General features: G+C 40.3%; 1 protein-coding gene across 1 annotated transcript; it reads right to left on the bottom strand.

Moving 5' to 3' along the window:
- Nucleotides 1-30261: 30261 nt before the first annotated feature.
- SDHAF3 (succinate dehydrogenase complex assembly factor 3) lies at nt 30262-112436 on the bottom strand. Its single transcript, XM_068973451.1, has 2 exons — nt 112255-112436; nt 30262-30465 (listed from the first exon to the last, which is right to left on the bottom strand). The coding sequence occupies exons 1-2, from the start codon at nt 112426-112428 to the stop codon at nt 30262-30264; spliced, it is 378 nt and encodes a 125-aa protein (XP_068829552.1). The 5' UTR covers nt 112429-112436.
- Nucleotides 112437-144179: the final 31743 nt, after the last annotated feature.

The following is a 144179-nucleotide window of genomic DNA, read 5'->3' as shown; positions in this document are numbered from 1 at the left end:
GCAGTCCTTCAGGTGTGTTGGCATACATTGTTGCCAGGAATGTTAACTATTCAAGACTCCACAAGAGGGCAGTAGGAAGCTCCATGCATCTTTCTTTGGCTGATTTTAATCTGTATCATTGTCATGTAACAAACTGTAGCTGAGAGTCATTTCAGTGAGTTCTATGCCTCTTTCTAGTGAATATAAAAACTGAGGATAGTCTTGGGGAGCTCTGAGCTTGCAAATGGTATAAGAAGAGAATGATTTTGTGGAATGTTCCCTAACCTTGCAAATTGCTTTGTAGTTTCTCCATATGTCTGAAGTAATTTCAAATAAAAATTTTCACTTGAAAACAAAACAAATAACCCAGAATATACCAGAATCTTCTCTGGAATATAAAGCAGATGTAGGATACTAAGTGGAGGAGTCTTAAGGTTAAAGAACAAAGCCTCAGATCACACCATTAAATGCTATTAACACCAGGAACTTGACTTTGCTGCAACCACTGTAGCTCTTTCACTAGGGCTGTTTCTGCCTTAGAAACTCAACCTTGCACACTAGAAAAGCACCACTACTACTGTTCCTGTGACCTGTACCAGCAAAAAGTGGAAGCCCCCTTGACAGTATTCTGTCACATAGCTTAACTGCAAAGGAAGCTTGCAACTCGAATTCTGACATCTCCCTTTGGGGAGGGATGGCTTATTTGTGGAAAAAAAATTTAAAAAGAATAACTAAATGAATGCTGGAATAAATACACAAAAGAGAACAAAGAAATTGTAGCTCTAACTAATTCACTCATGATTAGAAAGATTATTAACTCCATACATTACCATGCGACATCACTTCAGTCATGTCTGACTCTTTGCAATCCCATGGACCATAGCCCGCCAGGCTCCTCTGTCCATGGGATTCTCCAGGCAAGAATACTGGAGTGGGCTGCCATTTCCTCCTCCAGGGGATCTTCCTGACCCAGGGACTGAGCCCGTGTCTCTTATGTCTCCTGCATTGGCAGGCAGGTTCCTTACGAATAGTGCGACCAGAGGCAGAAGTGGCAAATAAAAAGCAATAAAAGGTATCATTAGTTTACCATGGGCTTCCCTGGTGGCTCAGCTGGTAAAGAATCTGCCTGCAATGTGGGAGACCTGGGTTCGATCCCTGGGTTGGGAAGATCCCCTGGAGAAAGGAAAAGCTATCCACTCCAGTATTCTGGCCTGGAGAATTCCATGGACTGTATAGGCCACGGGGTCCCAAAGAGTCAGACACGACTGAGCAACTTTCACTTTTAGTTTAGCATCTGTTACGTGCCAAGCACTACATATACCCCATCTCTAAAGTCTTTAAAAACCCCGTATGGCAGGTATCACTATCCTCACATTATAAACATTAGTAACAAAACTGGAGTCAGAGAAGTGAGCATGCCAGGGTCACACAGCAGCGGATCTGACTCCTGTCCCTCTCCTTGTTGCTGCTTTAGAAAGTCCCCAAACAGGGCCCCTGAAATTAGGTTCACATTGCTACATGAGCAGTTGGTAAATATATTAAAAGTCTGTTAACGTACGTTTTCTTGAAAGAGTGGTTTTCGTTCTGAAATCCCAGTCAGTGTCACGTGGTCCAGGCGTTGTGGTAGTAACAACGTCTCAGCCCAGGTAAATGCTAGCAGACAAGAGCTCAAGAAAGCTGTCCACGCAGAGGTGGTCCTGGAGTGGGCACTGCTCGACAGGTGGTGGTAGACACAGAGGATCAAGAGGCACCATCTGGCCTCAGGATCACTGTGGAGGGAGGTTCGCCTTCCTGGGGCTGGGAGGATTGGATCAAGCCATCGCCCCACTGTTCAGCTCCCCAGCTGGTGCAGCCTCCCAGAGGCCCCGATGATGACACATAGGAAAAAGAACGCTGACCTTTTTTAACTTCCAGAAAGTGCATCATTAGGACATTGTATACCTTTTACCTTGTGAACTTCCATTAGGTTTTCTGACAAAGACTTAAAAGACATACTTCTTTGTTTTAGCTGAAATGTTACTTTGGGAAGGTTATGATTTCCCAATAGAAAATTCACACATGGGAGAATATGAACGTGACAGGCTAAACCCTTTGTCTGACTTAAATTTAAATTTCCTTCCAGTCATCCTCGGAGATTTTAATGATGTGGACTCGTTCTTGCATAATGCGTATGGTATAAATGGCTCAGTACCCATGAACAATGCTCTCTTTAGTATCAAAATAGAAGCATAGCAGAGTGATATATTTAACATGCGAACTGAATCACGGGCCTCCTCTCCTTCAGTGGCATTCCTTTGCTTTTAGAATAAAATCCAAACTCTTCAACAGAGAAGGAAAAAAAATAAAGATTTGCTTGCCTACGTTATTTCCTTTGCCCTTGACTTTATAAGCAGCAGTGCAACATGCTACAAAGATGCACAAATTATAGTTCAACTTGGTTACATAATATTAAGTACCTATCATATGTCAAGTTCATCGTAGGTGATGGGGGTATATATATGTTCATAATATATGGACAATGGTGTAGTCTGTTGGAGGAGACATATATACATCAGTAGCTACAGAAAAACGAGATACGCGCCAAAATAGGGCATTCAGGATGGGGCTGTGGGCGAGGCAGGGAGTGACTGTTGGGAGGCAGACAGCCAGACAAGACTGCACAAAAGATAAGATGACTAAATAGGGGACTGGAAGGTGGAGTCAACAAAGCAGAGAGAACCAGTCCCGGGAGAGGGGCCAGCATGTTAAAAGGCCCAGGAGCGTTAAACAGCACCACACGGGTTTCGCTATGTTGGGCCATAAAGCACAGGAGGACAGGCCATAGAGGAGGATGACCAGGCTGGGGCTGGACACGAGGGACCTGAATGGCATGCTAGTGGGTTGATTGCCAGTCTTCAAGCCAACGCTTTTCAACACTCCATGAGTCTATGGTAGCGACCTGAATGGAAAACGACATGGTGACATCATGTTTAAAAACTACGTGAAGACATACAGCAGTGTGTGTGCGAATATACGAAGAAAACAGTATTTATAGTCTGTGGTGCGTTGCTAAGTCGGTTCAATCGTGCCCGACTCTTTGTGACCCTATCTGTGGCCTGGAGCCCGCCAAGCTCCTCTGTCCATGGGATTCTCCAGGCAAGAATCCTGGAGTGGGTTGCCACTTCCTCCTTCAGGGGATCTTCCCAATCCAGGGATTGAACTCACGTCTCTTACGTTTCCTGCTTTGCCAGGTGGGTTCTTTGCCACTAACGCCACCTGGGAGGCCCATATTCTAAGGAAATAAGTGCCATAATTATTCAAAATCGTAATCGTAAATTAGTTCACATTTTAAAGTGAGTTTTGTCTAACCGAGGGCTTTTGCTGGTGGTGAAAACATCTTCTGCCTGCCAAAGGGACCATAAGCACCAGCTCAGAAGTGCCCAGGAGTGCCCCAAGGCACCTCTGCAACAGTGAAGGAATGGTGTTGTTGAGAAAATACTCCTGCTTCCGCAGACCCTCAGAGAGATGGTTCTCAGGTTTGCTTCTGTTCCCCCCTAAGAGGCCCCAGCAGTCAGTCCAGGCGCCCACAGCAGTTACCCCCTCACTAATGTACTGAGTGGTCCTTTCTTTCCCTGCCTCACTTCTGCTCCCCAGTCATGCTTTAAATTCTTGTCTTGGGGGTCTAAGAAATTCACGTATTTTGTGTATTTTAGAAATATTAGGAGGAAAAAAAACTGTAAGCCTTGCTTCAAGAGAACTCAAGTATTTCCTTGTTCTCATCTATTACAAGAGTACAGAAGATTATAAGAATGAACAATCCCAATGTGCAGAGATTTGGACAGAAAACCATTTTAGAGTTTGTTGTTGTTCAGTTATAAGTCGTGTCCAGACTCTTTGTGACCCCATGGACTGCAGTATGCCAGGCTTCCCTGTCCTTCACTATCTACTGGAGTCCGCTCAAACTCATGTCCATTGAATTGGTGATGCCATCCAGCCATCTCATCCTCTGTCGTCCCCTTCTCCTCCTGCCCTCAATCTTTCCCAGCATCAGGGTCTTCCCCAATGAGTCAGCTCTTTGCATCAGGTGGTCAAAGTATCGCAGCTTCAGCATGAGTCCTTCCGGCGAATACTGAGGGTTGATTTCCTCTGTGTGTGTGTGTGTGTTAGTCGCTCAGTCGTGCCCGACTCTTTGTGACCCCATGGACTGCAGTCCACCAGGCTCCTCTGTCCATGAGATTTTCCAGGCAAGGATACTGGAGTGGGTTGCCATTTCTTTCTCCAGGGGATCTTCCCAACCCAGGGATCGAACCCGGGTCTCCTGCACTGCAGGCAGATTCTTTACCGACTGAGCTACAAGGGAAGCCCAGATTTCCTTTACCAGAGCCTAACTCTGATCATCCATCAGCACCGTGTGGCCCATTACGGTAGAATGTCTCCTACTCACTCAGAGGAACTGCAGTTTCAGGAAACACATGGCCTTTCATGTATCCTGGCTTGATGTTAGGGTCACAGCAAGGTCTCCGCCAGCTCCACTGAATCACACGATGCTCTCAGCTCCATGATCTGACTGCCCCACCATGTGCTCTCAGTTGGAGCACAAACAGATTTTACACATTGATCAAATCTCTACACTTTGATCTATGAAGGACTGATGGTCACACGTGCACAATACATCCTTGAATGGTTTATTAACGTTTATTTATCTGGCTGCACCGGCTTAGTTATGGCATGCAGGCTCTGTGGCTGTGACATGTGAACTCTTAGTTGTGGCATATTAAGATCTGGTTCCCTGATGAGGAATCAAACCTGGGCCCCCTGCATTGGGAGGTCGGAAGTCTAAGCCACTGCACCACCAGGGATGGTCCCTTGAATGGTTTTAATCAAGGGAATGACGTCTGAATTTTATTTTACAAGGCGCACTCTAGAAGCCAAAATGGAACATGGAATGAGGAAGGGTAAGAACCAAGATAAGTGAGGAGGACATACATAATAAACCAGGTGAGAAATTATGAAGGCCTAAACGCAGGGAATGAAGTTGGAGACCAGCCAGTGGACCTAAGCAAAATCATAGCAGTGTAGGCGTCCCGGAGCAGTGGCAGTGAAAGCACACATAGACATGTGGCTGCATCAGGATTTTGTTTCGCATTTGAGATTGAGTTCTACCAAAAAAATAATAATAATAAAAAAGTAAAATACGGCATACAGGAGTCAACAATTCCCTGAAATGGTTTCTGGAGCTAGGACTTATATTCTCAATGAGAGCTGTGAATAAATTTTACAGAATCCAGAAGCTACTGAAAGTGTTAGTGATAGTTGCTCAGTCGTGTATCTGCTCTTTGGGACCCCATGGACTGTGGCCCACCAGGCTCCTCTGTCCATGGGATTCTCCAGGCCAGAATACTGGAGTGGGCAGCCATTTCCTTCTCCAGGGGATCTTCCCAATGCAGGGCCTGAACCTACGTCTCCTACACTGCATGCAGATTCTTTACCATCTGATATGTAATTGTGTGTTCTTTTGTGGAGAGAGAATTCACAGCTTTATAAATATTCAAATAGGTACAAGACCCAAAAGAGAAAGCTTTAGCCTAAGGAAGGCAAAGAGAAATGCCATCCCCTCTCAGGGAGGCACGTAGGTCGGCCCTGAGTGAATGGTAGGAAGAGCTTCTTGAGGCTGAAGAATGTCTGAACCCTGAGCATGCAAGTTTCCATGAAGATTCTTCCCGACGGAGACAAGGAGACGGACATATTGAGGCAGCAAGGTTTTCAGGAGCAACTGATGAGAGAGCTTGAGATGGCACTGAGGCATAAAACTTTCTCAAGTTTGCATCAGGACTTTCATCAGAGCCAACTGAGAAAATGAGCACCGGCCCAAAGGTTTACAGAATGGAATGGGGGGGAGGTAAAGGGGCAGGCATGGACGCATGCTGAGTTACTTCAGTCATGTCGTGGGGTCTGTGCGACCCCATCAACTGCAGCCCACCAAGCTCCTCTGTCCATGGGATTGTCCAGGCAAGAATAATGGAGTGGGCTGCCATTCCCTCCCCCAGGGGATCTTCTCGACCCAGGAATCAAGCCCAACTCTCTTATGTCTGCTTCATCAGCAGGTGGGTTCTTTAGCACGAGGTGTTTCCAGATAGGGGAAATGATGAAGGAAGCAGCTCCTGTGTTCCGGTGTCAAAAACGACCAGAGTCAGTGCTAGCGGCCAAGGCAGTGCTGGTCCACACAGGGCTTGTTGAGTCTTTAAAACTGTGCCCCCTTCTCCTAAGGGGTGCCATCCTGTAAACCCCACTCGGCCCCACAGCCATCTGCCGTGCACACAGCCCCACCTGCCGTGCACACAGCCCCACCTGCACAGCAGTGCGTAACAGCCCTGCCCCGGTGTATGCAGACAATAGCCCTTCCGTGGGTCCTTTCAACCTGCTTTTGTCGCTCCCTTCTCCGCACACCAGTTGCCCCAGGTCCTCAGTTACTCTCCCACCATTGCACCCTAAAGAGTCACGCTAGATACTCTCCGTGCCCTTGCCATCTTGTGCATGAAAAGCTTCCTCACCCATCATTCTCCTGCCTCTAACATGCCTCTTAGGTAGAAAGCCTGGAGACACCTTTCCAGCCTCAAGCCCTGCCACGCGTGTGCTCTGCGTTCAGAGCATGCCTGGTGGTCATCAGGCCTTGCTGCTCTCCCTCTTCTCATTCTATCCTCTTCCCTTCATGCCAACCCTCTCTCTTGCCCTCTGCTTTTTTTTTGCCCCCCTCAGGCTCTCTGATCTTTGTTACTTGCTTTCTTTGTAGAATCAGGAGCTTAAAGCCAGACAAGTCTGGAAGTAAAACGACGTCACTGTGACTGTCAGCACTCCAGAGCTGTTTGCCTCGGTGTTCTGCCGGAACCTGAGAGCTCAGTGCTTCATCTAATTCGTCTCCAGTGGTTCTTGGACCTGAAGAGGGCACCTGATGTGTATTATGTCAAGGCCTCTTTGCTGCCTGTTGGCACCTGCCATTCACTTTCTCGGTGGTCCCAACTCAGCACGGTGGGGTTTCTGCCCCTGCTGGGACCTGTGGCAGGGGGTGCAAGTCGTCCCCACCATCGCTTCTCCTCAGGGCAAGGCTGCCAGTGACTGAAGGTTAAAGGTGCTGACATCTGCCCAGGGTGCCACCTGCCATTGGTGCCAACACCCATGCTGCTAGCATCTTAGGCGTTTAATATCACAACGTCCTTTTCAGTTTTCCTGATGCCGTCCTCAAGAAGTAATTCACCTGCTTTCCTCTTGTCATTGTCTAAAGTTATTCAAATTGAGCTGCCAATACTTTGATAAATTGTCAAATGTATTTTGGTTAGCATAAAATAACAGACAATATTTAGGATTCTAATACCTGGATCAGGCGTGTGACCATTATAAATTAATTTTCATTCATTTAACAGATTTTCTCTAACATTCAATTTCCACAATGCTATTTATTAAAGCTGCCTGTGATCTTAATTCTGCATCAGAATTCACCTGTGAAAGACGGTGAGGAAGACATAGACCATGCCTTCCAAGGAGTTTCCCATAAGATCCTTACTATCTGTTACGGCTTGAATTGCATCCCCACAAAAGATACATAGCCCCCGCATACTTCACAACGTGGCTTTATTTGGGAATGGGGTTGTTGCAGAAGTCAGTAGTTAAGATGAGGTCATGCTAGAGTGGCGTGGGCTTTTAATCCAATATGACTGGTGTCTGCATAAGGAGAGATTTGGACAAAGACACAAAGGGGAGAGGGCCATGTGAAGGCTGAGGCAAACTGGAGTTGCACTGTCCCAGCCAAGGAACATCTGGGGCTACCAGAAGCTGGCAGAGGCAAGAACAGAGTCTCTCCTGGACGTTTGGTAGCAGGTATGGCTCAATGACACATTCACTCCAGACATGCAGCCTTCAGAACTGAGAATAGATTTCTCCTGTTTGAAGCCACTCAGCTTGTGTCACTTCATTACAGCAGCCCTAGGAAACTAACACACCATCCAAGAAACAGCCCTGCTACTACTTCACTTAGTGAGTATTTAGTGTCCACTGCTGTCTCTCTACACCACGTGCTAGGAATTCAGAGATTAACGGCATGAGCCCCGTTTCCAGGGGAGCAGGGCTGGGGGAGGCCGACACACCAAAGGCCAACACTGAGCAGAGGGTTGCCCAGAATGAGACGGAAATGAACACCAAAGACAGTGAGTGCCAACACGTGAGCTGTGCCCAAGGGAGCTGAGGAGGGCTTCACAGAGGAGGTGCTTTTAGGCCAGATGGAAGGAACACACAGGAATTCTAAGGAAATGGAAGGAACAAGGACTGTTGAAAATGGAATAGTATTAGGAAAGGACCCCACAGTAATATTTTACTGTGGGATTTCCCTGGTGGCTCAGACAGTAAAGAAACTGCCTGCAATGCAGGAGACCCAGGTTCAATCCCTGGGTTGGGAAGATCCCTTGGAGAAGTGCATGGCACCCCACTCCGGTAGTCTTGCCTGGAGAATCCCATGGACAGAGGACCCTGGCGGGCTACAGTCCATGGGGTCGCAAAGAGTCAGACACAACCAAGCGACTAACACTTCACTTCATGGCTGAATCACTGTCCATGTTCAAACACAGCGATGACGTCCTATTCATTCAAACAAACTGTATACCTTCTGTCACTGCGAGGAGTTACCCTAAGGCACCCCTTTGTTTGGTGCACAAAGTCTGCTTCATTTCCCAAGAGGAGGGCACAGCACACCGTGGATGCCACGGGGGGAGCAGCGGCGTTAGTCAGGAGGCAGAGGCCGCTGGAGGAGAACATGACACTTATGACCTTTGCTGAGGTTTCTGTGGGGAGGAACAGGAGGAGCCAGGTAAGCAGGCTCAGGCCGGCTGGTTTGGATCATTTCAGAGGGCTCTGGGGGGTGAGGGCCGTCTCTGGTTGTCTGGTGCCAGGGTGAGCAGGGTGGGTGAAGAGTAGTCCAGAGTGTGAGAGCCAGACAGAGGATACGTGGTGTCCCTGTCTGGGCTGGTTAGTTTGTGTATGAAGGTCACACTCCGGGCTTTCCTGAGTTTACTGCCTCCAGGACTTGGCAGCCCTGGGGAGGGACAGACTCTCTAGGGTCAGCAAGGCACCCAGAATCAAAGCATCCGAAATGCAGAAGATAAAAAGGCGTGATGAAGACGAACACCTTTCATACCACTGAGTCCAGTGTAGACCAAATGCAATTCTACTCCCTAAGTTGCCCACCGTAAAGAAATTATTTTAGCATTAAACACCTTTTTTGGAATGGTAGGATCCAAAACAAATACCAGTGGCAGGTTCCAGGTTCCAGGGCTGTCCCAGCATGGCATCTCCTGGGACTATGTCTCCTAGATGAGACGTATTAGGACTTTTGCTAGGACGTGTGTGTGTTAGTAGCTCAGTCATGTCTGACTCTTTGTGACCTCAACGTCTGTAGCTTGCCAGGCTCCTCTGTCCATGGATTTCCCAGTCAAGAATACTGGAGTGGGTTGCCATTACCTTCTCCAGGGGATCGTACCACCCAGGGATTGAAGCCAGGTCTCCTGCATTGCAGGCAGATTCTTTGCCGTCTAAGCCATCAGGGAAGCCCAGGACTAGGAGGGGACCCTTGTATTTCTTTCTGTGTGAAAGAAAGTCAGATGAATAGCTAGCAAGGAGTCATTTGGACTAAGTGATTCATTAGTTTTTTATGCAGAATACCAAGAGAACCAGACCCATCATGTCCACAGACAAACAATTATCTGAGGAGTAACTTTAACATGATGATTCCTTTAAAAAATAACTTTTCTTCCTTTTTTCCTTTAGTCACCCTCTTTCTTCCTTCTTTCCTTGGTGGTGGTGGGGAACTATATTGGAAGTTAAAAAGGCAAAACTCTAACATAAGAAATTCAAATGCTTCCTCGACATTTGCTATCATTGACATTATTAGCAATATCAATCCTTAACCTTCACTGACTATGTTCATTTGTACTGTTTGAGGGGGTTGCTAAGCACCATGCTAAGCGCTTTATAAGCATGACCTCATTTTATCCTCATAATAACCCATTGACATAGGTACTCTCACTCCCCTTGTATTGGAAATTTAAAGACTGAGGCTTAAAGACATTCAGGTAACCACAGGGGCCCTCTTAGAAGAAAGCATGTGATAAATCGAACTCAGAACCAAGGCCACCTGATACCATACCCCCTGTTTCTGACCTCTCTGCTAGGGCTTCTTATCCTGCCTGGAAACCTCTCCAGGATCTTGTTAAAATGCAGATTCTGACTCCTCCCCCTTCAGCAGGGGCCTGGGAGGTCTCAATTCTAAGGAGCTCCGGGTGTTGCTGGTCAGTGCCCACCGCCCCCTCGGCCCCCCCCCCCCCGCCCCCCAGCAAGTTGAGGCTGTTTGCTGGCATTGGGATCTATTCCTTCAGCAAAGCGAGAATCCCATTTTTCCAAAGGCCACAATGACTGGTGAAATTACTTGTTACATTTTAAATCTTCAGATTGTTTCTAATTGCACCTAAAGTTAATTTCTTTTTAATTCAGTGAATTTCAAAGTTTTTGTAGCTTTTAAAATTCTTTTTAAAATTATTACTTTATGTTTTAGAACAGTTTGTCTACAGAAGTTTACATAGTAGAGTCCCATATACACCCTCTCCTGTCTCCACACACTTGTGTGTTAATTGCTCAATCATATCCAACTTTTGATGACCCCATGGACTGTAGCCCACCAGGCTCCTCTGTCCATGGGATTCTCCAGGCAAGAATACTGGAGTGGGTTGCCATTTCCTTCTCCAGGGGATCTTCCCGTTCCAGGGATTGAACCTGGGCCTCCTGCATTGCGGGCAGATTCTTTACCAAGTGAGCCACCAGGGAAGACCCACACGCACCCTTAGTATTCCCTTTTATTAACATCTTGCATCAACGTGGGTCACTGTACAGCGGAGTCAGTATTGATGCACTACTATTAACTGAAGTCACAGTTCACCTTAGGGTTCAGTCTTTGGGTTGTACTTTCCCTGGGTTTGGATTCTGCCCCCTCAGGACCCAGACGTTGGCGATCCTGTGGATGTGATCCTCACCATACCCTCTGCCTCCCCAACATCTACCACTGATCATGTGTGTGTGCTACGTCATTTTTCTTATGAAAGAAAAACCCTTTCGGTACTCATGTCTAGACCAAACATAAGAAAATGAAAGACAGGAAAAAGCCTCATGCTTCCAGAAAGCAGATGAGAGGGGTGTCACGTAGCTTCCTGTGCCTCTGCCACCTGTACAGTCCAGCGAGTCTGAGGTGCTCAGTAGAGAACTCTGTCCCGCGGCTTTGTCCTTTATGCCTCCAGCCAGGTGGGACAGCCGCGGTAGAGGAGGAGGGGACACTTCCGGAAACCCAGCACGCTCCCAAGGCCCCCGGTTCCGGCCCCTCCTGCAGCCCTCCCGCAGCAACTGCTTCCTTCCCGTCCCTGCCAAAAACAGCACCAGCGTCAGGCCCCGTCTCTGGTGCAGCCCTGCGGCCCTGCTCTCCTCTAGCAGGCCGTCTCAGGTTCCTCTGAAAGGAAAGAAATGCCCAGCTAAACTTGAGTTGAGTACATTCATTGGATTAATCATCTAGTGTGTCCACTGGGACTGACAAAAACGACGACACACGCTTTCTTCTTTGCATTCAAATGTGACTGAGTGTCCGGGTTGCTTTTGTCCTGCGCTGCATGTTTTGTTTCATTTTGTTATCGAGTCTGTCAGCGCTGCCTCCAAGATTCCTTCCTGCCTGCTCACGTCTCCTCCCGGAGACCATGATTCATCTTTTGCTAGGACCTGCCTGCTCGGCGTTCCCTCCCAAGTGAACCCACTATCCAGTCAGTGCCCCTGTTTCCACTCTAACGTCTTAGTTGAAAACCGAAGTGTCCTGTCACACTTTTCTGACGTAACAGTAGTAGTCGGCCTCTACGAACTTCCACTCCTTTCTGTCTTTTCCTTGTCACCAAGGCAGACATTAGGACAATCCTGAAACAGAAATAAACCGCTAATGTTCTTCCTATGAATCCTTCCTTGGCACCGCCATCTTCCCAGGAACAACCTCGTATTTTTGGGCTGCACTTTAAAGCCTTTTTTCCCAACTTTATTTGGCACCTTTATGTGTTGCTACTCACTCCACTCTTTTTATCTGATCCAATTTTGAAGTGTCCCCTTTCAGTTCTTTATTAGGGACAGGATAGTATGTCCTTGCTTGCTCTTTTATATATTAGGATTATTTTTGTGATGAAAACATTTCTAAAGACAGAGATATAAAATATAAAATAGCTCCCCAACTCTAAACTTAATAAAGCCATGGCAAGTGGATCTCTGAGCACTTTGAATGTAAAAGGGATAGACACGTAGACCTCACAAAGTCCTGGAGATTTGTTTTTATGTCACAGAGGTGGACAAGTGAAGGGACTCATTTTATATTTATTTCCCTCAGAGGTTGCTAAGCTTTCCAGCGGCTCTTCTGGCCTCCCCACTCTCTAAACTCCCCAGTCAATAAAGGATTTCAGACCTTTTCAGGTAAAAGTACATTCTGGTCTCTTCCATTATAGACTTGCTCTAAAACCAGGAAGAAAAAGCCGAGAGAGTTGAAGGTCATTTTGAGAAGTAATTTAAGACCTATAACCTAGCCTCCGAGTTTAAAAACTGAGAGGGCTGGGAATTAGGGTGGACCATGAAGAACTGTGCAAGTGAATATCAGAACACGAAATCCTCCATGTAGGAGCCTAATCAACCATATGTCCAATTCCTCAACAGAACTGGTTCTCATCTGCCCAGGAAATCAACCTGTTTATCATGAACTTTTTGAATCATACGCCAGGTGTAGTGTCAGATAACTCATCCACTGTATTTACTACACTTGACTATTTTCCAAAATCAATCACACCCTCAAAGGCAAAAGATAATGCCCCTGAGAAGTACTCAAAGCATTTGCCAAAATATGTTAATGTTTCTCCTGTCTTCTTAGTTATCCCCACTATCTGCACTAAGTGACTGGACACATAGTCACATTAGGTTTCAGTGCATTAGACTTGTAAAAATAACCAACTTGGGGAGAGAGAGGTGGTTTGGTGACCAGTGCAGTGAGGTGCATTATCACTTGTGGTGAGAGGATTTTTCATTTCTAAGTTAATTTATTATAGCATATCTCTCAGTTCTGCTTCTATAATCATTATGCCCTTTCAATAAGAAGTTTTATCATTCTAAAAAGATAATGGATAGACCTCTACCATTCCTGTGGCAAAAGCACTTAGGCAGATTTGTGATGAAAGCTAAGTCAGATGGAAAGATCCCAAGGCAGTAAATAAACGGCCACATATAGACATCATGGACACACAATCATTGACTCAAATGTGGTTTTGTGTGTGTGTTCCCTGATAGCTCAGTTGGTAAAGAATCTGCCTGCAATGCAGGAGACCCCGGTTTGATTCCTGGGTTGGGACGATCCCACTCCAGTATTCTTGGGCTTCCCTTGTGGCTCAGCTGGCAAAGAATCCACTTGCAATGCAGGAGACATGGGTTCAATCCTGGGTTGGGAAGATCCCCTGGAGAAGGGAAAGGCTACCCACTCCAGTATTCTGGCCTGGAGAATTCCATGGAGAGGACAGTCCATGGGGTAGCAAAGAGTCGGACACAACTGAGTGACTTTCATGTCACTTCACTTTGTGTGTGTGTGCGTGTGTACGTAAGTGCCTTTTGAGATTTTAACCTATGATCTGACATTTCTCTCTACTATGGATTCAGGTTCAGTTGAGGTACTTTTGCTTCTGCCTCTCCAGCTGATGCCAGCTAACTGTTTATGTAGTGCTATTTTCTTCATAAAAATGTTTCCATACATGTCCAGAGTAATTTAAAAATAGAAATTTCAAATTTGTAAAGCTGAGGATTATGAATGTGAATGAAAGTCTCTCTCCTGGGTCCTTTCTTAAAGCTAAGTAACCATTGTGCTGTGCTGGGTGCTAAAGCACTTCAATCACATCCGACTCTTTGTGGCCCGATCCTATGGGCCACAGCCCGCCAGGCTCCTCTGTTCATGGGATTCTCCATGAGGGAATACTGGAGTGGGTTGCTGTTTCCTCCCCCAGGGGATCTTCCTGACCCAGGGATCGAGCCCGAGTCCCTTACATCTCCTGTATTGGCCGGCTGCTTCTTTACCACTAGCACCACCTGGGAAGCCCAATCATTGTGCTGGGTAAGCCTACTGTGCCTCGACAGTCTGGGTAACAATCCAAACGGGAAACTCACTCTGGTGACCAGGCATTAAGGTTCTGGCTGCGTGTGACTTGGAGGCAGAAGGCTTCATGCTCCTCCTGCTCCTCCAGGTAAAGGTGGGCTGAGTCCACTGCTGAGGTGACTGACCCTGATTGCTGAAAGGAAACTGGGTTGCTGCTCTACATGGAACAGAGAGGACTATTTGGATTCCAGGAATTCCTCTACCCCTCTCCAAAGCAAGTCCCCTGAAGATTCTGACCCTTCAGGAATGAAGCTTTAGAACATCCCACCAGGCATGAAACCATGACCTTCTGAAGTTATGGCTGAGACCAGGAAACATGAGACGGGAGTGGAAGAAGGGAGTTACAGCCTGTGACCAGCTGCAGAAACAGTGGCTAAAATCGCTCTAAGTTATTTCCTCTTTGCTTGTTGTATGAGTGGGTGTATGTCTGTGTATTTGTAAATACAAATTTATTTTTCTTTCATGTCCTTCCACTTATTATTTTATACAAGTTTACGATATAGGTGACCAAATATTCAGACAGAACTGGGACTGAGGTTCTGGAACAATTAAAACAGCCCAGAGATAAATAGTGTGACTAACAATGAAGGTAAATTCATTTATTTTCAGAAAAGGGTGAGAATATATTTGAACAAAGCATAGTTGCATTTCTGGGTGAAAACGTATGAGTTGTTGTTGTCATTGTTAGAAGAAAGACAGGCATAGAAAGGATATGGATGTGTGCTGAGTAGTCGAAGGAATGGAGTTTGTCAGTTATTAGGTAATTAACTGTCCCTTCGCTTTAAACCCACCCTGTTTTGTGATGTTGGGTTTGGAACTCTGCAGACCCTTGCTTTGCCAGAAGGCTTTGTTAGTCTCTGCCACTAGGGGGCGCCAGAGGAAAAACTACTAGACAGGTGGGGAAGAGGCCTACTCTCTCACCTCTCACTGCTTGCCTATCAATGTCGCCTCATTCACTTAAAAGCGGCAACTCCTTCTCTGACATTTGCAAACTAGCCTCATCAGCCCATCTGAGAGACACAAACACCAGCTGTCCACTGCCCTCTCCTCAAAGGTCTGGGTTTCAGCTGCTCAGATCACTATCTCTAAGCTTCAAAAGCTTAATCATTTCAACCTCTCCATTTTTACTCCCAGCCCTAGAACTGAGAGCTGCTTTCTGGAATCTCTCTGATATTTTGGTGTTCTCTTTTTGCTTTCTCAGCTCTTCAGTAACTACTTAACAAGTCTTTATATTAAATTAGCCCAGTAAAAGTGCCTGGTATGGTTTCTATCTCCTGCATGGCCCCTGATTCAAAAGACACAGACTGGATCATAAAGAATCCTATAAAACCTGGTAAGAAGTTTGGACTTCTCCCCAATAAAATGGTTTAAGAGTTTTTAAAGCAGGAAAGTGACATAATCAGATTTAAATTTGAGAAAAACTGTCCTGGCCGCGCTCAGAAGAGGTTGGAGGGGTCAAGACAGTTAAGCAGGTAGGGCAGAAATACAGATGAGACACTGGCTTGAGTGAAGTGAAAGTGTTGACAGAAAAAAAAAATGAATGAATGTAAGTGCTGTTAGAATCAATAGGAATTGGTGATGAATGGCACCAAAGTGGGAAGGAGGAAAAGGAATTTATTTCACTTGGAGGTGAGAAAGGGCACCATCGAGGATGATGTGCAGACTCTGGTGATAACAGCTGGTGAGTCAATTCAGAAAAAGAAGCCCCAACCCTGAAGGGTAATCAGGTTCGGGGCAGTTGCATCAATTCAGTTTTGAACTATGGTCTTTAGGTCTTAGGACATTGGGGGGTGGTTGGATTCAGAGATATAGTGCTCAAGAAAAATAGATTTGACCTGGAGGCTCATCTCCTCCAAATACTTTAGAAAAGTTGGTTTAAAATACTGACAAATTCAAATCCAGTTCATTCAACTGTTTTTACCATAATCTTTTTGTTTAATCATATTTAAAAATCAAAATGCTTTTGAGTGAGCTTGTATTATAAGTTCATTAACAATATATTTTTAAGTTTAAAATTTTACTATTCTTTACTATCCTGGTGGTTGGTTCCCCTTTCAGTCATCTAGGGTGAGTGGCAGTATCATTAGATATACCACTCATATGCAGATAATCATTTCAAAGTTGCTTAGCAACAATTATTCAACTTTTATCAGCTTTTGCCCTAAGATGTTTTAAACCCTGAAGAGAGTGTACTATTTCAGGTATATAGCACTGAATTCTATTATTTCTTTGCTAAAATAGCACGAGTTAATCTTAAAATTTGTACAGAAATGAAATATCTGTTAAAGCTCATGATAATTGCCAACTGAACCCAGCATTTCTGTGTTTCTGTCAGAAATCCAGAATACAAAATTAATTTGAACAAGTGAATTTCTCTTTCAAATTCACTAATCTTGAGAGTCAAAATGCATTTCTCAATCAATCATTTCTGAGAATGAAAGGGTGAAAAATGACATTAGGCTATATAAACTTACCATCTTCAAAGTCAATAATTTTGTATGAATCTAACTGACATTACAAAGATCGTCTAGTCTTTTTTCTACCAGGTCTCTCAATGAAAGAACAAAATTACAAACCAAGGAGAAAATGCAAACAATGCCGTGTTCACTGCAAAGCCAAGTTTATTTGAAACATATCAATATAAAATGGTGCAAGGGCTAGAAAGCAAAGACCTTTATAACAGATGAGTTAAAGTAACAAGTGCAGACACAGAACTAACACTTTTATTTCTCTCACAAATGGGTAAGTTCTTACATCACCATTTTGACCAACTTCATGAAATGTTATGAATACATCAAAATTGTGGAGAGTTGATTTATGCTAAAAGGAAGAGGGGAGCTAACCAAGCTGACAGAAAGAAAACTTGTGGTTGCTCCTTAATTGAAATAAAATATTTCCCTGCTTTATTCGTTTAATGATGGACTCTTGTTTTTGTAAAGCAGTAAAACTCAATCTCAGAAATTCGTCAAAATTTCCTAGAGAGCTTTTAAAAACTCTAACCCTCTAAACTGGTAATCTATCCCATACCAATAAAGAAGGAAAATAATTACCCAGTAATTTGTGGTTTTAAAAATCCAACACCATAGTCAACGGTGAAATGCTCTTTAAACAAGGCCCACTACGCTGGGTATTGGACAGGGCAGGAGGTTATTGGTATCTTCTTCAACGATCTTACCTTTTTTCTATGACCTTAAGCAAATGTCTCCAAAAGTCTTCTAGTATACTTAGAGATTTTCATTATTTCTCAGTTTCCTTTGCTGTTATTTTGAACAATAGCTATCTTTCCCACTTCCAAAGTTTTTACTAGTTTAAAAAATGAAACAGTGAGGTATACCACATATACAGGAAAATGTATAAAACATAATTAAAGAATAATGATAAATATTCACACAAACATCTCACAGTCAAAATATAAAACACTGCCTCCCAGACCACAGAAGACCCCATGTGTCCATTCCCAGTCACACGACCTTGTTCCCATGCAAATACCACCCTCCCAGTGTTTATGACTGTTATTTACTTGCTTTTCTTGACAAGTTTACCATTAATACCTGCATCTCTTACAACTTTGTTTCATTTGGCCTGTGTTTGAACTTGTACAAATGAATTCATGCTACATGTGTTTGACTTCTTTCAATTAGTATTATGAGAAGGGATACAGTTCAGTTTCATTTCTACATGACTATACCATAACTTCTTATCCATTCTACTGATGAAGACATTAGGACTATTTCCAACTTGTAGCTGCTAAAATAATTCTCACTTCACATGAACATTCTTATATAGCATCCTAATCTTCCACAAGTATATGCAGGAGTGGTTTTGTTGGTGGTAAAGTAATATTAATAACAATAGGATTAGCAAGTAAAAATGGTAGCAAATACTTTACAGTGTTTATTATTTTCCAGGTACTGTTCTGAGTAGTTCACATAGATTAACCCACTTAACCCTCACAAAAATCTTCAGAGGGCAAAAACTGATTCTTGCAGGAAGGGGCTAGGGAAGGAGAGACAAAGTCTTACTCTTTTATGTATAAAGTCATATACTCAAGGTCACACAGCTAGAAAGATGGGAATCAAGTCCATATAGTGGGCAGCAAAGTCTGTACTCAACTGCCACATCATAATGCAACAGTAAGTAAAGGAAAGGAAAGGAAAGTCGCTCAGTTGTGTCCGACTTTGCCACTCCATGGGCTGTAGCCTACCAGGCTTCTCCATCCATGGAATTTTCCAGGCCAGAGTGCTTGAGTGGGTTTACTATAAACACCTTCAAATTTGTCAGAGAATGTCAAAATGTTTTCCAAAGAGAGTTTTAGTAGAATTAGAGAGTTAGAATAGAATAAGTAGTAGAATAAGTAGAGTTTTAGTACTTATTAGTAGAATAAGAGAGTTTCCATTACTTCCTATCTTTGACAGCATTTGTTATTTGTCAGCGTCCTCATTTTAATCTGGAAGTTGTGTGATGCAGTACCGCTGATTTATACTTTCATTTCTCCATTACAAATGAGGCAAAGGATATCTTTTATGTTTACTGATCATGTGGGTTTCCCATTTGTGAATTTCTGGTTCAAGTTTTTTTGCCTATTTTCTATTTGATTTTACATCTTTCTCACAATATGTAGGAATTTAGATGTTCTGAATATTATTTCTTTGGCCATTATCTGAGGTGCAACCATTTCTTCATACTCTGAGGCTTGCATTTGCACTCTGTACTCCTTTTAACGAAAAAAAGTAACATGGATTTTGTTCCAATCGCTATTCTACCAACTTATATATTATTCTTGGGTATTTAAATCCCTCACTTCTTAACCTCAAGAAACATCATTACGGTTCCACATGGTAAATGTTCCTTTAGATCAATCTATGTAACAATCTTGGTCCTTTATTCCTTCTTTCATTATTTTTCTACATACTATATAAAGCATTTCCTTGAATAAGGACGAACCTGCAGGGGGCAACCATGCTCACACTTTGCCATCTCAAACTGTATTCAACCATCATTCTTGAGATAAATTTGCTGAGTGTAGAATTTTAAGTTGAAAATTATTTTTCTCTCATACATTGCAGACAGTTATCCAACTGGTTTCTGGCTTCCACTGCTGCTGTTGAGAAGTCAGCTAAAGAAAAGTCAAGCTGACGCTGCTCTGAAGGTTATCACACCACTTCTGTTAGCTGCTTTCACGTTTTGTCTTTAGCATCCTACTGTTTCACTATTGTTTACCCAGCTGAGCATTTCATCTTTATCCTACTTGGGATAAATCTGTGGACTGGTATTTTTCATTGATTTAAAAATCCTCACCAGTTATTTCTTCAAATATTGCTTCTGCCCCATTTATCTATTTGAGACTATTACCAGCTAGACCTTAGACCCTTTAGTTTTATTCTCCATGCCCATTTTCAAGTTTCTCTTCAGTGTTACATCCTGTTCTATTCTGTACCCGCTGGGTCTCTTTTCGGGCCCACCTAATCCTGAGTTAAACCTCCTCATTGGCTTATTTTTAATTTTAATTCTTCTGTTTTCCACTTCTAGAATTTCTACTTGGTTCTTTTTCACACATGCTAAGTCAGTTTTTATAATGCCTTGTTCCCTGTAGATATTTTACAACTTGATTTTTATTTTTTAAACATATAAACACAGACGTTTTGTATTATACGTGTGCTAATTTCAAAGTTGTTCTCTTGTGGTCTTTGTTGCCTTTCATTTATGATGCTAGTCTCTTCCTTATGGACTTTGTTAATTTAAACTTAAAAGGCATTCATTTCCTAGGAAAACTGTTTGTGAACCTAGTATCTTCCAAAGATTTGATTACATCTGCCAGGTATTCATTCTGGGGCCACTAAATTCACAGCTTAAGTTGTTTTAGCACCCAATTTGAATTTGGGGTGACCAATTCTGCAGCAACAGTGGAGCTGGTTCACTTCTGACTCACTCTTACCTTGAGGGTGTAGTCCTTAGGGGCTGGCTTTCCCCACCTCTGGTGGGCTGTACATTTTGTCTTCTGCTTACTGGGTTCAAAAGGACCATCAAAACCAAAGCTGAAATTCACCCTTCAGGCAAAAGAGGCTTCAGCAGTTTCACTGAGATGTTGGCCTTATAATTACATAATCTCTTAGGATATTACCAACTCTAAATGCTTCTCAAAAATGCTTTTATATTCTGCCTAAAAGGAGGGATTGGGGGCAGGAGGAGAAGGGGATGACAGAGGATGAGATGGCTGGATGGCATCACTGACTCGATGGACGCGAGTCTGAGTGAACTCCGGGAGTTGGTGATGGACAGGGAGGCCTGGCGTGCTGCGATTCAGGGGGTCGCAAAGAGTCAAACACGACTGAGTGACTGAACTGAACTGAAAAGTTCATTTTCATGAGAACTGTTAACAAAGTCTGCCACAGTACTGAAAAGGAAATCTAACATCTTTGTTGAAAATGTTGTCTATTTCATAGCATCCTTTCCATGCTTATTAATGTCAAGAAATTGCCCATGTCCTTAAAAACCCTTTGTAAACCTAAATTTAAATTTTTCGATTATCAAGTAATTACAACTCAATCTTTCTGACATGTGGGAAATTTTTGTTCTCAAATTTTGACTCTTTTAAACACCAATTCTAGTAACATGTTTATATCAAAAGCTTTGTCCACACTTCTCATTATTTTTCCTTAGGACAGGATTCTAGAAAGAGTTACTAGGTCCAAAAAGGTATGATAATTTTTAAAGTTATCAACACACATTGCCAACTGATTTCCATGGTGGAAAGGAACTACCCCACGTCCAAGGTAAGGAGTGGCGGCTGTGCTTTGCAGGAGCAGCTGTGAAGAGATACCCCATATCTAAGGTAAGAGAAACCCAAGGAAGATGGTAGGTGTTCTGAGAGAGCATCAGAGGGCAGACACAGTGAAACCACAATCACAGATAACTAGCCAGTCTGATCACATGGACCACAGCCTTGTCTAACTCAACAAAACTAAGCCATGCCGCGTGGGGCCACCCAACATAGACAGGTCATGGTGGAGAGGTCTGACAGAATGTGGTCCACTGGAGATGGGAATGGCAAACCACTTCAGTATGCTTGCCTTGAGAACACCATGAACAGCATGAAAAGGCAAAATGATAGGATACTGAAAGAGGAACTCCCCAGGTCGGTAGGTGCCCAATATGCTACTGGAGATCAGTGGAGAAATAACTCCAGAAAGAATGAAGGGATGGAGCCAAAGCAAAAACAATACGCAGCTGTGGATAGAATGGTGATAGAAGCATGGTCCGATGCTGTAAAGAGCAATATTGCATAGGAACCTGGAATGTCAGGTTCATGAATCAAGGCAAATTGGAAGTGGTCAAACAGGAGATGGTAAGAGTGAACGTCGACATTCTAGGAATCAGCGAACTAAAATGGACTGGAACGGGTGAATTTAACTCAGTTCAGTTCAGTCACTCAGTCATGTCTGACTCTTTGCGACACCATGAATCGCAGCATGCCAGGCCTCCCTGTCCATCACCATCTCCCAGAGTTCACTCAGACTCAACGTCCATCGAGTCTTTGATGCCATCCAGCCATCTCATCCTCAGTCGTCCCCTTCTCCTCCTGCTCCCAATCTCTCCCAGCATCAGAGTCTTTTCCAATGAGTCAACTCTTCGCATGAGGTGTCCAAAGTACTGGAGCTTCAGCTTTAGCATCATTCCTTCCAAAGAAATCCCAGGGCTGATCTCCTTCAGAATGGACTGGTTGGATCTCCTTGCAGTCCAAGGGACTCTCAAGAGTCTTCTCCAACACCACAGTTCAAAAGCATCAATTCTTCGACGCTCAGCCTTCTTCACAGTCCAACTCTCATATTCATACATGACCACTGGAAAAACCATAGCATTAACTAGGCGGACCTTAGTCGGCAAAGTAACGTCTCTGCTCTTGAATATACTATCGAGGTTGGTCATAACTTTTCTTCCAAGGAGTAAGCGTCTTTTAATTTCATGGCTGCAGTCACCATCTGCAGTGATTTTGGAGCCCCCAAAAATAAAGTCTGACACTATTTCTACTGTTTCCCCATCTATTTCCCATGAAGTGATGGGACCAGATGCCATGATCTTCGTTTTCTGAATGTTGAGCTTTAAGCCAACCAGTCTGTTGTTCCATGTCTAGTTCTAACTGTTGCCTACTGACCTGCATACAGATTTCTCAAGAGGCAGAAATTAACTCAGATGACCATTATATCTACTACTGTGGGCAGGAATCTCTTAAAGAAATGGAGTAGTCGTCATGGTCAACAAAAGAGTCTGAAATGCAGTACTTGGATGCAATCTCAAAAATGACAAGACGATCTCTGTTCGTTTCCAAGGCAAACCATTCAATATCACAGTAATCCAGGTCTATGCCCCGAACAGTAATGCTGAAGAAGCTGAACAGATCTATGTAGACCTACAAGACCTTCTAGAACTAACACCCTAAAAAGATGTTCTTTTTATTACAGGGGACTGGAATGCAAAAATAGGAAGTCAAGAAACACCTGGAGTAACAGGTAAATTTGGCCTTGGGGAACAGAATGAAGCAGGGTAAAGGCTAATAGAGTTCTGCCAAAAGAATGCACTGGTCATAGCAAACATCCTCTTCCAACAACATAAGACAAGGCTCTACACATGGACATCACCAGATGGTCAACACTGAAGTCAGATTGATTATATTCTTTGCAGCCAAAGATGGAGAAGCTATACAGTCAGCAAAAACAAGATCGGGAGCTGACTGTGGCTCAGATCATGGATTCCTTATTGCCAAATTGAGACTGATTGGAGAAAACCACTAAACCATTCAGGTATGACCTAAATCAAATCCCTTATGACTATACAGTGGAAGTGAGAAATAGATTTAAGGGACTTGATCTGATAGACAGAGTGCCTGATGAACTATGGATGGAGGCTTGTGACACTGTAGAAGAGACAGGGATCAAGATCATTCCCAAGAAAAAGAAATGCAAAAAAGCAAAATGGCTGTATGAGGAGGCCTTATAAATAGCTGTGAAAAGAAGGGAAGTGAAAGCAAAGGAGAAAAGGAAAGATATACCCATATGAATGCAGAGTTCCAAAGAATAACAAGGAGAGATAAGAAAGCCTTCCTCAGTGATCAATGCAAAGAAATAGAGGAAAACAAAAGAATGGGAAAGACTACAGATCTCTTCAAGATAATTAGAGACACCAAGGGAACATTTCATGCAAAGATGGACTCGATAAAGGACAGAAATGGTATGGACCTAACAGAAGCTATTAAGAAGAGGTGGCAAGAACACACAGAAGAACTGTACAAAAAAAAGATGTTCACGACCCAGATAATCATGATGGTGTGATCACTCACCTAGAGCCAGACATCCTGGAATGTGAAGTCAAGTGGGCCTTAGAAAGCATCACTGTGAACAAAGCTAGTGGAGGTGAGGGAATTCTAGTTGAGCTATTTCAAATCCTGAAAGATGATGCTGTGAAAGTGCTGCACTCAATATGCCAGCAAATTTGGAAAACTCAGCAGTGGCCACAGGACTGGAAAAGGTCAGTTTTCATTCCAATCACAAAGAAAGGCAATGCTAAAGAATGCTCAAACTATCACACAATGGCACTCATCTCACGTGCTAGTAAAGTAATGCTCAAAATTCTCCAAGCCAGACTTCAGCAGTAGGTGAACCTTGAACTCTAGACGTTCAAGCTGGTTTTAGAAAAGGCAGAGGAACTAGAGACCAAATTGCCAACATCCACTGAATCACTGAAGCAAGAGATTTCCAGGAAAACATCTATTTCTGCTTTGTTGACTATGCCAAAACCTTTGACTGTGTGGATCACAATAAACTGTGGAAAATTCTGAAAGAGATGGGCATACCAGACCACCTGACCTGCCTCTTGAGAAACCTGTATGCAGGTCAGGAAGCAACAGTTAGAACTGGACATGGAATAACAGATTGGTTCCAAATAGGAAAAGGAGTGCGTCAAGGCTGTATATTGTCACCCTGTTTATTTAACTTATATGCAGAGTACATCATGAGAAACGCTGGACTGGAAGAAGCACAAGCTGTAATCAAGATTGCCGGGAGAAGTATCAATAACCTCAGATATGCAGATGACACCTCCCTTATGGCAGAAAGTGAAGAGGAACTAAAGAGCCTCTTGATGAAAGTGAAAGAGGAGAGTGAAAAAGTTGGCTTAAAGCTCAACATTCAGAAAACTAAGATCATGGCATCCGGTCCCATAACTTCATGGCAAACAGATGGGCAAACAGTGGAAACAGTGTCAGATTTTATTTTTCTGGGCTCCAAGATCACTGCAGTTGGTGATTGAAGCCACGAAATTACAAGATGCTTACTCTTTGGAAGGAAAGTTATGACCAACCTAGACAGCATATTCAAAAGCAGAGACATTAACTTTGCCAACAAAGGTCTGTCTAGTCAAGACTATGGTTTTTCCAGTGGTCATGTATGGATGTGAGAGTTGGACTGTGAAGAAAGCTGAGCACCGAAGAATTGATGCTTTTGAACTGTGGTGTTGGAGAAGACTCTTGAGAGTCCCTTGGACTGCAAGGAGATCCAACCAGTCCATCCTAAAGGAGATCAGTCCTGGGTGTTCATTGGAAGGACTGATGTTGAAGCTGAAACTACAATACTTGGGCCATCTGATGCGAAGAGCTGACTCATTTGAAAAGACCCTGATGCTGGGAAAGATTGAAGGCAGGAGGAGAAGGGTGCGACAGAGGATGAGATGGCTGGTGGCATCACCGACTCAATGGACACGTTTGGGTGGACTCCGGGAGTTGGTGATGGACAGGGAGGCCTGGCGTGCTGTGGTTCATGGGGTCGCAAAGAGTCGGACACGACAGCGACTGAGCTGAACTGTTCAGCTTCCCCTAAGCTATCACCACCATGGTAGGATGCTAACTGTACCATTTCCAGATCAGACTTGCATGTCGATAAGGCAACATTTACAGCCACACAGAGAATATATTAAGAAGTATGCCAAAGATAAGGAAACTACATGTAAGTTACTATAGGGGAAAAAAAATTCTAAGTCTAAAATTTCAGGTAAAGAAAAAGTAATGATTTTAAAATCAGTTATTTTTTCTACATCACAAAGCACAGGGATTTAAAAGAACTCTCCTTTACTTAACTTACACTTGGCAGTCTGGGCTGGTGGGATCAGCCAGGCGGTCCTTCAGAGCTCGGCTGGGGTGCTTGGTGTGTCTGCCCTTGGCTGTGAGCTGGCTGGTGCAGGATGGCTTTGCCTCTGCTCCACATTCTCCACAAGGGTGGGTTTGTTCACATGGCAGCTGGGCAGGTTTGCAGCAGCACAGGTGGAAAAGGACACAGCTCCACAGCCTGGAGCCTAAGCTTCCCTCATGTCACACTGCCCACATTCTTTCTAGCAAATCAAGAAACAAGACCAGTCGAGGTTTAGGGAACTGTAAAACGAATGGTATTGCCAATGGGAGGAGCTGCAAAGTCATAGAGCAAAGGCCATGGGTACCAGGAACGACAGAGAACACGGTTAGTTTGCAATTCATCACCTGGAGTTGTTAGACCTGAATAATGAGGAGGAGGCCTCCAGGCAAATCGTGAAGATCTAGGCTAAGTTACAGAATTCTGGACTGAGTACATGTTAATATCATTCATTCCCTGAGGAGGGAAGAAAAATAAGTTTCATTTTAAATATGAGTTGGAAATGCCAAACACAGATCTGGAGCTCAGAAATGAGGTTGAGGTTGGTGTTACAGATCTGAGTATAGCTAATATCTGAAGTAATGGATGTATACAGTGGAAGTCCTAAACATGAAATCCCAGAGAATACCACTATTTTAAAAAAGAGAAAAACTATAACCTAGAGGAGAGTTAGGCAGTATACAAACCAGGCAGCAGTGACTTAAAAGCAGGAGACAGTATGTCACATTCTCCAGTCTCACAGGGTAACATATCGACCTTATACTGAGGAATACACCATTCATTTTGCCAAGTGAGCAGTTACCTTGGTGGAGCAGATGAGGGAAGAGCAGACAGTGGCATCAAGGGTATTGCTACATGGCCGAAGTGAAAGATCACAGAAATCAGGGCTGGGATGGAAAGGAAGGTAATGAGTTCAGCTACACACCATTCTCTAACACTGCTGATTTCATCTGTTTGCACGGTACACCTATGTGAAACAGAATTCCACAACAGTTTCAGAACACAGTTCAAACAACTCAGTAGGTATTAAGGGCCTAACAATTTAGCACCTGTTGGACACCACAGCTTCTCAAATATTGTAATCATACCCAACATTTTCTGTCACTAATTTTTGTGTGCTATTTGCTTTTCTCACATCAATTGCTGAAGCCCAGGTTTACATAAGATATGTCATCCAAAAGAACATTGCAATAGAACACTAAAACTGTGAACTACCTCAAGCAAGTAACTGTGTGATATGCAATAAACAGAGCTGCGATATCCTGGAAAATCTGACATACCCAGTAACACACTGCAGGTTCTCTGTGGTGCCCTGGGGGATCAGAGGGCATAATGTGGGAACCACAGCTCTGCCCCCCACCCCTGCTTTATTTTTCTTCATTATTCTTACCACCTACCTATTTTGAGCATTTTGTTCCTCTCCTTTAGGATGTAAATTCCGTAGGGACAGACATTTTGTTTTTGACAAGTGTTGTATTCATCTCTAAAATGATGCCTGGCGTATGAAGGTTCTCAATAGGTATTTTATTTATTTGTTCATTTTTAATTGAAGGATCATTGCTTTTCAGTATTGTGTTGGTTTCTACCAAACATCAACATGAATCAGTCATAGGTCTACCCGTGTCCCCTCCCACCTGAACATCCCTCGCCATCCCACCCCTCTTTGTTACCGAGCCCCAGTTGAGTTCCCTGAGTCACACCGCAAGTTCCCATTGGCTGTCTATTTTACATGTGGTAATGTATGCTTCCTGGTTCCTCTCTCCGAGCCTCTCACCCTCTCCCTCCTCCCTGCCAACCACGTCCAGAAGTCTGTTCTCAATGTCTTATCTCCATCGCTGCTCTGCAGACAGGTTCATCAAGACAACACGGATTTGTTGAAGGAAAGACCAGGCACACTAGGAGTGAAAATCTGATCACATTAAAAAAGCAATGACAAAAGCATGGAATGCTACAATTAGTAATTTCAAAACTGAAGCCTTATTCAGTTTTGAATAAAGCAGTTTTAAGTGTAGCCAAGAAAATGGGTGGCTGCATTAGTGAAACCAAGAGAGAATCATCTGATTACTAGGTTAAGTCAGCCACATGGATTAATACTAAGGTCACCAAAACGATGGCAAGACATGAGATGAAGAGGTATGAGTCAGGAACCAAAGAACAAGAAAAACAAAGTATAACCAAATTGAAAGTAGTACTATAAAGTTCTGAGGAAGTAGTGTATCTGTTTATGATGAAACAGCATTCCTGAATGTAGTTAAGATTTTAAACTTCAGGGTAACAGTCTTATCTTGTTCACTGTTTATTCCTAGAGCCTGTTATAATGTAAAGAGTAATTACTGACCGCTTAGCTTATGAGGAAAGCCTCACCCATCCATCTACAGACTGACTCCAAGAGAGATGGAAGAAAGGACTGAGGGACCTGGTGGCCATAAATGTGCATTTTAAAAATATTACTCTGATATTTGTATATGAGATAGATTGTAGGTGGTCACAGAGGATACAGAGAAAATGATTAGCAGTAAGTTCTTAATAGTCTAAGTAAGAGAGATGAGAGTTTGGACTAAAGAAGACAAGACAGCAAAACAGAGCAAATATGAATTAATTTTTTAAAAAGCTGATATAAACAACTGCATCTGAAAATGATCAATCTCAGAGTAAACATACATAATTAAATATCCAAGTCATTTTAGTGTGTAATATTTTTTAAAATTCATAAGCATTTTAGAATATGAATGGGATTTTCATTTGATTTTTTTCAGTTTATAAATCAACTTAAAGTGTAAGAAAAAAAATAACGAAAGTGTTTTTATCTCTCCATGAGCTAGCCCATGCGATTCTCCAGGTAACTACAAATTATTTAAGGGGTCATCTGTTACTAACAAACACCACAGAAATGTATTATACATTGTATAATCTATTAGACAAACGATAATATGTATAATAGTGAATTCTAAAGCTACTTTTTAACCTTTCATTGTAAATAAAAAATGACTCAGGAAGAAGGAACACTTAAAAGAGTAATCTTATGTATTATTAAAAGCAGAAATGATGAAGTTTTCAGGGTAACAATGTATTTAAATAATAACCTTGCAGGACTTCAGGTCACCACCTGTCATGAAAACACCAAAATCACAACTGACTGCTGAACAACCATTGACAAATTAGACTTGAATCTACCTGCAAAGACTTTCTATACCCACAGACGAAAAAAGAAGTCACAGTGAGACGAGGAGGGGCACTTTCACAACATAATCAAATCCCAGACCTGCTGGTGGGCAACCCGTATCTGGAAAACAATTACATCACAGATGTTCTCCCACAGGAGTGAGGGTTCTGAGCCCACGGCAGGCTCCTCGGCCTTCGGGGTCTGTCATTGGGGGGAGGAGCCCCTGGAGTTCTGAAGGCCAGCAGGGCTTGAGTGCAGCAGTGCCACAGGACTGCACGGAACAGAGACTCCCCTCTGGAAGCACGCACAAGGTTTCACAGGCACTGGGACCCAGGGGACCCAGGACAAAGCAGTGACTGCACAGGAGCCTGGGCCAGACCCACCTGCAGCTCCTGGAGGGTCTCTTGTGGCTCAGGTGGGGGGTCCCAGGAAATACCTGTTGGTATGCGCTCTCCTGGAGGCCGTCATTTTGACACTGAGACCTGGCCCCACCCAAGAGGATAAACACAGGAGGAACACACCAAGACACATATTAATATCTGATTAAAAGTTAAAGACAAAGTGAGAACATTAAAAGCAACAAGGGGAAAGCAACAGTTAACACATAAGGGAATCCCCATAAAGTTATCAGTCGATTTTTCAGGAGAAACTCTGCAGGCCAGAAGGGAGTGGCATGATATATTTATCTAAAGTAATGAAAGGGAAAAACCTACAACTAATAATATTCTACCCAGCAAAGCTCTCATTCAGACTTGACAGAGAAATCAGAAGTTTCATAGACAAGCAAGACCTAAGAGAATTCAGCACCACTAAACCAGTTTTACAACAAATACTAAAGAACTCTATAGACAGAAAAGAAAAAGGATACAACTAGAAATAAGAAAATTACAAATGGGAAAGCTCACCCATAAAGGCAAACATACAGTAAAAGTAGGCAATCATCCACACACAAATATATCAAAACCAGTGACTGTGAGAAGAGCAGAGAGTACAAACGCAGGACACTGGAAACGCATTTGAGACCAGCAACTTAAAATATAGACTGCTATATTAAAACTTCATGGCAACCATAAACAAACAAAAAGACCTACAAAAACAAATTCAAAATAATTACCAAAATGGCAGTAAGAACATACATACTGATAATTACCTTAAATCTTAATGGATTAAATGCTCCAACCAAAAAACAGACTGGCTGAATGGACACAAAAACAAGATCCCTATAAATGCTGTTTACAAGAGACCCACTTCAGATCTAGGGATACTGAACGAAAGTGAGAGGACAGAAAAAGGTATTCCATGCAAAGAGGAATTAAAGAATGACCTTGGAATTCTGGATCTATCATGATCATGATATACTAATCTGATACAGCTAGAGCCACAAGATTAATGCTTGAACATGAATAGCACTAAAACAAATTTACATATAAAATTTTGGGGAAAATTTCACAAGCTTGTCCAGTTTAGACAAGCTTTAGACAAGCTTTCTTATGTAGTCCAAAACACAAATCCTATCCAGCAACTGCTACTACTTCAAAAAATGTAGTTTCATCCACTCATGATCCTGATCTACATATTACAACATTCAAAATATCCCCAAATAAAAGAACAGTTCATTAACACCAGGCATTCTCAAAACCTAAAAGCTTAAGAAACAAATTTTAAAACCCAATTAGTTAAAAGGCTCTGAACTTGAAATGCTTTTTTAAACTTTATTATATAGACTAAAACTTTGGTTTCCTAGACTCAGTAATATTAAATTGCCTGTTGGGTTTCGTGGCTTCTTGCATCAGTTCCTGCAATTGTCCGATCTGTTCATCACGAAAGTCATTAAGTTTTTCTTCTGGTAGGGAGATTCCAAAACATGCTTTTTCAGTTGAATTTTGTTTGCTTTCATTAGCCTGTTGCCACAGCACTGCTGCATATGCCTAGTAAAAAGAACAACAACAACAAAAAATGAAGGTTATAGATATTAAAATAAGATCTGTATTCATTCATTTAACATTGAAGGACTTAATTCTATCACCGAGTCTTATGCATTTGGCAAATCAGACTTGAACTGTGTCTTCACTACTCAGTGATCATTTCAAATACCCTGTATCTTATTATTAGCATTTTAAGAATTTCACCAAAGTCCTGAATCTGAAAAATCTAGAAGGCTCAAATGGAGCAGGAGTGGTCCACGAACAGGCTTCAGGAACACGCATAAACTACCCCAAATCATATGCAAAATGGCACGTACACAAAAACACACAGTTCCCAGGCATAAATTTCATCACATTTTCAGATGGAGAACTATGGGTCTTATAGGCTTAAAAGTGAGTCTTGAAATTCTTAAAAGGTTTATTCGTCTGTCTTCAATTTAAAAACCAATTTAAATCACAGAGAGAAACTTTTCAAACTTTAAGCTTTCAATATTTAACAAACATCTTTGTCAGAAAAAAAATTCTACATTTTTCACACTGTAATTTTTCTCTCATTTAGTCAACCTGATATTACAACTACCATTGATCAGCGCAGATTAATTAGCAGCAGATTCTCACTCTAAAATCAATATTGTAATCAGGCAGGAAGTACAGTTCACAAAGTTAAAAACTGATGTGCCCCCTCTGGGCAAGTAAACAAATTAGTGAACTCTGGATAATGCTGCTATTTTATCTGGTTTAAGACAATTAAATTGCTTATAACTGCTGGATTACCAGCATCACCAAAGAAACCTTCATTTTAATTCCAGGTATTCCAAATAAAACCTTTGCTTGAATCAGAAATAATATCTTTATGTTTTATAGAAATCCATTAATATAATAACAAAAAAACTGTACACATCCTGAAAGTCAAAGTGTTAGTCATTCAGTTGTGTCCGACTCTTTGTGACCCCACGGACCACAGCCCACCAGGCTCCCCTGTCCATGGGATTCTCCAGGCAAGAACACTGGAGTGGGTTGCCATTTCCTTCTCCAGAGGATCTTCCCAACCCAGGGATCAAACCTGGCTCTCAAACTTTGCAGGCAGCTTCTTACCACCTGAGCCACCAGGGAAGCATTCTAGGGCTTTATAAACCCCACTTCTGAGTATATGCCCCAGAGCAGCGTTTCTCAACCTCAGCTCTATTTACAAGTTGTATAATTTGGGTCATGCTTTGTAGTTGGGTGGGTCGGAATCTGCTCCACCACAGTGGCATGTTGAGCAGCACCTCTGGTCTCTCCCTAGTGGCTCAGACGGTAAACACATCTGCCTACAATGCGGGAGACCTGGGTTCAATCCCTGGGTCGGGAAGATCCCCTGGAGAAGGAAATGGCAACCCACTCCAGTATTCTTGCCTGCAAAATCCCATGGACAGAGGCACCTGGCAGGCTGCAGGCCACGGGGTCGCAAAGAGTCGGATATGACTGAGTGACTTCACTTTCTGGTCTCGCCACCTGCTCCGTGCCTGTAGCACTCCTCCTCAGTCTTGACAGTCAAAACCATCTCCAAACACTGCCAAATGTTCTCCTGCAGACAAAACTGCCCAGGTTGAGAACTACTGTCCGAACGAAACTTTCCAACACGTGGACAAGTATCAAGCAGAGCATGTTCATTATGGCGTTGTTTATAAAAGCAAAACACTGAAAAGAATTCAATTGTACTTCAACAGAAGAAAGGACAAGTGTTTAGACACTTCTTTATAATCCACTATGTGAATTAAATGTCTGTATTGACCTGATTAAATCTCTAAAGTAATCAGAATCCAATGAGCAAGTTTTTTAAGAAGTTATTCATTTGTAAAAATGGAAAAACCAAAACTCAAATTCATATGAAAATGTGAAGCCTTGAATAGCCAAGACAATCTGTTGGAGTATTCAGTTCTCAATTTTAAAACTTACTACAAAGTTACACTAAATAATCAAAATAGCGTGATACTGGCTTTTAGGGTAGATATATACACCAAGGGAATAGAACTGAGAGTTCAGAAATAAACCTATATACACACGGCAAACTGACTTTTGACAAAGCATCGAGTCCATCAATGGGGGAAAGAATATCTCCTCAACAGATACTGCTGCGAAAACTGGATTTCCACATGCAAAGGAGAAAAGCTGCATCCCTACCTCCCACAATATACAGAAATCAATGCTGTAAGATGGATGAAAGACACAAACAAATGAGCTAAAACCATAAGACTCCTAGAAAAATATGGGTAAATTCTCATGACTTGGATTTGGCAGTGGAGTCTAAAATATACCAAAAGTATAAATGAAAAAAGAAAAACTAGATAAATTGGATTCATCAAAATTAAAAACTTTTGTGCATGAGAAGACACTCAAAGTGGAAAAACTACAGAACGGGAAAAAATATTTGCAAACCATGTCTGATACGCATTTAATAACCAGAATATATAAAGAATTCCAACAAGTTAACAATAAAAAAAGACCACTCAAAAAATGGGCAGAAAACTTGAATACACATTTCTCCAAACATATATAAACCATCAACAAGAATGTGAAAAGACACTCAACATAGTCATTAGAGACACAAAAATCAAAATCACAATGAGACACCGCTTCATACCCACTAGGATGACTATAATAATAAATAAATAAATAAGGAAAATACATGTGGGCGAGAATCTGAAGAAACTGCAAACTTGCAATTACTAGTAGGAATATAAAAGAGTATAGCCACTGTGGAAAACAGTTTGGCAGTTCCTCAAGAAGTTAAAGAATTACCATATAATCCAGCGCTACTTACAGGTGAAAGTGAAAGTGAAGTCGCTCAGTCATGTCCGACTGTTTGCAACCCTGTGGACTATAGCCCAACAGGCTCTCAGTCCATGGGATTCTCCAGGCAAGAATACTGGAGTGGGTTGCCATTTCCTTCTCCAGGGGATCTTCCTGACCCAGGGATTACTTATAGGTATATATCCTAAATAAATGAAAGCAAGAACTCAGACAGACACTTTTACATCCATATTCATTACAGCATCCATTACTTACAACAGCAAGTATGTGGCAACAACCCAAGTGGATATCAACAGACAAATGGATACATAAAACGTATCTGTACGATGGAACAGTGTTCAAGCTTAAAAAGAGTTCTGATACATTCTACAACATGGATGAAACTTGAAAACACCATGCTAAAACTGAAATAAGCCAGACACAAAAGAACAAATACTGTAGGATTCCGCTCATGGGAAATATGTAAAATAGGCAATTTTACTGAGGCAGAAAGTACATTAGAGGTTACCAGAGGGTGGGGGAGAGGGGGTGGGGATTCACTGCTTCTGGGACACAGAGTCTCTATTTGGAGAAAACATTTGGGGTAAAGACAGTGGGAACTGATGAACAAGACTGTAAATGCAATTAATGCCCCTGAATGTACCCTTAAAAGGCAAACTTTAAATATATTTTTACCACACTAAAAAGAAAAGTTATGTGAGGGGTGCCTTCTATCAGACTCTTCTACAGGTACCATGAAGTCCAGACGAAACATAATCCAAAACATAATCCAAACAGCAATCCAAAGACGCTGGAGAGCAACCAGTCAGAAAGCAGAAAGGATTTGATGGAATGGAGAATGGCAGAGAACACTGGGTCAGATTGCCATTTTTATGACTGTTTTACAGAGGGAAGATACCAGTTGCTACTGCAAGGTGACTGAGGACTCACAGCAGTGTGGGAGAACAGGAGGAATTGAAACATAAGAAAGGGAAATCTCAGAAAAGGAACTGCAGAAGAGGATCCCCAAATTCTGTAAATAAACTGCCAAAATCTCTAGTTAACCCCTTAACTACGTATGCTCAGGACAAAGCTCAGCTGAGACAGAACGAACAAATAGGTTAATTCTTCTGCTGGTTCTTGTCAAGGTGAACACAGAATTTAGAGATTAAGTATACCAAGTTCACTGCTTGATGGAACAAAATTCAATACACTTTGAAAGAATACAGTGGAAGAACGTCTCGACAATGTATTTATGATCGACAGTGTCCAGAAAAAAAAACAAAATCACAAGATACATGAAGAAACAGACAATGTGACCGATAAATCAAGAGAAAAGACAATGCCTGAAATGATTCAGACATTAAAATTAGCAGCAAAGGATTCTAAAGTAGCCATTATGAATATGTTTAGATACATAAAAGAAAATATGGTCAAAACAAATGCACAGATGAGAAGTCTCAGCACAAAGTAAAAAACTATAAGAACCAAGTGAAAACTCTAGAACTCTTAAATGTACTGTCTGAAATTTAAAAATCTTTACTGACTGTTCAGTTCAGTCGCTCAGTCATGTCCGAATCTTTGTGATCCCATGGACTGCAGCACGTCAGGCCTCCCTGTCCATCACCAACTCCTGGAGATTACTTAAACTCATGTCCATTGAGTAGTGATGCCATCCAACCATCTCATCCTCTGTTGTTCCAGCTACCTGGTCGCAGCAGCTGCACCCACAGCCCTAAGGAAGCCAGTAGCAGCAGAGGAGGAAGCGCATGTGACCCCAGCCTCCTGGCCACAGTGGCTCTCGTGGTCACAGATAACCGGACAGCAGTGGCAGAGGCGCCTATGACGCCATTCCTTCAGGTACGGAGGCACCCACAACTCTGACCCCTTGCCCAGAGCTGTGCTGCCTGCAAAGACAACAATCCCAGACACAGCAAGGGCAACCCTGCTCCAGCTCCTCCCCACCTGCAGCAGGGCCTGTGGCTTCAGAGATCCTGGACACAGCAGAAGCAGTCACCAGCCCAGCATCCCAGGTGGCAATGCCAGCAATCCCACAGCAGCAACACACCAACAATGTCAATGGGCAACACCTATGACTGAAGTACAAAGTGCCAAGGCTCAAACATAACCAGAGGCGGCTAAGGTTAAGGAAAACAAAAAGTTTGTGTTATAGTACCACCCACTGGCAAACAAAAGAAAGGACTCTAATTTCTAAACTGTTGAATCCTTAGAATCAAATTAAAAACAACAACAACAAAAACCCAAATCAAAAACTACCTGAAGAAGACAGACGTCTGCTACTTCAAATGGACCAGCAGAGGAACAGGCCATCAAAAAAAGAAAAGAGAAAAAAAGAAATAATGCCCTTTGCAGCAACATAGATGGACCTAGAGACTGTCATACTGAGTGAGGTCAGAGAAAGACAAATACCATGATATTGCTTATACGTGGAATCTAAAAAAAAGTATAAATGAACTTATTCACAAAACAGAAAGAGAGTCACAGATGTAAAAAACAAACTTATGACTTGCCAAGAGAGAAAGTGGGAGGGCAGGGATAAATGGGAGATTGGGACTGACATCTATACACCACTACATATAAAGCAGATCACTAATAAGGACCCGACTGCAATACAGAGCACAGGGAAGTGTACTTGATACTCTGCAATGACCTAATAAGAGGCAATAATCTGAAAAAGTGTGGACATATGTATAGCTGATTCACAATGCTGTGCAGCAGAAACTATCACTACAAATCAAATACACTTAAGCAATAAATAAGTAAAATATTTTTTAAAAAGAAGAAATTCTGTAAGAACTATCTGACTCTTTTAGGAAAGGCAACATTAGGATAGCAAGCATCTGAGAAGGAAGCATAGTTTGTCTAAAGAAATAATAGCTGAGAACTTCCCAATCCCCAAAAGGAATGGGATATACAAGTCCATAACCTACAAGAACACAAAATCACCTCTGTGCAAAAATACTTCTCCAAAACACACTATATTAAAACTCTCAAAAGTCAATGATGAAATTTAGAGGCAGCCAGGAAAAAAACATATGGTAACCGACAAAGGCACCACCACTAGGAAATGAGCAGATGCTACCGCCCAGGCAACAGTGAAATGAAAAGCTCAAAATTCTCAAAGATAAGCACTGTCAGCCAAAGACCCTCTAGCCAGCAAAGTTATGCAGGTATGAAGGACAAATGCTTTCCCATCCAACAAAAGCTGAGGGAGTTCAACATCAGACCTGCCTTACAAGAAATGTAGAAGGAGCTCTTCTGCAAGAAGCAAAAGACAAGAGTACAGAAGACTCTGAACAAAGTGATGAGTAGGCAGAAATCAAAAACTTCAACTCTCTATCAGGTGTTTTTTACTTTTTTCTCTTTTAAATTGTGAAAGTATGAGAACACACTTATAGGGGACTTGGAAAATATAGAACAAAGTTACATATAGTTCTACAATATAATTATTTTTAAGTAGAAAATTAAGATTTTTAGTTGGAGTTTCAGTATCAAACTTTCAAAAACTAACAGAACGAACCTACAGAGGAGGAGAAGGATATAAACCTGAAAAGCACTATGAACTAATTCGACACAATTGAGATTTCTACAATTTTCACACAACAGCATGATATAAATTCTATTCAAGAGACTATAAATCAGGAGACACTGAAACATATCCAGGGACATAACACAAGGTGCAAAAATTTCATGGTCTAGAGGTATTTAAATCATTTGTAGTCTGTTGTCTTATCACTGAATTATGTTAGAAATCAATATCAAAAGATACTCAAAAGTAACTTACATATTTTCAAGTGCAATGTGACACTTACCAAGAGAGATCTTTGACTTAGCGACTGGAAGCCTCCATCAAGTTAAAAGACTGAAAAAACACAGCAGGTGATTGCCAAGAAGAATGTATTTAAATGAAAAATTAACAAAGATACTTTAAAAACCCCATGTATTTGGAAATTAAATGTCCATTTTTTAATGATGGGTATCTCTAAGAAGCCATAACAAATAAAATTAGAAAATATCTGTAACAGAATGAAAGTGAAAAGAGAATTCATCAGAACTTGTTTCATACAACTGAGTTGCTCAATGCAACTTACTATAGTGCAGAATTTTGAATAAGGTATGAAAAATAATAATGGACACAATGCATAAAATTTTGTGAAATCTGAACAAAATCTATACTTTAGTTAATAATACTGTATTACATATTACACTCCTGTTTGCTTTTTTAAAAAACAATATAATATTTCTTTATATTCTCAGAATTGGATTAGAAGTTTCAAGCCTCAAAATAGGTTTTTTCCACAAAATAAAAAACACTAAAGCATAAATGTTAAAGAGGGGGAAAAAAAAAAAAAGCAGTAACAGTAACTATAGCTACTTCAATTTGGTAATAAACTCACAACATAAAAAAGGATAATTTGACACAACAAAATTAAGGGTGGCAGAGGAGAGGAAAAGGACAGAACCCATACAGGCAGATGAAGACAAGAAGCTATCACCTGAGAAAGGACTATTTTAACCCATGAGACATTCTATACAAACCGCATCGTAACTATAAAACACAAATCCAGAGCAGAGGCAAAAACTACAGGGGAATTAAAAAAAAAAAAAAGGAAACTGAGAAAAAAAAACCCCACAGGTACACAGATCAATGGAACAGAAATGAGAGCCCAGAGCTAAACACACTTATTTGTGCTCAACTCATTTATGACAAAGGAGTCAAAACTATACAACAGAAACAGGACGGTCTCTTCAACAGATGGTGCTGGCAAAACTGGACAGTCACACGCCAAAGAATGAAACTAGACCCTCATCTTATACCATACACAAAATTAACTCAAAATGGATTAAGGACTTGAATGTAAGGCCTGAAACCATAAAACTCCTAAACAAAAACTATAGGTAGTACACTCTGACATGAGTGTTAGTAACATATTTCTGGATATGTCTCCTCAAGCAAGAAGAAACAAAAGTAAGAATGACAGAATGGGACATCAAACTAAAAAGTTTCAGCACAGCAAAGAAAACCACCAGCAAAATAAAACACAATCTATCAAATGGAAGAAGATATTTGCAAATCATATATTTGATAAGGGATCAATATTCAAAATACATAAAGAATGCATACAACTCAAACAACCTGATTAAATAATAGGCACAGGAACTGAATAGACATTTTTCCAAAGAAGACATACAGATGGTCAACAGACATATGAAAAGATGTTCAACATCACTAACTATTAGGGATAGGCAAATCAAACCCACAGTGAGACATTACCTTTTACACATCAGAACGGCTATTGTCAAAACCAAACGTGGGCAAGGATCTGGAGAAAACACTACACTACTGGCAGTATGCAGGTTGGTACAGGCACTTTGGCAAACAGTATGGAGACTCCTCAACAACAACAAAAAAACAGAACTACAATATAATCCAGCTGAAGAGGAGAGTGAAAATGCTGGCTTAAAACTCAGTATTCAAAAAAACTAAGATCATGGCATCTGGTGCCATCACTTCATGGCAAATAGAAGGGGGAAAAGTGGAAGCAATGGCAGATTTTATTTTCTGGGGTTCCAAAATCACTGTAGATAGTGACTGCAGCCATGAAATTAAAAGAGGCTTGCTCTTTGGAAGAAAAGTTATGACAAATCTAGACACCATATTAAAAAGCAGAGACATCACTTTGCTGACAAAGGTGCATAAAGCTGTGGTTTTTCCAGCAGTCATGTATGGATGTGAGAGTTGGACCATAAAGAAGGCTGAAAGCGAAAGAATTGATGCTTTTGAACTGTGGTGTTGGGGAAGACTCCTGAGAGTCCCTTGGACTGCAAGGAGATCCAACCAGTCAATCCTTAAGGAAATCAACCCTGAATATTCACTGGAAGGACTGCTGCTGAAACTGAAGCTCCAATACTCTGGCCACTGATGTGAAGAGTTCAGTCGTTGGAAAAGACCCTGATGCTGGGAATGACTGAAGGCAACAGGAGAAGGGAGCGGCATAAGATGCAATGGTTAGATAGCATCACTGACTCAATGGACGTGACTTTGAACAAACTCTGGACGACAGTGGAGGACAGGAAAGCCTGGCACGCTGCAGTCCGTGGGGTCGCAAAGAGTCAGGCAGGACTCAGTAACTGAATAGTGACAAATGATCCAGCTATTCCTCTTCTGGGAATTTACCCGAAGAATACGAAAACACTAATTCAAAAAGATAGGTGCTTCCCTATATTAATGGCAGCATATTATACAACAGCCAGAAGATGGGGGGAAAAAAATGCCCATTACCAGATGAATAGCTAAAGAAGAATTGGGGGGTGGTGTGGGGTGTGTGTGTGTGTGTCGTGTGTGTCTATAACCACTCAGTCACTAAAGAGATGAAATCTTGCCTTGTGACATAAGAGATAGACCTTGAGGGTATTATTCTAAGTGAAATAAGTCAGAGAAAGATGAACACCACAGGATTCACTCATGTGGAATATAAAAAACAAAATAAGTGAACAAGACAAACCAAACAAAAACACAGAAATAAACACATAGGCACAGAGAACAGAGTAATAGTTGCCAGAGGGGGAAGGGCGGGCAGGGCAGAGTGAAATGGGCAAAGAGGATGGACTGTATGGAGACAGCGGACATTAAATTTCCGGTGGTGAGCACGCTGCACTGTACACAGAGGTAAAATTATAAGGTATATGTAAAACAAAGTTATAAACCAATGCGACCTCAATAAAGAAAAATAAAAACAGCAGGTGATACTAATATGTGCCCTCAGATTGGTACACACTGAGACAGGATTATTGGCTCTGTAATATTCCTCACAATAATGTACAACCTCAATCTAATCAAAATAGACACTCTACAAAATAACAGGCCAGAAGCCTTCAAAAGTTTTAATGTCCCAAAAGATAAGCAAGAACTACAGAACTATCAGATTAGAAGAAACTAAGGCAGCATGACAACCAAATGCAATGTGGAACACTAGATTAGGTCCTGGAACAGAAAAGCAGTTATCAGGGTAAAAACTGGGGAAATAAAATACACTTAGTAACTAATATTGCATCAATGTTAAATTTCTTAGTTCTGATAACTGTACTATAACTATGTAACATGTTAACAGGTAGGGAAGCTGTACTGTTTTTGCAACCCTTCTGTAAAATTAACTCAAGGGAATTCCCTGATGGTCCAGCGATTGGGACTCCATGCTTCTACTGCAAGGCGCACAGGTTCAATCTCTGCTTGGGAAACTAAGACCCCTCATGCCAAGCAACAGGGCCAAAATTTTAAAAAAAAAAAAACCCACAAAACATTAACTGAAAATACAAAGCTAAAAAAACAATTTTTTTTTTCAAAAAGAGATTTAATGGATATATCAACAAATTATAAAGCATCAGTTTATCTGGATTCTTATTGAAACAAGGATTCCCAGGTGATGCAGTGGTAAAGAATCTGCCTGCCAATGCAGGGGGCGCAGGTTCAATCCCTGGGTTGGGAAGATCCCCTGGAGAAGGAAATGGCACCCCACTCCAGTACTCTTGTCTGGGAAATCCCATAGACAGAGGAGCCTGGCAGCCTACAGTCCATGGGGTTGCAGAGTCAAACATGACAAAAAGACAACCAGGAAATTAAAAAATCTGAATAGATGTTTGATGATGCATATTATTAGCAATTATTTCTAGTTTTGGAGGGATTATGGTCATTATTATTAATGAGGGCATCAGAAGGCAGACACACTGAAACCATATCACAGAAAACTAGTCAACCTAATCACACAGACCACAGTCTTGTCTAACTCAATGAAACTAAGCCATGCCGTGTTGGGCCACCCAAGATGGACGGGTCACGGTGGAGAGGTCTGACAGAATGTGGTCCACTGGAGAAGGGAATGGCAAACCACTTCAATATTCTTGCCTTGAACACCCCATGAACAGCATGAAAAGGCAAAATGATAGGATACTGAAAGGGGAACTCTCCAGGTCAGTAGGTACCCAATATGCTACTGGAGACCAGTGGAGATATAACTCCAAAAAGAATGAAGGGATGGAGCCAAAGCAAAAACAATACCCAGTTGTGGATGTGACTGGTGATAGAAGCAAGGTCCAATGCTATAAACAGCAATATTGCATAGGAACCTGGAATGTTAGGTCCATGAATCAAGGCAAATTGGAAGCGGTCAAACAAGAGATGGCAAGAGTGAATTGAATGTTCACATTCTAGGAATCAGCGAACTAAAATGGACTAGAATGGGTGAATTTAACTCAGATGACCATTATATCTACTACTGCGGGCAGGAATCCCTTAGAAGAAATGGAGCAGCCATCATGGTCAACAAAGGAGTCTGAAATGCAGTATTTGGATGCAGTCTCAAAAATGACAGAATGATCTCTGTTCATTTCCAAGGCAAACCATTCAATATCACAGAAATCCAAGTCTATGCCCCAACCAGTAACGCTAAAGAAGCTGAAGTTGAACAGTTCTATGACGACCTACAAGACCTTTTAGAACACATAAAAGATGTCCCTCCTTGTACATTACTGCATATATGTGGAATCTAGAAAAATGTTCAGAGACGGCAATGGCACCCCACTCCAGGACTCTTGCCTGGAAAATCCCATGGATGGATGAGCCTGGTAGGCTGCAGTCCATGGGGTCGCTAAGAGTCGGACACGACTGAGCGACTTCCCTTTCACTTTTCACTTTCATGCATTAGAGAAGGAAATGGCAACCCATTCCAGTGTTCTTGTCTGGAGAATCCCGGGGATGGGGGAGCCTGGTGGGCTGCCGTCTATGGGGTCGCACAGAGTCAGACATCACTGAAGCGACTTAGAAGTAGCAGCAGCATGCCCCAACCAGTAATGCTGAAGAAGCTGAAGATGAATGGTTCTATGAAGACCTACAAGACCTTTTAGAACTAACACCCAAAAAAGATGTCCTTTTCATTATACGGGACTGGAATGCAAAAGTAGGAAGTCAAGAAACACCTGGAGTAACAGGCAAATTTGGCCTTGGAATACGAAATGAAGCAGGGCAAAGGCTAAGAGAGTTTTGCCAAGAAAACGCACTGGTCATAGCAAACACCCTCTTCCAACAACACAAGAGAAGACTCTACACATGGACATCACCAGATGGTCAACACCGAAATCAGACTGATTATATTCTTTGCAGCCAAAGATGGAGAAGCTCTATACAGTCAGCAAAAACAAGATCGGGAGCTAACTGTGGCTCAGATCATGAACTCCTTATTGCTAAATTCAGAATTAAATCGAAAAAAGAAGGGAAAACCACTAGTCCATTCAGGTATGACCTAAATCAAATCCCTTATGATTATACAGTGGAAGTGAGAAATAGATTTAAGGGACTTGATCTGATAGATACAGCGCCTGATGAACTATGGACAGAGGTGCGTGACATTGTACAGGAGACAGGGATCAAGACCATCCCCATGGAAAAGAAATGCAAAAAAGCAAAATGGCTGCCTGGGGAGGCCTTACAAATAGCTGTGACAAAAAAGGGGAGCAAAAAGCAAAGGAGAAAAGGAAAGATATTCCCATTTGAATGCAGAGTTCCAAAGAACAGCAAGGAGAGATAAGAAAGCCTTCTTCAGTGATCAATGCAAAGAAACAGAGGAAAACAACAGAATGGGAAAGACTAGAGATCTCTTCAAGAAAATCAGAGATCCCAAGGGAACATTTCATGCAAAGATGGGCTCGATAAAGGACAGAAGTGGTATGGACCTAACAGAAACAGAAGATATTAAGAAGAGGTGGCAAGAATGCACAGAAGAACGGTACAAAAAAGATCTTCACGACCCAGATAATCACGATGGTGTGATCACTCAACTAGTGCCAGACATCCTGGAATGTCAAGTCAAGTGGGCCTTAGAAAGCATCACTACGAACAAAGCTAGTGGAGGTGATGGAATTCCAGTTGAGCTGTTTCAAATCCTGAAAGATGATGCTGTGAAAGTGCTGCACTCAATATGCCAGCAGATTGGAAAACTCAGCAGTGGCCACAGGACTGGAAAAGGTCAGTTTTCATTCCAATCCCAGAGAAAGGCAAAGCCAAAGGATGCTCAAACTACCGCACAATGGCACTCATCTCACACGCTAGTAAAGTAATGCTCAAAATTCTCCAAGCCAGGCTTCAGCAATACATGAACCATGAACTTCCTGATGTTCAAGCTGGTTTTCGAAAAGGCAGAGGAACCAGAGATCAAATTGCCAACACCTGCTGGATCACTGAAAAAGCAAGTGTTCCAGAAAAACATCTATTTCTGCTTTATTGACTATGTCAAAGCCTTTGACTGTGCGGATCACAATAAACTGTGGAAAATCCTGAAAGAGATGGGAATACCAGACCACCTGACCTGCCTCTTGAGAAACCTGTATACACGTCAGGAAGCAACAGTTAGAACTGGACATAGAACAACAGACTGGTTCCAAATAGGAAAAGGAGTATGTCAAGGCTGTATATTGTCACCCTGCTTATTTGACTTATGTACAGAGTACATCATGAGAAACGCTGGACTGGAAGAAACGCAAGCTGGAATCAAGGTTGCCAGGGGAAATATCAATAACCTCAGATATGCAGATGACACCACCCTTATGGCAGAAAGTGAAGAGGAACTAAAAAGCCTCTTGATGAAAGTGAAAGAGGAGAGTGAAAAAGTTGGCTTAAAGCTCAACATTCAGAAAACGAAGATCATGGCATCCGGTCCCATCACTTCATGGGACACAGATGGGGAAACAGCATCAGACTTCATTTTGGGGGGCTCCAAAATCACTGCAGATGGTGACTGCAGCTAAGAAATTAAAAGACGCATACTCCTTGGAAGGAAAGTTATGACCAACCTAGATAGTAGATTCAAAAGCAGAAACATTACTTTGCCAACAAAGGTCTGTCTAGTCAAGGCTATATTTTTTCCAGTGGTCATGTATGGATGTGAGAATTGGACTGTGAAGAAAGCTGAGTGCCAAAGAATTGATGCTTTTGAACTGTGGTGTTGGAGAAGACTCTTGAGAGTCCCTCGGACTACAAGGAGATCCAACCAGTCCATTCTTAAGGAGATTAGTCCTGCATATTCTTTGGAAGGAATGATGCTAAAGCTGAAACTCCAGTACTTTGGCCACCTCATGCAAAGAGTTGGCTCATTGGAAAAGACTCTGATGCTGGGAGGGATTGGGGGCAGGAGGAGAAGGGGACGACCGAGGATGAGATGGCTGGATGGCATCACTGACTTGATGGACGTGAGTGTGAGTGAACTCCGGGAGTTGGTGATGGACAGGGAGGCCTGGCGTGCTGCGGTTCATGGGGTCGCAAAGAGTCGGACACGACTGAGCGACTGAACTGAACTGATTAGTAATGAACATGGTATTATGGCCATTATTTTAAAGTCTCCTAGAGAAATACTGAAATATTTGTGATTAAAACTATATGCTTGTGATTTATTTTAAAATAACCTAGGGTTGAGAGTAAAAGTAGGTGGGAGTACAGAGGAGACAAGATTGGCCTTAAATTGATAAATGTTGGAAACCAAGTGATAGGTACATGGTGGTTCATGATATTCTCTTTACACTTGTCCATGTCTGAAAATTTTTCCATTAACTAAAAACATGTGTGCATATGTATACACACACACACACAACACATACCTTAAATACAATTAATTATGTGTGTGTATAGACACACACAACACATAAATAGAATTAACTATGTATAAATAGCATTCAACTGAAACTATTTCAATCACTTGTAAATTTAAACTATGAGTTTGAAATTTAACTTGCCTAACAAAGCTTCCCAAAAACTGAAATGCTACCTTTGGCCTAACCTAACCCCAGGACTCTAGAGAGTTCTCTCATACTGCTTTAACTTCTCAAACCAAAAATCATAGCCCTCAATTCTTCTCATTTCAATGAGTGAGAGAGATTAAGTGTTTTCAATACTAAATTTAATTTTTATGAATCAGCATAGAAAAAAAGCAAACTTTTATTCAGATTCAAATATTATTTATTCTCTGCTATCTCAACTTCTAAAACTCTTCAGGGTTTTTTGGTTTGTTTGTGAATTCGTCAGGGTTCAAATAAGAAAACTAGTTAGCTTTGAGGGTATCTTTTCTCAATCTTGAGAACTCTGTTTCCAATGAGGCCATAGTGATTACCTGGGTAACAAAGTTTAGTCCCTTTCAGTTCTTGCTGTTACTCTTACTTGAGCCTCATTCTCTCCTGCTGCCAATTTACCATTTCTTTAGGCTTGTCCTTCTTCTCTATTAAGTGTTCATTAGAGAGCACAATAAGGTTCTTTAGTTTAAAAAAATCCTACACTTACCATCAGTTTTTCTATTTCTTGTTTCTGGAAATATTCTTAAATAGCTTAGAAATAGTATTTTTTAAGACAGACTTTTTAAATCTCAGTAAAACATATCAAAATCATTTAAAAATAGATTTCACAATTTCCTCACCCAAATAACAGAATTTTTAATAGTTACTTTAACACACAATTTTGACTGCTGAATAAATTCACTGTGTGCACCATTTAATTACCATCTGTATTTATAATTAATGTGAATCACTGGATTTGTGCTACCTGATCCCACAGGCTAGCATCCAAGTGTAATAAAATTCTTTATACACCTGATATATAAAACTTGAGACTGATTGGTTCTTACAAACATATCTGGGCCATGACTTTTTAAGACGCCAATAAGAAACACCACTGGCAAGAAGAGAAGAGAATGAAATTGAATATAAGATGGTGACGGAGTCTCAGAACGCCAATAATCTACAGATTTAAGAGAACAGAGATTTTAAGTGCAAGCAATAGGAAGACTGGCTTCCCTGGTGGCTGAGTAGTAAGAAACCTCCTGCAATGCAGGAGACCCAGAAGATCCTCTGGAGAAGAAAACGGCAACTCACTCTAGTATTCTTGCCTGCGAAACCCCACGGACAGAGGAGCCTGGTGGGCTATAGTCTTTGGGGTTGCAAAAGAGTCAAATAAGACTTAGCAACTAAACCACAACAACAACAGGAACATTAGGGCAGAAAAGCTACGGATATATTTGTATCTTGAAGAAATATATGTATATAGAAAAAGATACAAGGGTTGGACGAATTAACTCTGGTACATCTATACTATAGACGAGTACGCAACAGTTAAGAAGAATAAAGTAAAAAAAATGTACCGACAGAGTTTCCCAAGACAAGTGAAAAAGGCAACTTGCAGAATACTATATAAATGTGATGCCATTTCTATGTTTATTTTTAAATATGTACAAATTTAAGTGTTAGATGTTTATATATTTATTTATGTAAATAGAGAAGCTGACAGAATGCCCACAAAAGTTTGGGGTGTGGTCTTTCACATTTTTTCTGAACATTTCATCTCTGTATCATTTTGATCTTTTACAAATGAACACTATTTCAATAGTTAACATTATTTAAGTAGTTAAATGGGAAGGAAAGAAAGCAAAGAGGAGAGAAGCTTATAGGAGAAATTTTAGAATGGAGGAAGTTTATAACTGCTTTTTCATCACTTGTACAAGTTGCCTATTGTACTTAATTAACTCGGCAATAAAGATTAACGAAAGGAAATTCAAATTCCATTATTGTCTTTAATCACATTTGTCCTTCTTTTTCCTTAGAGAAAATTACAACTAACTATCCCAAAAGTACAGTCAGAAACACTTTGGAACCTGTAAGAAACTTTGACACATGAAAATTGAAACTGTCAAACTCTGTAAATAAAAGGACAATTGTATCCCCCCAAAATATTCATACTTAGAAATGCATTTATCATAGACCCCTTTAATGAAACCAAATGGTTTAAGATGCCTATCTTGCTTTTGAACTACATACATTGTTATTATTAGTTCCACTATAAGACATATATAGTGCTGCCATACTCACAATTTCCTGAAAGGCTAAAATGACAGTAATTTTTCAGTCTTGGAGACCTAAATTACTTATATTCCTTAATGTAAACTCACAAACTGGATGACAACTATTAGATCTAAAAGGACAAAGTTCTTTCTGCCCAAGTTATTCAATTATTTTAAAATTTTATTTAGCAACACTGAATCAACAAACTTAAGTTTGGAGCATGTAGTCAAGCTTTCCCCCAGAGAGCTGATTAAAAATGCCATGCTTCGTCCTCACGGAACAAAACAACAAAAACACCCACCCTGTAAGAAACCTTTAAGTTACCTGAATTACAATGACTAAATTCAAAGGCACCTTGGGGATCTGAGGCACAGCTGCCCAAGTCATTAATACAGAATATTTTACATTACAGGAAAAGGGAATCTATGTTGACAATGATAATAAATTTGATTTCTTGGCTCTCTCTATTTAGGTTTTATGATTTTCAAGTCAAAGATGACAGATTATCCATTTTTACACCACACACACACACACACACACACACACACACACACACACACACACACAAATCAAATAGCCAACGATGCAATCTCTTAGGCCCCAAACACTCGTAACACGTCACACTGACTCACAGAACACAAACAAGAATAGAAAGTAGCATTGTGTCGCCAGTGTATTTCTCAGGTGGCCATGAAGCTGGGCCCCTCTGGAATCGAGTTCCCCAGGTTCGCCTGCCCAGCGCAGTAAACCAGACTGAGGACTCACCTTGTGACTCCAGAGAGGAACAAAAAAGGGTATTAGTTGCAACTGTACTTAAAGCAGGAAAAAAGACTAAAAACGAGAGCAGTCAGAGTTCTCGGTTAGGGAAACAGTAAGGAAATGTAGACCATCTAGTTCACAAATGCTCTGTACACTTGTTTACTATGAATTCTATAGACATAGACAAATCAAACATGTCATGATGGCAGAAATGGGCAGTCAGAACAAATAAGCACATTCCTGTTTATGAAATTCATCTAAAGTTCCTAGAAGCCTATTAACAACAGACTGTACTTAAGGTGAACATTACTATGTAGCATTTTACTTAAAGCCAACTCTTCACCACCTAAAAATATATTCATAAAAGTACTTTGATGATGATCAAACCTAGGTCTCCTGCATTGCAGGCAGATTCTTTACTGTCTGAGACACTAGGGAAGCCCCCCACCACCGAAAAATACATTCATAAAAGTAATTTGATGATCGTTTTACTGATCATTTAGAGAACTATGAAATTAAATGGATTATATGTACATTTTATGCTTTATATAGTAACTTTATTCTTTTTGTAACTTTATATAATTTGCCTAAGTTTTACAATAGGGGCTTCCCTGGTAGTTCAGCACTAAAGAATCCTCCTGTTAACGCAGGAGATGTGGTTCTGTCCCTGGGTCAGGAAGATCCCCTGGAGAAGGAAATGGCAACCCACTCCAGTGTTCTTGCCTGGAGAATCCCAAGGACAGAGAAGCCTGGCAGGATATAGTCCATAGGGTAAAAGAATTGGACACAACTTAGCAACTAAACAACAACAACAAAGTTTTACAATATTCAATTATGTTATAGATAATAAAATCAACCAATAATACTGTGACCCATTAACACAGGATATAGAAGAATGATTTTAAAATGTTACCAAGCAGTCAAATTAACTGGACATTCTTATTAGACCCACCAAATGTGTACTGTACAATACCACTGTGAGAATTAAATGACAAACTATTTTTTTAAAGGTGTTTGCATCCAGGCTGCAAAATACTATAGGATCCTCTTGGTGGTTATGCGTCTTTGGGAGTACTCTTGCTTGAAATGCTCTTCTTGTAGCTGGCTGCTGCCTCTCCCTCAGGTCACAGCTTAAATGTCACTTCCTCAGAAAGGGCTTCCTTATTCACCTTATGGAACCATTACGCTCTTTCTCAGTACACTAAATTTCCTGCTTGGCACTAACCCTAATATATTATTTTACTTCCCCCACTGAAATGAAAAAATCCACAAAAAATAGGAACACATCTGTCTTTCTCACTACTGAATTTCCTTGATCTTACATGGTGCCTGGATTAAAAAAAAAAAAAAAACTGTTCAGTAATTATCATCTTAAAGATGAATAAATGACTGCTGTCCAAACATCTACTAGAAACTACTCTTCCAGGTACAATGTCAAATGTCAAATCTTCAAATACACTCTAGTTTTTTTAAAGAATTCATAATATAAGATTTTGATATTTTCCCTTTATGGAAACAGTGATACCACCCTTAAATATCCTATTTCTTACTGATGACATTTTCAAAGGTTGCCTTCTCCGCTCAGTCGTTCTCAAATGTTTTGGTCTCAGAATTCCTTTGTACTCTCCTAAAAAAGCGAAGAGTTTTTGTTATGTGGATTTTACCTATTTTATTTAAACATTTATCAATATTTATCGTATTAGAAATTAAAACAGATTTTAAATTAATTCATTAAAAATAATATAGGTATTATCCATGACTTCATAAGCTTGACAAATATACTCCCAAAGTAACATCATATTTTTATTTTTAAAAATTTTCAAAAAGAAAAAACTTCTTAGAAGAATGGCACTGTTTTCTAGTTCTGCAAATATAATGTCTGGCTTATTAAAAGACAGCTGGATTCGCTTATCTGTTGGGATATACATAATTTTGGTTGAAGTATATATAAAGAGCACCTCACACTGACATAAGGGTTGGAAAAGGGAGTATTTTAATACTTTTTTCTGATAACTGTAGATAGAATTTCTTGACACTACAGCAAAACTGGACAATGCCAGTTTCTGAAATGTTAGTTGCAATATATCACATCAATGAACATTTTTTACTCTATTGCATAAAAACTCATTGCTGCATTTCACCTTCTGAATAACTCTTTTAATCCATACATAATTCTCTAATATCATGCATTGGTCATTTGAAAACCATTGGCTCACTAGGTTATGCTGATCTCTCAAATCCTGACATTATACAATATAATATATACTTGTTAATATCACCACTGATAAAAATGAGAGAAATCTTTAAGTGTGGGAACTGTCAAGCTTACAGTGGTAAATATAAGCTAAAAAAAAAATCCTGATTTTTTTCCTTGAAAGCTCAAATTTTATCTTTGGCAGTAAATGTCAGTTATTTTCCATGAAGTGACAAGCTCATTCCACTAGTTTTTGAGAAAATGCAAATACCTAAGTTTGAATAATGATTATTTGCCAGTTGTATTTTTTAGATAAAAATGTTGCACAAGTTAAAAAGTGACTGACATACAACTCAAATATATGCACAAATGCTTTTACTCATGACAATCATGATACTTTGGTATGAAACTGTCAGGCGAGTGTAATCTTCTCGGTTCTGTTTCGTCTCAACAAAAATTTAAAGTGACGGACGTTAAAGCCCTCAGTGTGTCACAGTTCTCAGACAGACCGTGTTATAGCTCTGGGGTCTTGAATAGACCGTGTTATAGCTCGTAGACAGATCAGTGTTAAACTCTGTATTACAGCTCAGTTTTATTTAGAAAATAGCAGGGAAATACATCCTTGAGGCACAAGGGCATGCCAACCCAACGAGAAGAGAGAGCGCGCCCCACCCCTTGGGCCCCTCTCTTATGTGGCTCTCCTCCCCCTGGGCCCGCCCTGTGTAAGTTGGGCCAGCCAGGAGTGCTGTCGGTTCTGCCTGAGGTCCTCACTCCGGGCCTCGGACCTTCCTTTGTTCCATTTTCGCGGGCTTTTCCCTTCCTTGTCTTTTAGCCACCACCATTCTGGACTCCTTTTTCCTATTCTAACCACCTAACAAAACCAAACTGCTCCATGAGTGCTTCCCATTTCTTTACAGAGAAAATTAAAAAGACATGTACTCAAAGGTCAGGGTTTAATAAAATTGTTAATGTTTACTGTTTTGTTAACGCAAGTATTAAACAAAACTGGCTTTTAAAAAGTGCAAGTGCAAGGCAGAGATGAACAGAATACTGCCTGTGCCATGCCTCAGTTCTGCTCAGGTGCCAGTAGTTCCACCTAACACTGGTTTTGCACCATCAATTACACTCTTTCCCAAAGTGTCTTCCATGGATCTCTAATACCACTCTTCCTTAGAAAACAGAATTCTCTGTTTAGGTGTATCTGGAAAATGCTGCACATTACATGCCATTATTAAGGGTTTGAAAAGTACCAAAGTAAAAAAATAATAGTAATACAAATTGATTAATACAATGTTCCAAAAACATGTCTACAGAACTTCTTTAATGAAGAGATTAAAAAGATCTCAAAGAACACACCTGCAAACACATCACTATGATTAGAAACTCTGAAATGAAGATTCCACCTTGCCTCAGAGAAGAGCCACTATTCTTTCCTGATTCTGCATTTTTCGTTCATTAAATGCTTACTTCAGTTGTCAATTATCTATCTGATGAAAGGATTTAACAAAAACACAATCTATTAAAAAACACAAATCTTTTTGACTTCTATTTAGGAGAAAACACAAGTCAAAATGAGATGTATGGGCAACTCAGTAAGATATAAAATAAGTGGGATAAAACTCCTGGGAAAGAGGAAAATTTGCATATAACAGTTATTAACAAAACTTTTAAAAATTGACTAAAACTATTAGGATAAATATAGGCACTCAGGAAAAAGGAGTCAGTATCAAAATGCACAGCAAAATTAAAATAAACCTATGTCAATTCTGCCCAAACTGATTGACAGATTCAGTGTAGTCACAATCAGAACAGCAGCAGGATGTTTATACAGGAACTGACGTGTTGATTCTAAAACATCTATGTAAAGCCAAAGGAACTAGAAGAGTACAGTTTTGGAAAACAATAACAAAGCTGAAAGATTTGCTTACTTGATTTAAAGATTTTACTGTAAAACTACAATAATCCAGATAGTGTGGTACTGGCAAAACAAGGCAGACACAAAGAACAAAATGTACCAGAGAACCCAGGTCTAGCCCCCACAGCCAAATGGCTTTTTATAAGGTACAAAAACAACTCAGTGGAAAAAGGATCATCTTTCCAATAAAATGTACTAGGACAACTGGAGAGTCATATGCAAAAAATTGAAACTCAATCCGTACAGTACACAATTAACAAAAATTAACTCAAAATTGATCACATATCCAAAAGTTAAAACCTCTAGGGAAAAAAAAAAATCAAGGCAAGATTTTTGTGACCTTCAGGTATACAAAACTTTCTTAAACATGACACTAGAAAATCCATATAGAAAAAAATTGGTAGACTGGATTTAGTAAACATTTTAAGCATTTGCTTTTCTAAAGACACTGTTAGAAAAATGAAAAGGCAAGGCATAGGTTGGATGAATATATTTATCAAAGCATATCTGACAAAGGACTTATACTAATAACTCAATAAAGAGACAACCAATTCAACAAAGAGACAAGCAATTCAAAGAAACCCTTGAGACTGACAAGGGTTAATTGACAAATAGCTCATACAACTCAGTACCAAAAAAACAAAGCACCCAATCAAAAAACGGACAAAAGACCTAAACAGACATTTCGCCAAAGAAGCTGGCCAACAGGCACATGAAAAGATGCTCAACATCGACAATTATTAGAGAAATGAAAATCAAAACCACAATGAGGTATCACTTCACACAGATCAGAATGGTCATCATCAAAGACTCTACCAACAATAAATGCTGGAGAGGATGTGCTGGAAAGCAACTCTCTGCGACAGCTGGTGGGAATGTAAATTGGTACAGTCCCTCCCTATGGAAAACAGTATGGAGGTTCCTTAAAAAACTAAAAATCAAGCTACCATATGATCTAGTAATTCCACCCCTAGGCATATATCCTGAAAGGACAGAAACTCTAACTTGAAAGGATACATACACTCCAATGTTCACAGCAGCACTGTTTACAACAGCCAAGACATGGAAGCAACCAAAGTGTCCATCAATAGATGAATGAATAAAGATGACGTGGTACATATCTACAATAGAATATTAGCCACAAAAAAGAAGAACGCCATTTTCAGCAACATGGATAAACCTAGTGTATATCCTGAGTGAAGTTAGACAAAGACAAGCATTGTTATGATTATCACTTACATGTGAAATCTAAAAAAATTAATACAAATTAGTCTATTTACAAAACACAAATAGACTCACAGACATAGAAAACAAATGTATGGTTACCAAAGCAGATGGTGGGCAGGGACAAATAGCACTATGGGATTAATAGATATACAGTATTCTATACAAAACAGATAAGCAGCAAGGATTCATTATGTAACACAGGCAATGATATTCAAGATGTTGTAATAACCTACAAGGGAAAATAATCTAAAAAAGAATATATATAACTAGAATCACTGTGCTATATACCTGAACTAACACAATACTGTAAGTTAACTATACTTCAATTTTAAAAGGAGTGAAAGAAGGCAAAAAATTTGAACAGATACTTCACCAAAAATATAGGGATCACAATAAACACATGAAAAGATGCTCAAAATCATTCAGTTTAGTTCAGTCACTCAATTGTGTCCGACTCTTTGTGATCCCATGAATCGCAGCACGCCAGGCCTCCCTGTCCATCACCAACTCCCGGAGTTCACTCAGACTCGCGTCCATCGAGTCAGTGACGCCACCCAGCCATCTCATCCTCTGTCGTTCCCTTCTCCTCCTGCCCCCAATCCCTCCCAGCATCAGAGTCTTTTCCAATGAGTCAACTCTTCCCATGAGGTGGCCAAAGTACTAGAGTTTCAGCTTTAGTAGTTATCAAGAAAATGCAGAACTTCCTTGGTGGTCAGAGCAACTTCCAGTGGTCAGAGCAACTAAGCCTATGCGCCACAATTACTGAAGACCACGAGCTCTGGAGCCTGTGCTCTGCAGCAAAAGAAACCACTGCAATGAGAAGCCCACACGCATCACAGCAAGCCGCAGCTGCACCACCACTGGAGAAAGCCTGGGTGCAGTGCCAAAGACCAGTGCAGCCACAAATTCCTTTAAAAAAAATTAAAAGAAATGCAAATTAAAACCACAGGGAGCCGTATTAACACACCTATAGAATGGCTAAAATTAAAAGGACTTACCATATGAAGTGTTCCTAAGGATGCAGAGAAACTAAAACTCTCAAAAACAGCTGGTGACAACGTAAAATGGTACAGCCAATTTGGAAAACAGTAGGGCAGTTTCTTAAAATGTGAAAGAAAAAAATGACCCAGCTATTTCAGTCTTAGATATTTACTCAAGAGAAATAAAAGCATCAGTTCAGTTCAGTTCCGACTCTTTGTGACCCCATGAATCGCAGCACACCAGGCCTCTCTGTCCATCACCAACTCTCAGAGTTCTCTGAGACTCACGTCCATCGAGTCAGTGATGCCATCCAGCCATCTCATCCTCTGTCGTCCCCTTCTCCTCCTGCCCCCAATCCCTCCCAGCATCAGCATCTTTTCCAATGAGTCAACTCTTTGCATGAGGTGGCCAAAGTACTGGAGTTTCAGCTTTAGCATCATTCCTTCCAAAGAAATCCCAGGGCTGATCTCCTTCAGAATGGACTGGTTGGATCTCCTTGCAGTCCAAGGGACTCTCAAGACTCTTCTCCAACACCACAGTTCAAAAGTATCAATTCTTCAGCGCTCAGCTTTCTTCACAGTCCAACTCTCACATCCATACATGACCACAAGAAAAATCATCGCCTTCACTAGACGGACCTTAGTCGGCAAAGTAATGTCTCTGCTTTGAATATGCTGTCTAGGTGGGTCATAACTTTCCTTCCAAGGAGTAAGCGTCTTTTAATTTCATGGCTGCAATCACCATCTGCAGTGATTTTGGAGCCCCTTAAAATAAAGTCTGACACTGTTTCCACTGTTTCTCCATCTATTTCCCATGAAGTGATGGGACCGGATGCCATGATCTTCGTTTTCTAAATGTTGAGCTTTAAGCCAAATTTTTCCACTCTCCTCTTTCACTTTCATCAACAGGCTCTTTAGTTCCTCTTCACTTTCTGCCATAAGGGTGGTGCCATCTGCATATCTGAGGTTATTGATATTTCTCCTGGCAATCTTGATCCTGCTTGTGCTTCTTCCAGTCCAGCGTTTATCATGATGTACTCTGCATATAAATTAAATAAGCAGGGTGACAATATACAGCCTTGACATACTCCTTTTCCTATTTGGAACCAGTCTGTTGTTCTATGTCCAGTTCTAACTGTTGCTTCCTGACCTGCATACAGGTTTCTCAACAGGCAGGTCAGGTCCTCTGGTATTCCCATCTCTTTCAGAATTTCTCACAGCTGATTGTGATCCACACAGTCAAAGGCTTTAGCATAGTCAATAAAGCAGAAATAGATGTTTTTCTGGAACTCTCTTGCTTTTTCCATGATCCAGCAGATGTTGGCAATTTGATCTCTGCTTCCTCTGCCTTTTCTAAAACCAGCTTGAACATCTAGAAGTTCACGGTTCACGTACTGCTGAAGCCTGGCTTGGAGAATCTTGAGCATTATTTCACTAGCGTGTGAGATGAGTGCAATTGTGTGGTAGTTTGACCATTCTTTGGCATTGTCTTTCTTTGGGATTGGAATGAAAACTGACTTTTACCAGTCCTTAGAATCCCTTAGAAGAAATGGAGTGGCCATCATGGTCAACAAAAGAATCTGAAATGCAGTACTTGGATGCAATCTCAAAAACGACAGAATGGTCTCTCTTCGTTTCCAAGGCAAACCATTCAATATCACAGTAATCCAAGCGTATGCCCCAACCAGTAATGCTGAAGAAGCTGAAGTTGAACAGTTCTATGAAGACCTACAAGACCTTTTAGAACTAACACCCAAAAAAGATGTCCTTTTCATTATAGGGGACTGGAATGCAAAAGTAGGAAGTCAAGAAACACCTGGAGTAACAGGCAAATTTGGCCTTGGAATGCGGAATGAAGCAGGGCAAAGGCTAATAGAGTTTTGCCAAAAAAATGCACTGGTCATAAACACCCTCTTTCAACAACACAAGAGAAGACTCTACACATGTACATTACCAGATGGTCAACACCAAAATTAGACTGATTATATTCTTTGCAGCCAAAGATAGAGAAGCTCTATACAGTCAGCAAAAGCAAGACCAGCAGCTGACTGTGGCTCAGATCATGAACTCCTTATTGCCAAATTCAGACTTAAATTGAAGAAAGTAGGGGAAACCACTAGACCATTCAGGTATGACCTAAATCAAATCCCTTATGATTACACAGTGGAAGTGAGAAATAGATTAAGGGACTAGATCTGATAGATACAGCGCCTGATGAACTACGGACGGAGGTTCGTGACATTGTACAGGAGACAGGGATCAAGACCATCCCCATGGAAAAGAAATGCAAAAAAGCAAAATGGCTGTCTGAGGAGGCCTTACAAATAGCTGTGAAAAGAAGAGAAGCAAAAAGCCAAGGAGAAAAGGAAAGATAGAAGCATCTGAATGCAGAGTTCCAAAGAATAGCAAGAAGAGATAAGAAAGTCTTCCTCAGCGATCAATGCAAAGAAATAGAGGAAAACAACAGATTGGGAAAGACTAGAGATCTCTTCAAGAAAATTAGAGATACCAAAGGAACATTTCATGCAAAGATGGCCTCGATAAAGGACAGAAATGGTAGGGACCGAACAGAAGCATAAGATATTAAGAAGAGGTGACAAGAATACACAGAAGAACTGTACAAAAAGATCTTCATGACCAAGATAATCACGATAGTGTGATCACTCACCTACAGCCAGACATCCTGGCATGTGAAGTCAAGTGGGCCTTAGAAAGCATCACTACGAACAAAGCTAGTGGAGGTGATGGAATTCCAGTTAAGCTATTTCAAATCCTGAAAGATGATGCTGTGAAAGTGATGCACTCAATATGCCAGAAAATTTGTAAAACTCAGCAGTGGCCACAGGACTGGAAAAATAAAAGCATATGCCCATACAAAGACCTGAGAGCATATGCTCATAGCAGATTTCTTTATAATAACCCAAATTACAAACAACCCAAATTGTTCAACAAGGGATAAATGAATAAAGAAATCCTATTAGGGCCACACAGTGCATTATTACTCAGCTAGGGGTTCAATCCCTAGGTCAGGAAGATCCCTTAGAGTAAGAAATGTCACTCTGCCCCAGTATTCTTGCCTGGAAAATTTCATGGACAGAGGAGCCTGGCAAGCTATAGTCCATGGGGTTTCAGAGAGTCAGACATGACTGAGCACACACAGCACATTAGTCAGCTTCAATACTGCTGCTGCTGCTAAATCTCTTCAGTTGTGTCCAAGTCTGTGTAACCCCACAGACGGCAGCCCACCAGGCTTCCCCGTCCCTGGACTCTCCAGGCAAGAACACTGGAGTGGGTTGCCATTTCCTTCTCCAATGCATGAAAGGGAAAAGTGAAAGTGAAGTCGCTCAGTCATGTCTGACTCCTAGCAACCCCATAGACTGCAGCCCACCAGGCTCCTCTGACCATGGGATTTTCCAGGCAAGAGTACTGGAGAGGGTTGCCATTGCCTTCTCTGGCAACACTGACAAATCCCCCAAATAAGTATAGTGAATGAGAGTCAGACAAAAACAAGTACTTCCTGAATAGTACTAGTTATATAAAAAAAAGAGAGAGAGAAACAAATAGTGCTGTCTTGGGCCCATGAGTAAGGGAAGGGGTGCAATAGAGAACAGAATAAAGTAAGGCTCGTGGAATCTTTTTGGAGTGATGGTACTTTGTTACTGTGGTAGTGGTGATAGTATCATGGGCGTCTACACAGGCCAAAATTCACTCCATTTTAAACTTTTAGTATGTGCAACTCACCATACATCAATGGTACCACAATAAAGCTTTTAAGAAAAAGGAACTAGCCAACTCCCTCCTTACCTACTCCCTGTTCACAACTTGATGCCACTGAAGGGGAGGTGAGACCAGCAAATTAGCTAGGAAATGAAATCAGCTATAATAGCTAAAGATGGCAAGAATACAGTGAAACAAAAATGCATATATGTAATTGATATAATAAATTAGCTTTCATTTCTGATACACTGATCAAAGACAAAATTCACAAGGCATTAAAAAAAATCCTCTTTCCTTATCAAATACATATTAACCATCAGAATTTTTAAGCATCAAAAACAACTAGTTTAATAATAAACAAGAAAATAGGGAGGAAAAAGGGAAGATAATACTACACAGAATTCAACATTATACTTTCATTTTTCTTTTCAAATTGATATAACCACCACACACCACCCCACCCCCCCTTTATTTCATTTACACAAGGGGGGAAAAAAAATCACAAAAACATACTAGAAATAAAACGGTAAAATTTTTATAATTCACTTTTTCTTTTTCACTCTACAGCCACATATTTTGTAGATGAAAAGCTTATAAATTCTACATGTTTTCCTAAACTCAATTTATTTCATTTACCAATAGAGAATTTTTTTTTTTACTGTTACCTGTTTATCTACAACACAGGATAATTCTGTATTTTAAAAAAGAAAGAATAAATAAAACTATTACATAAACTAAGAAAAATGATGCATTCAAATCATACTTTCATGTAATCTTTTTCAGAAAATCTTTGAGATTTTATCAAGAAAATAAAATGAGCAGTATGTTTTCTAACTAATTACTGTTTAATATTCTGAGGTGCATGAAAAAAACCCATATTAACCCACAAAATTCTCAGACACTCTCCAAAGATATCTATTAAAAGATCAAGTGAGTAACTTTATCAAGTTAAAAATGTATTTTAAAGATCACATATGAAATTGGCAGTAATTTCACACTTCAATGTTGGGTTGTATGCCACGATCCAAAACAGACTATTATTACATTAAATACTACTTTGTTTCTGAAAGACAAATTTTAACAGAAAATTAAAATATACTATGTCTTAAGTTATTTTTCTACACTTAAATATTATTTGAACGAACCAGATGAGGGAATGTAGCATTATCATCATGACAATTATGTTACACAAGCTACTCAGAAAACACATATCTGTAACTAAAACAGAAACAAGCAAACAAAAAATACCTCAATCACTAAAGAGGACTGTGTGATGAAGCATACAAAACATGAACTTTAAGACATTTCTTCATAGGTTTAAAAAGAAAAACAACAGGACGAGGAAACAAAAATCAGTTTATAGAGCAATGATTTTAAAACTTGCAAAAGGCATGAGGAAAACAAAAAGCCCAAATGTAAATCCATCTGAATACAGCCCTTTTTCATTGCCCTGGCGTGAAAAAAGGCACTGAATGTTTTAAGATATTATCAAGCATTTTCAAGTGAGAAACTAGAAGTGAGTGTTTTGATCCTTGAGCACAACCTTAGAGTAGAAAAGGTCTATCACTGTAAAAGCTTAGTTGTAAAAGCCCTTAGACAGTTGCTGCTGCTGCTGTTGAGTTACCAAGCCGTGTCTGACTCTCTGAAACCCAATGAGCTGCAGCATGCCAGACTTCTTTGTCCTTCACAGTCTCCCCAAGGTTCCTCAAAACTCATGTCCATTGAGTTGGTGATGTCCTTCAACCATCTCATTCTCTATCACCCCCTTCTCCTCCTGCCCTCAAGTTTTCCCAGCATCAGAGTTTTTTCAAAGGAGTTAGTTCTTTGCCTCAGGTGGCCAAAGTATCCGAGCTTCAGCTTTAGCATCAGTCCTTCCAATGAATATTCAAGGTTGATTTCCTTTAGGATTGACTGGTTTGATCTCCTTGTTGCCCAAGGGACTCTCAAGAGTCTTCTCCAGCACCACAGTTGCTGCTGCTGTAAGTCACCTCAGTCGTGTCCGACTCTGTGCGACCCCATAGACAGCAGCCCACCACGCTCCCCTGTCCCTGGGGTTCTCCAGGCAAGAACACTGGAGTGGGCTGCCATTTCCTTCTCCAGTGCATGAAAGTGAAAAGTGAAAGTGAAGTCGTTCAGTCATGTCTGACTCTTAGCGACCCCATGGACTGCAGCCTACCAAGCTCCTCCATCCATGGGATTTTCCAGGCAAGAGTACTGGAGTGGGGTGCCACTGCCTTCTCTGAGCACCACAGTTAAAAAGCATCAATTCTTCGGCACTCAACTTTCTTTCTGGTCCAACTTTCACATCTGCACGTGACTACTGGAAAAACCATAGCTTTGACTATAGGGACCTTTGTTGGCAAAGTGATATCTCTGCTTTTTAAAACACTGTTTTGACATAGCTGTTCTTTCAAGGAGCAAGCATCTTTTACTCTCATGGCTGCTGTCACTATCTGCATTGATTCTGGAGCCCAAGAAAGTGAGTATGCTTAATGAATAACTATCAGATACGCATTTGTTTCTTCAGACTTCGAGGATGGTAACTATTCTATCTACCTACTAACCTACTAATAAGATCCTTCATCATCTGGCCCCTGCTGACGTCACCAGCCTCATAACAAACTGCCTGTAGTTCCTAGTATGCTGCGGCTCATTAATGCATCAACAGCCACATATTCCCTTTGTGTGGACTGTCCTTATACTTCGTGGCAGAAAACTTCGAGACTCAGCTCAAACGTCACTCTCTTTTCTGCGATGACTGAATCCTCGCCCTAGGTTTGCTCTAGTGCTCTGTGGGCACTCTGTACATACTCCTTACAGCACTCATCTTAGGGCAGGCAGTTCATTTATGTTATTATGTTGTTTGTGTCAGACTTTGAAGGCTTCACGAAGGAAACGGCCAATTCAGCACTGTAGTCTAAATTACCACAAGAACACAGGGAACTTGACATATCAATCTGAATAAACTTGCAAATTTAAAATCAGACTTCAGACCCTAATTTATCCCAATAAAAAGGCTATTCAGTGAAGATTAATATAAACATGATTATTTGAGGGTGGTTTTAAATTTCCCTTTATACTATTTTACAAAATCTCCCCTAAGATCACTTTATTTTTTAATCACAAATATTATTAAAGAGGCAGAAAGGTCTCTTTAATCCTATATTTGAAAGTCAACTGTTAACTTTCAAATAAATAAAATACTTAAAAAACATATTAATAAAATACTAAACAGCAACCAAAATAAAAGCAAAACAAGCTACAAAACAAAAACAGGAAAAAAGTTTCAGATATTCTAATTGAAGTCAAGAAATTAATTTTGCCACTTATACAACTATATATACATTTATACAATTGTATAAGACAACTGTAGCTTGACCTCTTAAAAATTCAACCTCAAAACATTTCTAAGAATGTCCATGCCTTCCTCTTTTCTCTCTATACATGTGAAACCTGCATCACTAAAAATAATAGTCTCTGTAGTAAATAATTTATCACATCAGTTTCCTTTAGCTTTTGTTTTATTTTTATTTAAAGGGTAGTTAGCATCAATGAGGCTTCCCTTGTGGCTCAGACAGTAAAGAATCTGCCTGCAATGAGGGAGACCCAGGTTCTATCACTGGGTCGGGAAGATTCCCTGGAGAAGGCAATGTTAATCCACTCCAGTGTTCTTGCCTAGAAAATTCCATGGACAGAGAAGCCTGGCAGGCTATACAGACCATGGGGTTGCAAAGAGTCAGACAAGACTGAGTGATTTCACTTTATCAATGTAGCTACTTTATTTATGCGTAAGTTTTTCAATTGATGATAAATCCTCGACTGCTTAACAAAAACCATTGTTTTCAGAGGTGATTCTCATGAAGACACTGTCTCTTTGCTTTTCACAGCTACTATTTAATCTTTCAAAAAGTGAGTTACTCCACTGATCAAGGGAACTCCAAGCTACTGGACTGAACTGAACTGAAGCTACTACTTTCCACTAGAATTTCTTCATAGCCATGATGCATCATTTTAAACTATGTTCCTAAGAAACTTATTTTGCTATCTTTCCTATAGTTTAAGTTCACTATCTAGTTATTATATGATGATAATATATTGGCTTCAGTATGCAGCAAAATTATGAGAAATTATGTTAGTCTATCGTATCCTCTCCCCTTCCCCAAATTATAGGCTAGTTTCACTCTGAAACTTCACCCCTAGAGATTCACTGTGAACAGCTCAAACAGTTCATAAGATGGCTGATGGCGTTAATAGTCAGAGCAATGTAAAAGAACCATCAATAACCTTGTGTTTAGTTTGGAGGTAATTATTACTTTGCCACAACACATTCAGAAACAATGACATTAACACAGTCATTCTTTTATGTTAGAAACCACAATGGTGTTCCAGTTCCCACTGGATCAAATTTAAATTCTACCAACCAACCCTAGACAACCAATCTAAAATTATTTTCAACTTAATCGGTATTCTCTATTCCCACAGTAATGTAATACATATACATACATATATATATATCTCCAACTCTACTCTGGCTTTTATCATAGTTTTATTCATTTTTCATTTCTATATCTATCACAGCTATTGAGCCTAAATCTCCTCCTTGGGAGGAAAGATGGTTTTTTATTCTAATAATAGACAATGAACCATAAATAAATGAACTAAGCAAGCAAATAAATACCAAATCACCTTTCTCAATGGAGCAATCTCTCTACCTGCTTTCAGTTCAGTTCAGTCACTCAGTTGTGTCCGACTCTTTGCGACCCCATGAATCGCAGCACACCAGGCCTCCCTGTCCATCACCAACTCCCGGAGTTCGCTCAGACTCACGTCCATCAAGTCAGTGATGCCATCCAGCCATCTCATCCTCTGTTGTCCCCTTCTGCTCCTGCCCCCAATCCCTCCCAGCATCAGGGACTTTTCCAATGAGTCAACTCTTTGCATGAGGTGGCCAAAGTACTGGAGTTTCAGCTTTAGCATCATTCCTTCCAAAGAAGTCCCAGGGCTGATCTCCTTCAGAATGGACTGGTTGGATCTCCTTGCAGTCCAAGGGACTCTCAAGAGTCTTCTCCAACACCACAGTTCTAAAGCATCAATTCTTCGGCGCTCAGCCTTCTTCACAGTCCAACTCTCATATCCATACATGACCACAAGAAAAATCATCACCTTGACTAGACGGACCTTAGTTGGCAAAGTAATGTCTCTGCTTTTAAATATGCTATCTAGGTTGGTCATAACTTTTCTTCCAAGGAGTAAGCGTCTTTTAATTTCATGACTGCAATCACCATCTGTAGTGATTTTGGAGCCCAGAAAAATAAAGTCTGACACTGTTTCCACTGTTTCCCCATCTATTTCCCATGAAGTGATGGGACCAGATGCCATGATCTTCGTCTTCTGAATGTTGAGCTTTAAGCCAACTTTTTCACTCTCCACTTTCACTTTCAAGAGGCTTTTTAGTTCCTCTTCACTTGCTGCCATAAGGGTGGTGTCATCTGCATATCTGAGGTTATTGATATTTCTCCCGGCAATCTTGATTCCAGCTTGTGTTCCTGCCTCTAAACTTCTACTCCAGCTATTCTCTCCACATAAAATGCTCTTTTATTCCATGTTTACTAATCTAAAACTTTATAGGGATGATAGGGAGACCAAAGCTGAAACTGTAGCTATAAAAGCCCTTCATATTTTGGGGTTCATATTATAAAAAGAACGACAATCCTAGACAGCAAAGTAAGGTCAGTACCAATGATATTGTATACATATTAAATCAGTATTATTTACTCAATTCTATTTATTTGTAATATTAGAAATGTTTATGCTTTCCCTTTTCTGTACTTCAACCATATGCTTATCAATTCTTCAGTATAGGTAATATACATATAGTAAAAAGGCATTTTTGTGTTCACGAGTGAGATCTATCAGCTGAACATTAATAATTATGTGACTTAGGACTTAAGTGGAGAAGGAAATGGCAACCCACTCCAGAGTTATTGCCTGGAGAATCCCAGGGACGTGAAACGTGGCTGCCTTTAGGAAACAAAAATGCAGGAATGAAAAAGGAGAGGACAGGGTAATGATTTTTAAAAATTATATATGTTTTAACTTACTAAATAAATGTTTTGATAAAATTGACTTCTGAAACTATGCAAGCCTAAAACCTTTAAAAAAAATTTAAGAGAACATTTGATAACATTGTCTCTCTGGCAGGTAGGGTAGGTGTTTGTGAATTAGAACCAATTTTTCCATAACCCTGTTACCTAACTGCCTCTTAGATTTCCAACCTGCCATCATTTTTAAAGTGAAGTCTTCCTTCTGATTTCCCTGTCAGCCTTACCTGTCTTAAGCTTCTGAAACAGAAAACAGTGTTGGCATCACCTGAGAACTTGTTAAATACACAAATATTCATATCTCATCCCAGATCTTCAAAATCAGAAACTTCAATTGGGATCCAGCAATGCTAAGAGTCAGACATGACTGAGCAACTTCACTTTCACTTTTCACTTTCATGCACTGGAGAAGGAAATGGCAACCCACTCTAGTGTTCTTGCCTGGAGAATCCCAGGGACGGGGGAGACTGGTGGGCTGCCGTCTATGGGGTCGCACAGAGTCGGACACGACCGAAGCGACTTAGCAGCAGCAGCAGCAGCAACTTGTGTTTAAGAAGCCCTCCAGACGATTCTTAGGTACCCTAAAGTTTGAGAACAACTGCTCTAATGGCTTGACACTCTCTTTTCCTGACTCCTTCCTTCACAAAGGCCGCATCCTGTCAATTTCCACAACATATATGTAAGTGCACAGTCCACACAGAAGCTCAGTTCTGCTTAACATAAATACCTAGGGAGAAAGGGAGAAGGCACCAATTGTGATAAACACTGCTCTTTATTCTGCCCGCTAATATCCAGGAACTGACAGGCATTTAGTCACAAATTTGAAATGTCTTTAATTGTTTAATGAAAAGAATTAGTACCAAAAGGATGCCTTAGAGATCGTTCCACTAAATAAAAGTACCCTCCTTAACCATAAGGTATAAAGATAACTATCAATACTCTAACACTAAAAAAGTGGGTTTACTTTAAACATCACACTTTTTACCACTTTGACTTATCTAATTCTTATAATCAAATAAAACCACAGAACATATTCTGTAGCACATGTTCATAAATGCTAATAAATCAAGATATATCTTCTAAGGATTATTTTTAAACTTTAAAAACTGTATAATAGCAAAGCTTATCCAAATAAAAATACTACTATCTTTAAAGTCACATCACGTGTCTTAAATACGTCACACCAATAAATGCTTGGAAAAATCAACTCCCATTCTAAAGATAAAAAGCTAACATGGACCCTGGAATGTTACTGAAACAACTGAATGTCTGTTGGAAAAGAAAGTAATAGAGTTAAATGGAGTTTAACTCAATACCAAAGTAAATTTCAATAGAGGTACCGAAATCATAATTTTTCACTAGTTTTAGTTTCTAAAAAATTATCAGTATAAAATTAAAATGACTATAAAGGCCAGAGTTTTACTTAGTAAGATTTTTTTGTAATTTTATTCTACTCTGGTATATCTTAAATTTCAAATTTTAAACAAACACAAAAATATTAACATTCAGATGCTATCAGGGGCTTAGAGGGGGGTTACTTTCTTCAATAAAATCTTCATTCAATGGAAATGGAAATTTAACATATTCAATATGATCTCAGGATGAAAGTAAGAGACTTATACTTCATTATTAACTGAAGAAAAATATTCTACAATATACAGCTTTATGGACTGTGCCAAAGCCTTTGACTGTGTGGATCACAATAAACTGTGGAAAATTCTGAAAGAGATGGGAATACCAGACCACCTGACCTGCCTCTTGAGAAACCTATATGCAGGTCAGGAAGCAACAGTTAGAACTGGACATGGAACAACAAACTGGTTCCAAATAGGAAAAGGAGTACGCCAAGCCTGTATGCTGTCACCCTGCTTCTTTAACTTATATGCGGAGTACATCAGGAGAGACACTGGGTTGAATGAAGCACAAGCTGGAATCAAGATTGCTGGGAGAAATATCAATAACCTCAGATATGCAGATGACACAACCTTATGGCAGCAAGTGAAGAGGAACTAAAAAGCCTCTTGATGAAAGTGAAAGTGGAGAGTGAAAAAGTTGGCTTAAAGCTCAACATTCAGAAAACGAAGATCCCATCACTTCATGGGAAACAGATGGGCAAACAGTGGAAACAGTGTCAGACTTTCTTTTGGGGGGCTCCAAAGTCACTGCAGATGGTGATTGCAGCCATCAATTTAAAAGAAGCTTACTCTTTGGAAGGAAAGTTATGACCAACCTAGATAGCATATTCAAAAGCAGAGACATTATTTTGCCAATTAAGGTCCATCTAGTCAAGGCTATGGTTTTTCCAGTGGTCATATATGGATGTGAGAGTTGGACTGTGAAGAAGGCTGAGCGCCGAAGAATTGATGCTTTAGAACTGTGGTGTTGGAGAAGACTCTTGAGAGTCCCTTGGACTGCAAGGAGATCCAACCAGTCTATTCTGAAGGAGATCAGCCGTGGGATTTCTTTGGAAGGAATGATACTAAAGCTGAAACTCCAGTACTTTGGCCACCTCATGCGAAGAGTTGATTCTTATGCTGGGAGGGATTGGGGGCAGGAGCAGAAGGGGACGACAGAGAATGAGATGGCTGGATGGCATCACTGACTCGATGGACATGAGTTTGAGTGAACTCTGGGAGATGGTGATGGACAAGGAGGCCTGGTGTGCTGAGATTCATGGGGTCGCGAAGAGTCAGACACAACTGAGCGACTGAAATGAACTATCATTTTGCACAGGAGAGCTTCTGGGATATTCATGGACATAAACACATTAGCCTAGACTTATGAGAAACTAAGTAGTTCAGGTTATGTTATATATACCAAATAATCCCACCATTATTAAGTAAAAATTCTAGGCTTAAATCATAAGGAGAAACTAGACATGTCTGAATGATGGTCAATGATTACAATGACTCAAAATAAAAAACATGAAAAAGTTTCTGATCATTTATAATGCATGTGCCTACTCTACGTTACAAGTTCAACTGTAAGTTCTGGCTTACGTACTGTAGTAAAATCAGCTTAAGAAAAATAATTCTTTTACAAAACAAATGTGCCATTTCATATAGTCTTATCCAATCTTTTTTTAAAAAAATACTTAAACAGAATTAACTTATCTTTTAAAAGACTCAAATATAACTTAACTACAAAATCCCAGTAAAATGTAAACATTATTAACTTCCATAACAAGCAATTCTCAATTATCATAGTACTGAAGAGACCTACAGATCACACAAGATTAAATCTGATGTATACTGCACTCAGTTTGATGTACACTTCTCTTCATATCTTTTTCCAAAGGTGGTCTGCCCTGCTCGACCACAGTTTTAAACAGGCTGAGATCAGAATCCCGAGAGCTACTAAAAATCTCAGTCCCTACACAGTCCAAGAAGAATGAGACAATGACTGAGTAGGTGGGACCTGTCTCCCGTGCTGCCAAGTGAGCGAAGGGGAACCCCGCCTTCTAACTGTCACTGTCCTCATTCCCCAGTTCTGTAAGGTCCTATTAAGATGGCAAGAAGACACAGAAAAGTGGAGACGCTGCACTGCAGGCCACAGGACTCCCGTCCGTAAGTCCCTTTACAAGCTTCTCCATTTCAGTGGGCTAGGCCCCGGCCTTGAGACCAGCTTCCAAGGCGTGCACATGGCCTCCAGTGCATAGAGACAACGTAAGTTTTTATAGTACTCCTACAGACCAGTGTAAGAATAAAGACTACATATTCACAAAAGCGAATATTCAGCTATAAACAGAATTTTCCTTAAAACCTGTACGCTTTATTAGTCCATTTACAAATTGTTAACATGATCTAAACCAATACGCAAGGGGAAATGCTTTTGGTGTTTCTAAAACCCAGTCTCTATAGTATACTATCCTATTCCAATTTTTCTAAAATGTTACTACTTTGGTAAAATACACATAGGGAGCAATTAAAACTTCCCTGATCATATCCTTTCTCTTACAGTCTAATTATGGATTGATTTTTAAAAGACAAATAACTTACAAGTCACTAGAGAGAAATTACTTTGAAACTCCCAAGAGGTTATGATTCAGTCTATATTATATTTATGAACTACAATCTTGAAATTTAATGAGATTTTTGGCAATTGCAAATAATTAAAGCCTCCAGTATTTTATTCTGGAAATTGGTGAAGTATACTGGAATTTTTATCAATTTCATCTCATTGCCTTTTCATAAATGCCTGTAATTAAATATGAGAGAAATAAAGCCTGGAAGGGAAAGGAGAATAGGAAGAAGTGGAAAACAGGGTAAGGTTGGTTTGAATACTTGGAGGACTGGCTAGATAACAGAAAGTTGTGTGTGTATGCTCAGTTGTGTCTGACTCTTTGTGACCCCATGCTAGGCTCTTCTGTTCATGGGATTTTCCTAGCAAGAATACTGGAGTGGATTTCCATTGTTAGTTTCATTAAATTGGTTGTTCAAAATGATTCAGCAGAGATTTTAAAAGTTACGGCATTAATGGTAACTACAAATAATCTACCTGAGCTTGAAAGGGGGTAAGGAATTGACAAAGTGAAAGAAAAATAACAAATTAGCAGTCCTCTGATTCAAAACTAAGCAGAGATATACTAGAATTGGAATAATTCCTTCTTCCAATCCCAACCAATAGCAGTTAATTGTGGAGTCCCAAAGACTATGCACACTATCTTTTTCAGAAATGACAGAAATTGACTCAATTAGAAACTGATGTGTTAGTTTATATCAAATTCCAAAAATAATGTTCCCAAAAACAATTTTTTGAAAAAGAAGAAGTTCTACTGCACCACACTAATTTATTTCCTTTTACACAGCTATACTGTAGGCCATTCTCCAATCTAAGGCCTCAGCAGCCCTTTAGTATTCTTTCTACAAATTCACTTCCAAGTTCCAAGGGTTCAACATCACCAAATCCAAAGTCTGACCTCACACCCTGACACCTCTGCCTTCACTACAGTCCCACGTTCACAACTGCCTACAGTATGTCTCCATTCGGGTACTCTTCCATTAGTATCCAATGTGTAACATCTCCTTGTCATCATCACCTCTTGCTTCCTAATGTCCTAGGATAGAACCATTCTTGAACATTAAAAATTGTAGAACCAGATGTCAGCAAAAAGGGTGGAATAGGGAACTCCCCAATAATTAACTCCTCCACAAAAGTAACAGATACACTGGCAAAAACTGTCAAAACCAACTTTTTCAGAACTCTAGAAACTTAAACTTTGTGATAATCAGGTAAATGTTACCAAACTCAAGGGAAAAAAGGTGAATCCCAGTCAGAGAGCTCTGTGTGTTTTAACTAAGTCTGGTTCTGCCCCACGCTCTCAGATGAAGGGCTGTCCTTGAAGACAACAGTTCCTGGTCCCAGCACAGGTACCCGGTATCAGAGAGAACAGAACAAACCTTATCCTTGAACTGGGATTGCTGTGACCTGATTGGTGATTCCCTGGAGGAGCAGCGTTCCTTTATCTCCTCCTACTTGGAACCTGCCCAGTGCTGGGGGACCTCCGAGACGCATTTGTCAGAAACATGTCAGATAAATGCACACTGATACCTGGGACAAGGGATAACAGCTGAGGCAAACCACAGAATACCCGAAAGCCCAAGAAGGAGAGGCTGGTGAATGACATGCCTTGGGGACTAACAATGAAATATTACCCAGCCAGTAAAAAGGAGGAAATAAGGCCATCTGCAGAAACATGGATGGACCCAGAGAGTATCATCCTGAGGGAAGTAAGTCAGAGAAAGAGAAATATCATATGGCATCCCTTATATCTGGAATCTAAAAAGAAATGATACAAATGAACTTACTTTCAAAACAGAAAGAGATTCACAGACTGAGAAAACGAACTCACGGTTGCTGCGGGGAAGGGACAGTTAAGGACTTCGGGAAAGTCATGTACACAGTGGTATATTTAAAATGGATAACCAACAAAAACCTATTGTATGGCACATGGAACTCTGCTCAATGTTATGTGCCAGCCTGGATGGTAGAGAAGTTTGGGGGAGAATGGATACATATATATGTATGGCTGAGTCCCTTCATAGTTCACCTGAAACTATCACAACATTGTTAATCGGCTATACCCAAATACAAAATGTTTTCATGTTCAAAAAAATAAGAGAGTTTTGAAAAATACCCATATATTTCTGAGACTTTAAAAGGTCACACAATTGGCCACAAGTGTAAAATGCTGAAGGAGTTTAGACTCCAGAGTCACTGCTTAGAGGAGATCCTTCTGGGAAAGCTGTCTGAACAGAAACATCTACATACACTTCTCAAGACCAAGACAAAAATTTTTATATTAAGCCACTAAGATCTGGGGATTATTTGCTTCAGAAGTTGGTGTTAATTATATGAGTAATACAGACCTAGAATCTAAAGAACCTGGAAGATATACATGCTATACTGTTGTAAAAGAAAAGAACTTGCTTAAAGAAAAATGACTGATTCTTTATACTATGTTTCGGTTTATTTAGGCTCTCAGCAATTATATTTTATTTGTATTATTGACTCACTAACAAAACATCAAAAGGAAAAAAACACCAAAAAAAAAAAACCAACACTGTTTAAATGTGTATACAGATATACTTTTCAGTAACTTACTGCAGTATATGTTGGCCACTGCCACCAAATCTTATATTCTGTAATATAAATCATTAGGTAAATGGAATTATATATGCTCAAAGTTAACTTTGCCAGAATCTATCTTATAAGGAAAGTGTCATGTGAGTCAGAGTTTTAGTGTTAGCAACTGGGAGAAATAACTGAAAAATAACCATGACTAGTTCCGAGCTAAAGGTGTAGAGTAACACAGTCAACATGAATCTATTCAGAGTGTATTCAAATTCATTCAATTATTCTTCTGAATGATAACGCTTCAGATGAGGAACATATGACAAGAGAATAGCTCTCAATAATAAAAAGAGAATCATCTGAAACAATGGGAAGGCAAAGTAACAAGTGAAAAAACATGCAATTATGAAGTTTACCAGGAATGACCAAAATCTGCATTTAACTTGAATAAATATTTTTAAACAACAAATTTAACAAGTGTCACAAAATTTGTTAAAACATACACACATGCACTAAAATCAAAAGAATTCAGGAAGCAGCATCTCAAAAATGTAAAACAGACATAAAATACTAACTTCCTTGAGCATGCTGCCATACACCATACTTAGAAAGTATCATGAATTTCTTTTTCTTATTGTTGCATCAAAATGCCGGTTTCTAAATTTTGTAATTTACCTATCATATTTAGAGACTTAGGTTTTAGTATTATGTAGTTAATGTTAAGCTGAATTTTCTGATTATTACATAGCCCACAAATGCTAAAATAAGTAAAAGTCACATCAAAATATTATATATTTATTATATACAGTAAAATGGAACACATTATACTTATTTTCCTTAAAAAGATTATAAATAATCAAGACCCCCCAATAAAATGTGTATCATGAACTTCTAATATTACATTTGTGAAGTATAATAATAGACAGTAGTATAGATTGTCCAAGTATTGCCTTATACAGCATCCATTAACTGGAAACTCTTAACAACAGGGCTTCCCTGGTGTCTCAGACAGTAAGGAATCTGCCTGCAATGTGGGAGACCAGGGTTCGAGCCCCGGGTTGGGAAGATTCCCTGGAGAAGGGAAAGGCTACCCACACTAGTATTCCTGCCTGGAGAATTCCATGGACAGAGGAGCCTGGCAGGCCACAGTCCTCGGGGTTGCAAAGAGTCGGACACAACTGAGCAACTTTCAGTAACAACAGGAATCAGTCATAAATGCCTAGAGATATATACCTCACTGTATAGTGGAAAATTCTGAAAGTTTCATGAACCAAATTTTGACAAGCTGAATTATATTAGATGAACTACACAGTGAATGGAATGAATGGGTTTCTCTCCTAAATACTTTGTTAATGTTAAAAAATCCCTTTGGAGATAAAATAATCAGTCCTAATTCATTATGATTTAGGTTCATATGCTGTATCCTGCATTTCCTTTAAATGATCCTAGTCTGTATTATTTTCTAATTTTTCCCAGTGTTATACACATGCATCTTCCCATTTCAAAGAATTACTCACAACCATTGGGGAAATAGGAAGGTGTTTATAAGATGAAAAGAAATGAAGACTTAAAAGGCAAAAGAGTGAAATCATTCAAATTCTATGTTCCTAGAGAATATAAAAATGTCAGCCTCCTAGAAGTGCCCTCCTAATTAACCCACTCCCCAAAAGAAAATTTTTAAGTCAAGTAATCTAGCAATGGCTGGGATTTCTAAATGGATTCCAGGTTCTAACTAACTGGAATGCAGTAATGTACATCCAGTCTTGTTATCAGAAAACAGAAAGAAATGTCATAACAAGGATACGGTGCACAAAGGAACAATAATGTGAGGAAGTCTGGAGGATGCAGAAAAGAATCAATTTAAGCAGGCAGTAAAATGATCTTTGAAATTCTTCCAGTTCTCTAGATCACTGGTCTCCAGAGTCAGATGTGAGCACTTCAGGGATACAGGGATTACAGCAAGGCAATCCACTGGGGTTAAGGGGAGAAAACGTCAGAACTTCTATTTACGTTTCTCATTTAAAATATAAGAGAAATTTTATTTTAGTGGTATTTAAATTACAGGCTGTCACTGGCATCCTCATAACTGTATAATATAGTCAAAGTCACGTAAAATTGAAACAAAAAAATAACGTAAGGTTAGATCTCCAGTACCTCCAGGTCACCAAACTGACAGAGACCTCGCCATACAACTGGTGCATTTGCTCCTGGCATGCTGTATTTGGATGTGCTCTACTGTGACAGGCAAGTTAAACAGATTTATAGTTTATATTACCAAGTTTAAGTAAACTAACACAAAACAAACTATGGCTTTAAAAGATGTCCACAGAGAAACTTCTCATTCAAGACGGTATTAATAATGCAAGCACAAGCAAAGAAGATGATGGAGAATGGATACTTTTCCAATGACTAGTACATTAACAGTCACATTAATGAGGCAAAAACAATGGCAATAATGGCATTGACTTCTGTGATCTTCCTCCTAAAACCTATAATTCCTATTTATTCATGAAGAACACATTAAATTCCATTTGGAGGACATCGCACAAAATACTCTGACTCCTCAAACTGTTAAGTTAATCAACAACAGGGTGAGAAAAGGCTAAAGAGATATGACAACTAAATGTAATATGGTCTCCTGAATGGGATCCTAAATCAGAAAGAGGTCCTTAGGTAAAATCTGAGCAAATATTAATAAAGAATGGACTTCAGTAAGTAACAGTATATCAATACTGGTTCACTAGTTGTGACAGAGGTACCATACTTTTTAAAAATGGAAATATAATTAAATCTAAAAAAAAAAAAATCTCAGCCACAAATTTTCAAAAGTATCAACACTATTTGAAACACAAATTTACAGCCACTGTTGTTAATGATAAATGCCCCCCTCTAAACCATAATATGCTGTAGATATTAGCTAATCATAACACAGGTTCAGATTTTATAATAAATATATACACCATAGGTAATACATGCTCCAAAAGCTGAGGGGCCACAATTCTAGAAAATGGTAAGCAAATTAACTAGATGTGATACTACTATTCATATCTCCCCAATTATTTATGTGTGAGGTACTAGAGATACAAGGATAATCACACAATTTGATTCAAAGTAGCTTATAATTTAGTGATGAAGCAGACAAGTAAAAAGGTAATCAGCATACAATGCAACCCTGAATAGGAGTGAGTACATAATAATCACCATAATAGAAATGAACATGGAGTTCGATGGGAAGACTTGGGCTGAGAAATGAGACATGGGACAGAGAACATGTCTAGGACAAGGTGCCATCTGAGCTGAGTTTAAAAGAGTAAGAAGTTAATTAACGCTTCTTGAATAGGAGAAAGGTGTTCCAGAAACAGGGAAGTGTCTGGAACTACACTGTTTAACAGAGTAGCCATAAGCCAACATGCCTTACTGAGTACCTGAAACAGGAGTACTGAGAATCTAAATTCTTAATTTTATTTCATTTAAATTTAAAACTGAAGTAATTCAGCATGGTAAAGATTTCAACACTCCATAAGATGATTTTCCAAAATTTAACAAGATTGCTGTTAAAAGCCTACAGATTATTTTTCTTTTAGACAGACAAACTTATCTTAAAATGAATATGGAAAAGGAAAGGTCCTAGGATGGCCAAAAAAGTTTTGCAAAAGTGATAGGAATAACACTTCCTGATGTTATGGCTCACTCTACAGCCACAGCAAACAAGACAGTATTGAAGCATATACACAAAGATCAATGTTACACAGAGAACCCAGAAACAGACTCACACAGACATATCTACTTGATTTTTTAGGTGCAAAAGTTCTTCAATGGAAGTTAATTCCAATGGTGCTGAAGCTACTAGACACTCATAGGTCAAAAAATGAACACTGAGTTAAACCTCAGATCATATGCAAAAGTTAGTTCAAAATGATTCACTGCCTGAAACTATAAAACTATAGTTTTAAACTATAAAACTTTACATTAAAAAAACTGGAGCAAATCTTCAGACCTGTGAGTAAATTAGCAGTTCTTAGACTTGATGGCATGCCACTCCAGTACTCTTGCCTAGAAAATCCCAAGGACAGAGGAGCCTGGTGGGCTGCAGTCCATGGGGTCACTAAGAGTCGGACACGACTGAGTGACTTCACTTTCAGTTTTCACTTTCATGCACTGGAGAAGGAAATGGCAACCCACTCCAGGGTTCTTCCCTGGAGAATCCCAGGGACGGGGGAGCCTGGTGGGCTGCCGTCTATGGGGTCGCACAGGGTCGAACACGACTGAAGCGACTTAGCATAGCATAGACTTGACATCAAAAACATGACCCATAAAAGTAAAGAAAACAATAAACTGGACTTCATCAAAATTTAAAACTTCTGCTCTAAGAAAAACTGTGTTAAGAGGATAAAAAACAAACTACAGACTAGAAGAAATATGTACAAACCACATACCTGACAGAAGTCTAGTATTAGAATACATAAAAGATTCTCAAAGCTCAAGAGACAGAAAATCTAATTAGAGATCACTGAGGAAATCAGAGGAAATAAAAAAAATACATAAGAAATGACAACAAAAACATGACAACCCAAAGTCTATGGGATGTGGCAAAAGCAGTTCTAACAGGGAAGTTTATACAACGGTATGATCCCACCTTAAGAAAGAAGAAAAACCTCAAATAAACAACCTAACCTTACACCTAAAGCAACCAGAGAAAGAAAAAAGAAAACCCAAAGTTAGTAGAAGGAAAGAAATAATAAAAATCAGAGCAGAAATAGATGAAATAAAAATGAAGAAAACAATAGCAAAAATTAGTGAAACTAAAAGCTGGTTCTTTAAGATAAACAAAATCAATAAACCTTTAGCCAGACTCATCAAGAAAATGAGGACTCAAGTCAATAATATTAGAAATGAAACAAGAGGTATTACAACAGATGCTACAGAAATACAAAGGATCATAAGCGACTACTGCAATCAACTATATGCTGATAAAATGGACAACCTAGAAGAAATGGACAAATTCTTAGAAAAGTACAACCTTCTAAGACTGAACTAGGAAGAAAAAGAAAACATAAACAGACCAATCACAAGTACTGAAATTAAAACTGTGATTAAAAATCTTCCAATGAACAAAAATCCGGGACCAGATGGCAAATTCTATCAAACATTTAGAGAAGAGCCAACATCCATCCTTCTCAAATGCTTCCAAATAATTGCAGAGTAAGGAATGCTCCCAAGTTCATTCTATGAAGCCAACATCACCTTGATACCAAAACCAAACAAAGATATCACACAAAAAGAAAACTATAGGCCAATATCACTGATGAACATAATGCAAAAATCCTCAACAAAATACTAGCAAATAAAATCCAATAACACATTAAAAAATCATACACCACGATCAAGTGGGATTCAATATATGCAAATCAATGTGATATATTAACAAACTGAAGAATAAAAACCATATGATCATATCAATAGATGCAGAAAAAGCTTTCGACAAAAACTCAACACCAATGTATGATCAAAGTTCTCCAGAAAGTTAGCTTAAAAGGAACCTATCTCAACACAGTAAAAGCCATATAAGACAAACCCACAGCAAAGATCATTGTGAATGAAGAGAAACAGAAAGCATTTAAGATCAAGAACAACACAAGGATGTCCATGCTTGCCACTATAATTCAACATAGTTTTGAAAGTCCTAGCCATGGCAATCAGAGGAGCAAAAGAAATAAAAGGAATCCAAATTGGAAAAGAAGTAAAAGGACATGGCACTATACACTGAAAATCCTAAAAGCACCACCAGAAAACTGCTAGAGTGAATCAATGAATTTGGTAAAGTTACAAGATACAAAATTACTGCACAGAAATCTCTTATATTCCTATACACTAACAATGAAAGATCAGGAAAAGAAATTAAGGAAATAATCTCATTTACAAACACAACAAAAACAAAAAAATACCTAGGAATACACCTACCTAAGGAGGCAAAAGACCTGTACCCAGAGAACTTTAAGATACTGATGAAAGAAATCAAAGACCACACAACTAGATAAAGAGATAAACCATGTTCTTGGATTGGCAGAATCAAAACTGTAAAAATGACTATACTACCCAAAGCAATCTACAGATTCAATGAATGGAATCCCTATCAAATTACCAATGGCATTTTCCACAAAATTAGGACAAAACATTTTTAAAGTTTCTATGGAAACACAAAAGGCTTCAAATAGCCAAAGCAATCTTGAGAAGGAAAAATGGAGCTGGAGGAATCAGGCTCCCGATTTCAGACTGTATTACAAACAAAGCTACAGCGATCAAGACAGTATTATACTGGCACAAAAACAGAAATATATATCAATGGAACAGGATCTGTATAGGATCTATACAGGATCAATGGAACCGGACAGAAAGCCCCCAGATGAATGCATACAACTATGGTCACCTAATCTATCGCAAAAGCGGCAGCAATATACAGTGGAGCCAAGAAGAGTCTCTTCAATAAGTGGTGCTGGTAAAACTGGACAGCTCCATGTAAAAGAATGAAATCAGAACATTCTCTAACACCATACACAAAGATAAACTCCAAATGGCTGAATGTGAAACTGGACACTATAAAACTCTTACAGGAAACACAGGCAGAAAGCTCTGACATAAATCACAGCAAGACCTTTTCTGACCTATCTCCTAAAGAGAATAAAAACAAATAGGACCTAATTAAACTTGAAAGCTTTAGCAAAGCAAAGGAAACCACAAACAAGATGAAAGGACAACCCTCCAAATAGAAGAAAATAATCACAACTGACAAAGGATTACTCTCCAAAATATACAAGCAGTTCATGCAGCTCAATATCAGAAAAACAAACAACCCAAATCAAAACATGGGTGGAAGACCTGAACAGACATTTCCCCTAAGAGGACAAACAGATATGGCCAACAAACATGCAAAGACACTCACCATCACCCATTCTTAGAGACGTGCAAATCAAAACCTCAGCGAGGTGTCACTTCACACTGGTCAGAAAGGCCATTATCAAAAAATCTACAAACAACAGAGCTTCCCTGGCGGCTCAGAGATAGAGAACCTGCCTGCCACTGAGGGAGACTCAGACTCAATCGCTGGAAGACTCCACACGCCACAGGGCACTAAGCCAGTGTGCTCAGCTGTGAGCCACAACTACTGAGCCTGTGCTCCAGAGCCTGGGACCCGCAGATATTGAAGTCCAAATGCTCTAGAACCTGTGCTCCGCAACAAGAGGCCACTGCTACAGGAAGCCTAAGTACCACGGATAACGTGGCCCCTGCTCACCGCCACGGATAGCGTGGCCCCTGCTCACCGCAACTAGGGAATGGCCTGAAAGCAACGAAGACCCAGCACAGCCAAATAAATAAAATTATTTTAAAAATCTACAAACAATAAATGCTGGAGAGGATATAGAGAAAAGAGAACCCTCTTGCACTGCTGGTGGGAATGTAAATTGATACAGCAACTATGGAGAACAGTATGGAGATTCTTTTAAAAAACGGGAATAAAATTACCGTATGACCCAGTAACTCCACTTCTGGGCATATACCCTGAAAAATCCATAAAAAGACACATGTACCCCAATGTTTAACGCAGCACCATGTACAATAGCCAGGACATGGAAGCAACCTACATGTCCATCAACAGATGAATGGATAAAGAAGTCGTGGTACATATATACAATGGAATATTAGTCATACAAAGAAACAGAAGTGAGCCAGGTGGAATGAGGTGGATGAATCTAGTGTGTGTCATACAGAGTGAAGTCAGAAAGAGAAAAAAAAAACAACCTTGTACTAATGCATATATGTAGAATCTAGAAAAATGGGACTGATGAACCTACTTGCAGGGCATGCACAGAGATGCAGACGTAGAGAATGGACTCACGGGTGCAGCAGGGGAAGGAGAGGGTGGGACAGATACAGCGAGCAGCACTGACACACACACACTGCTGCACAAAACAGCAGCAAGTGGGGGGCTGCTGTGTAACGAGGGAGCGCAGCTTGGTGCTCTGGGATGACCTAGAAAGGTGGCGCGGAAGGGTGGGAGGGAGGCTCGAGAGAGGGGACATATGTGGACACTCACAGCCGATTCACGCTGACGCACAACTCTGTGAAGTAATTATCCTCCAATCTAGAGGAGAGTTTAGAAGAAAGGTTTTATGAATAAATCCTGGAGAGGGAGGGAAATAGGGAACTCGCTTGCACTACTGGGCTTCCCAGGTGGTGCTAGTGGTAAAGAGCCAGCTTACCAATGCAGGAGACGTAAGAGATGCCGGTTCCATCCCTGGATTGGGAAGATCCCCTGGAGGAGGGCATGGCAACCCACTCCAGTATGCGTGCCTGGAGAATCCCATGGACAGGGGAGCCTGGTGGGCTACAGTCCATAGGGTCACAAAGAGTCGGACACGACTGAAGTGACTTAGCAGAGCAGTATTTGCACCACTGCTGGGGATGTAAATTGATACAGCCACTATGGAAAACTGTATGGAGGTTCCTTAAAAAACTGAAAATAGAACTCTGTATGTTGTAGCAATCCCACTACTGGTATATACCCAGAGACAACCATAATTCAAAAAGACATGCATCCCAATGTTCACTGCAGCACTATTCCAGCAGCCAGGACGTGGAGGCAATCGAAGTGTCCACTGGTTAGATGGATGGATAAGGATGTGGTGCATGTCCACAACGGAATATTCTTCAGCCTTAAAAGGAACAAAACTGGGTGAGTTGCAGTGAGGTGGATGAACGTAGTGTGTGTCATAGAGCGTGAAGTCAGAAAGAGAAAACAAGTATTGTACATTAATGCATGTATGTGGAATCTAGAAAAACGTTACAGTCGAACCTATCTGCAGGGCAGGAACAGAGATGCAGACGTAGAGAACAGATGTGTAGACTTGGGAGGTGAGGGGGAAGGGGTGGCATGAATTGGGATTGACATAGATACACTGCAACAGATAAAGCAGAGAGCTAGTGTGAACCTGCTGCACAGAGCAGGGAGCTCAGCTCCACGCTCTGTGACGATCCAGAGGGGTGGGATGGAAGTGGGGGTGGGAGGGAGGTCTAAGAGTGAGGGGACAGATGTATACATACAGCTGGTTCACTTCATTGTACAGCAAAAACTAACAAAATATTGTAAAGCAACTATATCCCAATTTTTAAAAAAGATACTACAGAAGAAATACGTACAACCCATGTATCTGACAAAAGCCTAGAACTAGAATATAAAAAGAATTCTCAAAACTCAAGAGAAAGAAAATGGGCAAAAGGCATGAACAGACATTTTACCAAATGGCAAATAAGCACATGAAAAGATATTCACCATCTTAGTCTCTAGGAAATTGCAAATTAAAACACAATGAGATATCACTGCACACCTATCAAAATGGCTAAAATTAAAAACAGTGACAATAGATACTAATGGGGATACAGAGAAACTGGACAATTATATATTGCAGGTAGATATATAAAATGGTAGTCACTCTGGAATATAGCCTGGAAATTCCTTTCAAATAGACTTACCATACATCCCAACAATTGTGTTCTTGGGGATTTAGCTCTGAAAAATCAAGACATTTCATATAGGAGCTTATATACAACTATTCATAACAGTTTTACTCAGAATAGCTAAAAACTGCAAACTACCTAAATGTCTCTCAATGAACAGTGGTTTAATAATGATTAAACCACCTGTGGTACAGCTATACCGTGGAATATTACTCAGCAATAAAAAAGAACTGGCAATAAACAAAGCAGTTTGGATGAACCTCAAGAGAATTGTGAGAAGTAAAAAGATAAACCTCAAAAAGTTACAGGATTCCATCTATATAACATTTTTGAATAACAAAATTATGAAAATGGAATCCAGATTAGTGGCCAGAAATTAGGGATGGGGTAAATGTGACTTCCCTGGTGGCTCAGACAGTAAAGCGTCTGTCTACAATGCGGGAGACCTGGGTTCAATCCCTGGGTCGGGAAGATTCCCTGGAGAAGGAAATGGCAATCCACTCCAGTACTATTGCCTGGAAAATCCCATCGACAGAGGAGCCTGGTAGGCTACAGTCCATGGGGTCGCAAAGAGTCGGGCACAAATGAGCGACTTCACTTTTCACTTTCACAAACGTGGCTACAAAGGGATAATACAAAAAAGCCCTATAGTGACGGTGAAGATCTGGCTCTTCACTGTGGTGATACTTACCTATCCATTTAAAATCGCACAGATCTACACACACACACAAGCGCATTTATAACTAGGGAAATACGAATAAGTTCTCTGGATTGTGAACAATGCCAGTGACTTGGTTTTGGCATGGTACTGCAAGTTATACATAATGTTAATACTAGGCAAAAACAAGTCAAGACCTCTGTACACTTCTTTGCAACTTCCTATGAATCTATAATGAATTCAAAATAAAGTTTTTAGAAAAAACAACCTGCATAAAATATCTTCCAGTAAATACAACTTTGTTTCAATTTCAGTGTAACAGTTGCTTTGTGTAAGATATCACTATTGCATTATACTAAGGAGAGGGGAATACAACCATTACTTCTAGTATTAAACACAAGCATGCCTCCAATCCAGTTAGCGTGAGTGGACTGGTTCAGCTCAAGTGGTATTTTCATAGGCAACAATGTAAGGTATATTAGAATATTTTATGCAAGACAGAATGACATATGATATCTATTAACTGGTAATTAAGTCAAAATACTTGTGAAGTTAAAATATAATTTTTAAGCTTCAAAAATAGTATGGATAACTTTTTAAATTTAATAGACAGACATATTGATGCAGAATTGAGTAGATATAAAAACGAGTACTATGATCAAAATATTTTAAAAAAATAAAAAAACAGAAGAAGGCATTACAAACTTCACACTGAAATCTGAAACTAAAATTTACTAGAGCACAACACAATGAGAAGGGTGTTTGTTTTTGTGCCAGTTATTAGTTTATAGCCACAGCTCCAAATTCACCCAAAGCCAGCTCTGTGAAATGAATTTGGGCCCTCTGACTATGTTTCCTTTACCAGCAGGCTTAACAAAGAGCTTAGTCAGGACGGGGCACAGCTGAGAGCGCAGGAGGAAGATTTCGCTCCTTATCTGGAGCACAGTGTTCTCCAGACGCTCTCCTGTGGCACTCGCATCTCCTGCGGTACCAGTGGCCAAGAGCAACCAGCAACCCACTCCTCTAGTCAGCCCCCTCAGATGTCCGCGGTGAGACACATCCCTATAAACACTTTCCTAGCACGCCTAGGTGTTCATTTCTGGCAAGTTCCGCCAGCACGGTACCACAGCAGCTTCTCTGCTATCCCGACAACCATGGCTGTGCCCTCTCCAACAAGGTCTGGATCTCAGCTGCGTCCACTCTCAGTCCTGAAGGGAGTGGTGGTTCCATTTACGTTGATCCTAGTCTCTTCACTTCTTCCTGGCCAATCCCTCTGTTATGCCCATCCCCTGTTGTAATCACTAATGCTTTATATTACTCTTTCCTATTCAAAGTCCTGGGTGGTTTCCCCTCCTGACTGGTCCCAGTCCTGTAAAAAAGTATTTTAAAGGTAACAGAAAATCTGAAGAGATATTTTAGTAAACAGTGATTTTGATAAGATTCCTCTCAAAAGTTAAAGAACTGATAAAATCAGTTACCTTAAATCAATTATATGTCAAATAAAAAATATGTAAGCAATTTTTAACAAGACATGAGCTTGTATCTTTGGCCAGCTATGTAACAAATAAAAGCAAGTACACTGGTCCAGAGATACAACTCCTTCTGGTCTGGACTAGAACAGTCAAATAAGTTTTTGACTCTACTTCCCTCACCAGATACTTAATCTATCAGGCAGTTCTCCTCCGGTCTGTGCTTCAGCCAAATACAAAGCAGCATTTCTGCAGGCTCATCAGGAAATATGGGAAATTATAGGTTAGGTACATGTGAAATATGTAAGGGAACAGTATACCAGAGTTCCCTCCTACCAGAGCAGTTTTGTCATTTAACATACAGCACGAATCTCTGTTTACAACTACTTATGTGTGTTGTCTGGTAATGCTTTTTCTGGTAATAAAGGACAGAAATGGAATGGACCTAACAGAAGCAGAAGATATTAAGAAGAAGTGGCAAGAATACACAGAAGAACTGTACAAAAAGGATCTTCACGACCCAGATAATAACGATGGTGTGGTCATTCACACTCACCTAGAGCCAGACATCCTGGAATGTAAAGTCAAGTGGGCCTTAGAAAGCATCACTATGAACAAAGCTAGTGGAGGTGATGGAATTCCAGTTGAGCCATTTCAAATCCTGAAAGATGATGCTGTGAAAGTGCTGCACTCAATATGCCAGCAAATTTGGAAAACTCAGCAGTGGCCACAGGACTGGAAAAGGTCAGTTTTCATTCCAACCCCAAAGAAAGGCAATGCCAAAGAATGCTCAAACTACTGCACAACTGCACTCATCTCACACACTAATAAAGTGATGCTCAAAATTCTCCAAGCCAGGCTTCACTAATACGTGAACCATGAACTTCCAGATGTTCAAGCTGGTTTTAGAAAAGGCAGAGGAACCAGAGAGCAAATTGCCAGCATCCGCCAGATCACGGAAAAAGCAAGAGAGCTCCAGAAAAACATCTATTTCTGCTTGATTGACTATGCCAAAGCCTTTGACTGTGTGGATCACAATAAACTGGAAAATTCTGAAAGAGATAGGAATACCAGAGGACCTGACCTTCCTCTTGAGAAACCCGTATGCAGGTCAGGAAGCAACAGTTAGAACTGGACATGGAACAACAGACTGGTTCCAGATTGGGAAAGGAGTACATCAAGGCTGTATATTGTCACCCTGCTTATTTAACTTATATGCAGAGTACATCATGAGAAACGCTGGGCTAGAGGAAGCACAAACTAGAATCAAGATTGCCAGTTCAGTTCAGTCGCTCAGTCATGTCCGACTCTTTGCAACCCCATGAACTGCAGCACTCCAGGCCTTCCTGTCCATCACCATCTCCCGGAGTTCACTCAGACTCACGTCCATTGAGTCCGTGATGCCATCCAGCCATCTCATCCTCTGTCGTCCCCTTCTCCTCCTGCCCCCAATCCCTCCCAGCATCAGAGTCTTTTCCAATGAGTCAACTCTTTGCATGAGGTGGCCAAAGTACTGGAGTTTCAGCTTTAGCATCATTCCTTCCAAAGAAATCCCACGGCTGATCTCCTTCAGAATGGACTGGTTGGATCTCCTTGCAGTCCAAGGGACTCTCAAGAGTCTTCTCCAACACCACAGTTCAAAAGCATCAATTCTTCAGCACTCAGCTTTCTTCACAGTCCAACTCTCCACATCCATACATGACCACAGGAAAAACCATAGCCTTGACTAGATGGACCTTTGTTGGCAAAGTAATATCTCTGCTTTTGAATATGCTATCTAGGTTGGTCATAACTTTTCTTCCAAGGAGTAAGCGTCTTTTAATTTCATGGCTGCAGTCGCCATCTGCAGTGCTTTTGGAGCCCCCAAAGATAAAGTCAGCTACTGTTCCCACTGTTTCCCCATCTATTAGCCATGAAGTGATGGGACCAGATGCCATGATCTTCGTTTTCTGAATGTTGAGCTTTAAGCCAACTTTTTCACTCTCCTCTTTTACTTTCATCAAGAGGCTTTTTAGTTCCTCTTCACTTTCTGCCATACTGGTGGTATCATCTGCATATCTGAGGTTATTGATGTTTCTCCTGGCAATCTTGATTCCAACTTGTGCTTCTTCCAGCCCAGTGTTTCTCATGATGTACTCTGCATATAAGTTAAATAAGCAGGGTGACAATATACAGCCCTGACGTACTCCTTTTCCTATTTGGAACCAGTCTGTTGTTCCATGTCCAGTTCTAACTGCTGCTTCCTGACCTGCATATCTCCAGGAGAAATATCAATAACCTCAGATATGCCAGTGACACCACCCTTAGGGCAGAAAGTGAAGAAGAACTAAAGAGCCTCTTGATGAAAGTGAAAGAGGAGAGTGAAAAAGTTGGCTTAAAGCTCAACATTCAGAAAACGAAGATCATGGCATCCAATTCCATCATTTCAGGGCAAACAGGTGGGGAAACAGTGGCTGACTTTATTTTTCTGGGCTCTAAAATCACTGCAGATGGCGACTGCAGCCATGAAATTAAAAGACGCTTACTCCTTGGCAGGAAAGTTATGACCGACCTAGACAGCATATTAAAAAGCAGAGACATTACTCTTCCAACAAAGGTCTATATAGCGAAGGCTATAGTTTTTCCAGTGGTCATGTATGGATATGAGAGTTGGACTATAAAGAAAGCGGAGCACTGAAGAATTGATGCTTTTGAACTGTGGTGTTGGAGAAGACTCTTGAGAGTCCCTTGGACTGCAAGGAGATCCAACCAGTCCATCCTTAAGGAGATCAGTCCTAGGTGTTCATTGGAAGGACTGATGTTGAAGCTGAAACTCCAATACTTTGGCCACCTGATGGGAAGAGCTGACTCATTTGAAAAGACCCTGATGCTGGGAAAGACTGAGGGCAGGAAGAGAAGGGAACGACAGAGGATGAGATGGCTGGATGGCATCACCGACACAATGGACATGGGTTTGGGTGGACTCCAGGAGTTGGTAAATGGACAGGGAGGCCTGGCGTGCTGCACTTCATGGGGTTGCAAAGAGTTGGACATGACTGGGCGACTGAACTGAATGCTTTTTCATTTTGCCATAAACTTTTGACACCAGTGTTTAAAAATGCATCTTAAATAAAAAATTAAGTATAGAATTTCCATTTCTAAAATAATTTGATAATAAATATGTAACACAGACACTATTGTAATATCACTGACCACATGAAAAGCAGACGATACAAATTCAGTGATTCAGCACCAGTATCTATTTAAAGATATTTTAAATTATTTTAAGAAGGCTGTACATGGAAACAATCTAACACACATAGCTACAGACAGAATGTTTATACATTATACTAAGAGCACTTGTCTCAATTAGCTCAAATCCCTAATCGTCTAAATTAATTTTACTCATTTTTATCCTAGATTATCTTATGCTTAAATATAAAGCAATTGTGAAATTATTTACAAAACAACTTTGCCAAAAGTTAAATGATGTCAGCTTGGTATCAGTGATACCAGATGCTTCAAACAGAAAAGCAATTACACCGAATCGAATAACAGCTTTATTTTTTTATCCAGTTCATGGAATCAAAGTAAAGCTATTAGAAATTTCATCCTTAAAGGTGGCACATCTGACGTTATTGAGTGCTACTATAAATTCTGTTTAAAAGTTCAGCATGAAAGGCAAAATTATTTGTTTTTAAAATGGTAACAGGAATATAAATCTTGGTAGAACAGAATGACAAGAAGAAATATTATTATTAAATTTAGAGACCCTTAGAGAAGGAAGGTACTTGGCACTGACTGTATTGTGTTCCTAATTTATAGCTACGTCAAATTTATGCATTCTACTATTAAAAAAAAAATCTGTTGTCAAAACTGACATTTGAAAAAAAATTCTTTTTATACAGAAAGAATAATCTACAAAAGTTAATGACAAGGCTGACACTGAACACAATTATTCAGCATGGCTGTGGAACTTTCTCTTTGTGCTGCCTATCATGAACAAATTTTAGAAACACTGGAGCTTTTAAAAAACTAATTTGTAAATTAACCTAAGTGTCCCACAGTGATACTGAATTTTTGTAAAGGGATTTCTTACGTTTTGGTTGCATTTGCTCAAATCAGTAGGAATTCTTAAAATATGAGATACAGGCAAAAAGCTTACGCTTTAACTCTTAAATGGCATTTTTTAAAAGTAAAGCTTATAAACAGAAAGACTGAAATTTACTGCTATAAAAACAAGAAAGAAGCTTTTGCACAATGAAGGAAACTATAAGCAAGGTGAAAAGACAGCCCTCAGAATGGGAGAAAATAACAGCAAATAAAACAACTGGCAAAGAATTAAAATCCAAAATATACATGCAGCTCAATATCAGAAAAATTAACAACCCAATCAAAAAGTGGGCAAAAGACCTCAACAGGTATTTCTCCAAAGAACACACACAGAGGGCTAATAAACGCATGAAAGATGCTCAACATCACTCATTATTACAACTGCAAATCGAAACCACAATGAGGCATCATCTCACAATGGTCAGAACGGCCACCATCAAAAACTCCATAAACAATAAATGCTGGAAAGGGTGTGGAGAAGAGGGAACCCTCTTACACAGCTGGTGGAAATGCAGACTGGTACAGCCACTATGGAGAGTGGTGTGCAGACTCCTTGAAAAACTGAGAACAGAACTGCCATACAACCCAGCAATCCCACTGCTGGGCATATACCCTGAGGAAACCAGAACTGAAAGAGAAACACGACCCCAACGTTCACCGCAGCACTATTTACAATAGCCAGGACATGGAAGCAGCCTGAATGTCCACTGGCAGATGAATGGATAAGGAAGTTGTGGTGAATATACACAATGGAATATTACTCAGCTATAAAAAGAGATGCATTTGAGTCAGTTCTAGTAAGGTGGATGAACCTGGAGCCTATTATACAGAGTGAAGTAAGTTAGAAAGACAAATGTAGTATATGAATGCATATAAATGGTACCAACAATTCTACATGCAAAGGAGACACAGATGTAAAGCACAGAATTGGGGGTTTTCCTTCCAGTTCAAGATGGTGAAGTAGAAGAATGTGCACTCAACTTGTTCTGCAAGAGACCAAAATCACAACTAGCTCTTGAACAACCACTGACAGGACACTGGAACCTACCAAAAAAAAGTATCCCACGTCCAAAGACAAAGAAGAAGCCAAAGGGAGATGGCAGGAGGGGCACAATCATGATAAAATCAAATGGGAATCTCCAGGGAATCTCACCGTGAAGCCCAGAGGGATCTGATTACAAGACTTCCATGGGGTGGGGGGATGGAGGGGCCTGGCGGCAGCTGTCTAAGAAAGTTACCCTTGGTGTAAGCACTCTTGTTGTTGTTCACTCACTCAATCCTGTCCAGCTCTTTGCAAAACCATGGACTGCAGCACCATGGGTCGCCATTAACCCAACCATACCGATGAGCCACCTCAGGCCAAAAACTACCAGGGAGAGAGCACAACCCCACCAATCAGCAGCTAATTGGATTAAAGCTTTACAGACTGGTTCCAAATAGGAAAAGGAGTACGTCAAGGGTGTATATTGTCACCCTGCTTATTTAACTTATATGCAGAGTACATCATGAGAAATGCTGGACTGGAAGAAACACAAGCTGGAATCAAGATTGCCGGGAGAAATATCAATAACCTCAGATATGCAGATGACACCACCCTTATGGCAGAAAGTGAAGAGGAACTAAAAAGCCTCTTGATGAAAGTAAAAGAGGAGAGTGAAAAAGTTGGCTTAAAGCTCAACATTCAGAAAACAAAGATCATGGCATCCGGTCCCATCACTTCATGGGAAATAGATGGAGAAACAGTGGAAACAGTGTCAGACTTTATTTTTCTGGGCTCCAAAATCACTGCAGATGGTGACTGCAGCCATGAAATTAAAAGACGCTTACTCCTTGGAAGGAAAGTTATGACCCACCTAGACAGCATATTCAAAAGCAGAGACATTTCTTTGCTGACTAAGGTCCGTTTAGTCAAGGCTATGGTTTTTCCTGTGGTCATGTATGGATGTGAGAGTTGGACTGCGAAGAAGGCAGAGCGCCAAAGAATTGATGCTTTTGAACTGTGGTGTTGGAGAAGACTCTTGAGAGTCCCTTGGACTGCAAGGAGATCCAACCAGTCCATTCTGAAGGAGATCAGCCGTGGGATTTCTTTGGAAGGAATGATGCTAAAGCTGAAACTCCAGTACTTTGGCCACCTCATGCAAAGAGTTGACTCACTGGAAAAGACTGATGCTGGGAGGGATTGGGGGCAGGAGGAGAAGGGGACGACAGAGGATGAGATGGCTGGATGGCATCACTGACTCGATGGACGTGAGTCTGAGTGAACTCCCGGAGTTGGTGATGGACAGGGAGGCCTGGCGTGCAGCGATTCATGGGGTCGCAAAGAGTCAGACACGACTGAGTGACTGAACTGAACTGAACTGAACTGAGCAAGGCCCTGCCCACCAGAGCCAACTCCCAGTTTTTTCCACCACCACTCCCTCCCATCAGGAAGCTTACACAAGCCTCTTAGCTTCCTCCATCACCGGGCAGACAGAAGAAGCAAGAACCACAATCCCACAGCAACTAAAACAAAACCACATTACAGAAAATTAATCAGCATGAAAAAGCAGAAAGTTACCTCCCAGAAAAAGGGACAAGATAAAACCCCAGAAAAAAAACTAAATGAAGTGGAGATAAGCAATCTTCCAGACAAAGAAATCAGAATAATGAGGGTGAATATGATTCAGGATCTTGGAAAAAGAATGAAGGCAAAGATTGAGAAAATGCAAGAAATGTTCACCAAAGACCTACAAGAACTAAAGAACAAGCAGAGACGAATAGTACACTAGAAGAAATCCATAGCAGAGTAACTGAGGCAGAAACACGGATAAATGACCTGGAGGACAGAATGGTGGAAATCATTGTTGCAGAACAGAAGACAGAAAATAGAATGAAAAGAAATGAAGACAGCCCAAGAGACCTCTGGAACAACACTAAACATACGAATATTTGCATTACAGGGGCCCCAGAAGGAGAAGAGAGAGAAAAAGGAACTGAGAAAATATTTGAAGAGATAATAGCTGAAAACATGGGAAAGGAAACAGTTAACCAAGTCCAGGAAGCCCAGAAAATCTCAGGAAGGATAAACCCAAGGAGGAATACACTGAGACACACAGAAATCAAACTGACAAAAATTGAAGACAGAGATAAAATTAAAAACAACAAGGGGAAAACAGCAAATAACATACAAGGGAAATTCCATCAGGCTATCAGCTGATTTCTCAACAGAAACTCTATATGCCAGAAGGGAATGGCATGACATATTTTAAGTGCTGAAAGGGAAGAACCTACAACCAAGAATATTCTAGCCAGCAAAACTCTCCTTCAGATTTGATGGAAGATCAAAAGTTAAGAGAATTCAGCACCACCATACCAGCTTTACAACAAATGCTTAAGGAAATTCTCTAGGCAGAAAACAAGAAAATGAAGAGCCCTACCTACAGAAAATAAACCCAAAACAATTAAGAAAATGGTAATAGGATCATACATATCTTGGACATTTATATTATATAGTTTTCTTAAATGTAAATGGATTAAATGTACCAACTAAAAAGACACAGACTGGCTGAAAACACATGCATGTATGCACTTCCACTTACCACATCACTCTGCTTAACCCCTCACACTGTAATTACTTTATATTGTTTGTAATTATCTTTTATTTTTCATCTGGTTATTGATTGTGAAAACTGATAAATGTCTTTTTTACTATTGTGATTATGTTACTATTACTGTATCATGATTGTCGTAATAGAAAAATTATAGAATTCTGTATCACCAAATTGAAAGTGAAAGTAAAAGCTGCTCAGTCATGTCTGACTCTTTGCAACCCCACGGACTATACAGTCCATGGAATTCTCCAGGCCAGAATATTGGAGTAGGTAGCCTTTCCCTTCTCCACAGGATCTTTCCAACCCAGAGATTGAACCCAGGTCTCCTGCATTGCAGGCAATTCTTTACCCGCTGAGTCACAGGGAACCCCAAAAATACTGGAGTGGGTAGCCTATCCCTTCTCCAGTGGATGTTCCCAACCCACGAATTGAACCAGGGTCTCCTGCGTTGCAGGTGAATTCTTTACCAAATGAGCTATCAGGGAAGCCCTCTATATCACCAAAACTACCATTTAATAAAAACCTGTAATGACTGTTTTAAAATCCAGATGCATATCAGAATTATCTCAGAATTTTTTGAAAAACACAAATGCCAAGGTACTGCTTTATTTCTTTTGTCAAAGCTCCAGATATATCTCTAATGAGCAGCCATGTTTAAAAACAACTGGACTATATGAGGATCTTTTACTTTTATCTAGTTTCACTTTTTCTATTCCATATTCAGGGCTCCCTTTTCATTTAGTTTATGTTTTCCAATTTCTCCATCTCTTTTTTAGAAATGTTCTTTCTCAAACTTTTATCAAGCATAGTAGAAAAGCTTTTGTATACATATATAATACATATAAAATATATATTTTGGACAACTTATAAATTTTTGCCTAACTAAAAACTTTATGACATTTTTATTTTATGTGACTTAGTATGAATAGAATGCTAGATTTCTAATTTAAAAAAATAGATATGCAACAAGCAACAAAGGTTTACTGTGCAGAACAGGGAACTACAGTCAATATCTTGTAATAACTCTTAAAGGAAAATAATATAAAAAATAATATGAGTATAACTGAATCACACACCAAAAAAAGAACTTTTTGAAATTTAGTAATGTTTATCTTCTTGCCAGTTTTTCCAAATATCCTATGGACATCTAATAACAATGTATGAGACACAAAATTTTACATACATTTATGTAGGATATGATTAATATAAATTAAATATAAAACTATTATATTTAAATTATTAATGACAAAATTCAAGATGTGCCTATTCTTTTTTTTCTGCACTTGATAAAACTCAGAGAAATGTTAATATGTCTATGATTATATATTTTTCTTTTCCTTTATATTTCTTCTGATTTTTGCTTTCTTTGTTGTTGAACTGTCTAATGGTTTATGATGTCTATCTTCTTTGTGAATTGTACCTTTTATCATTAAAACTATTCATCTTTGTTTCATTTAAATAAATACAGTTTTTAAAAAAAGAACAGACTTTTGGTCTCAGTGGGAGAAGGGGAGGGTGGGATGATTTGAGAGAACAGCATTGAAACATGTACATTACCATATGTAAAACAGATGACCAGTGCAAGTTCAATGCAAGAAGCAGGGCACCCAAAGCCAGTTGTCTGGGACAACCCAGAGGGATAGGGTGGAGAGGGAGGTGGAAGGGGGTTTAAGATGGGGGGGCGGCACATGTATACCTGTGGCCAATTCATGTTGATGTATCCATCACCATATTGTAAATTAATTGTCCTCCAATTAAATTTAAAAGGCAAGAAAGAAACAATAAAATTAAATTTTAAGAGCACAAATGGTATACAAGATTTAACCTTGAAATTTTATCATTGCCTATGTATCTCAACTCACAGGAACAATCTTTTAAAGGAGTGCCAATATTCATAGTTGGATGTATTTATATTGATACCATTTGAAAAAGCAGAGACATCACTTTGCTGACCAAGGTTTGTATAGTCAAAGCTATGGTTTTTCCAATAGTCATGTACAGATGTGAGAGTCAGACCAGAAAGAAGGTTGAGTGCCAAAGAACTGACACTTTTGATCTGTGGTGTTGGAGAAGACTTGAGAGTCCCTTGGACTGCAAGGAGATCAAACCAGACAATCCTCAAGGAAATCAACCCTGAACATTCATTGGAAGGACTGATACTGAAGCTGAAACTCCAATACTCTGGTCACCTGATGTGAAGAGCCCACTCACAGGAAAAGACCCTGATGCTAGGAGAGATCGAAGGCAAAAGGAGAAGGGGGCAGCAGAGGATGAGATGGTTAAGATAGCATCACTGACTTGATGGACATGAATTTGAGCAAACTCGAGGAGATAGTGGAGAACAGAGGAGCCTGGCATGCTGCATGGGATCACAAGGAGTTAGACACGGCTTAGCAACTGAACAATATTCATACAAAAATGGATGAAAATGTAAAAGGCATATGATTTTGGATCATCTGAATTTGACAAAACATTCAAAACAACCAATAAAAAAGACAATTTACCTGACAAGTTTTGTCTCATAAAATTATTTGTCCTGACCTCCCTGGCAGTCCAGTAGTTAAGGCTCTGAGCTCCCACTGCAGAGGGCACGGGTTCAATTCCTTGTCAGGGAACAAGATCCTGTTATGCTGCATGGCACAGCCAAAAAACGTTTTTTTGTTGTGAAAGAAACCTACTACATACAACAATCTCTATTTATTTATTTTTTTTGGCCAGGCTGCACAGCATATGGGATCTCAATTCCTTGACCAGGGATCAAGCCCATGCCCACTGCAGTACAAGTGGAGAGTCTTAATGACTGGACCACCTGAGAAATTTGAAAGCTACCATAAATGAAGATTGAAAAGTACTTGTCAAAATACTGGGGCTTAAATAGTTACACAATTCCAATACAAAAAATAGTGATTTTAAAATATCCTCCATCAAGAAGAATTTGCCCTGAGCTCCTATAATATCTCAACACTTACAGAAAGATGGTTTTCTCAATTAAAGAAGTCAACAATTCAAATGTATTCATTATAAAATATAACTCTGATAAAGCTGGCGAGCAATTTTAAGAAAAAAATTTAAATAAAACCATATTGCAAAATCAGGAAAAACCGAAAATATTATGGGAAAAAAACAGCTAAAAAGAAAGTAATATATCCCAAGAGTAACTGCTCTATTTATGTACTTTTTGTAATGCTTATATAGTCATTATAAAAGGCAATTATTTTTGGCCTTAAACAGATATATATATACATATATAGTTTTCACATTTTAAAAACTTATTTTTGAGAACAATTTTCATAAAAAACTATTTCCATCAATAAACCAAATTTATAAGTAAATAAACATTTCAGATATGTGTTTATGATTTCATTTTAGTATTTCTAAACTCTTGTGTCCTAATTTTAACAAATTACACAATCAAATTCAAATATAAAACATCTGCACATTGAAAAGGCCAGATAAACTACAATAGAAAATAAAGTTTAATGAACATCAAAAAATAAAAATAGAAGTTTCTTGATATACATCATTTTTAAAAAGGGGGGGACAGAATATTACTAACCAAAACAAAAAATGCCATGTAATCCCCCCCTCACTTTTAAACTAGATAATCTATCATCTAGTGTTCAAAAAACAAACAAAATACTTTGGTCTAAGCTTTCACAAAATTTCCAAATCTTTACTCTGATCTTTCTCATGTCATCATTTCATCTAACTCATGCTTTCACAATTAGTCTACCATACCTATATAAAAGCTACATACTCCTCAAAATTTTAAGCAAAGTATATTGTTTTAGGTGGCTACCCAACCAGATCAACAGGTACAGAATCCGCCGGCAATGCAGAAGCAGCAGGAGACGCGGGTTCGATCCCCGGGTCAGGAAGATCCCCTGGGGGAGGGCACGGCAACCCACTCCAGTATTCTTGCCTGGAGAATCCCACAGACAGAGAAGCCTGATGGGCTACAGTCCACGGGCCCACAAAGAATCAGACACAACTTAGCGACTAAACAAAAAAAAATACTGTTCTACTAAGAATCCTAAAAATTAACTCAAACACAGTAAACTCAAACACAGTTATCTGCCTTGTAAGATGTGAACTCCAAAAAATGAGGATTATATCTGGTAACTTTTTTAAATACTACGAATTATTAATGTTGAGGGCAGTATATGAAACACCAAATATTTAATAAACATTTATAGAATGAATGAATTTCTTTTTTCTTTTAGCCACACCGTGCAATGTATAGGATCTTAGTTCCCAAAGTGAAACTGAAAGTGTTATTCACTCAGTCCTGTCTGACTCTCTGGGACGCCATGAACTGTAGCCTGCCAGGCTCCCCTGTCCATGGTTTTCTCCAGGAAAAAATGACACTGGAGCGGGTTGTCATTTCCTTCTCCAGGGGATGAGAGAGAAAATGATGAAAGAATGAAATGGCAATGGAGTGGGTTGCCATTCCCCGCTCCAGGGGATCTTCCCAACCCAGGGACTGAAGCTGGGTTTCCTGCACTGCAGGCAGATTCTCTACCATCTGAGCCACCAGGGAAGCCAGTCAAACCCTGCATTTCAAGCACAACGTCTTCACCACTGGACCCCCATTCATCCCCAGAATGAATGAATTTCTTAAATTAAGACAGGAATGATTTCAGAGAAGACCTGACAGTGATGGAGAAGAGAGCCAAAGAACAAAACAGTCAAGACAGCATGAGGCGGCCATTCACACAGAAGAATGTATGCTGAGTCAGTTCCTTAATTTCTAAAACAAAGTCAAATAAAAGTACATGTGTTCAGTTTCATACATTTATCTATAAAGAGTATATAACTACACTCAATTTTCTCAAACTGTCTTACTTAAAAAAAGACATCTATAAAAACGAGTCTCTAAAACACTATTCAGGGGAAACCCATGAAACCTTCAAAAATAAAATTATACACAAGAAATCAGGGAAAAAAATTATTTTTAAAATTTTAAATCAGTAAAGACATTTAAAATGTTTTAAATGGCAATAACATATCTCTATCAGAAAATACAAGTATGAGAATTACTAGTAGAGATATGAAAAGACATACTATTTTAGATAAAGTTGAAATACAAAGTTTTCTGACTTTCACTCATTGTTTCTGGATAAAAGGATCTTCTGCCATCGTGTGGAAATTTTTGAAATTACAGTTACACAAAAATTCCTGTATCTGACTGGAGTATTCCAGTCAATACCAGTAAGAATGACTCCACTTGTAAACAAGGTAAGTATTCTTGGAAAAATTTAGTGAAAATGACCAGGCACAGTTGTTACTATCTTCTCTCTTCTTCCGGAGAGAAGATGATGTTCACTGTAGCTTAAGGAAACTGCATGACTGACACGCCGCCTCTTTTTCTGTTTCCAAGACTCTTCGCAGTTACGGCCATCCTAGGACTCTCCCAGTTTATGATCGTAAATTTTTCACTCTTTACTTATCTTTCTCCAACCTTAGGCACTTAAAACACCATATTAAATGGGGGGAAAAAAAAAAAAACCAGAGTAAGCTACTTTATCTTGAATCATCAGTAACCACAGATGCTTGATACAAGTTTTACACATAGCAAAAAAAAAAAAAACCCCACATATATATATATATATACATATATATATATACATATTTTAAAAGGAACCAGCTACTCATACATTCATATGCCTGATGACTTGAAAGTATATCTAGATAAAAACACGGATTAAAGTGCTTGGAATAAGCTTAGTATGCCATAAAATATAACACTGAATTCTCATGTATTTACAAAATATAACTTAAGAATTCCCATAATCAGGATAAAATTCCTTAAATTATTAATTTTACAAACTATAATTCACATATTTGAATGGTTAAGTTTTTAATCCAACAGGTTGTTGTTCTTCACCTGAAAAATTACATTTTTTCTTTTGGAGGAAAGAAAACAAGATCTACGGAGCATCTGTTATAAGCAAAATACTGTCCTAGGAGCTTTAAAGCACACAAAGATAGGTAAAACATCATTTTTGTTCTCAAGGAATTTACCCTCTACTAACACAAGAAAAAGATGTACAGCAAATAACCATAATACACTGTAAACAGCATTTTTACTGTAAACAGCAAGAAAACAAAGACAAAATACAGAATTTTGCTTTTAATTGGGAGAATTAATCAAGAAAAGTTGATAGCAAAGGACTGGAGCTGTTTAGAAAGACATTTTGGATTTGGCTATACAGAAAAAGACAGGAAAACTTTTAGGCCGAATGAACAGTGAGGCCAAGACAACATAAGGCCACATGTAGAGACAACGCTCAGTTGAATATGACTGAAACTGAGGAGACCTGACAAAGAATTTTGAGATGTACGGCAGGAAAAAACATACTCAAGTCAGATTTTGCATAGTTTTGAACTCCACGTTAAAGAGATGTCAACAGGAGAACAGTGATGGCTTTTGACAAGGGTAATAATGTGATCAAAGTTGTGTTTTACAAGCTGCTAGTTAAAAGGGACTAAAGGCAAAATTATTCATGAAATTACTACAAACATGCAGAGGCAATGAAAATGGAGCCAACAGGTCAGAGTTCTGATATTGTAAAAGGACTCAACAGGTTTGACAACTAACTGGATATGGGAGACAGGAGAGAAGGAAGAATTAAGCATAATGAAATTACAAACTTTGTTTTCAGTACCTTTGAGACTTCTTCCTAGCAATCTCCTTCCTACCATACACTAGAGCTGAAACAGCTAACATTTACTGAGAACTTACTATGCGCAAGGCAACTACTGTGCATGTATTTATTATCCGATTCAATCCTTAACTTCTGAAGTAAGTACTGTTGGTATTCTCATTTTACTGGTAAGGAAACTGAGGCTTCACTATCCAAGTTCACACAGTAAGTGAAAGTGAAGTCACTCAGTTGTGCCCGACTCTTTGCGACCCCATAGATTGTAGCCCATGGAATTTTCCAGGCAAGAGCACTGGAGTGGGTTGCCACTTCTTTCTCCAGGGTATCTTGCTGACCCAGGGATCAAACCTGGGTCTCCCACATTGCAGACAGAGGCTTTACCTCTGAGTCACATGGTAAAGAGTTAGATGTTCATCAGTGTCACTGTTTATCATCAAAGTATTAGTTGACAATAATTTAAAATGAAATTTCTCACAGGACAGTTGTATTTTAAAAAGAAACTCAAAGATAAAAAGATCTTCAAAATCTAAAGAACACAGTCAGATGAAGAACAGCAAGTGACAGGGTAGATATACTGAGCAGAGAACTATCTAATAATCATAAATTGGATGGCTAAGGGAAAGAGAAGTTTCCTCCTGTTCTCATATTGGTTTGCCCCGATGCCAAAAGACCAACATTCTAAACTACTATTCTTTAGAATACGATGAGTCTTATGCTATCTTATACAGACCTGTACCAGACTTACAAATTCCTAAAATATACTGACCACATACTAATCCTCTGTATCCCCTGAAAAGCAGTAGGTACTGAATGACTGAGGGAACAAATAAACTCGGTTGAATTCCTTCTGTCTAGTTCTCCCTGGCAGAGTGTGACCGACATCCTCAGACAATTTCAGACCGAACGTTTGGAACAATTTCTCCATGAACTTGTTGCTGAAACCTCTGCTCCTGCTTCTCTGCTTTCCAGTTTTTGTCCTTACCAATGTCTTCTAGATTACCCCTGACACTCAAATTGTTAAGGCCAAGAACAAACAAATGCTTGGCCTTATTTATTGGTATACTGGGAGATGTCTGTACTGGATCCCAGAACATCTCCAAGGGTTCTCTAACCCACTGTGTTCTTCCTCAGTTATGGAGGGAAGGCTTTACTTTCCGTGGAATCAAACGGTACCCGTCTAAAATCAGGAGAGGATTCTCTTTTGACTGACTATCCAATAGGCTGTGCAGAGGGTCTGAGAGATGGGGTCAAGCTTCCAATACTCTAGAGTTTAATTTGTATATACTTTCCCAGAGAAACAGTGTAACAACTGGTAATTAGGCTTCCAGACAGCCCTGAAGAAAAAGTCTATTTAACCACAGCACAGTTAAAGTATTACACAATGGCAACTACATTTTTTTTTCATGATAAATCTACTGTATTTATGCTATATTGTGGACTAAATAGCTGTTTATGGTTAATACTGGTTAATAACACTTCAGTGAAGTGAAGTCGCTTAGTTGTGTCCAACTCTTTGTGACCCCGTGGACTGTAGCCTGCCAGGCTCCTCTGTCCATGGGATTTCCCAGGCAAGAATACTGGAGTGGGTTGCCATTTCCCATCCAAGTATTAAGCAGAGCAATAAACTTTTGAGTATTATCATCAAACTACAGTTAAGTAGAAAGCTAACAAATATAATTAAAATCAACAAATACATCTTCTGTAACTAAGACAAAGCAAAATTTTTAAAGGAAAAGAATCATTAAGATGTGATTCCAGTTATGCTTTAAGAAAAGACAAAACTACTAAATAACTTTTTAAACTTTATATAACTTCATACTAGCCCTATTACTATTTAAGAAAATAGTTTAAAAATACACTGCAGTTCAATCTTAATATATGAACTTCTTGCCACCTCTTAATTAAAGGTGTTGAGCATATTTTGATAGCACTTAGTTGAAAAGAAAAGAACTAAAAGAATCTGATATGTCTCATTTATCAAAAGTGCCAAATCCAAATTTTGTTCTTCACATCAAACAGAAATTAAATTTTCTTCTTTTTAGACATATGTCTTGACATTTGTAGACATACCCTATTTAAAAGAAATTTGATGTAGGCAAATGCAGGTTTACACAGAGAAAGAAATTACGGGCTGATTATCCATTTTACAAAAGGATTAACAAAAGAATTTCTTTAAATAGTTATTCCCGCCAGTATACTTAAAATACAGTTAAAATTTTTAAAAATCAACTTATAAACAACTTTTCAGAAATGTACTCATAGCATAAAAGTAGTTACAAAAGTATCAAGCTTCCAATATGTTATTATTACAAACTGTGTCTCAATTGCTTGACTAATCTAGCCTGGGACACAAAAAGATTAAATACAACTGCTTAAAATGGCACAGAAAGGTGTATTTACTATAGTTTTTTTATTTATTTATTTTAATTGGAGGCTAATACTTTACAATATTGTATTGGTTTTGCCATACATCAAGATGAATCCACCACGGGTGTACACGTGTTCCCCATCCTGAACCCCCTCCCTCTTCCCTCCCCGTACCATCCCTCTGGGTCATCCCAGTGCACCAGCCCCAAGCATCCTGTATCCTGCATCGAACCTGGACTGGTGATTTGTTTCTTATATGATATTATACATGTTTCAATGCCAGTCTCCCAAATCATCCCACCCTCTCCCTCTCCCACATACTATAGTTTGTAAATGCCTAAGTGCATGACTATCCTAATCATCAAGAAGCTACCCAATTCTTCTTTAACATTTTATCCAGAGGCGAGCAAACAATGAGTCAATATGGCTAAAGGTAATCTAAGAAACCAAAGAGCAACGGGGCTTCTCTGCCTTCATTGCGCAGGCAAGCCAGAGGTACAAAACAAAGAAATATCCAGGGATCCCATGCGCACTGCAGCTGTTGCTTTGCTTTTGCAGTGTTCTGAGAAGACTCTTGAGAGTCCCTTGGACTGCAAGGAGATTCAACCAGTCCACTCTAAAGGAGATCAGTCCTGGGTGTTCTTTGGAAGGAATGATGCTAAAGCTGAAACTCCAGTACTTTGGCCACCTCATGAGAAGAGTTGACTCATTGGAAAAGACTCTGATGCTGGGAGGGATTGGGAGCAGGAGGAGAAGGGGACGACCGAGGATGAGATGGCTGGATGGCATCACTGACTTGATGGACGTGAGTCTGAGTGAACTCCGGGAGTTGGTGATGAACAGGGAGGCCTGGCGTGCTGCGGTTCATGGGGTTGCAAAGAGTCGGACACGACTGAGCGACTGAACTGAACTAAAGAAGTGCTGCGAGACACAGAAGACAAGGTCTGGGAAAACGAAATCCAAATCTGATGATCTAGACAGGGAGCATTTTGGAACAACTGAAGGAAGCAGGAAGGACTAACGCTCCCAAGTGGACAACTACTGGGTGTATTCCCTGTTCCATGCTCCACCCTGAGGCCACGCCCAAGAGCCCCGTACCTCCACTGAAGGCCAGACAGACACGGAATAACTGGACAGCAAAAAAGCAGCCTTCCAATAATAAGGCAGTGAGGCCAGAGGAGAAACAGGAAAAAGGAGAAAGATTTAACCAACTGAGGAAAATCTGATGGTGCAAAAGAGACAGCTGCTGCCTGAAAAAAAGAAAGATGAAGAGGATGACCGGAGGACAAGAGGAAGAGAGGGCTAGGAAAAGGCCAGGGAAATAAAACTGAGCATCTAATGCCACAAGAATTGCAGAGCAGGGAAAACCCCATAACAAACCTCTCTGAGGTGGCTCTGCCTGCATTAGACTGAATTAGATTATGATCCTACTGCAGTTTCTACAAGTGCACTGGAAATTTTAAGCAGTTTACATGAAGTAAACTGTTATGAACAGCCTGAAACTGTATCAAAATTGCACATATTTCCAAACATTTTAAAATAAGAAGTTTTGCTCACTCTATGCATCTTGCTTATACTAGCTTTGTACAGGCATTTAAATGTTTGTGATATTTTTGCATGTGTGCTATGTTACCTCACTTTTGTTCAACTCTTTGCAACCCTATGGACTGTAGCCCGCCAGGCTCCTCTGTCCATGGGATTCTCCAGGCAAGGCAAGAATACTGGAGTGGGTTGCCATGCCCTCCTCCAGGGGATCTGCCCCACCCAGGGAATGCCTCTTGTCTCCTGCACTGGCAGGTGAGCTCTTTACCACTAGCGCCACCTGGGAACCCTCATGGTGTTTCTGAATGGTGTTAAATACGGTTACTGGCTAGAAATCCTGCATTATCAACTGCACAAATCTGTACCTTACAGAATAAGTAACTCAGCCAGCCAGGTTGGGAAGTGTGAGGCAGTGAACAAGGTGCCTTTGGGAGGTGTCAGAGCTTTGGGCATGTGCTGTGAAGCTGCACCCACTGATGCTGTGTGCTGATGTCGCTGTAGTTGTTTATATATACATATATATAAACACATTCATACATGTATGTATTTGCCGTGTGATAAGCTGCTAATCTTAGTTTGAAAAGGGAGAAGTTCCTATGAGACGTGCGCGATTTTTTCATTCAATGGAATAGTTTTAAACAAACTGTGGACAGCTACGTCTTCACCAAAGCGTCACTAAAGCAAAGTCCAGAATCCTTTGCAACTTAACCATACAGCAAACAATAGTCACTTTTCTGTATGGTTATAATGTGTTTTTTTTTTTTTTAAGAAGAAAAAAAAAAGACCGTGTACATGTTTAAAATCTATTCAGATAAAGCAAAAATATTTTAGTGCTTGAAAGCCAAAATTCAATTCATGTTGAAATGCTTCAAGTTCTACTGATTCAGGACCAAAGAAGACCAAAGACTTGTAAATAAGATAAATATGATCCTCCCTTGGGAACTGAGCTAATTAAATCAACATGCAGTGGGAAATACCTGAATTCTCTCAGGCCCCGAAGACACATCAGGTAGCTTAATCTATTAACACACACTAATAATAACAATAATGCTTTGATAGAAGAAAAAGGTGCTTAAAATAAAGTAACAAGAGGGGGTAAACTTCCTAAATATGTGTTCTGCACTGTCCAGGAGAAAAGGGGAGTCCCGCAGGAGGTCCCACAATGTTTTCTACTGTAAACTAAATGGATGTTTTCTACTACAAGCACAGTGACGCCTGGTGAGCAATCTCTCATGCGGACTTGCTTCCCATTATTTTAATTCCATGTTTACCAGGCAACCTTCTAAACACTAATTCAGTTTCCCAGAAAGCTGAACAGAGGTCCACCATCCCTGACTCACAATTCTGAAGTCAAAGAAGTTTCAAAATACAAAAGCTCCTTTTAGAACTCATCTGGTGGCAAATCCTGCCCTAAATGGCCATGCAGCTTTTATTTACCCCACTTAATATGAAAAGTCGAAAGCTTAAGCAGAAATATGAATGTACTTGATTATAGGGTGCCACTCCAGATCCCACTGGAGTGTTTCTTACAATCCAATCACACTCCTTACCTTTCTAAAATCTAAAAATTCTAAATTCTGAGGAACCTCTGAAAGAAGTGTCCCTGGATCTAAATATAAATATTCTGACTCCTGGGCTTCACCAGCCCATTCCCCTACCCAGAGAAATCAGTATTCTACCATACAGTTCAGTATTATATAAATTTAGTTAGTGTGATAAAGGACAGAAATGGTATGGACCTAACAGAAGCAGAAGATATTAAGAAGAGGTGGCAAGAATACACAGAAGAACTGTACAAAAAAGATCTTCATGACCCAGATAAACACAATGGTGTGATCACTCACCTAGAACCAGACATCCTGGAATGCAAAGTCAACTGGGCCTCAGGAAGCATCACTACGAACAAAGCTAGTGGAGGTGATGGAATTCCAGATGAGCTATTTCAAATCCTGAAAGATGATGCTGTGAAAGTGCTGCACTCAATATGCCAGCAAATTTGGAAAACTCAGCAGTGGCCACAGGACTGGAAAAGGTCAGTTTTCATTCCAATCCCAAAGAAAGGCAATGCCAAAGAATGCTCAGACTACCACACAGTTGAGCTCAACTCATATGCTAGCAAAGTAATGGCCAAAATTTTCCAAGCCAGGCTTCAATAGTACATGAACCGTGAACTTCCAGACGTTCAAGCTGGATTTAGAAGAGGCAGGGGAACCAGAGATCAAACTGCCAACATCCATTGGATCACAGAGAAAGCAAGAGAGTTCCAGAAAAACATCTACTTCTGCTTTATTGACTATGCCAAAGCCTTTGGCTGTGTGCATCATAACAAACTATGGAGAATTCTTAAAGAGATACGAATACCAGACCATCTGATCAGCCTCCTGAGAAATCTATATGCAGGTCAGGAAGCAACAGTTAGAACTGGACATGGAACAATAGACTGGTTCCAAATAGGAAAAGGAGTACGTCAAGGCTGTATATTGTCACCCTGCTTATTTGACTTATACACAGAGTACATCATGAGAAACACTGGGCTGAATGAAGCACAAGCTGGAATCAAGACTGCCAGGAGAAATATCAATATCCTCAGATATGCAAATGACATCACTTTATGGCAGAAAGCAAAGAAGAACTAAAGAGCCTCTTGATGAAAGTGAAAGAGGAGAGTGAAAAAGTTGGCTTAAAACTCAACATTCAGAAAACTAAGATCATGACATCTGGTCCCATTACTTCATGGCAAATAGATGGGGAAACAATGGAAACAGTGACAGACTATTTTGGGGGGCTCCAAAATCAGTGCAGATGGTGACTGCAGCCATGAAATTAAGAAACACTTCCTCCTTGGAAGATAAGTTATGACCAACCTAGACAGCATACTAAAAAGCAGAGACATTACTTTGTCAACAAATGTCTGTCTAGTCAAAGCTATGGTTTTTCCAGTAGTCATGTATGGATGTGAAAGTTGGACTATAAAGAAAGCTGAGTGCCGAAGAATTGGTGCTTTTGAACTGTGGTGTTGGAGAAGACTGTTGAGAGTCCCTTGGACTGCAAGGAGATCCAACCAGTCCATCCTAAAGAAGATCAGTCCTGAATATTCATTGGAAGGACTAATGCTGAAGCTGAAATTCCAATACTTTGGCCACCTAGTGCAAAAAACTGATTCATTGGAAAAGACCCTGGTGCTGGGAAAGATTGAAGGCAAGAGGAGAAGGGGATGACAGAGGATGAGATGGTTGGATGGCTTCACCTACTCGATTGACATGAGTTTGAGTAAACTCTAGGAGTTGGTGATGGACAGGGAGGCCGGACATGCTGCAGTCCATGGGGTCACAGAGTCAGACACGACTGAGCAACTGAACTGAAGTTAGTGTGAATATGTTACCATCTCTGGGTATACTGATAAACGTCCAATTCCAAATCTACAAGATCAATTACCAGGGTTTATGCTGACAAGCCCAGGTGGCACAAATCTGTCTAGAATCACCATCCTAAGCCTACTGTCTCCCAAGCCACCTTCCATCCTCTGTCTGACCTGCCAGAAGACAAACTAACAATTAACCAATCTCCTCTACCAGTTATAATACACTGTCAGCCTTCATGCAACTTTTTACAATAGTTAGAAAAAGAAAAGGTGAAAAATTAAAATGGATTTCTAAGTAACAATTTTGATCAAATTAAGTTATTGGAGAATTATCACTATTTAAACATGATCACTAAGAAATTAACATGAGAAGATTCTTCACGTTGCTTAAAAAGACTTAAAACTATACCAGGTAGATAGCCCTGCTGACTCTTTTCTAATCTCAATTTACAGTTCTAAAGGTTCTAAATTCTTAATATATCTTCTAGTGGTTAGGGAAAAAAGAGTAATAACTAAAGTTTAATTTTTAATCCACACATATTTATTCTTTTCCAGCAACAGTTTATAGTTCTCAGTGTACAGGTTTGTACATCCTTTATCTGAAGTTTCCCTTCGTATTTCATAGTTTTTTATGGTAAATGGTATTTTAAAATTTTATTCTCCAAGTTTTCACTGCTAGTATAAAAAAGTGCAGTTAATTCTTATTTATTAGTCATGTTACCATACAACATTGCTAAACTGACTTACTAAATTCCAGAAGATTCTTTGTAGATTATATCAAATTGTCTACATAATCTTATCACCTGTAAATAAAGGCAGTTTTATTTTTTTCTTTTCAATCTGGATGCCTTTCATTTCTTCTCTTGTCTTATTTCAGTGGTTATTTACAATACTAAAAGTCTACACATTTGATTGTTTAATTTTACAATGCTCAGCAAGAAATAATAAAATATATCACTGAGATTCATTAAACATGAAGAAGTCTAAGTTTACCCTAAATAATTTAAGGGTAAAATTACAAAATATATTTATAATGTGCTGGTTGACTCACTGAATGAGACTGCCTGTGCTTTGTGATATAATCAGAAACAGAAACAATGAGCATATTCAACTGCATTTTTTAAAAAATCACATTTATTGGCTTTCCTATAATTACTAAAGTAGCACATGATCTGGAATTTTGAGATACTAGGAAGAAAATTATAATTATCCTTAATCCTATCACCCAAAGATAAACACTGTCTATGTTTAATTGTATCATGAGCAGTTTTCTACAGCATTAATTCTTCTGAAGCACCACTACTAAGAGCTCCATACTCACCCATCCATCATATAACTATGTGATAATCTCATTCTTCTCCCATCACTGGATACCACAATGCTTTAAAGTCTTCACTATTACCATACACATTAAGCACAGCAGTTAAATTTGTATATAAATCAGAACAACCTCTTATTAGAGTCCCTTTTGCCCATTCCTTTATTAAAGCTACCAGTGTTTTCCTAATCCAAGCTCTTCTTATACTAATGCTATCATCTATCACATTAATCCCAAATATACTTCATTTGCCTTTTTATTATTTTTTAATTCAGGAATTAGTAATTTTATGTTAATGGTAACTATTACAAAGACCAATAAAATATATTTCGTCTCTATTATCCATTCTATCACTATAGCAATACAAAGCCTTGAAACTAAAAGATTAAAGAGAAAAATCAGTGGTGCCGATGAGAAGTGTAAAGTAGGTTAAGCCATCTGATACAGTTTTAACTCATCTCGTAATATAATCATATCTTAGGTAAAAGAGAACTCGGTCCATCCTTAATCTCAAGGGTAAAATATTGCTTCCCCTACTAAGACAACTGAAGTCCAAAGAAAACTCCCAAAAATCCCACAGGAGACATTTGTCTGGCACTGCAGTAACTTCCATTCTCATTTTGTTAATGAAAACAATCTTTGAGAGAGAGATGTGTCCCAGTTAGCATCCTGGGTTAATAAACACTAAATTATTACCTAAACATTTCCCTATTAAGCTAGAGGTGTATTTGATAGAAATCTAATTTTAAGAAACTTCCCTGCCCCTTAAGAAAAATACCCAAAATGGAAAACAAACCAAATATACAAATAAATTGTAGTAAGAAAAATTCAAAGAAAAAATATGTAATCATTCTATATTAAACAAAAGTTGAAGAGTTTTTTGGAAACGTTTCAAAAATAACATGATCATGCGGTAAGAACACAAGGTTTTCATTGCAACTAGTTGTGTTCTAGCACACAGGTCATTTCACTTCTACAAGCCTGAGTTTCTTCATCTTTAAAATGAAAAATCTAAGGAGCCCCCATTCGAGATGGCAGACTAGAGAAATCACAGCAGCTTATTTCTTCTTCACCCTTCCAAAATTCCACTGATCTGATAATAAAGACACTTTTAAAGGAGCAATCCATAATAATTAAGAAAGGAGCCATTAGAAGCCAGAGTTCAATAAATTTCTCAAGATGGAAACCAGGTGGAGGAGTGTAATTAATAAAATAGCCTCAATAAAAGCAGTCACAGCTTCAAACAGAAAAGATCTGAGGATACAGCCAAACTGCTAGAATCAACTGAACACGAACACCAGGGAGGTAAAGAGCAGGAGGAGTCAGAAGCAAACGCAAGGGAGATTAACCGAAACTCTGTAATTCAAAAACTTATTCTCCAAGAATAAATAAATGTTAACTTTCTAATCACCACACCTCACTATATGCAGAGTTCTTAGTTTATTATTGTTTTACTTATAAATTTGGACAGATAACCAAAATTCACAAGATATTGGAAAACTGAAAACAAGATACCAAAGGAAAATAAAAACTGTCCCCAGAAGAGATAAATTAAGGAATAAAAAAGAATATGGGTGTTTATTATAAGCCCTTCTACACAACTTAGTTTTTTTAACTACACACATACATACTTTGGTTTTTCAAAAAAGCTTAAGTGCATTAACTGAAAAAAAGTTTACTGAAGTCCTTTCAATCAATTCTAATACTCTCCCTATGTAAAATTTCAGACGTTTGCTCTTACTAAGCAACTGTAAAACATAATTATGTCATAAGTAAACCAGTAAGATTAATATTATGCATACAAAATCTTTAAATTCTAGGCAAAACTTTCAAATTCTTAACTCTGTGTGGTATACAGATACACACACCTCTACAAACACATAAAGTCTTGTTTTAGAACCATAACCACTAGCATATTACCATTATCAGGCTATTATCATTATTTTAAATCTATAAATTCAAATACATTTAAAATCACTTAAATAAAAAGACATACCTCTATGTTCCAATAATATAATATAAAGTCGATAATATATGCAATATTGATCAAACTATTATTTTTTAAAAACATCTTTAGCTACTTCATAAGTACTGTTATAACACATCTCATGACACCAATTAAAAGTTATTTCTCTAAACAAACAATATCTTAAAAACTTCCAAATGGTTCAGAAATTGAAAACAGAAACATTTTATATTCCAAGGATATACTGTTTCAAATCCTCTCCTTTAACCCTTTTTCAACCATTAGTTAAGGACCACAGCCCAGCTACAATTTTTAAAATGGTAAAGCTTAATGTGGAAAACACACGTGTAACACATCACCATTCAATCAACCATCATCCAGTAAACCATCACAAAAGCAGATAACCAGGAAAGGAAAGAGAACGTTGCTTTGCAGAAGTAGCTAGGAACAACAGAATACAGGGAAAGGGAAGGAGCACACCCAGCACTGCACCAGCGCCTCCATCCTCTTCACGGGCACTGGCCTGTCTCTGCCCACCTTCCAGTCCGGGCACTTGCGTTCACATCGTTGGCCTACCGACCGACTACAAATAATAAACGTTAACTCGCTCTGTCCACTCACAATCTGTCACCTGAGTATCAGAGGAATATTTCAGAACATTGTCACTTGGCTGTCCCATCAGAATTTTTAACACAAAAATGAACGATAATGAACTCATCTGCCACTGCTCCTTCTGTATACACACACACACACACCCCTATTCTGGCTATTGGTATCATATTCCAAAACTTAAGAGTTATCCATTCTGTTTCCTCCCCTCTAACTAATCTTGTATTGGTCACCAACTCAAGTTCTAGTCTACTGTAGAAAGAGTAACACAAAAATCCATACTCTCCATCCTCAACAGCTCTGTCTTGGTTCAGTTAAATATATTAGGGTTGTTAGTTACATTATATATGTATATCATATATATTTATATAGAACATATATTTATATATATAAATTATACACATAAATATGTATTAATATTTATATTAATTTATCAATATAAATTGAACATTTTTATATCATATATAAAGTATATATTTAAATTAATTTGTTATATTAATATTTATATTGTATTTATATTAATTTAATATAAATTAAATGTTTACAAATGTTATATATTTATATATTATATAACAGTATCTATATAAAATATAATATATAAATGAATAGTTTATATATAAATATATAAATAGTTACATTATACATATTATATATATTAGGGTTTATATATATATAAAGTTCTGTAAAACCTTCTGTTTTTTTAAAAATCTTACAGAAAAACTCAAGCGAACTTTTCTCCTACTCATATTTGGGATTACTACATCTCTCCTAAAAGCTCTCCCTGCCTTCAATCTGGCTTAATTCTTCAATCATTCCTTTCTACTCCTGTTGAAATGATCTTTCTAGAATATAACTTGAGTCATTTTCATCACCACTGCTTAAAATCTTTCAATGACTCAAAATAAAGACCTAAAATCCTTAGAAAAATATCCTGTTTCTTGTCATCTCTTTAGCTTTAATCACTTTCTAATCTCCCATATAATACACTAAATTCTGATCACTGCAGATCCTGGAAGAACTTTCACTGTTTCTTACCTCAATACCTCTGCATATGTTTTATTTCCCCTTTCCCAGGGTCTTTTTCTTGACAAGGCAGCTCTGACTTGCCCAAATGTCCTCTCATACATTGCATGTGGCCTCGATTTCCATTCCTTCTTTGGTCCCACAGCATTTTAACAAACACCCTTCCATACTATAAACGTCTATTAACTTGAAACTTGGACACCATAAACGTGAAATACATGTATTATTCATTTTTGTGTCCCACAATGCTAGCACTCTGCCTCGCAGTAAGTGATCAATAACTAAAGAATGCTGAAGAATTTTTGCTTTTTCCAGAAACTTTCACTATCAGCCTTGCCCAGAGACACAGAACAAAGCAGCTACTTAAGGAAAACAACTGAAACCAGGCAAGAGAGCAGTAAGTGGGGCCCAAAAAATGAAAAATTAAATGCACTTTTCAAAGCTGTTCCTGAGAAATGTCTCACATTCTAACACAAACGTGTCATACTTGCTATTTAATTTTCAGTGCTTATTCTGATTTCCAAGAAAATAAGTGGTAAAAAGTTGTTCTCTCTGCAACTGGGTCAGCATAGAAAGAAAAATGGGAAGTATTCTGCAAAACTGAGCAGAGTTAGAATTTTTAAAGTTCCGTAATAAGTAAGAACCCCGCCTAATCCACCCAACCCCAATTCCACTCTTTATAGAGTTGTCTCTTAAAAGACTTGGGAGTAAGATTACAATGGGTATTTTACTAACCAGTTATCATTCTCCATAGAATCCCAACATATTTTCCTGAACTTAACATTTTTTCTTTTATCGTAAGGAATTAACATAAATTCACTACTTTGCAAATATGCATTTACATTTTTATCCTTAAGATAAAATGAAATACTTTCCTCTTACCATCCCTCAAACGGTCCGTGAATAGAAATTTGCCCAGTTGAACTCATCCTAATATTTATAACAGTTTTCTGGGATCACAGAAGGGAATAGAGAACTCTCCTGCCAATACTGAGCCCCCTATCATTCCTGATCCTTCCCCTTTCTCTTTAGTACCCACACGCAACTTTGCTCTTTAAAGTAAAACAAATTCAAGTTCATAAGTAATTTTAGAAGTGTGTGAAAGAATCCCAGAGACCAAATGTCACACAGCACTGGAATAATTTTTTTTTTTAAAGCTGAATACCTGACACCAAGTCTAATGGGTTGATCAACAGTGGTGTTTTTTTACTTCAGTTTTTTAAAAATGTCTATTCTTATTAATGTCTCTAGGCTATTATCAGGCTTCCCTGATAGCTCAGTTGGTTAAAAAAAAAAAAAAAAAGAACATCCGCCTGCAATGCAGGAGACCCCGGTTCGATCCCTGGGTTGGGAAGATCTGCTGAACAGGGGAAAGGCTATCAACTCCAGTGCACTGGCCTGGAGAATTCCCCAGACTGTATAGCTCATGTGGTTGCAAAGAGTCGACACTTCTGAGCAACTTTCACTTTCAGCCTATGATATTCTGGGTTCCTATTCTTTCCCTAAAAAGTTGTTTTTAGGATCTCCCAAAATGCCCTTATTTCTTTCCAACATAGAGCTAAACTCCTGGTCCTGCCACAAACTGATCTAGCTTAGAAGATGTCACTTACATTTACATACACTAATTTAGAGCTGTATGAGTGTGTACTCAGTCGGGTCCCAGTCTTTACAACGCGATGTACTGTAGCCCGCCAGGCTCCTCTGTCCACGGCGTTCTCCAGACAATACTGGAGTAGGTTGCCATTTCCTCCTCTAGGGGATCTTCCCCACCCAGGTATCCAGTTCATCTCTCATGCACTGGCAGGTGGGTTGTTGTTTTTTTTTAACCACTGAGCCACTTGGGAGACCCTAATTTAGAGGTGCATATTGTAAATACTGTTATTATTCTGCAGATGAGATAATAAAACTAGGAAAAGTGATATAACATTTAATAAATGCCAGTATTTTAATTTGAATCCAGTTCTTCTGACTTCAAGATCAAGTTACCATATTAAAAGAAAGCAGTCTGCATTTACAAAGATTCAACTTCCCTGGCTCTAGGCGACCTTATTGTATCTAATAAATATACTTTTTAGGCAAATTCTACATTTCACCCTCGTTCTAAATGTCCCTCTTGAAAGCATCAATGAGGCTTGTACAATAAAAAAATTCTGCGACTCAGTTAAAAAGTTCTGTGTTCACCCTAATGTTTCATCCTTTTGGCATTTTTTTTAAAACAGCCTTCAGTAGTTTCTGTAGTCATCAACTTTTTAGGGTAAGAAATTGCTTAACTCGGTTCTTCAACCAACACTACTACGTGCTTTCAAATACCTGTCCCTTTAATTGTCAATTCCATTCCTTTCCTGCTATTTGCAAATCATATCTGGGGGTAATCCTGCATGGCTCCCAACCCCACGAAATACTCTAAATACTCTGGGGGCTTCCCTGGTGGCTCAGTGGTAAAGAATCCGCCAGCTAATACAGGAGACACGGTTCAATCTCTGATTGGGTAAGATCCCACATGCCAGGGAGCATCTAAGCCCGTGGGCCACAACCACTGAGCCTGTGCTCTAGAGCCCAGGAGCCGGAACTATTGACCCCACCTGCGGGCAACTACCAAGCCCGCGTGCCTAGAGCCCGAGCTCCGCGACAAGAGAAGCCACAGCAATCAAGCCGACGCACTGCAACTAGAGAGCAGCTCTCGCTGGCCACAACTACAGAAACACCCGCGCAGCAATGAAGACCCAGCATGGCAAAAAAAACCAGTTACTTAAAAATATATACTCTGAATATCTTCTGACGTCACTCAGAAAAAGGAAGGGAAATCAAAGGAGCTAATGCCTCTGCTTAAGATCTAGTGCAATGATGCAAATTAAAAAAACGTGACTACGTGAAACGAAGTACATGATTACGAAGAAACCAACTTTCACCTAACTTAACTCTGACGAGCGTTTTTGCCCACCGCTTGTAATAAACCCCAGGCTTTTCCCATTTCTGTTATCAGTCATGACATAATATGAGAATATTAAGACCCAACAAAGAGCACTGGGATTTTTTTAAATGGTGATTATAGAAACAAGCCTCTAAAACTCTGAAAACTAGTAAGGAGAAAACTATTACCAACAGGCGCTTGCTAAGTGCAAGGCACTGGAGCGGACAAAAAACTGCCAAACGGGAAGCTCTTTAAAAACTTAACGGTGACTTGGTCAATTTTGTAACCTCCATCCTCACCCCTCCAGCGCCAGGCAAAAGTCAACTGAGTCTGACGCGCTGGTGTATGGGATGTGCTGAGGCGAGGACCCGTGGGATAGAGACCGGCTTGGATGTAACTTTGGGAGGTATTGTTTAAACGGTTCTGCGCTGTTCAGTTCAAACGGAACAGGCTGCCGCTCCATCCGAGCTTGCGTGGGGCCCAGGAGACCAGCCAGGTCAGGTGGTCTCTCCTAACTACAAACCGGGACACCTCTGAGGGACCCCAAAGGTCTGGGGCGATGAAAACCAGAGTTACTTGCCTCCCATTCCTGCAGGAATCGCTCGGCCTCTTTAGAACCAGCGGTCTTGTGTCTCCTAAATTCGTCCTTCACGTACTGGTCGCCAAGGTCTTTGAGGTCTGGGGGCAGAACCCGGTGCAGCAGCAAAATGCGCCGATACAAGGCCCGGACACGCGAGACGTGCAGGGCAGACATAATGCCGCGCGTGGACCCCAGGCCGCGCCTGCGCAGAAGGTCAGCACCCGCTGCCTCTCTTTCCAAGCCGGATATAAGTAACCCGAACACAAGCGGAAGACGGCACGCGACCTTCATCCGGTTTGGTCCGTTCTAATATGAGGACCTTCCTGAAACACGAGCGGGAGCGGCAGGCGGGATACCGGCCGGTCCTCCTTCCAATGGGGCGTGGCTTTCGCGGAGAGCTTGGGATGCTACCACTCTAGGACTGAGTCCCGGGCCGAGGGGGTCCTCCACCAAGAGTCTGACCTGGACCGCTTGTCAGTTACCTGACCTCAGTTACACTCCATCATCTTGTCCATTAATCTTACGCCTTTCTCTAAAAGCCGTCGTCAAAATCGGGCTCCTCCAGGAAGCCTCCCATGCCTAAGTTCAAGCCATTTAAGATGTCTTAGAGGGCTTCCCTGGTGGCTCACAGGTTAAAGAGTCTGTCTCCAATGCGGAAGACCTGGGTTCGATCCCTGGGTCGGGAAGATCCCCTGGAGAAGGAAATGGCAACCCACTCCAGTATTCTTGCCTGGAGAATCCCATGGACGGAGAAGCCTGGTAGGCTACAGTCCACGGGGTCGCAAAGAGTCGGACACGACTGAGCGACTTCACCTTCACTTTCACCTTCAAGATGTCTTAGAGTGTTCCTGCGGAGAAGGCAATGGCACCCCACTCCAGTACTCTTGCCTGGAAAATCCAATGGACGGAGGAGCCTGGTGGGCTGCAGTCCATGGGGTCGCTAGGAGTCAGACACGACTGAGCGACTTCACTTTCACTTTTCACTTTCATGCATTGGAGAAGGAAATGGCAACCCACTCCAGTGTTCTTGCCTGGAGAATCCCAGGGACGGGGGAGCCTGGTGGGCTGCCGTCTCTGGGGTCGCACAGAGTCGGACAAGACTGAAGCGATTTAGCAGCAGCAGCAGAGTGTTCCTGCCTTCAGGCAATGAGATGAATCTCTTCACCCACAAGCCCAACCGGTACCTTGCACAGTGTTGTGCTCCTAATTTGTGCCCCGCAGGAGTGGATTCTTTCCTGTAACTCAAGTGAAACCTGAGCCAGCAGGTAGCAACCCTTAGCGGAAGTCGGGTTGGCTGAAGAAGAATCATTAGGGAACCTTTTAAATGTATGGTTTCCAAGGCCATGAAACTGGAGATTATGATTAGTCTGAGAGGAAAATGTAGAATTGGGACGTACACTAATCTTAACCTTTTACAAAGGCGACAGAGAGTGACCAATGAAAGTTGGCAGCAATTTGGCCTCGTTCTTTCTGTCCCATCACATGTTTGGTCCTTCAACAAACTCTGATGGCTCCCCCAACAAAATGTATGCAGAATTTGATCACTTCTCACTAGTCCCTCCACCACTATCGTCTCTGTTTACTGGATGTGGTAGTAGCTTTTTGTGTTTCTGCTTCTCCCATGATCAACTTTGGTCATCAGTCAGTTCAGTTCAGCTGCTCAGTCATGTCTGACTCTTTGTGACCCCATGGACTGCAGCATGCCAGGCTTCCCTGTCCATCACCAACTCCTGGAACTTGCTCAAACTCATGTCCATCGAGTTGGTGATGCTATCCAACTATCTCATCCTCTGTCATCCCCTTCTCCTGCTTTCAGTCTTTCCCAGCATCAGGGTCTTTTCCAATGAGTCAATTCTTTGCATCAGGTGGCCAAAGTATTGGAGTTTCAGCTTCAGCATCAGTCCTTCCAATAAATAGTCAGGACTGATTTCCTTTAGGATGGACTGGTTGGATCTTTGGTCATAACCCACCTAAATGGTAATGGCCTCTGCTACGGGTAGTACCTGACTGTCCCTTTCTGGTTCCCATCACTCTGACCACACCTTTTCACACAGCTTTTTATTACATTATTTCTAAGTTAAAGAAAAAAAATCATGTCACTCCTCTGCTCACCAAAATCCTCTAGTGGCTTCTCATCAGAGTAAAACCTCAAGTCTCTGCATTTCTTAGCTCTCTAAATTTTCTCCTGCTGCTCTCTCCCTAGTCGGCCAATTCCAGCCACACAGTCTTTACACCTCCAATTCATCTTTGAACAGTCCAGGCATAATTCCAACTGAGTGTCTTGATATTTGCTCTTCCACCTGCTTGGAACATTCTGCCACAGGTATCTTCTTGGCTAGCATCTTTATTTCATTCAACTTGATAGGCAGGAAGTTAGCTGGGCGCCAGAGAACCGGCGCCTTCAATTAGTAGTCCAATAGCTGCCTAATCAGAGAAGGCAATGGCAGCCCACTCCAGTACTCTTGCCTGGAAAATCCCATGGACGGAGGAGCCTGGTAGGCTGCAGTCCAGGGGTTCGCTGAGAGTGGGACACACCTGGGTGACTTCATTTTCACTTTTCACTTTCATGCATTGGAGAAGAAATGGCAACCCACTCCAGGGTTCTTGCCTGGAGAATCCCAGGGACAAGGGAGCCTGGTGGGCTGCCGTCTATGGAGTCACACAGAGTTGTACATGACTGAAGTGACTTCACAGCAGCAGCAGCCGCCTAATCTCACCAAGCCATTTACCAGCCTGGCCCCTTCTAGGCCCCCACCAGTTCTCCAAAAATAGTCGAGCATCCTAAGTAGCTTCAGTGTCCCACTCTTTGTGACCCCACGAACTGTAGCACACCAGGCTCCTTTGTCTGTGGGATTCTCCAGGCAAGAATACTGGAGTGGGTTGCCATGCCCTCCTCCAGGAGATCTTCCCCACCCAGAGATTGAACCTGCGTCTCTTACCTCTCCTGCACTGGCAGGCAGGTTCTTTACCACTCTTGCCACATGAGGGGCCCAGTAAAAAAAAAAAAAAAACTCACCAGAGACTGCCGGGACTTTCCCTGCTCTGGCACATGCGCTCACCTCACACTATCCTGTACTAAAGTAACCTTTGGCGGCCACTGGACTCTTTAACTGCTCATAAGTATTCCATGAATGCATACATCTACTTATGACCTTTATGGGACATTCGTGGTAGCTAGCGCATCTTTTTATATAACCTGCAGTTGTCAATCAAGGCTGTCAATCAATGACCGCCTCTGGATTATGCAAATGACTGCCTTAAAAACTGGACTCCAGACCTCTGGGGCCATTTGCCCCCCCTTGGTGTGGCCCACTTCTCTCTTGAGTTGCTCTCTCCTTAGGGTGTGCCCAAGCTGCTCAGTGGTATCCAACTCTTTGCCACCTGGTCTTTCTCTCCTTATGGTTAATAAACTTACTTGCAACAGGTAAGACCTTAGATTCTTCTTTTCGTCCCGACCAGGACGTGAAGTCCACAGGAGAAACAGTCTCTATCGTCTTCTGCTAACAAGCTCATTACTTCAGGTCAAGTTCTGATGAGACCCTCCCTGGCAACTGTATTTAATATTGCTACCACATCACACAAAAAGCTCTCTAAGCCCCTCTCGGCTTTATTTTTCTTTATGCTGCTGCTGCTGCTAAGCCACTTCAGTCGTGTTCGACTGTAGCCCATCAGGCTCCTCTGTCCTTGGGGATGCTCCAGGCAAGAATACTGGAGTGGGTTGCCATGCCCTCCCCTCCAGGGGATCTTCCCGACCCAGGGATCGAACCCCAGTCTCCTGCATTGCAGGCAGATTCATACCACTGAGCCACCAGGGAAGCCCTATTTTTCTCTGTAACACTTACATATTTCACTTGTTCGTTTATTGCCTGCCCTCCCCCTTGCCCCAGTAGATTACAAATTCCAGGAGGGCAGGGATTTTGTGACTCTGCCTGTGTCAGTGACTTAAATGACCTGCTGGTGATGAAGGGGCTAGAGTGGGGGGAAATTTGTGTGATTCCCTCCCAGATTCCGGACTTTTGTTTATGCAAAGACTTTTGAAAGACAAAAAGACGCACATCTGTCTTCCAAAGGCAAGGGTGTACTCATTTTAGTATTCTTTTCAGGCCCCACACGGCAGCAGTGCCTTACAAATAGTGAGCACTCTAACATTTATTACCTTGAATGGACTTTTTCCTTTTGCTTAAATTTTGGAAAAATATTTGTTTAAAAGAGCACAGAAAAATTTTTTTAATGGATTTAATTTGGTTTTTTGACAAACCACATTCATGGCAAGGACTGAATGGCAGCATGGTTATTTTACTTCAGGAAATTTTTTCTAACCATACTTCATCTCCTAATATCCCTGTAAATTAAAAATTAATTTATTGTTCCAGTTTACTTTTTTTCTGGTTTCCTTTGGGGTTAAAGTACATGTATAATAAATACTTGTATCGGAGCCAAAGCTCTTATAAAAATGTGGGGGAAATTCTGCCAATAAATTAATAAAAAAAAAAAAACAATAAAAGAATTAATTCAGCATAAAGGGAGCAGAAAAGGTCCAGAAAGCTTTGGGCAATCAATGCTCAAACATGGCAAATGATGGGTAAGAGAGAAGCCAAGGCGTAATGGTGTGGTTAGGACTTGAGTAAAATCCAGAATAACAGTGAGAATAATGGTATATGACCTTTATTTTTTATGGTGGGCTGGACAGTGAGTTATGTTTTGAGGACAAAATTTTCTGTTTCTTTCACCTTCCAGTTTAGGCTGACCAGTTTTCCTTTTGTGGTCAAAATAGCCATGAACTAAAACTAAGATCTGAGTTCTGTTCCTGGCCACTAATCCAGATAAGTACACTTCATGCAAGCCTTTCCTTATCCTTCCTCCATGTATTGTTTTCCTCTGTGTTACGTGGCAAGCCACTCAACCACTCTGGGCCGAGATTTTCTCATGTGTCAAAGTGGGGTTAGGCTAATTAATTCTCAGGTTTCAACTGTTAGTCTAATCATGTTTCGTACCCACTCCCCTCCAAATTTTTTTTGCGAAAGTAGAAGCAGATAGGGCTTCCCTGGTGGCTCAGATGGTAAAGAATCTGCCTGCAATTTGGGAGACCTAGGTTCGATCCTTGGGTCGGAAGATCCCCTGGAGGAAGGCATGGCAACCCACTCCAGTATTCTTGCCTGGAGAATCCCATGGACAGAAGAGCCTGGTGGGCTACAGTCCATGGGGTCACAAAGAGTCGGATACGACTGAGCGACTCAGCACACAGAAGCAGATATGTAACCCACTCTGAAATAACTACCCTGAAAAGATTTTTATTTAAAAACAAAGGGAAAATTCCTCAAAACTTGAATCAAAGAGGTTTCCATATTTTCCTTTGCTACTGCTAAGTCGAGTCAGTCGTGTCTGACTCTGTGCAACCCCATAGACGGAAGCCCACCAGGCTCCTCTGTCCCTGGGGTTCTCCAGGCAAGAACACTGGAGTGGGTTGCCATTTCCTTCTCCAATGCATGAAAGTGAAAAGTGAAAGTGAAGTCGCTCAGTCGTGTCCAACTCTTAGCGACCCCATGGACTGTAGCCTACCAGGCTCCTCCATCCATGGGATTTCCCAGGCAAAAGTATTGGAGTGGGGTGCCATTGCCTTCTCTGATATTTTCCTTTATGGAGGTGTAATTGACACAGAAAAATCAGGAGGGGAAATTGCTTTTGGAAACACATTTTACTTTAGTCATACTGAGTTTGCAGGGACAGCCTATGTTAAAAGATGCATCAAACAAGTTACCTAATAGTAACGGTGTAATTTACTATTAGGGCTTCCCAGGAGGCTCAGTGGTACAGACTCTGCCTGCCAATGCAGGAGATGTGGGTTCAAACCCTAGGTGGGGAAGACCCTCTGCAGTAGGAAATGGCAACCCACTCGAGTATTCTTTCCCGGAAAATCCCATGGACAGAGGAGCCTGGCAGGCTACCGTCCAAGGGGTCACAAAGAGTCAGAAACCACTGAGCAACTAAGCTGCTGCTGCCGCTGCTAAGTCACTTCAGTTGTGTCCAACTCTGTGCAACCCCAAAGACGGCAGCCCATCAGGCTCCCCTGTCCCTGGGATTCTCCAGGCAAGAACACTGGAGTGGGTTGCCATTTCCTTCTCCAATGCATGAAAGTAAAAAGTGAAAGTGAAGTCACTCAGTCTTGTCCAACTCTCAGAGACCCCATGGACTGTAGCCCACCAGGCTCCTCCATCCCTGGGATTTTCCAGGCAAGAGTGCTGGAGTGGGTTGCCATTGCCTTCTCTGAGCAACTAAGCACAGACACACAATTTGCCATTCATCTAAGTCAGTGGTTTTAACTTTGGCTGTATATTACAATTACTAGGGGAAAATGGTTTTTAAAAACTGATAATAGGGCCCCACTACAAACCACTTGAATCAGAATGTCTGCGAGTGGGGAGAGGCATTGCTTTTGCTTAGAAGCCCCTCCAAGTGAGTCTAATGTGCAGCCAGGATTGAGAACCAGTGGTCTAAATTTCCAACTTGGAGACACTTGGGTTCTAGGAAGAGTATTCAACATATTAAGACACTGTTAAAAATTGGTTACTAAACATCCAGTGCTTTAATACTAAAGTGTTCCTGCAATAATGGGGATAAAAATTTTGATACAGCTAAAAATATCCTAAAAATAAAATGGAGGCAGCGAGAAACTTGGAAACTGGGATTGATACATACACATTACTATAGATACAATAAATAACTTAATAATAAGGACCTCCTGTATAGCACAGTGAAGTCAATACTCTGTAATAACCTATATGAGAAAAGAATCTAAAACAGAGTGGATCTATGTATATCTATAAGTGATTCACTTTGCTACACACCTGAAACTAACACAACATTGTGAATGAACTATACGCCAACAAAAAATTTTAAAAATATAATCAAAAAGAGAAAGAGGGAGGGGACATATGTATACCTATGGCTGATTTGTGTTGATGTATGGCAGCAACCAACACGGTATTGACACAATTATCCTTAATTAAAATAAACTTAAAAAAACTATTTAAAGTCATCAGACTCTCTCTTGGGGGGTGGGGTGTGGGTGAAGGAGAGAGAAAGGAAAAACACTAAACGCCTCTGAGAAAGAGAGTGTAAGAGTGAAAAGAGAAATGATGTAACTCCAGGCTGTATGCACGTTTATTGACAGGAGGGGATTAATAACTTAAGGGCCTTCTGAAGGGCTCATGGCAGAGTCATCCCACTTCCCCCATGCCACATCTACAACACTACGGTATTTTCCCCAAGGAAATGGTGTAAGCTTTCCAAATGAACATTCAAAACACAGCTTTCTTACCCACAGTTGGTGCTCTTAATAAAGATGCACAAAACCTCTGTTCTCTGTACTCTCCTCCAACCCAAGCCTTCCGCTAGAAGTCCTGGTTGTATCCCAACTCCTCTGAGAGGGAGCTTCACAATTATCCCTCATTCTTTCTCCCACTGGAATCCTCAGCTATTCCCTTCATCAGATTAGTCCATTCAGCTCATAAACATTCACAAGAATACCTCAACAACAAAAAACATTCCATCTATTCTCCCTCCCCTTCAAACCACCATCCTACCACCCTGCTTCCTTCATCGCAAACTTGAAAAGAATATTTCTCCATCTCTCATTCTCATTCGCTGCTGAACCCCTTTCAATCTATTCTGGGCCCCTCTACTCTTTTAAAATCACTTTCCTCAGAGTCACTGGTTACTTGCTTCTGATGGCGCATCTCCTCTCCCCTGACCGTCAAGAACCCGTCCGTCTTTCAGCTTCCGTAGTTCATTTTGTGCAGGTGATCCACTTCTAAGGCCCCATGGTCTCAGGGTCCTCTGCCACCTGCACTTCTTCCTGCCTCCAAGCGAGAGCACATCCAAAGGCTCGGTCCAAACGTCAACGGTCTGTGCCCTTGTGCCGGCCAGCAGTCCTCAGTAATTGCTGAGCCTCTGCTGCCCCCACCTGGCCAACCCCATTCTAACCATTCCGGAGGCCCTCGTAGGACCCTCACCTGGAAAAATGCCAGGGCATCTTAACCATCTCTCTCACACACACCCCTGACATCTCCAGTTTCAACCTTCCTTTTCTAACCACTGAGTAAGTTCAAACTGGATGCTCTGTCAACCTTTCAGAGTCTGTGTCCCAAATTATACTCATCATTTTTCTCCAAAGATGTTTCTCTATCCACCATTCTTAAATTTACTTAGACTCAAGGCTCACAAAGGATCTGTAATATCTTTCACCCTTATCATATATCTTGTTACTAAGGAACCTCTGTTGAGACTTTTTTTTAAATCAATCATTTTTTTCCATGTCATTTACCCTCCTTTCCAGATTCTATCCCTTGTTTAAAAGATTTCAACAGTCTTCCAATTGGATTTCCTTTGTTCAAAATCTTTGAAAGATTTTCCATTGTCCTTTTCTGGGGTAAAATATATGTTCCTAGGATATAAAACTGGATTTTAAAAATCATGTTTCAACCAAAGGCAAGGCTAGCTGCTATTATTAATCCACTTTTTCATTATATTATACATGTATAAATGTACATATTTCATTATAATATGGTATATTATCCAATTTTCTTAAAACTGAAGGAAAATTTTTTAAATATAAATTCAGACAGAGATTTCAACTTCATAATGCCATTATATTTTTAACCTGCAGAAAGCAAAAGTAAAGTATGTAAACAAATGCAGAAAGTAACTGTCCTCCAAGACAAGGCATTCTCCACCACCCCAAACTGGAATAATTTCACAATATTCCAAATTTAAGAGGAATAAACTCTATATTCATATACAGTTAGGTTCCAGCTTTATTGTTTCTTAACTATGTGACCTTGAACTAGAGGCTTAAGCTCTCTGGGTCTCGAGTTTCCCTCTTTTAAAATGAGAATAATATCGTGTCTCTAAAAATCCTACGTATTTTAGTGATTTGATATGTAAAAGGGATTTAGACTAGCTTGTCTACAGCACATAGAAAGTGCAAAAGGTGTTACGAATAATGATGGTGACATAAAATGACAGCCAGTAAAAACTGTGAATCTTAGTTTAAAAAGTAAGGTTTTTAAACTTTTTGCTGCTTCAGAATATGAAGCAGCAATATGAAACTTAAATGAGCTGAAATGATATAATGCAATTATACTGTGATATCTAAAATTCTGAACCCAAGTTTGTGCCTGAGCTCCTACAAGCATGATGGCTTTCTTTGAGCAACAAGAACAATTGTTCTTGGGGTGAGCATCTCCTGCAAATCTGGATAATGTTTACTGATGCAAAATAAATTCTGAGTACCTGTTGTTGATTCGGCCACTAACTCGTGTCTGACTCTTTGCCACTCCATGAACTGCAGCCGGGCAGGTTTCTCTGTCCTTCACTATCTCCTGGAGTTTGCTCAAACTCATGTCCATTGAGTCCATGATGCCATCCAACCATCTCATCTTCTGTTGCCCCCTTCTCCTATCCTCAATGTTTCCCAGCATCAAGGTCTTTTCAAATGAGTGAGCTCTTCACATCAGATGGCCAAAGTATTGGAGCTTCAGGATCAGTCCTTCCAATGAATATTCAGGGTTGATTTCCTTTAGGGTTGAATGGTTTGATCTCCTTGCTGTCCAAGAGACTCTTCAGAGTCTTCTCCAGCACCACAGTTAAAAAGCATCAATTCTTCCGCACTCAGCCTTCTTTATGATCCAACTCTCACATCCATACATGACTACTGGAAAAACCATAGCTTTGACTATATGGATCTTTGTCGGCAAAGTGATTTCTCTGCATCAGCCCTGGGATTTCTTTGGAAGGAATGATGCTGAAGCTGAAGCTCCAGTACTTTGGCCACCTCATGCGAAGAGTTGATTCACTGGAAAAGACTCTGATGCTGGGAGGGATTGGGGGCAGGAGGAGAAGGGACGAACGAGGATGAGATGGCTGGGTGGCATCATGGACTCGATGGATGTGAGTCTGAGTGAACTCCGGGAGTTCGTGATGGACAGGGAGGCCTGGCATGCTGCGATTCATGGGGTCGCAAAGAGTCGGACATGACTGAGTGACTGAACTGAACTGAACTAGTTTTCCGAATGTTGAGTTTTAAGCTAGTTTTTCACTCTCCTTTCACCTTCTTCAAGAGGCTCTTGAGTCCCTCTTCACTTTCTGCCATTACAGTGGTTATCATCTGTGTATCTGAGGTTGCTGATATTTTTCCCAGCAATCTTGATTCCAACTTGTCATTCATCTAGCCTGGCATTTCACATGATGTACTCTGCATATAAGTTAAATACGCAGGGTGACAATATACAGCCTTAATGTACTCCTTTCCCAATTTGGAACCAGTCTGTTGTTCCATGTCTGGTTCTAACTGTTGCTTCCTGACCTGCATACAGGTTTCTCAGGAGGCAGGTCAGGTGGTCTGGTATTCCCATCTCTTTAAGAATTTTCCAGTTTGCTGTGATCCACACAGTCAAAGGCTTTAGTTTAGTCATTGAAGCAGAAGTAGATGTTTTTCTGGAATTCCCTTGCTTTCTCTATGATCCAATGGATGTTGGTAATTTGATCTCTGGTTCCTCTGCCTTTTCTAAATCCAGCTTGAACATCTGGAAGTTCTTGGTTCACATACTGCTGAAGCCTAGCTTGAAGGATTTTGAGCACTACCTTGCTAGCATGTGAAATGAGCACAATTGTATGGTAGTCTGAACATTCTTCGGCATTGCCCTTCTTTGGGATTGGAATGAAAACTGACTTTTTTCCAGTCCTGTGGCAACTGCTGAGTTTTCCAGATTTGTTGGCATATTGAGTGCAGCACTTTCACAGCATCATCTTTGTGGATCTGAAATAGCTCAACTGAAATTCCATCACCTTCACTAGCTTGATTCGTAGTAATGCTTCTAAGGCCCACTTGACTTCACAGTCCAGGATGTCTGGTTCTAGGTGAGTAACCACACTATCCTGGTTATCTGGGTCATTAAGATCTTTTTTGTATAGTTCTTCTGTGTATTCTTGCCACTTCTTCTTAATCGCTTCTGCTTCTGTTAGGTCCTTGCCATTTGTCCTTTATTGTGCCCATCCTTGCATGATATGTTCCCTTCGTATCTTCCATTTTCTTGAAGAGGGCTCTAGTCTTTCCCATTCTATTGTTTTCCTCTATTTCTTTGCATTGTTCATCCAAGAGGGCTTTCTTATCTCTCCTTGCTATTCTCTGGAACTCTGCATTCAGTTGGGTATACCTCCTTTGCCTTTGTTTGCAAGGCTTCCTCAGATAACCACTTTGCTATCTTTGATTTCTTTTCCTTGAGATGGTTTAGGTCACCACTTCCTGTACAATGTTATGAGTATCTGATAGACCCTCAGCATCAACAATGGGAACAGGACTGTTCAACCTTGTGTTTTGAAATCACTTAAATTGCTATTGTTCATGATGGCTATTATTTTTCTGACAAATTAAATGAAAAATAGTGTTTAGTCTCTGTCTACAATTTTGTAGCCATGAGGATAAGGAATGAGGATCACATATAGAATAAAGAGTGAGGGGCTGGATAATTCTGGAAACTACATAATTATAAACCAATAACTTCTTAAAAATTAATTTCAAGATTGCAATAAGAATGGTTAAACAAGGAAGCATCTATTCTTCCTGCATAAAACCAGACTTCGGCAGTGAATGGTTGCTGTATTTCTTTAAAATGTAACTGCAAATATCTTATAGGTGTTAGAATTCAACTCAAATTTTAGAACAAATCATATTTATTTTAGTCACTTGTTTAACTGAACCCCAAATGGCCCTTCAGATAGTATAATAATGTTTTTAAGCAGATGAGATTATTTTTAAATGGACATATGCTGAAATTATAGCCTCTTTCAAGAAGGTGACACCATATGCAGTCAGTAATGAAATATCCATTTCAGTTAGGTCAGATAGGGTCTATATTAACACAAATTTTAAGAAGAAAAAGAACATAGGGAGGGGGCATGTGTGTACCTATGGCTGATTTATACTGATGTATGGCAAAAAGCATGATATTGTAAAGCAATTATCCTTCAATTAAAAACAAATAAATTTTAAAAACCAATAACAACCACAGGAGGTATCAACACCATATTCCAACTGAGGTTCTACTGCTGCTGAAAATCTGAGGGTATGGAAAGCCCAAGAAGGCAAGTTTAAGAGGCGACATGAAGGAAGAGGAGACTGGCAAGGATAAATGAGAGGAGACATCCCCAAAAGCAACTCAAGATGAAAGAAAGTCAACATTAAGCATTGGAGTATGAATCTTAGTCCTTGGACCTGATAAGAAAGTGGCTTAAAATAAATGGGCCTGGGAACTCATGTACACATGTCAATGTATGGCAAAACCAATACAGTATTATAAAGTAAAAAAATAAAAAAACAAAGTTAAAAATAAATAAATAAAATGGGCCTGGAACTGGAGCTTCCAAAACTTACGGTTGGTGGGACATAATCAGATTAACAGAGGAAGGAAAGATGCAACTTTAAAATGTGAGAACCTATTTGCAGGGCAGGAATAAAAACACAGACATAGAAAATGGTCTTGTGGACATGGGAGGGTGACAGGAGAGAGCGGGATGAATGGAGAGACTAGCACTGACATAGATACACCACCATGTGTGAAACAGAGAGCTAGTGGGAAGAAGCTGTGTAGCACAGGGGGCTCAGCTCGCTGCTCTGTGATGACCTGGACAGGCAGGATTGGGTGTGGGCTAGGAGGGAGGCTCAGAAGAGGGGGTTAAGTATCTTTAAAGTTGATTCATGTTGTTGCAGATCAGAAACTAACACAATATAGTAAAGCAATTCTCCTTCAATTAAAAATGAATTTAAAATAAAAAGATGGGAAAAACATACATATATAGCTGATTCACTTTGTTGTAGAGCAAAAACTAATATAACATTGATCATGGAAAAAGCAAGAGAGTTCCAGAAAAACATCTATTTCTGCTTTATTGACTGTGCCAAAGCCTTTGACTGTGTGGATCACAATAAACTGTGGAAAATTTTGAAAAAGATGGGAGTACCAGACCACCTGACCTGCCTCTTGAGAAATCTGTATGCAGGCCAGGAAGCAGCAGTTAGAACTGGACATGGAACAACAGACTGGTTTCAAATAGGAAAAGGAGTACGTCAAGGGTGTATATTGTCACCCTGCTTATTTAACTTACATGCAGAGTACATCATGAGAAATGCTGGACTGGAAGAAACACAAGCTGGAATCAAGGTTGCCGGGAGAAATATCAATAACCTCAGATATGCAGATGACACCACCCTTATGGCAGAAAGTGAAGAGGAACTAAAAAGCCTCTTGATGAAAGTGAAAGTAGAGAGTGAAAAAGTCGGCCTAAAGCTCAACATTCAGAAAATGAAGATCATGGCATCCGGTCCCATCACTTCATGGGAAATAGATGGGGAAACAGTGGAAACAATGTCAGACTTTATTTTTTTGGGTTCCAAAATCACTGCAGATGGTGATTGCAGCCATGAAATTAAAAGACTCTTACTCCTTGGAAGAAAAGTTATGACCAACCTAGATAGCATATTCAAAAGCAGAGACATTTCTTTGCCAACAAAGGTCCATCTAGTCAAGGCTATGGTTTTTCCTGTGGTCATGTATGGATGTGAGAGTTGGACTGCAAGGAAGGCTGAGCGCTGAAGAATTGATGCTTTTGAACTGTGGTGTTGGAGAAGATTCTTGAGAGTCCCTTGGACTGCAAGGAGATCCAACCAGTCCATTCTGAAGGAGATTAGCCCTGGGATTTCTTTGGAAGGAATGATGCTAAAGCTGAAACTCCAGTACTTTGGCCACCTCATGCAAAGAGTTGACTCATTGGAAAAGACTCTGATGCTGGGAGGGATTGGGGGCAGGAGGAGAAGGGGACGACAGAGGATGAGATGGCTGGATGGCATCACGGACTCGATGGACGTGAGTCTGAGTGAACTCTGGGAGTTGGTGATGGACAGGGAGGCCTGGCGTGCTGTGATTCATGGGGTCACAAAGAGTTGGACACGACTGAGCAACTGAACTGAACTGAAAGCAATTATACTCCAATAAAAAAGTAGAAAAACAAAAAAAATGAAATAAAGCGGAAAATATGAAGATGGAAAGGATAAAAAAAGAACAAAACACTAGCTTTGCTTTATGGATATATAATGGAATTATAGCCTTTTTCAAGAACTATGCAGAATAAATATTCTACAAAGAAACTACTTTGGTATATACAGGTATATTATACTAAATAAAATGTTTTTCTCACAAGTACTCTATTTAAATATATTCATAAATGCATAGTAAATCAATTTTTAATATACTAATTTCAGTCTAGAACTATTATAAATTAAATTCAGACATAATTAAAGGGGGGGACTTCAAACCTTGGGCAGTGATTCTTCATTTTTATTCCATGTAGCACATTTCTAATAAGTCCATAAAAAGGCTATTCAAGATGCCCAAGGAAGAATCTAACCTGAGCGCACAGAACGTTTTCCCAGTCTTCCTGTTGGAGAACCTATATAAAATTTCAAAAAGATGGGCCTGAGGGAAGAATGTTGTGTCCAGCAGGCAAGTTTACCCTAAATGGGTGCTTAAAGTGGTGCCTAAATTGGTGCCTAATTGATAACGTGCCCACTAATCACCCAGGTTTCTTATTAAAGTGCAGACTCTGATTCAGTCAGAGTCTGGGGATGGCCCTGAGATTCTGCGTCTCCAGCAAGCTTGCAGGGAATGACGCTGATGATGCCCGCTTTAAAAAGCGAAGTCCTAAACCATAATCCATATCACAAGCAAACAGAGAATGACATTTTACTTCCCCAAACTTCATCTTCTTGTTTGGACATATATAATGTGGAGATGTTGGCTGACTTGGAAACATTTTACACTTCTGCAAACTGAAGTTCTATTTAGAATATTTTCATTGCCCTCAAAAAGAAGTGGCATGAGAAGCAAAGAGAAAGAAGAATTGCTCTTTTCTTTAAATCTTTTTTTAAGTTAAAATATCATCTGAAAGGATAACATAAATCATCGAGAGCAGAGAAAAGCAAAAAGAAGGCTTGAGTAGGATAACCTTGAGTTAAAGAACCACGGCAGGAGAGTAAAGGGCTTTACAAAAGGAAGATGAATCAGTCCAGCCTCAGAGGTATCGCCGTCAGGGGTGGGGCTGGCCCAGCCTCCGTGGGTAACCTTGGTATGGGGTATGGGGGTACGGGGGAGATTAAGTCTTAAGTACTTCGGGCTCAAAGTATTCACAGAGGCCTACAGTTGCCTAATCAAATTGCTCTTATGCCTCTGGATCAGCATTACATTACCCCACAGGGAATTTAAACACAACATAAACATGTATTTAAATGAACTTAGAAGAAAGCTTGCTGTCCCGTCTCCCGTTTTAATTAGATATGTCTTATATAAGAAACATATACATGCAGACTCTGTGGTTTTCCTGGCAAGGCTACAGCCCTAAGTAAATCCACTACAGCATTATTTTGTTTGCTTTTTTCCCTTAATTAAGTTTTTAAAGTTTCCTTAGCTCTCTGTGTGGCTGCTTCAGCTCAGGCAGCCGGGTTTGTGGTGAAGGGTTAGGAGAGCACATACCAGCTTCCTCGTACGGCCCTTCCTCCTGTAGAGCTCAATGGGAAAGCAAGAGAAAAAAGAGGGCAAAACCTCCCAACTGTGCAATACATGCCCTTCACAGAACCCCCCTTATTTCACCTAAGAAAAGCCCATTATTTTCCAACCATATTGACAGAATGGGGGACACTCAAAATCCTTAACATCAAGTACATGGACAGCCTTCTAAGGCTTAAAGAAAACAAGGACAGTGTCCAATTTTCTAGTGCCAATGTACTAGAATATTTCACTGGCCCCCGCGCTATCTTCACCACAGATCCCTGGCCTGGAGGCTCCTCTGCAGGCCAATTTCAGAGGCGGTAATCACGTCTCAGCAAATGCACAGGACTCTGACTTCTTTCGTTCAAGTCTCAGCCAGGAAGGCAAGGTCTGACAAATGGTCACACGCCGAACAGCTGTCGGATTATTACCAGAAGGGTGAATGGCCTCAAAACGTCGTGAGTTTTTGTGTTTCTCTTGTGGATTTGGTTTTGAGTTTTAACATTAGACTTGAACACTGCTAAAACAGAGAGCAAAAATGAACATGTGTATAGTATGAATTGTGTGTTGATATAGCAGGCTCCAAATGTGTGATTAAGTGAATGGTGACTCACATAAAATATAGGTATATATTTACATATCACGTGTATGTCTTAAGGCTACAGCAAAGAAGACTTAATAAATCTATATGCATGTGTGCGTGCTAAATCACTCCAGTAGTGTCAAACTCTTTGCGACCCCGTGGACCGTAGCCTGCCAGGCTCCTCTGTCCACGGGATTCTCCAGGCAAGAATACTGGAGTGGATTGCCATGCCCTCCTCCAGGAGATCTTTCCAAACAAGGGATTGAACCCGTGTCTCTTACATCTCCTGCATTGATAGGTGAGTTCTTTACCACTAGTGCCTCCTGGGAAGCCCATAAATCTATACAGTATAATTTAACTTATGCTTCTGTTCTTCAAGTTATGCACTTGGTTTAAGCAAATTAGAATTTATACATGAATACAGACGTATATAGAAAAGAAGATGACAAGAAATATGAAAGTGTTAGTCACTCGTCATGTCCGACTCTTTGCGACCCCATGGACTGTAGCCCACCAGGCTCCTCTGTCCATGGAATTCTCCAGGCAAGAATACTGGAGTGGGTAGCCATTTCCTTTTCCAGGGGATCTTCCTGACCCAGGGATCAAATCCAGGTCTCCTGAATTGCAGGCAGATTCTTTACCATCTGAGCCACCAGGGAAGCCCATGGAAGAAATATACTTACGTGATAAAGATGATTACCTTTAAAAGGTAAATTCTTTTCATTATGTGTTTCTTCTCCTCACCCCCTAAATTTCTGAGCCATTTAAAACAAAAGCAAGCAAACATAAAAGACCACTCCACAGGCAGAAGCATGATTAATGATTTCTCTTATTGATACTTGTTCCACAACTATTTTATATAGATTACTTAATTCAGTCATTCAACACAATTTATTAGGAATCTCCTATGTCCCAGGCGCTGTGCTTGGCATGAGATTGCACTATTATACATACGTGTTTTTATCAAACAAGTATTAGCCAAATGCTCTTCACTAACCTACAGAAAGGTGTTAGAAATGTAGGCTCCAACTTACACCTGATCCTCTAATAAATTTCTCCTTATTCTCCACCATTCTTTATTTTTAAAATTTTTAATTGGAGGATAATTCCTTTACAATTGTTATGTTGGTTTCTCCTGTACAACAATGCCAATCAGCCATATATACGTGTGTGTCTGTATATATATATCCTCTTGCTCTAAAGCCTCCCTCTCCACCATTCCTTAATGTCACAGAGAGCAGACTCACTCTAAGGAAACTGTTTTTTATCACTTTGTTCTGATCTTTAGTGGGCTTCCCTTGTAGCTCAGTCGGTAAAGGATCTGCCTGCAGTGCAGGTGACGTGGGTTCGATCCCTGGGTTGGGAAGATTAGTGAAAGTAATGTCACTTGATACTGCCGATGTAACTGCCTTTCGCCACGAGAAAACACAAATGTACAGGCCTCGTGTCCATCTCTCTGTGGTTTTGTGCCAAGGACCAGCAATGGTACAGCAGTCCCCACACCCCTTTGAGGTAGGGGCATGCTTGAAGAGACGGCCTGTGGACCCCCTGCTCCTCTCCCTTCTGAAGACACTCATGTCTAGGAAGCCCCCAACGAAGGCTCTGTGAGACCAGGCTCATCAAACAGGATAAACAAAAACTGATTAAACGCTCAAAGACCAAAGTCTGGAAAAGATGCTTAGCTAGTTAAATATAGATCTTCAAAATGGAACTTTTGTGTATGCCCCAGGTTCCAGAAGAAACCACTGTGATTAACAACTTCCAGCTAACATTTAAATTCTAATGTAGCTAAGTGGTATGCCTTCACTGTCTAGGTGTAGCGTGTTATTTAAAAACATCTGCTGCCAAGCCCACCCTGCTGCTTTCGACAACAGACAGCGTATGAAAAAAATTTCTGGAACGGGCATTCATGGTCCTTCATACACTGATGACAACTCTTGTTCCTCACATTCTGTGTCTGCAAAACCTTTCACTCCAGTCAACTGGCATAACTAGTGAGTCTTAGAATATGCCTCTCTCTTCCCCTTGTCTCTTAATCTCAAAAGATTTTTTTTTTCTCCATTCTATCCATTCTTCAGGGGACATTTATTTCTTAATGAGGACTTCTTAATGAGAAACTCTCTAAGAGGACTTGAACCTCCAGATTGCCCCCTATCCTTGGACTCCACTGTGCTTCTTTCTATAGAGCTCATGAGGCCATGAGTGGGATTAAGGGGTAAATGGCTGGGATTGGGGGAGACGGACAAGTCAGTCCCCAGTCCACACACTCTCAGAGCATCTTCTCTCTCCAGCTCCTTACCACTCAGGACTGCTGTTATTTGGTTTTGCTTATCTTTAGCCTGCATAAGACAGCCCATCAAATAGAGAGCTTAGATGGATCTTCAATGGGATGTAGGGTCCTTGTGTGTTACAGAGCATGTGACGAGTAACCAAAGAAATGTTAAATAATCATTTTATAAACTCATGCCTCTTTAACTTTTCAAGACTGAGTCTACCCATCCAAGTAGACTTCGTGTTCTTTGGAGACAAGTATCATCTCATACTCCTTTTATCTCTCAGGTTCCCAAGGCAACACTCTGCATATTTTTGGTGCTCAACAGATTAGTGCTTCTTGATGTTTTTATTCAATACTATCAATGACAAAATTGTCCCATAGAAATACTCATGACAGTTTTCACAGAACTAGACAACTAATCCTAAAGTTTATATGGAATCATGAAAGACTACATTTATATGGAATGATGAAACAATAGAATGGGAAAGACTAGAGATCTTGTCAACAAAATTAGAGATACCAAGGGAACATTTCATGCAATGATGGGCTCAATAAAGGACAGAAATGGTATGGACCGAACAGAAGCAGAAGATATTAAGAAGAGGTGGTGAGAATACACAGAAAAACTGTACAAAAAAGATCTTCATGACCCGGATAATCACGATGGTGTGATCACTCACCTAGAGCCAGACATCCTGGAATGTGAAGTCAAGTGGGCCTTAGGAAGCATCACTATGAACAAAGCTAGTGGAGGTGATGGAATTCCAGTTGAGCTATTTCAAATCCTGAACGATGATGCTGTGAAAGTGCTGCACTCAATATGCCAGCAAATTTGGAAAACTCAGCAGTGGCCACAGGACTGGAAAAGGTCAGTTTTCATTCCAATCCCAAAGAAAGGCAATGCCAAAGAATGCTCAAACTACCATACAATTGCACTCATCTCACACGCTAGTAAAGTAATGCTCAAAATTCTCCAAGCCAGGCTTCAGCAATACATGAACCGTGAACTTCCTGATGTTCAAGCTGGATTTAGAAAAGGCAGAGGAACCAGAGATCAAATTGCCAACATCTACTGAATCATCAAAAAAGCAAGAAAGTTACAGAAAAAATCTATTTCTGCTTTATTGACTATGCCAAAGACTTTGACTGTGTGGATTGCAACAAACTGTGGAAAACTCTGAAAGAGATGGGAATACCAGACCACCTGACCTGCCTCTTGAGAAATCTGTATGCAGGTCAGGAAGCAACAGTTAGAACTGGACATGGAACAACAGACTGGTTCCAAATTGGGAAAGGAGTACGTCAAGGCTGTTATTGTCACCCTGCTTATTTAACTTATATGGAGAGTACATCATGAGAAATGCCGGGCTGGATAAAGCACAAGCTGGAATCGAGACTTCGGGAGAAATATCAATAACCTCAGATATGCAGATGACACCGCCCTTATGGCAGAAAGTGAAGAACTAAAGAGCCTCTTGATGAAAGTGAAAGAGGAGAGTGAAAAAATTGGCTTAAAACTCAACATTCGGAAAACTAAGATCATGGCATTTGGTCCTATCACTTCAAGACAAATAGATGGGGAAACAATGGAAACAGTGTCAGACTTTATTTTTTTGGGTTCCAAAATCACTGCAGATGGTGACTGCAGCCATGAAATTAAAAGATGCTTGCTCCTTGAAAGAAAAGCTATGAACAACATAAACAGCATATTAAAAAGCAGAGACATTACCTTGCCAACAAAAGTCAAAGCTATGGTTTTTCCAGTAGTTATGTATGGATGTGAGAGTTGGACTATAAAGAAATCTGAGCACTGAAGAACTGATGCTTTTGAACCAAGGTGTTGGAGAACACTCTTGAGGGTCCCTTGGACTGCAAGGAGATCCAACCAGTCCATCTTAAAGGAGATCAGTCCTGGGTGTTCATTGGAAGGACTGATGTTGAAGCTGAAACTCCAATACTTTGGCCACCTCGTGTAAAGACTGATTCATTGGAAAAGACCCTGATGCTGGGAAAGATTGCAGGAGGATATGGGGACGACAGAGGGTGAGCTGGTTGAATGGCCTCACCGACTTGATGGACATGAGTTTGAGCAGGCTCCGGGAGTTGGTGATGGACAGGGAAACCTGGCGTGCTGCAGTCCATGAGGTTGCAAAGAGTCGGATATGACTGAGCGACTGAACTGATGAAAGACTCAGAATTGCCAAAGCCATTCTCAGGAAAGAGAACAAAGCAGGAGGCATAACTCTCCCAAACTTCAGACAATACTACAAAGTTACAGCGGTAAAAACAGTGTGGTATTGGCACAAAAACAGACACATGGATCAATGCGTCAGAAGGTAGAGACCAAAAATAAACTCACACACCTGTGAACAATCAATCTTTGACAAAGGAGGCAAGAATATTTAATGAAGAAAAGAGAGTCTCTTTAGCAAGTGATGTTGGGAAAGCTGGAGTGCCACGTGTGAATCAATGAGGATAGAACACTTTCTCACATCATACAGGAAAGTCAATGCAAGATGGCTTAAAGGTTTACACATAAGACACGACTCCATAAAACTCCAAGAAGAGACAAAAGGCAAAACATTCTGTGACATAAATCGTACCAATGTTTTCTTAGCTCAGTCTCCCAAAGCAATAGAAACAAAAACAAAAATAAACAAATGTGACATAATCAAGCTTATAAGCTTTTGCATAGCAAAGGAGATCATAAACAAAATAAAAAGACAACCTACAGAATGGGAGGAAATACTTGCAAACGATGTGATCAACAAGGGCTTAATGTCCAAAATATACAAACAGCTCAAACAATTCAATAACCAGAAAAAAAGAAAAAAAAACAATCAAAAAGTGAGCAGAAGACCTAAACAGACATTTCTCCAAAGAAGACACACAGGTGGCCAATAAGAAAAGATGCTCATCACTGCTAATCATTAGAGAATTGCGAATCAAAACTACAATGAATGAGGTATCACCTCACACCTGTCAGAATGGCCATCATCAAAAAATCTAATAAGTGCTGAAGAGTGTGTGGAGAAAAGGGAGCCTCTCACACTACTGGTGAGGATGTCAACTGGTGGAGCCACTATGGAAACCGGTAGATAGGTTCCTTGGAAAACTAAAAATAGAGTTGCCACATAACCTAGCCATCCTACTCCAGGGCATATATCCAGACAAAACTATAATTCTAAAAGATACAGGCACCTTTATGCTCATACCAGCATTATTTACAATAGACAAGGCATAGAAACAATCTAAATGTCCATCAACAGATAAAGATGTGGTGTGTGTGTGTGTGTGTGTGTGTGTGTGTGTGTATAATGGAATATTACTCAGCCATTAAAAATAACGAAATCATGCCAGTTGCAGCAACGTGGATAGATCTAGAGATTTATCATACTAAGCTAAGTAAGTGGGAAAGAGAAAGACAAATACCATGTATCACTTATATGCTGAACCTAAAAAACGACACAAATGAACATATATATATATAACAAAACAGACTTCTGGTTGCCAAGACGGTTAGGGTCGGGGAGGGAAGGATTGGGAGCTGGGGATTAGCAGATGCAAAGTATTGTACACAGAACGGATAAACAACAAGGTTCTACTGTACAGCACAGGGAACTATATTCAATATCCTGTGATAAGCCATAATAGAGAAGAATATGTGTGTGTGTGTATAACTGAGTCACTTTGCTGTACAGCAGAAATTAAACACAACATTGTAAATCAATTATACTTCAATACAGTTTTTTAAAAAAAGAAACACGACAGAGTAAAAAAAAAAAATCCCTTGTAAATCTGGAGCTGATCAGCTATCTGGCTTCACTCCTTTTGGACCCTCAGCCAGCTGGACAGACCCCTTTTACAGTCTTAATACACTCAAATTATACATGGTTGCAGCGGGTCAGGTGAGAATGAAGAGGGCACAGTATCCTCATTGAAAGCATACCTGCTACCAGCACTTCTACGTGGACTCTGCAACTCCATGATAATTTTGCAGCAGAGACTATTTATTGCCCCTAATTCTACCCTCACTTCTCCCTTTTAGAAATCTCACATTTTAACCGGGCACTGAGTTGCCAAGCTGACATCATACTGTCTAGTTCTCCTTACATTTAGGGAGACACACATGCCTAGATTCCAGCTGAGATACAATTTCAGACACAGCGCCCACCCAGATTGCTGAAACACTTGCGCTAAAGCCCTGGGATGCCATGTGAAGAGGTTCTACCCTAGGGCTGCCGTGCTGTAAAGAAGCCCAAACTAAACCTACACAGTGAGTCCACCCGGAAAGGCCTCCAGGACTATAGCAAGGGACAGATGTTCCAATCTTCTACTATTCCAGCTCCAACCACTGTCTAACTACAATCAGATGAGAAATTCTGAGCCAGAAACTACCTAGCTGAGCCCTTCTTGAATTGCTATCCCACAAAACCCACAAAATATTATAAAATACGTTGTTATTTCAAGCCACCAACTTTTGGGGTAGTTTGTTACACAGCACAGATAACTAGAACAGTCATCAAAAGTACAGAGCTCACTACCTAACTCTGCTGGGGCCCTGAGGGAAAGAGACTTTCTGGCCAGAAGCCTTGCAGCCTTGCTGCCTGAGAATTTTCACATACAGACCACAGGGTTTAGAGGTAAGATGCTTGGTCTTTACCTTTTTTTGCTCCAACTTGCCTAAAGAGGATGGATTTAAGCAATTCACCCGAGTTTTTTGATTGCACACCTACAAAGAGCCTTTTAGGAAGGCTGTGAGGACCAACAGGGCACAGGAGGAACAATACTCCCAAGGCAAGTGTTCAGTAGATGCCTCTGTGGTTTCACAGCCTCATGCCCACTTATCTCGTCAAACAACAGTTTGATGAGCAACCTTCCTGTAGTGCATCTCCACAGACTCAAATAGAGTCGACGGACCCCCGTTCAATTCAATGTCAGTTACCTTCTGATTACAGATGGACGGCACAAGCCCTTCCCATCCTAAAGGCTGCTTCCCATCCTAAATCTCTATTCTGATGCAACTTCACAGTGGGGCTTCCCTGGTGGCTCAGTGCTGAAGAATCCTGCCAACGTAGGAGATATGGGTTCAATCCCTGGGTTGGGAAGACCCCTCGGAGAAGAAATGGAGTTTGTCACTTATTAGGTAATTAACTGTCCCTTCGCTTTAAACATATAATGTGGGAGACCCAGGTTCGATCCCTGGGTCAGGAAGATCCCCCGGAGAAGGAAATGGCAACCCACTCCAGTACTCTTGCCTGGAGAATCCCTTGGACAGCGGAGTCTGGCAGGCTACAGTCCATGGAGTTGCAAAGAGTCAGACACGACTGAAGCCACTAAACAACAACAACAAACTCTACAGCAGCAGGCCCCAGGGGTTTTCAATGGGCAAAACAGCAGAGTAAGTCCTCTCTCTAAAAGACCTCTTTTTCTCGGCTTTGCTCGCTGTGAGATATCAGGGAACACACATGGTCAGGATCATTTCTTCCAGCGTCACACTTCTTTTCAAAATTCCTCTTTGGACCGCCAGCAAGTCTCTTATAATCCCTCTGGAAATAGTTCTTTTTCACTGAGAATAATCACCCTGCCAATGAGGAAGGGAAGGACACATTACAGGGTCCCAGGAAAGCCTCGTCTGAGGCCATCGTTTAATGCCAGTCCTAGCGTGGTATGGGGACTACTGAAGGAAAACAGTGCTTTGATATAGAAATCAGGGTCTGTGGCTTCCCAGCATGGGTGGCCAGCCAACCAGGTGGGCAGCAACTGCGGGGACAGTTCTCAATGTAGATTGCTTCTAATGTTCAATGGTTAAAGGAAAATATTGAAAATTAATTATTTTCACTGTATATTTCAATATTTATCCTGCCCATACCCAGACAGAAGCAGAACCAGAAATAGCTGCTACCCTAACAGCTAACATTGAGACTCCTTTCTGAAAGATATATGTCTATACTTCTACACATATGCAAAATGAATCATTCAATCATTATAATTTTTGAGTAAAATTCTTCAACAAGCTATTTATTAACAGTAAGGCCAGCCAAGCTCAATATTTTTGAAAAAAGAAAGATGGGCACAGATCATTGATACTGCACTAATTAGGATTCTGGAAAGTTAATTAAAAACTTATGTTGAATCAGAGAAAATGATTTTGATTGCATGAATATAACTGATAACATCCCATAGAAAGATATAAAGGTAGGAAAACAGGCTGTATTTCATAGGCTATATTTTGAGTAACATTTTCCTCATTTTTAAAATCACTTTCCACAACCCCTTTTTTTTGCCAGAGTAGGAACACAAAGAAATTTTGTTTCTGGCTTCAATTTTAAAAAATCTAATGTGAAGCAAAACTCGATGCTAAAGGCTACTTTGCCTCTCATTTTTAAAAGTATTAAAAATACTAATTGTTGGACATATGAAAAGATATATGTTTTTGAAAAGATTAATGGATTCAAAGCAATTTTTAATCAGCCTTTTTCCTACGATGATAATTCTTAAGTGTTTCAGGCTTTTTAATGGAAGCTTTCAGAGCTGTAGCCTGAGTCACTTAATTTCTGTTAACAGATCTGTCCTGGCTTCTTATTGGCATTTATTCTTGTGCCACCCACGTAGAACTCCAAATGTGGCTCCAAGGACTGCTGAGCTGTGAACGCTCTATTTGTGTGATTCTGCCAATGACCACCCTTAAACCTCAGAAGAATCAAAGGAAAGCAAAGATATGCTGAAATGTTAAAAAAAATTTTTTTTGAGCACACCAGCAAGAATGTGAGTTCTCCTATACTGTACGCTGTCAAAAAGGGCTCCTAAGGGTCAGGACCACCAATGCACAGCTTTTAGCTGTGAGGGCACGATCTGTGGCAAAGTTGTATATGCATCTGTACCAGCCTGCCCAAGGATCCACACAGAAACCATGACCAACCACAGCTGAGAGAGGAAACCCTCACTTGGTGCACAGAATAGGTGAATTGTGAGCCCTGGGTCCAAATGCCTTCTTTTACCTTTCTCTTCCTTAAATAGGGTTTGTGTGTGTGTGTGTGTGCATGCGCGCATGTGTTTGTACCTTAAAGCAGAATAAAAAGACATCAGACAGTAAAGCTTTCCCACTCAGCAACTATGGATTGGGCAAAAGCTAAACAAAAAGAATATAGTAGTCATTTGGACCTTAAGTATCAACTTTCTTGCCAACATCACTAACACTAAAAGCTTTGTTTCGTTTTGATTTCAATTTGTAATTTCAGTTTTATTCAGAGCTCTTGAATTAAAGTGAGGGTAACATCAGTTAATTATAAGTTAATTTTGACATAATCTGGAATAAATTAGATGATTGCTTGGTTCACATAAATATATTGTAATCATAAATTGAGACCTTGGACTTTGAAGGGAGCTTTGAAATTATTTCCTATCTAAACCTGTCATTTTAGAGATGAAAAAAATACGGAGGTCCATTGTGATTAAGTGACCTTCCCAAGGTCATACAGCTAATTAGAAGTTGAGTAAGAACTAGATTCCATGTCTCCAGCTTCCCCATCTGCTGTTTGTTTTTTCCATTACATCCCAACTTTTGATTAGTCCTAGTGAGAGGTAGCAGTGACCTGGATTAAACAAAATAGCAAATCAGCTCGGTGTTCCTTTTCCTTGTTCCTGGGCTTCTTCAAATTTTTTTTGGCTACATTTTTTTGGCTACACTGGGTCTTCACTGTGGCCCATGCTTTCTCTAATTACAGCAAGGGGGGGTGCTTCTTTAGTGGTGGTGTGCATGGTTAGTTGCCCCACGGATGTGGAATCTTAGCTCCCCAGCCAGGGATCGAACCCATGTCCTCTGCTTTGGAAGGCAGACTCTGAACCACTGGACCACCAGGGAAGTCCCTGGGGTTGTTTTGATTTGTTTGTTTAATTATTTTTATATCCTGTGTAGTATCTAACACAGTACAGGTTTTCAGCAAAAATATGTTCAGTTACATTCACAGGATAATTGGGGGATATAAACTGAGATATCTTTCGAGGTGCAGCAAATTAATGTTAACATTAGCATTATAAATGGTGAAGGAAGGCTGCCAGCCAGATGCAGAATGATGGAAGAAGCTGATCTGGAATTTACATTTTCCATTTCTATACCACAAAGAATATACTTCATGGAGGCCACAGAGATTTAACAGAAAAAATACAGACAGCAGTATTACTTATATTATGCGAACAAGCCATTCCTTTTTCTCATTATCCTTCTCAATAATTGCTCATAAATCACATTCTAACACAAATAACTCTCATAATCTTCTCTTCTTTCTCAGATACGCCCTAAGTCATCTCCCCACCGTGTACAGTACAACTAGCTCTGAGCTTATGAAGATTCAAAGTAGGTTGCTAATTTAACTTGCAGCAGAAGAGGTATCATATATTATAAAAAGCGTCTGAGCTGGAATTTTGAGACGTTTTCTCGTCCTGACCTGTCAATAATAAGCTGTGTGACTCTATACCAGTAGGGCAAATTCACTGGGATCCCCCATCTTCCTTCCAACTTTAAAATCCTAAGACTCAATAACCTTTCTTAAGGAATCATAAATATTTCTCTAAGACTAGGCTTGAGTGTGGTGTTCTAAAGAAGGGAACTACCTCTTTTGGAGAGAGAAAACTTCAAACACACCATCTTGCCACCACCATACATAGAAGACTCAGGTCACATGTTCAGCAATGAGGAGGTGATGATGACAGGCAAGGGGATTACAGAAGTATAAACTAGGGTCTCTGTCCTCCAAGGCGTTAACAAGCCAGCAGGGGAGACAGAACCTTCAGTATAAGAAAATAACAGGTAATATCCACACTGTCTTGAACACCTAAGGGTCTAATTGGTGTCCAGTTGGTTTCACTGGGGCTGTATTTTTTTTAATAAGTACTGAATTAGGTTATAGAATCTTGAATGCCACAAGCATACAGAGAGACAGAAACGTGACCCAGGCTGGGACCACATATCCTGAAACTGGAAGGCTGCGGCAAGATTACCTCGCCCAGGTGCCTCCCGCAAAAAAAGTCAAGGCTGTGAAACCAGCGCAGTCACACAGGCCCAGATGCTGGAAGGGCCCCATAGTTGGGGTTTAACGCTCTGTGGTTGCCGTCTTGAAAGTCTTAGTAATGTTATCTTTGGATGTGGATTTTGTGAGTGAAGTCCGGTGGGGCAACGGAGCATGTGCCAGGATCTTAGCGCCTCAGCTCCAGTGTGATCCCGCCTCCCTGCTGATCCCGCCTCCCTGCCTCTCCCCAGAACCGGTTCTCAGGCGTCTGCTGTTCCCCACCCACCAAGCACACTCCCCTCACTAGGCAGTCCCACCTCCCACTTCGTGCCGCAGGACGGCTGCCACCCTCGCTACTGGCAAGAGCCTGGGCTCGGCAGGGCATTGCATCTGCTGGGCAGCGAGCACACCAGAGGAGGTGTCTGGGCGCGGGCGAGCCTCTGCTACCCCAGTGCAGATCCGAGGCACATGCCAGCCCTGTGGTTTAAAGATCTCAGGGGGTCATCCTTCTGCTCTGGCCTCAACTTCCCTAGTGTGCTAAGTTGTTCCAGTCATGTTTGACTCTGCGACCCCATGGACTGTAGCCAGCTGGGCTCCTCTGTCCATGGGATTCTCCAGGCAAGAATACTGGTTGGGTTGCCATTTCCTTCTCCAGGGGATCTTCCCAACCCAGGGATCGAACCTGTGTCTCTTACCTCTCTCGCATTGGCATGTAGGTTCTTTACTACTAGCACCACCTGGGAAGCCCCAGCTTCCCTCGTAAGAGTGAAAGTTGCTCAGTCCAACTCTTGCGGCCCCATGGACTATATAGTCCACGGCACTCTCCAGGCCAGAATACCGGTAGCCGATCTCTTCTCCCTGGGATCTTCCCAACCCAGGGATTGAAGCCAGGTCTCCCGCATTGCAGGTGGATTCTTTACCAGCTGAGCCACCCGGGAAGCCCAAGACCCCGCCCCCAACTGCTGCCGCTGGCCTGCGTCCTGGGCTGTCAGGAGCAGAAGGTGATAACTGTCAGGCTTTGGGAGGCAGTGAGGGACTGCACTCATCCCACAAGTACCCCCAGCTCCTGTTTGGGGGTCCTCTCTTCCTCCTTCCACTCTGCCTGAGTACTGCTGGTATTTATCTCTTCTGGGCCCTAGTAACCAGGAAATGTTTCCCCTTCATTTTTATACTGTGCTCTGATGTTTGTATTTAAAATTAGCACTGCACAGTATAAAGGGAGGGCTTCCCCAGTGGCTCAGATGGTAAAGAATCTGCCTGCAATGCAGGTGAGCAGGTTCGATCCCTGGGCCGGGAAGATTCCCTGGAGAAGGGGATGGCAACCTGCTCCCGTATATGTGCCTGGAGAATTCCATGGACAGAGCAGCCTGGTGGGCTACAGTCTGAGGGATCACAAAGAGTGAACACTGGGCGAAGTTCACTCACTGAATACAAAGACAAGTGGGAATACTCATTTACTATCTAATTTAATATCTCTTTTTTTCTCTACTTAGAATGACATTAAAAAGCAAATTAAAAAAAAAATAAAGCACCATGGCAAGGTCAAGAGAGAGGACGGTAAAAAGGAAAACACTCATTGTATACCTATAAGAGCACTTTTCCACCTGCTTTCTAAACAAGGGCTCCACACTTTTATCATGCAAAGTATGCAGTCTGAAAGAGTTTTTTATTATGTATTACAGGTTACACAGATGGTGACTGTAGCCATGAAATTAAAAGACACTTACTCTTTGGAAGGAAAGTTATGACCAACCTAGATAGCATATTCCGGAGAAGGCAGTGGCACCCCACTCCAGTACTCTTGCCTGGAAAATCCCATGGACGGAGAAGCCTGGAAGGCTGCAGTCCCTGGGGTCGCTGAGGGTCGGACACGACTGAGCGACTTCACTTTCACTTTTCACTTTCATGCATTGGAGAAGGAAATGGCAACCCACTCCAGCGTTCTTGCCTGGAGAATCCCAGGGACGGGGGAGCCTGGTGGGCTGCCGTCTATGAGGTCACACAGAGTCGGACACGACTGAACCGACTTAGTAGCAGATAGCATATTCAAAAGCAGAGACATTACTTTGCCAACAAAGGTCCATCTAGTCAAGGCTATGGTTTTTCCAGTGGTCATGTACGGATGTGAGAGTTGGACTGTGAAGAAAGCTGAGCACCGAAGAATTGATGCTTTTGAACTGTGGTGTTGGAGAAGGTTCTTGAGAGTCCCTTGGACTGCAAGGAGATCCAACCAGTCCATTCTGAAGGAGATTAGCCCTGGGATTTCTTTGGAAGGAATGATGCTAAAGCTGAAACTCCAGTACTTTAGCCACTTCATGTGAAGAGTTGACTCATTGGAAAAGACTGATGCTGGGAGGGATTGGGGGCAGGAGGAGAAGGGGACGACAGAGGATGAGATGGTTGGATGACACCACCGACTCGATGGACGTGAGTCTGAGTGAACTCCGGGAGTTGGTGATGGACAGGGAGGCCTGGCGTGCTGCGATTCATGGGGTCGCAAAGAGTCGGACACGACTGAGCGACTGAACTGAACTGAACTGAACAGGTTACACAACCAGAAAGAGCTGTTTTCCCACAGAGAGAAATGCTGCCCTAAAAAATTTTGCTGACTTGCAGTGACATGTCTGTGCTTTCAAGAGGTTGACGGATTTCCACCAACCTCTAATCTCCTGATCCTCTTTATTTTTATTTATTACTGCCTCTGTCCATCTCCATGAAGACTCCTTGAGCTTCCAGGAAACTTTAGTTTTAAGATCTGATGCTTAGGAACAGTTGCTCCACTACTACTAATACACACTTTGTCAACCATTTTAAGGCAAAACTATTCCCTAAGTACAAACTGAATGGCAGAAGAGAGACCCTGGAAGAATAAACAGCATCTACGTACAATATGCTGAATGTGGGCAAGCTGAGGCTAGAGGCCTTTGGCCTAAGACTCTACTAACTACCACTGGCTGAAACAGCATACCAGAGCTTGGAATATGTGGGGAAAGATCTATATAGTGTACAACAGCTGTTGTTTAATATATATATATTTTTAAGGCAAAATATCATAGAGACAAATTATATTATTTGTTCAGTTGCTAAGTTGTGTTCAACTGTGCAATCCCATGGATGGTAGCACGCCAGCCTCCTCTGTCCTCCACTATCTCCTGGAGTTGACTCAAATTCATGTCTGTTGAGTCAGCGATGGTCTCTAACCATCTCATATTCTATCATAATATCTCAAGTCATATTATAGCAAATCAGTTCTAACCATAATATAAATGACAGTTAGGGACTATGAGAGTACAATTTTTTTTTATTCTGCTTTCTTCACTTGACCTTAAAATGTCAAATGTATCCACTTTAATTTACTTAATATTTTCTTGTTTTTGGACAATAGCTGTGTGTGGTTTTGTGCCCCAAATTATTCAATATCTAGAATTATTTTTTTTAGAATAGGTTCCCAGTTGTCTGCTCCCACACAAAGAATATGATACTGACAAAGAATATTAATAAGTATTTTCAATTGTTTTCAAAAAAACATTACAACAGGCATTATGGAAAACAGTATATGATTCAGCAATTTCACTCCTAGGTATTTATCCAAAGAAAATAACAACACTAATTCAAAAAGATATGCATCCTATGTTTATTGCAGCATTATTTACAATGGTCAAAATGTGGAAGCAACCTAAGTGTCCGTCAACAGATGAATGGATAAAGAAAATGTTATATATATACAATGGAATATTATGCAATCATAAAAAATGATGAAATTCTGCCATTTGTGACAACGTGGCTGCACCTGGAGACTATTATGTTCAGTGAAGTAAGGTCTTAGAAAGACATACTGTATGATTTCATGTATCTGTATAATCTACATAACTAAACAGAAATACAGTCGTAGATTCAGAGAACAAACAGGTGGGTCAAAGGGGAGGAAGCTGGGGAGGGGAACAAAATAGATTAGGGAGATTAAGAGGTACAGATTTACGGTTACAAAATAAATGAGTCCTGGGTATGAAAAAAATTACCGAAATTTCTACCTTAAAAACTTATGTCTCTTTACAAAAAGGAATAGACTATGATGGCAAAGATGGGCAGTACTAGCTTTAGGCTTACCTCCTACTAGCATAGCAGTGCCAGCTCAAAGAGCCTTTCTTTCCCAAACTGACTATCACTGGCATGGACAGGGTGACAGACACAGAGCCAGTCACCATGGGTAAGGAATAGAGTGGTTGGAGAAGGCAATGGCAACCCACTCCAGTACTCTTGCCTGGAAAATCCCAGGGACGGAGGAGCCTGGTGGGCTGCAGTCCATGGGGTCGCGAAGAGTCGGACATGACTGAGCGACTGAGCGACTGAGCGACTTCCCTTTCACTTTTCACTTTCACGCATTGAAGAAGGAAATGGCAACCCACTCCAGTGTTCTTGCCTGGAGAATCTCAGGGACGGGGGAGCCTGGTGGGCTGCCGTCT

This window comes from Capricornis sumatraensis, chromosome 5 (assembly GCF_032405125.1).
Source record: "Capricornis sumatraensis isolate serow.1 chromosome 5, serow.2, whole genome shotgun sequence".
NCBI lineage: Eukaryota > Metazoa > Chordata > Mammalia > Artiodactyla > Bovidae > Capricornis > Capricornis sumatraensis.
The sequence above is the reverse complement of the archived record's forward strand: the minus strand, read 5'-3'. Positions and strand labels throughout refer to the sequence as shown.

Bases quoted from the DNA above. Each gene is read 5' to 3' on its own strand.
- SDHAF3 (XM_068973451.1), bottom strand. From the start codon at position 112,428: ATGTCTGCCCTGCACGTCTCGCGTGTCCGGGCCTTGTATCGGCGCATT. The intron at 30,466-112,254 runs GCAAGTAACTCT...TCTTTTTACTAG, and splicing joins GATTCCTGCAGGAATGGGAG to GCATATGCAGCAGTGCTGTG.